This window comes from Papio anubis, chromosome 10 (genome assembly GCF_008728515.1).
Source record: "Papio anubis isolate 15944 chromosome 10, Panubis1.0, whole genome shotgun sequence".
In the NCBI taxonomy this organism is placed as follows: Eukaryota; Metazoa; Chordata; class Mammalia; order Primates; family Cercopithecidae; genus Papio; species Papio anubis.
The window spans coordinates 92,812,558-92,947,018 of NC_044985.1; the positions used below are offsets into that span (position 1 = coordinate 92,812,558).

Here is a 134,461-nt window from a genome sequence, read left to right on the forward strand (position 1 = left end):
TCTTTTCTTTTCTTTTCTTTTCTTTTCTTTCTCTTTTTCTTTTCTTTTCCTTCCTTCCTTCCTTCCTTCCTTCCTTCCTTCCTTCCTTCCTTCCTTCCTTCCTTCCTTCCTTCCTTCCTTCCTTCCTTCCTTCCTTTCTTTCTTTCTTTCTTTCTTTCTTTCTTTCTTTCTTTCTTTCTTTCTTTCTTTCTTTCTTTCTTTCTTTCTTTCTTTCTTTCTTTCTTTCTTTCTTTCTTTTTCTCTTGGTTCTTTTTGTTTGTTTGTTTGTTTTCTGGAGATGGAGTATTGCTCTGTTGCCCAGGGCAGAGTGCAGTGGAGCAATCTCAGCTCACTGCAACCTCCACCCACTGGGTTCAGGCGATTCTCGTGTCTCAGCCTCCCAAGTAGCTGGGATTACAGGCATGCACCAACCCACATGGCTACTTTTTGTACTTTAGTAGAGACAGGGTTTCTCCAGGTTGGTCAGGCTGGTTTTGAACTCCTAACCTCAAGTGATCCACTCACCTCAGCCTCCCGAAGTGCTGGGATTAAAGGCATGAGCCATTGCATCCGGCCAGTTTTACTTACATTTCTAACTTGTGTTTGGACTTTTTTTTTTTTTTTTACTTAAATGCATTTTTTCCCAAAAGTCTGAGTCAAGTGAGTTCTTCCCATTACATTTAGACCTTATGAAATGTGCAGCGTAGTCACTTAGGGGATGTGTACTTCATTTGCTTATCTCTGAGCCAACTGGTAAACATCGAAAGGATCAAAGGTCAGAAAATACTATCCTTGTATACTTCTACCAATATAGGGGTTTCCTGAGAGTTATTGCCATGGAATTACTGTATTGTCATCTAATTTGTTTCCAAATAATCAACATACTGCTTTTCCCTTTTTCTGATTCATATCTCTGTATTCATACCTTTCATACCTCTGGATTCATACCTTTATGCTAAAGCTCTAATTATGAGGAATAGAGCAACTCTGATCAAAGACATCAAACTAATATGTTAACTTGTTAAAAATTCATACCATTAAGATGAAGTAATCTTTATGGTGGAAAGAAGACTGGTGTTATAATAAAACTCATTTTTAAAATTTACATTCACATTTGGACTAAAGCTGTATTGAGGAGAACCACAAAACCTGAGTACTTTATACATAGGTAGCTACAGCCATCGTTAGATCTTAACAGCCTATTCACACAAATAATATAAAAGGCATGAGTGCTTTAAAGAAAGTCAAACCAAACCGCCTCATTGTAGATAACAATAAAACATTTCCCTCTTTACAAATTTTTCTGATCTTACTGTAATATTACACTTTGCCTTGTATGATTGTTATTTGCAAACGTGCTGTGAATAATTTTTGGAAGCCTACCCAGCCTTGGTACTGGTCTTTCTTTCCTATATCCTAATATCATCCAGATGTCCTTTAGGGATCCAGTCCTCCCTCTTTGTGTAGCATTCACTAGATTATTCCCATTTACAAATTCTGGCAGGAAACCAGATTAGTTTAAAGGAAGTAGCGTAATTGCACCTCATTTGCCATAGTGTTTGACTTAATCATGGGCATGGGATCTAAAGTCAGTTTGAGGATAAATACTACATATGTTTATCTGGATGTGGACGGTGAAGAACATAGCCCTGGGAGCTGTCAGCAGCAATCATGTGACTAGGAAAAAGAAACCATAGGATGAGGCTTGACTCTGTGGGAAGCAGATTGGAGAAATGGGGGGAAAAGTAAAAACATGACCTACCTCCTTACTGACATCACTGAGTCACTGGATCAAATCACCCTGAAGCCTACTCTACCTTTGGACTTTATACTGGAAAATAGTCAATATATGTAAACCAGGGTGAGTCTGAGTGTTCAATTATCAACACTATTATGTGTACTAATATATACAGAATATAAATTAAAATTTTCTGAGAACAATCTGTGAGTTCTTTTTGTAACTATCCTACATTGGCTTTCATGAGACCTCTCAAATATTGGTACTTGGTACTTTGAAGTGCTTTGTGGACTTCTGACCAAGAATATTAACAGGGTTATCTACACTCCAACCTGAAACAACTTTCTGCCCAACTGAATGGACAGAAAGCATGCAACAATGGTCTTTAAGACATTGGACATCAGGCAACAAAAGATGAACCTTGAGACTTGGTGACACTGTTTGGATATTTGTCCCCTACAAATCTCATGTTGAAATATGATTCCCAGCATTGGAGGTGGGGCCTGGCGGGAGGTGATTGGATCATGGGGGCAGATTTCTCATGAATGGCTTAGCACCATCCCCTTGGTGATAAGTGAGATCTCACTGTTAGTTCATGTGGGATCTGGTTGTTTAAAAGAGTCTGGGACCTGCCCCTTCTCTTGTTATGTGAGGTGCCTGCCCTGCTTTCACCTTCCACAATGAATATAAGCTTTTTGAGGCCTCCACCAGAGGCAAATGCCAGCACCATGCTTCCAGTACAGCCTCCAGAACTGTGAGCCAATTAAACCTCATTTCTTTATAAATTACCCAGCCTCAGCCTCAGGTATTTCTTTTAGTCAAAAAACAAACAAACAAACAAACAAAAACTAATCCAGATGGGAAACAAATGAGGTGAGCCCTATGAATGTTCCATCTCACTGCCCAGAGAGAGGGTACAGGGCATTGGCAACTAGGTTGTGCCCTGTGGTCCCCCTGAGTTGGAACAGAACTGGAAGTTTGGGGGGGCCAAGGCATCTCAGATTCATAGAGCAGAGGACCATAAAAGAGACAGTTGCATAGAGAGAGGACTTCAGAGATCAGCAGAGGGGCCTCCTATTTACAGCTGGCTGAGATCTTGCCCATCAGTGTGGTATAATGAAAGGTAATCAGGCTTTGTCATTAGACAGATGTCAGCTAAAAGCCTGGCTCTGTCATTTTTCCTTTGTGATCCTAGTCTGGTTTCCTAGGTGACAGGGCACTCATTTTAAAACTCACACATAGGAATTGATCTAGATAGTTATGTTCTTTGAAAATTGAATTGTCACAGCAAAGAGTAGAAAATATACTATATGCTTTTCAATATGTGAATGACTTCAAAGGTAGAGTTTTAATTAAATGGAATACAAGTCCTAATACAAATAACTAATGTAAGAATCTGATCATGATATATTTTTAAGTAAAAAAGGCAAATAGCAAACATTAGAGCTCTTATGTACTCTTCACTTTGGAAAAAAATCTTGCCAATACCTAGTAAGTTTAGAGATGTATCTACTTTATGGCTGTGTAATTCTACTCTTAATTACATAACCCAGATACACTCTTGCATTTGAGCACCAGATATGTGAATTGTCATAGACTCATTGTTTGTAAGAATAAAAATAAAAAAAATCTGAATAACCATCAATGGCTGACTAACAAGTAAAGTAGAGTATGTACAACATTTATATGCTTGAGGCATATATTGAATCCATGTCCATTTTATTATTTAACTCTGACTTGAATATAGCAAGTATTTATTATATCTAAATGGAAGTAAAATTCTGACTTTACACAGAGAACCCAAAGTAAAGAGAACATATAGAGGGCAGTCCTATCCAAGTTTTGACTAGGTAATAATCATCATTATTATTTGAGAAATATTGCCAACGTGGTTATTGGTTCTCTAACATTGTGTGTGTGTGTGTGTGTGTGTGTGTGTGTGTGTGTGTGTGTGTTCCCAGGCTCAAAAAGCAGAATGGGAACCTAAAGAAAAACAAAGTGCATGAATATATGGGCTCCAATATAGGATTTACCACAAATTATGTATTTCATAATGAGCAATTATTTTCCCTCCTGAGGCCCTTTGGAGTAGAACCAGGTTACCTCAAAAGTTATGTCCAACTTAAAAATTCTATGATTTGTCATTCTATTAATACATATATTCTTTATTTCTAAACTTGAAGGCCATGTAATAAAGGAGTTTTAAAATTTTTAAATGTATGCTTTTCTGAAATAAGAATTTGTTGCAATCAAATAAGTCTTTTTAAATGCTAGGGGACTACTACATTTATTTGCACATATATTGTGTGCAATAAAAAGCAGTGTGTTGACGTTCTATAAGAATAGAGTGAATTTTTTTGAGTTTCTGCCCAGTACTGTGGTTAATCTCACTCACACTTTAAAGAAATGTGATATTATGATTTTATTAATAATTTTATGAGCTCTGCAACTACAAGTATTATTTTTCTAACTCAGGATATATGCCTTAAGATTCCTGGTTAAACTGATACTCTGATACAAGGTCATTTTTTAGTAGGAGTTAAAACTGCAACTTGATAATACAGGCCAAACAAAATTTAAGCAGAAATTGACATGTTATGGCTTGTGTTATTCATTTATTCATTCAATTCCTAATTCAACAAATGTTTATCAATCACATACAGCAATGGAGAGATTTAATGTTGAGGAAAATGAACTCTTACAGCTAATTGTGTATTGGCCTGATTTAATTTTCCATTAAGAAGAGCATCCTAGATTTGGGGAGAACCTTTGAGGATGAGAAGAAGCTCTTTCAGAAGTCCTGGCAAGTGATTATGATAATCACTTGATGTGATATGATAATATGATAAATGATTATGATTAGTATTGCATGAATTATTGTAATGCTTGTTTACATATTTTATCTACTCGTAACTCTGCTTCCATTAAAACAATTATTATTGTTTTTATGCCTTCCTCAGTTAAAAGTACATATTGGGAAGAAATAATGGTTGTAAAAAAGTTAAGAATCATAAGCTTAGTGGTGAATAGTTAAGCAATATATGTAGTTTAAAGTACTATCATTTTAATAAGCCAAACCCAGCTTTCCTTAGAGAAGCTAATAAACATTCATTTTAGTGTGACAAAGGGGTAGTTGCCTTTTAATACTAAAACAGTATCAGGAGAGATAATGAATACTTTTTTTAGACTTTCTTGTCAAAGACTAAAGATAAAATATGATGCTATTTTGTGACACGATATAAGTAATGCCAGTTCAAATTAAATTATCCACCATTGTTCCTAAATTCTGGTGAAAAATGCCTCAATTCCAAATGCATAGCTTTGCTGTGAAATACAGGCAAAGAAATCTGGTACATTCCCAGGAACATTCTTTAAACAACTTATCAAATGCATAAAACAAAAGATAATAAATATTTGTGACTTTTTTTTCCTCTTAAGATTTGTTAAGATTGTGCTCTTTACTAGGTGTATTTCACAGCGAAAGCAGCAAATAGAAAACATATTGCTGATTTAGTAAAAAGTTTCTGAGTATATGATCTAAAATTGAAACCATACCATGCAATATCTCGAGTCAAGCCATAAGCTCTAAGGCAGTTCCTTGGGCATGTTCAGATTTGAAATAATGGAATGCATGAATGGAGGCTCAGCAGCACAGAAGTTTCACTGATCTGTTACCTGCATAGAAGAATGGACAGAAACTGGATTACTAACAAAGAAGTGGATTTTTAATTTGCTTTCTTCTCTTGTTCTCTTAAAATGAGTGAACAAGTTGGGCGTAGTGGCTCATGCCTGTAATCCCAGCACTTTGGGAGGCCGAGGCAGGTGGATCAAGAGGTCAGGAGATCGAGACCATCCTGGCCAACGTGGTGAAACCCTGTTTCTACTAAAAGTACAAAAATTAGCTGGGTGGGGTGGCACGTGCCTGTAATCCCAGCTATTCGAGAGGCTGAGGCGGGAGACTGGCTTGAACCAGGGAGTCTGGAGATTGCAGTGAGCCAAGATCACGCCACTGCACTCCAGTCTGGTGACAGAGCAAGACTCTGTCTAAAAAAAAAAAAAAAAAAAGAATAAAATGAGTGAACAATCCTCCAGAGCATTTGATAAATCCAATTTCTTTTACTTCCATAAAGACTCTTATATAGCTTATATAAAATACCAGCTCTGAAACAAATGGTTAGTCTAGGTTTGTTGCACCATGTAGGCACCAGCTGAGAGGCCTCTAGAGAAACCTGTTCTGAAAAATCACAAAACTAGTGGCTCCAGAGGCGGCTATTATCAGCCTGTAACATCAGTGTTAGACAAAGGAATGTCTGGACAGAAACCAAGAAAAAAACCTCGAGGCATTTTTAGATAAGAAATTTTAAGCCAGAATCCATGAGAATATCTTTGTGGCAAAATATATCCATGTATTTCATATTAATAACAACAACAATAAAAATCAGAGGCTGATATTTTCCTTCTATATCATTTTAACTTTTCTGTAATGCATTATATGCAAGAAAAGTAGAATCAATAAAATTACTTTTTTAAAGGCAAGACATGAACTTGAGTAAATCTGCCTTGAATTTGGAATTGAATGGTTAGAATTTTTCTTAATCAAATCAAGAAGCTAAGACTTCAAAGTGAGACATGCTTGAGGATACAAAAAAAAAAAAAATCAATTCCCATGTTCTCATATGCAAAGTGCTTGAAATTCATCAATCTCATCCTTACAACAAGAAAAAGCTGGACTAACTGAAAATCAATGGCTTTTTTGGATCTAACAGAAAACTGAGGTTGAAAAGCAAACTATCACATCAAAGTCTGTAAATGAAGAAGCACTCAGAGGGATACCACAACTGGGGTATGCTTATCAGATGCAGAAGCTGCTGGAGGCATAAACCGATAGGAATACCTACATGATAATGATCTCATTTAATTCTCAGAACTATCTTATTTGGTGGATAGTATTATTATCACCATCTCACAGAGGAGGAAATTACAACTTTACCCAAGGTTGTAATTTTAGGATATAAACCCAGATTTGCTGAATTCTAGTGGTGTGGTGGTAAATGATTAACAACTGGCTCTGAGGGATGGGCGTAGCATAAGGGAGTCTGTTTTCTAGCATTTTCCCATTTTCCCAGTGTGAATACTTCCAACACGGCTTATTTCAAGCTACCAATAGCTGAATGCAGTGGAGGCACACATGTGCTCCATGGAAGGCAAGACTGGGACAACAATAGCAGGATATCTGTTTCAGAGCTTTAAAAGATAGACAACATTTCTTTTTAATAACTGCCATATTGACAAAGAAAGGCAAAACATAAATTAACATGTTTGTCAGTTTTTACACTGTTTTTGGAAATTTACAAAACAAACACCAGGCAGGAAGTTTGCTATACAGGCTTTAATGAGCAGCTTGGAAATGGGCCCTGCAGAATTGCTGAAGAAGCATTCCAGAATTCTGACTGTACTAAGAAGCAGTATAACATGAATGGTTTAAAGCATGAACTCTACACAGATTGCTGGGTGAAATGCTATCCTGGCACCTAGTAACTGGGGAACTTAATACTCAATTCTCTCCATTGCCTTAGATCCTGAGATTTGAGGGTATGAGGCCAAAGGTAACTCATGGCTGTCTAGTACATAACCAGTTCTTCTTAGCCCTGGTCCCCCAGATTTCTGGCCACTAAAATATAAAGCATTAATTTCAGTGCCAATATATTAGATAGGCAGGTAATATAAAAATCAAGTTAAATAATAATATTATAATACTTTACATATTAAAAAGACTTAACAGTTTACAAAGCAATGACCTGTATATTTTATATGTGATTACTAACTAAACAGCATTCTTTTGAAATAAGTAGGTTGGAGATGGACTATGTTTATAGGTGAAGGAACAACATTTCTGAGGTAAGAAGTATTCCAGCTATGAACTGAAACTGGATATTCCAGTGCTAACCTCAGCATATTTTCTATTAGGAGATTGAAGCCAAATCTAATGAAAAAAAAAAAAGTCATGGATGACAGGGACAGAGCAGGGATGACAGGGACACGGACTGGTGAAATTCATTTAAGATTCAGTCACATTTTAATTAAAGAATAAAACTTATCATTGCCTTTCTTCAGATTTTACATATGGCTGCAATTCCTCTCTTGAAGGATGGCTCTTTCCAAATATGAAAGACCCAAGCCTCACTTACTAAACAAAAATTCCATGCCATTAAAAAAGTAAATTTTCTAGAGTAAGACAAAATCAATCGACTGTTAAAGATTTTAAAAAGCCGTTTCACAATTTGTCCATTTGTTTTTGTTAGTAGAACACGAATGCCACAGAAATAGTAACATATTCTCCAATTTGGTTTAATTTGAGTTAGTATTAGGCCAGCCGGTAGGAAATATGTCATGGACTAGAGCAGAAAATGATTAATTGCCATTGAGAGGCACCAATTGTAAGTTTTTTAAGAGTTCAGATAAGAAAACGATCTTTTCAGACTGTGGTGGTCAGGGAAGGCTTTATCTCAGGTACACATGGCAACTGATTGTCAGCCAACACTAGCAGTATGTCCCAGTGAGAGGAAACCGACAGAATTACCATAGAGATTGGTTTTATTTAACTTTAATCCTCTGGGCCTGAAATGTTTAAATAGCATGCAGAGAATATTTGGGAGTATTTATCAATTTTAGTACAAGTTGAAAGAAAGTGAAAATGTTGCTGAAAGATTTTTTTTTGAGTAGTCTAAGAATTTTAAAATGTAATGTAGCACAGATAAATGGAAGCTTATTCACCTGGAGACAAAAACATTTTGGAACCTTGCTTGTTACACTAAAATTAATATGTTTTAATATTAGGCACAAGATTACTAAGTGTACTTAGCTGATTAAAAACAATGTTTTAGTATTGAAGCATTCCGTGAGAAGTATGTTACCAGAAATAAAACTGCATTGGTGATTCTTAACCTGCACCCCTTTGAGTCTGAGAGATGAGCTCTCACTTTAGAAAAATGATTGTTAAGTGTATGCATTTTTCAGTCATTGTTGGGGTTCCTTGTTCCCCTGAAGCTCACACAAGTATTTAGGCTTAAAATCCTAGCTTTATACAAAAATGTATAACATAGTTAGATACAAAATTTAAATTTAAACATAAAATTTTAATATAAAATGTATTATTAGGCTTTGAGCCAATTATCCAGCATTACAAGTTGTATTTTTACCCTTGGGTTTTTCCAATCCGAAGTCTTACCCCACAAAAGTGGGATAGGATAAGGTTGCTGGACCCTATGTTCACCTTTTTATTGTATAGGGCCTTATTGTTGTGTAATTTGCATAATTTAATTACAATTAGAAAGGGGGAAATGCTGGCTAGATAAAACCAGCAGACACCCTTGAACACACTTTATAGTGGCCAAAATTTGTCAATTTTTTGGTTAAAGTCCACAACTATGTTGAAATGTCTGTTTCTCCCATCAATTATGTAAGTTTCTGCTTCACATATTTTTGGTTGTTAGGTGCACACATATTTATAACTTTTACATATTGGTGATGGACTAAACCTTTTTCATTACAAATGTCCCTCTATCTCTTATAACAAATTTTGGCTCAAAGTCTATTTTGTCTGATACTAGTACAAGCCATTCCAGCTGCTTGTATGGTATATCTTTTTTCTTTTTTTCTTATACTTTCAACATATTTGTATCTTTGATTATAAAGTGTGTTTTCCCCAAATGTCATATACTTGGGCTTTGTTTTTTACTTTAGTTTGACTAGCTTTTTATTGGATTGCTTAATCTGTTCACATGTAATGTTTTTAGTGATATGGTTGCATTTATGTCTTCTCTCTTGCTTTTATTTTCTATATGTCTAACGACCATTTTGGATTTTTCTTCCTGCTATGTTGCTTCTTTTTCTAACTAAAATATTTTCTAGGGTACCAATTTAATTTATTTAATGATTCTTGAATATATATTTTTAAATCATTTCTTTAGTGGTTGTTTTAGGGCTTACAATAGACATATATACTCTACAGAATCTATTTCTAATGTATATTAATTAAATTTTATTAAGATATAGAATTTAGTCCTGGGTAGTTCCACTGCTCTTCTCTAACTTTTTGTGCTAATGGTTTACATATTACATCTTTATATGTTACAACCCCAACAATACATTGTTATAATTATTGTTTTATGTGTTTTAAATATTATAATTATTACTTTATATTGTTTCATGTCTTTTAAAGAAAGTAAGAGACTAAAAGAGAGCATAAATGAATTTATAAATTTTTCAAAAATAACCTTTTTATGTACCATTGTTTTGGTTCCTTTATTTCTTCCTGTAGATTATAATTACCATCTGGATTATTTTTTAACTTCAAAATAATTACCACCTCTCTCCTTTATGGTGGTGGTGTTAAGTATATTTCTAAAGTTCATAAGCCCAACAATAAAATCTTTTGACATTGTTTTATGCAATTGTTTTTTAAATTAATTAAGATAAGAAAAATAGTGAAATATATAAATATACAGTATTTCATTATTACTGACATAATTACTGGGGCTTTTTGGTCTTTTTTTGTTTGGATTCACATTATTTTCTTGTGTCATTTCCTTCAGTATGAGGGAATTTCTTTAGTGTTTATTTTTAAGGACAGCCCTATAGGAACAAATTTTATTAGGTTTTATTTATCTGGAACTGTCTTTTCTTCATCTTTATTCTTGAAAAGTGGCTTTACTGCATATACAGTTCTCGGTTGACAGCTTTTTTTGTTTCAGGACTTTGAATGTGTCATTTCCCTGGTTTTTATCCTCAGTTGTTCCTGCTGAAAAGTCAGTTGCTAATCTTATTGTGATCCCCTTGTGGTGATTTATGAGTCATTTTTCTTTCTGCTTTAAGATTTTCTCTTTATCATTGGTTTCAAATTTTTTGCTATGGTATGTTTGGGTGTGTTTCTTTTGTGTTCATCCTACTTGAAGTTCAGTGAGCTTTTTTAGATGTGTAGATTAGATGGGTAGGTGTGCTTTTCAGCAAACTTGGGAAAATTTCAATCATTATTTCTTTCAATATTGTTTCAGTCTTATCCTCCCTCTCTTCTCATTCTGGTATACCCATTATATATATGTGGGTATGCATAATGATTTCCTACATTTTTTGAGACTGTTTTCTTCATTCACTTATGTATATTTTTAGATTGTATGACCTCTATTGATCTGTCTTCAAGTCTGCTGTGTTCTGCCAACTTAAATTTACTGCTTGTTTTATTATACTAAAAAACTCCAGAATCTTTATATGATTCTTTAAAAATAATTTCTATCTATTTATGTTATATTTGATGAGTTATTGATGTCATGCCTTCCTTTAATTATTTGGACTTGGTTTCCATTAGGTTTTTGAACATATGAGCAAGCTAGGATGGAAACAATCAGGGACCCAGTATTCTTGGTCTTTCATTCCTGAATTGGAGCCCTAACCCTATGAGCGGGAGTTGGGGAAAAGGGGAGCTCAGTGTCAGGGAAGGGAGCCCTACTTCATGCAGTCAAACCTGCCAGGGATAGAACTTCGGCAACACAGCACTGAGGCAGGATAATAGATGTTGATGACCTTCCCTCCTGGCTGAGTTCATAGCACTAGACTAGCTCTTGTTTTTTTGGTTGCACCTGCTGAGAACAAAGCATCTGGAGCAGAGCTTCCATCCCATAAAGCTGGCAGAGGGATGTAGGAGTAGATCATGGCCCAAATGTCACTGACTCTGTTTTCACTGAGATTTAGTAGATGTTCTTGAATAAATGTTTCTTCATTTGCTGTATGCCTTTGGGGAAAATCTAGAAACTTTAAATGGCTGTGTGTGTGTGTGTGTGTGTTTAAATATAATTTTCACCAGTCAAATAACTGTTTCACTAGAGAGTTTACTGAGCTTTTCACACTATCAATATGGAGGTCCTGACCTGTCTATTGTTTGTTTCACTAATTTTTATTGATTCTTTACATGTTAGTAACTGCTAAGGAGAATATCCTGAGAGGCAAGAAACTGCCTTTTGTATTTTCATTTCTGCTATGTGTACAATTTTCTTACAGATTTAATCCTTAAAGAATCTTGGCTTTATTGCTGGTCAATTACATAAGGGATCTGTAAATTGTTACAGATAAGTCTAAATGACCTGTGATCTGGACCAGGCTGATTCTCTGGTATCTTATTTGTTTTTGTCTTTCTATTCCCCTTTCTGTCTGCAGCTATTGGATTTTTAGATCAGAACAATGTGAGATGTTCTTGCTGTACCAGATTGCGACAGAGCTTGAAACCAAATTTCCAAGGTTAACTTACCAAGGTCACATATCCAGCAAGTACCAGGGCTCAATGAAATTGAAATGTGAACCCATTTCTTTTATCAGAAATTCTGTTTTATTGCTATTGCAGTTACATTGCTTGTTTTATTGTTGTTATTGAGTTGGCTCTATTACATTTGCTTTTGTTGTACTAGCTTTTCTCTTCTGCCCATTTCCCCCTGCTTAAAATCCTATTCACTTTTAAATGTCCTGGGCTTCCATGCTGCCACATCCTACACATAATGTGAAGAATCAGCACAGATAGGAGGAATAAATATGGGAAAATCAAGATGTAAACCTTGAACCAATTTAATGATATACCCTTAGGCAGGTGCATTACCCATGACCCTATAAAAATACAAGATTACTAAGAGTCCAAAAGAGATCAAGTATATGAACTCATTTGGAAATCAGTAAAGTAAAAATAAATTTAATGGATTATCACTGTTAACAGTACCAACAATAATAACTAAACAACCATTTTCACAAAATGTTTGGAGCTTAAGTTCTGGAATGATATGATAGTGTCTGTATCTACAAGCGATAACAAATATTGACATGTATTAAATCTCTAATTTAAATTAAATATTAAATGTCAACTTATTCACTGGGCTGAGGATTAATATTCAGAATCTTTACATAGGTGAAATTTATATTCTAGCAAGGAAGACAGGTTAACAGAAGTTACGAGGAAAAGTAACCCCAGAATACTGATTATTCTGACAGTCACAGCAGTTCTGTTTCTCTCTCTATATAAGGCTGGACTCCTTGTCATTGAAGTAATTCTTCATACTGTGCATTACAATTCTGAAGGAAACAGGATAAGCATTTTGAGATGGCAGCTGTTTATTTCGTCTGCCCAGAATTCCTTCTTCATTCTTTTGACATGAATTCTTTTTTTGCCAGGGGGAAACCCATTACATGTGTGTTCTCACCACAAAGTGTTCACAGAACCAAAGACATGATAATCAAAATCTTATTTGAGATTTTCTGACAAAACTATAAGAGAAGAAATTCAATTTCACTGGAAATGAAAAGTGAATTATTTAAGAGCCTAGGCCTGCTGGGGCCTCCTCTGCCACCCTAAGGAGGTAGCCTGCCTAAGAACGACGCCACCGCCACCGTATGTTCAGCAGAGCTGATAAAAGGAGAGAGCCAGATACTTGTTGATTTTGTTTGGGCTTCAGGTTTCAGCCAGTTCTGAAGGTAGCTCAGTCCTTTGGATTTTACCCTTACAAAAGCCAACCAATTACCTTCTTATTTTAAGCTACATGGGAATTTTTTCATTTTCAACGGAGGGAGTTTTACTAACAAAGTATTGTAAAAGGTTCCTATAAATGTCCAATTTCTTCTTGTCTTAGATTGGGATGCTATAACAGAATGCCTTAGACTGTGTGGCTTATAAACAACAGAAATTTATTTCTCACATTTCTGGAGACTGGAACTCTGAGATCAGGGTGCCAGCCTGGTTAGGTTCTGATGAGGACTCTCCTCCAGGTTCCACACTGCCAACTTCTCATTGTATCCTCACATGGTAGGAAGAGAGCAAATTAACTCTCTGATGTCAACTTATAAGGGCACTAATCCCATTTATGAGGGTGCTACCTTAATGACTTAATTACCTCCCAGAGCCTTATATCCATATACCATCACGCTGGGGACTAAGTTTCAACATCTGATTTTTGGGAGAATACATTCAGTCCATAACACTTATCCTTTAGAAAGACTCTAATATGAAGAAAAAGATGAAATGGACCTTCAGCTCTGCAATGTATCTGTGACTAGATCAGAAATAAGTAGTATAGTAGAATAGTCAATCTTGATACACATTATGTCATTAAAATATGTAAAATATATATACATATTTACTTATATAAATATACATATATAGATACAGATAGTGATTTTTCCTTCTCTTTCATATCAGTTGTCTAATGCATCTTACTTTGTAATTAACTGAATGCATTACTGATTCTTTGGGCCAAGTACAGAAAATTCTGCTTTAGGAAATGCTAAGATTGAAGCTGCCTCCAAAACACATGCTACTAGTGATATTTTATGTGCTATTTTATGGCCTTGACTTTCTCTTGGAGAGTGTCTTCTTGCATTGTTGGGTGCATATAGATAGAACTGGAAAATTGGAGATAAGATTAAAAGAGAATCTTACTTACACAGTGCTCATTAGAAATATTCTTTCTGAAGCCATAATTAAGGCTGAGACTGGCTATTTTTCATGCAGTAGTAAACATAGACTAGAACTCAAAGGTTTTCCCAGGGCCTAATTTATCTACTTACCATGGGTCCTCTATGAGGTCCAAGCTATTTCCAAGATGCACTATGCATATCTGGCCCCAGGACGATTAAGGAAATAGAAATGCTAACAAATAATCTAAGTAATCATTGAGTCAAAGAAGAAATCTGAAGATAAACCAGGAAATATTTTAAACTAAATGACAATGAAAATATGGCAGATCAATAATCATAGGAGTAGCTAAAGCAGTGCTTAGAAGAAAATTTATAGCACTAAATGCCTATATTAGAACAGATAGTAACCTGACAGCGATCTGTGGCTACAATGTAAGAACATAAAACAGCAAAATAAACCCAAAGCAAACAGAAGAACAAAAATACATAAATATGATATAAATCAAGAAATAGAAAATGGCAAACAATAGGAAAAATCAGTAGTCAAAAAACACTATTTGGAAGAATCAGTCAAATTGATAAGATTGTGGCTATACAGGAAAGAGAGAGAGGGAAAAAACTGCAAACATTTTTAGGAATGAAGTATAAAGAAAGAAAAAAAGTCACATCACCAAAGATCTTCAAACAATAAATAAGTAATAAGCCCATATAAGAAACACTTATATGCTGAATTTGAAAAAAAATAGATAAAATGGACAAACACAGCTTGCCAAAATTAATATAAGAAGAAAGAGAAAACTGGAAAAACTTGGTTTCAACTAAGAAAACTGCTTTTTAAGTGAAACCCCTTCCCCCAAAGAATTATCCTGGACTAGATTGTTTCACTGGTGTATTCTACCAGATCATTAAGAAAAAAAGACCTCATTCTTACAAAAACTCTTTCAGAAATTGAAGGAGAATGGAACACTCTTCCCTTTTTGGTAGACGGTTAGTATTATCTTAATTCTGAAACCTAATTCAGAAAAATAAAAGAAAACATTACAGACCAATATCTCTCCTGTACATAGACACACACACATACATTACAATTAGTAAATACTGTCCAACAATCTATAAAATGTAGGGAATTGCTCAAAGGAGACATAGCAATAACAATGAACATATGGGACATATGAGTGTAGCACAGTGACCAAAAGCTCAGGTTCCAGAGGCTGAATACATCTGTTCACAGTGTGGATCCACAACTTACTAGCCTTATGACTTTGGGAAATTATCTTACTTTTCTAATATCACATTTCTTCACTTGTGAAATGGAAAAAATAGTATGTACTACTCACTAGATGTCAGGGTTGAATTAGATAATACATACAGAGTGCATATAACTTGCATATTTTGTACACAGTTGCCACCCATTAAATATTTGTCATTGTCATCATCATCATTATCACCACCATCATCATCATCACCATCATCATCATTAAAGATGTACTTCAAATATTTGGCAAGTAACCTGTGAACCTGAAGTTAAGGAGCCAATTTATGATTACAGTTAAAGATAAATTGATAAAAAATTGTGACTTAGGTCTTAAAACTAGTGAGCTTGCTTACAGGGGCTCTGGAGATGAGAAAAATAATCATTTTTCAAAGTGGTCATAAACAGCCATTTTGTAATTGGAGGCTGAATGGGAGGAAGAGAAAACAGTAACAAAGACATTGAGGTGAAGAGAGAGGGAGTACAAAGAATCACTCCAGAAGCCTACTTTACTCTCTATGTCATAAATCAATAGTCTCTCATCTTGTAACAAGTGAGTTAACGAGAGAAAGAGAGAAACCACCTTGTACATTATTTTTCTGTCTATAAAAACTATATTCTCCTGGGTTCAAGCTATTCTCCTGCCTCAGCCTCCTGAGTAGCTGGGATTACAGGCATCCACGACCATGCCCAGCTAGTTGTTGTTTTTCACCATGTTGGTCAGGCTGGTTTCAAACTCCTAACCTCAAGTGACCTGCCCGCTTCGGCCTCCCAAAGCGCTGGGATTACAGGTGTGAGCCACCGTGCTCAGCAACAAATATTCTTTTTAGTATCTTTTTCACATATTGGACTAGATGACATTTTGTGTACCTCCAAGCTTTAAGTTCTTATGTATTTTCTCTTTTTATATTTTCAACCACCTCACAAAGTAAGAAGGAACTATAATTCATAAAAACTTCAAGAGTGGAAAGTTAAATAAATTCCCCAAGATCAAACCAAATAAATGTAAAGAAAGAATTTGAAATTTTCTGACTTCATTCCAGTATTCTTTTTTTAAGGGATTTATTTATTTATTATTATTATACTTTAAGTTCTGGGACACATGTGCAGAACATGCAGGTTAGTTACATAGGTACACATGTGCCATGATGGTTTGCTGCACCTATCATCTACATTAGGTATTTCTCCTAATGCCATCCCTCACCTAGGCTCCCACCCCCAGAAATGCCCCAATATGTGATGTTCCCCTCCCTATGTCCATGTGTTCTCATTGTTCAGCTCACACTTATGAGTGAGAACATGCAGTGTTTGGTTTTCTGTTCCTGTGTTAGTTTGCCGAGAATGATGGTTTCCTGCTTCATCTATGTCCCTGTGAAAGATATGAACTCATCATTTTTTATGGCTGCATAGTATTCCATGATGTGTATGTGCCACATTTTCTTTATCCAGTCTATCATTGATGGGCATTTGGGTTGGTTCCAAGTCTTTGCTATTGTGAACAGTGCTGCAATAAACATATGTATGCACGTGTCTTTATAGTAGAATGAATTACAATCCTTTGGGTATATGCCCAGTAATGAGATTGCTGGGTCAAATGGTATTTTTGGTTCTAGATCGTTGAGGAGTCACCAAAGTCTCAGGATACAAAATCAATGTGCAAAAATCACAAGCATTCCTATACACCAATAATAGACAAACAGAGAGCCAAATCATGAGTGAACTCCCATTCACAATTGCTACAAAGAGAATAAAATACCTAGGAATACAACTTACAAGGAATATGAAGGACCTCTTCAAGGAGAACTACAAACCACTGCTCAATGAAATAAAAGAGGACACACACAAATGGAAAAACATTCCACGCTCATGGATAGAAAGAATCAATATAGTGAAAATGGCAATATTGCCCAAAGTAATTTATAGATTCCATGCTATCCCCATCAAGTTACCATTGACTTTCTTCACAGAATTAGAAAAAACTACTTTAAATTTCATATGAACCAAAAAAAGTGCCTGTATAGCCATGAAAATCCTAAGCAAAAAGCACAAAGCTGGAGGCATCATGCTACCTGACTTCATGCTGTACTACAAGGCTACAGTGACCAAAATAGCATGGTACTGGTACCAAAACAGATATATAGACCAATGGAACAGAACAGAGGCATCAGAAATAATGCCACACACCTACAGCCATCTGATCTTTGACAAACCTGACAAAAACAAGAAATGGGGAAAGGATTCCCTATTTAATAAATGGTGTTGGGAAAACTGGCTAGCCATATGCAGAAAACTGAAACTGGACCCCTTCCTGACACCTTACACAGAAATTAACTCAAGATGGATTAAAGACTTAAACATAAGACTTAAAAACCATAAAAACCCTAGAAGAAAACCTGGGCAATACCATTCAGGACATAGGCATGGGCAAAGACTTCATGACTAAAACACCAAAAGCAATGGTAACAAAAGCCAAAATTGACAAATGGGATCTAATTAAACTAAAGAGCTTCTGCACAGCAAAAGAAACTAACATCAGAGTGAACAGGCTACCTACAGAATGGGAGAAAATTTTTGCAATCTATCCATCTGACAAAGGGCTAATATCCAGAATCTACAAAGAACTGAAACAAATGTAAAAGAAAAAAAAATGAAACAACACCATCAAAAAGTGGGCAAAGGATATGAACAGACACGCTCATCATCACTGGTCATTACAGAAATGCAAATCAAAACTACAATAGGATACCATCTCACGCCAGTTAGAATGGCGATCATTAAAAAGTCAGGAAACAACAGATGCTATAGAAGATGTGGAGAAATAAGAACGCTTTTACACTGTTGGTGGGAAGGTAAATTAGTTCAACCATTGTGGAAGACAGCGTTGCAGTATTTATTATGCTACTGACCATGTCTCCTCAGCACACTTTACATACCATTAAAAATTTTGAAAGCAATTTTTCGTTTTAAAATCTCCACCATATAATATTTAATTTTACTTTCTAAATACTCATATGAGGTTGCTTTGAGTTTATATTTAAAAACTGTGTGTATTACTATAAACACATGTTTATGTTTCTAGTGTGGAAAATAGTAACACAAACTACAAAATATAGAGTTTTGAAATCTCATATAATTATAGTAACAAAAAATGATAATAATAAAGTTTATATAGCTCTCACTTATTGAGGTAAAATTATGTTCCATGTGTTTCACACATATTTCCCCTAATTTTGACACAGATAAACAGATATTATTATCCTTGTGTTATGAATGGAAGGACAGGGCTCCAAGAGTTTACATGAAGACATATAGGTTGGTTTTCCCAATATCTTTCCTTTTATTGTCAAATCACTCTGCTCTAATCTTTAACTTTAATTCTCAATCTCTTGTCATATGACACAGTTATTACCATCATATTTTCTGTTCTAGTTTACAATGATTAGGCTAACAGTAGGCACATTACTGACATGGGGTCAATTTGAACTCCTTCATGGGCTCGATCAAGTTGATACCTGATTGCTGCCGGACATGACACAGTTTTGAGGGTGTCCATGATCCATATCCTATGTAATGAAAAAAATCCATGTGCAGGGAGGTGGAATGAGCCTAATTTACATAGTTGACACCTAGAGTTAGACAAAGAGAGAACCCAAAGAAGACAATTTTCACTGCCAATCCTATTTATTTATTTATTTATTTATTTTTCCTGAGACAGTCTTGCTGTGTTGCCCAGACTGAAGTTCAGTGGCACAATCTCAGCTCACTGCAACCTCTGTCTCCTGGGCTGTAGCCATCCTTGTACTTCAGTCCCTCAAGTAGTTGGGACCACAGGCTTGTGCCACCATGCCTGGCTACTTTTTATAATTTTTAGCGACAAGATTTCACCATTTTGCCCAGGCTGGAATCGAACTCCTGGCCTCAAGCAATCCTCCTGCCTTGGCCTCGCAAGTGCTGGGATTACAGCATAGGCCGCCATGCCTGACCAGGTTACCAATTATTAAGATACTTTTTGGTTTTGTTTTCACTTCAGTGGTCAGTGTTATCTAGGGAGGTATTATCATATTGATTTCTAGCTCGTTTAATACTTAATGCACTCAGAAAATACCTGGAAACACAGTAAACATTTTATAAATTGGTAGTTTCACACATAAATTAATTTTTTCCTATTAAATTTAATAATTCAAGGTTAATCACATTTACAAAAAAAAAAAGAAAGAAAGAGAGAACATGGGTTCCCTTAATTCCACTTTTGTATGTACCCAGAATACTGTTTGTTTGAAAGTTCCTGAACTCTATTTTAATCCTTATTTTGTTTTAATTTTTAATTATAGCTAATACAACATTGAAATAAAGGCTTTTAAAATCTCTTTTTTGTCTTTTCCATAGTTATGTTATGCAAGTCTTATTTTTCCTACTCTGTTGCTTTTGAGTATTTCTCCCCTCTAAAGGGCTACAATTACTTAAAGCAGTTGGCACAGATCTGTAGTTCAGGACAATATGCAAGCATCTAACAAAATCCATTCAATATTGATCTGTATCACATTTCTTTCTAACTTCTTGGAGTTTAGAAAAATTCTTAATTATAACTCATAATTTGTTTCCGGCAAGGTTTTTAAACTCTATTTCTGTACATCTGAATTCCTAAAGGTCTTTGGCCTATCAATTTTAGAATGTTATTTATTTTTCTTAAAATTCTAAAGAGAAGGAAGCTCATTTAGAGCACAGGTAAGAGACAGGGAAGAAAATGAGGATTGGTTTTACCAGATTAAAGAATACTTGAAAGAAACTCTCTTGGAGTTAAAATTTTGTCTGAGTCTTCAACACACCAATTAAAGAAGCTGATATTGACTGTTAGATGTTGTATTGCCTCATTTTTATAAAGGCCTGCTTAAATGTATTGATTTATTGATTTTTATAAGTAAAAAAAAATGTTTTCCATGATGATCATTGTTACTCTATGACAATTTTGTCTTGTTATGTACTAAGGAAAGTTCAATAATTAAATTTTAGTGCAAATTTGTTTACATAGCAGGAGTTCTTGGAGGAGGTAGAGACTGAGATACCTAACTCCTTCTGAGTAAGACAATCATTTTACTATGGTAGTCAACAGATGGGCTAATGAATAGTGTCCTGGGTTCCCCCACCAAGCAAAGGTTAGGAAGGGGCTATAAAATCAATAACTCAACAATTGTGGATCTTGGAATGCAGACTAAGCACAGTGACATTCTTTCATAAACTAGCAAAACAGGGGAGTGCTCTCATGAAGTATTTTTATGCAATCAAAGCAAAGTTTGACCAATAGATTTTCCACAAAATGTCAGCAATCTAATGGACCTCCTATTCTTAAACCTCAGGGCCTGTGTGGATTTGATTGGAGACCAAGAGTTTTTGTGCCTTTATCCATTCCCTCTGGATCACTACATTGTATATTCAATGGAAATAAGCAATCCAGGAGAAACAAAAACAACATGAAATAAGACTTTGTCCATATAAAACAACAACAGCAAAAGAAAAGCAAATAGCAGAATAATAATCAGGTTAATTTTAAATATATTTAACAAATGTTATATCTCCAAAACAAAAAGGCTAATATATTACTATTCAGATAAAATTACTTATCAGTGGTACCTTACTAAAGAGGTCTAATTACTTTATAGAAAGGGCTAGTTCCTATTGAGGTAGGAGGCAGGCTAGACTCCAGAGGCAGGGATTGAACCCCAGACCAAATTGAGTACCAGCTAAAAGAGGTCCAAAGTGAAAGCATCTCCCCAAAAGACATGACCACCAGTATGCCATGTCAGTTTACCATTGCCATGACAACATCTGGAAGTTTCCATCCCCTTCCATGGCAATGACCTGACAACCCAGAAGTTAACCACCCTCTTTCTAGAAATTTCTGCATAAATTTACCCTTAATGTGCATATAATTGTGGATATAAGTGGGCATAAATATGAGTTCAGAACTGCCTGTGAACTGCTACTCTGGGCACACTGCCTATAAGTAGCTTTTTTCTCAAGGAGCAATACCTCTGCTGCTGCCATGTACTGCAGCTTCAATGAAAGTTGCTGTTTAACAACATTGCCTTGCCCTTGAATTCTTTCCTGGGCAAAGCCAAGAACCCTCCTGGGCTAAGCCCCAATTTGGGGGCTTGCCTGTCCTGCATCGCTGTTACCTTAAAGCAATGTCTTACACAAATATCTAATTGATTACAAATCCTAGGAAAACAAAATAAATCCAGTAATGAGAACTCAAATAAATTAGGCAAAGATCATAATTTTGTTGAAACCATCTAACTTATCGGCAGTTTTGAAATACAGATGGAGTTCTGGCACAAGAAGTCCAGTAAATGTGCCTGGTGGGTGGACTGTCTGTTTCTAATGTGTGCTTGGAATGCTGTCAAGCAAGGATTTTCAAAGCAATAGTGCAAACTCCACTGCTGTAAAAAATGATGAAAACACTCATCCATGTCTGAAATAAAAAGAAATAGTGGAATTTGTTACTTGTTACAGTTAAGAATAATTATGCTTGTCTGATTGTTTTACCTAGCAAAGTAGACTGCTGGTATTATATCAGATAACAGTGGAGTTATGGGAAGCACGGTTTGGCAGACTTTAAGAATGGTAAGTAGATTGACATAATTTATGGAATATGTTACTTGGGTGAGACTCATGTGTTGGTTGACAATCATAGGCATGCTATCGGAGTGAGCCTGTTCCAATTTGCAAGGGGCTGATGCTGATTGGTTTGTTTCAAAAAATTGTGCACACTAAGGTGAATTGTCAAACTATTCCTTTCCTGTCATTTACTTTAGGATGGAGTTGCTGTTTTGTAAATTCCTTAGCACATTTTGTTGAAATCAGTATCCACATGAAATCCACACATTGCATTTGATTCATATGTCTCCTGCCTCAAAACAATACAAATGTATTATCTTAAGTTCTGAATGCTGGAAATCTGAAATGAGTCTTACTGGGCTAAAATTGAGCTATTGGCAGAGCTGCATCCCTTCTGGGAGTTCGAGGGGAGATTTCTTTTATTTGGTTTTTCCAGCTTCTGGAAACTGCGTGTATTTTTTGGCTTATAGCACCCTGCTGCTTTCAATCTCAACAACCACATCACTTCCATCTCTGCTTCCTTCATCACATCTTCTCTGACTCTCCTACCTCCATCTTTCACTAACAATGATACTTTTAATTACATTAAATTAACCTGCATAATCCAGGATACCCTTCTCATTTCAAGATCTGTAGTTTAATATCTACAAAGGCTGTCTTGCCAATGTAACATATTCACAAGTTCTGAGGATTAGTATGTAGATATCTTTGGGGACTATTATTCTTCTTACCACATCTCCTAGACATTTGTTAGTATCTAATCTCATCCTGTGCCCTTTTCCCCTTTTTAGGTAATTTGTTGAAGAAAGTTGACTATTTATCCTATAGTAGTTCTCATAGCCTGGATTTTGCTAACTGATTTTCCATAGGGTCATTTACCTTACCATTCTGTCCTTTGAATGTATTTAGATCCAGTTGCACTCTCCTGTGCAGTAGCTACTAAGCATATGTGACTTTTAAATTTAAACACAAATGAATTAAATCAAAATAAAAATTCAATTTCTCACTAACTAGCTATACTTCAAGTGTGCAATAATAAATGTGGTTAATGGGCTACTGTATTGACATCATTGATATAGAACATTTCTATCATTACAAAAAATTATATTAGAAAGTGCTCATCTAAAAAGTTGATTAAATTCAAGTGTCATGTGTTGGTATTTATTTGGCCACGAATATTTTATGGACAGTGTTGTATACGTCCATCCAGTATTATTATGTTATATCTGGTATAACTCTATTTTTTTTTTAAATGGACCAATTTATTATTTGGTTCTGACATAGTCAGCCTGACCCATTTATTATAAATACCTTCATCACTTTTTACCTATTATTCTTTAGCCATCATTGAGGGTTGTTTTGCTGACATTGAAGGTTGTTTCTTAGGTCTTTTATTTTCTTTAATGTTTCAAAACAATAATTTTTTCCTAATTATATCTTTTCTAATTTATTAATAAACAAAAACCTTTGCTTCATTAACTATTTAGATATCCTGAGTACTATGTGTATTGGAAAGGAAAGATGAACATTTATTACTCTGAAAAATAGTGAAGGTGAAGGTAATGAGTTAATTCCTTAGCTTCTTCAAAAAGTGACCAATTAGTACTTTATTCAGTATCATTTGTAAATCATGAATTTAAATAAATGTGATGTGTTTACTCTGTTGTAGTTATTATTCTTTTCTATTTTTAAATTGTCCAATGGGAGCATGTTCAAGTTGGCTCTCAAGGTTTGATGTTATCCAAAGCAAACTTCACTATGTTTCTTGGTTTTAGCTATAATAAGATGTTCCTGGATCAATATGTATATTTCTGATCCAGTTATTACGGAGTCAGCTATTTTAACAAGTAGTCTTGTTTCTAGATTTCCTTCAGTCAAGGGTAATAGAAAATATTTTGTTTAAAGAAATGCATGAGTTTACACTGTTTCAAATGTTGTCAATATGATAGGCCAGAAACGGCATTTTAGGATTATTTAACATTATTGTGTATGAAGTTGAGCAACATTTTATGTATTTAACTAGGCCCCATTCTTGACTTTATCAAAACCTATGCTTTCTTTATCTGTCTTTAGCACATAGGATGCTTATCTCTGGAAATGGGCAAATCAGAATTAAAATTCTAATTTGGGGTCAGTTTGTCCTAATTTATTCTAGTCACTTAATTTTACCTAACTCTGCCCTTCCAGATAATTGCTCCAGTAAGAAATTTAGGGCTTTCCGCGCTACCTACACAGGCGTCCATACGGCGTTGTTCTGGATTCCCATCGTAACTTAAAGGGAAACTTTCACAATGTCCGGAGCCCTTGATGTACTGCAAATGAAGGAGGAGGATGTCCTTAAGTTCCTTGCAGCAGGAACCCACTTAGGTGGCACCAATCTTGACTTCCAGATGGAACAGTACATCTATAAAAGGAAAAGTGATGGCATCTACATCATAAATCTGAAGAGGACCTGGGAGAAGCTTCTGCTGGCGGCTCGTGCCATTGTTGCCATTGAAAACCCTGCTGATGTCAGTGTTATATCCTCCAGGAATACTGGCCAGAGGGCCATGCTGAAGTTTGCTGCTGCCACTGGAGCCACTCCAATTGCTGGCCGCTTCACTCCTGGAACCTTCACTAACCAGATCCAGGCAGCCTTCCGGGAGCCACGGCTTCTTGTGGTTACTGACCCCAGGGCTGACCACCAGCCTCTCATGAAGGCATCTTATGTTAACCTATCTACCATTGCTCTGTGTAACACAGATTCTCTGCGCTATGTGGACATTGCCATCCCATGCAACAACAAGGGAGCTCACTCAGTGGGTTTGATGTGGATGCTGGCTCGGGAAGTTCTGCGCATGTGTGGCACCATTTCCCGTGAACACCCATGGGAGGTCATGCCTGATCTCTACTTCTACAGAGATCCTGAAGAGATTGAAAAAGAAGAGCAGGCTGCTACTGAAAAGGCAGTGACCAAGGAGGAATTTCAGGGTGAATGGACTGCTCCAGCTCCTGAGTTCACTGCTACTCAGCCTGAGGTTGCAGACTGGTCTGAAGGTGTACAGGTGCCCTCTGTGCCTATTCAGCAGTTCCCTACTGAAGACTGGAGTGCTCAGCCTGCCATGGAAGACTGGTCTGCAGCTCCCACTGCTCAGGCCACTGAATGGGTAGGAGCAACCACTGAATGGTCTTAAGCTGTTCTTGCACGGGCTCTTAAGCAACATGGAAAAATGGTTGATGGAAAATAAACATCATTTTCTAAAAAAAAAAAAAAGAAATTTAGGATACTGGTTTGTTTTGTGAAAAACCATTTCCACTTGGTAATAGAGGAGCAAAATAACATGGTTATTTAATAATTGGAAGTAGATGAACTAAAATGTTTGATTCTTCACAGAAGTCATGAAAAAGCAGCAAGAGCAGCAGGAGACAGCCAAATGCCTAGGCAGATAGGGGCAGGTCCTCAGTGAAAGCCCCCCTCCAAGCCAAAGACAGTTTAAAGACTGAAAGCCAAGCTACAGGTTAAATCCTCAGACCGACTGAGAACTTGTCTTTCCTTTTGGTGCACTTTCCTCTGATTGGTCCCCTCCCTTCACCTATTTTACATATATCTACCTTTTCCTATTTGGTTTTTCTACACTGACATGCCCACCTTTGAGTGGTTTATTTGCTTTAATCTTTTCTGCATACTCACAAACCAATCAGCATACACTCCACATTCTGAGTCCATAAAAGGCCCCGGATCCAAGCACATCAGGGACTTTCCCACCTTTGAATAGGGGAACCACCCCACTGTGTCCCCTCTTTGCTGACAGCTTTTCTCTCAGTTGATAAATTTCTGCCCCACACACTCTTCAATGTCTGTGCACTTAATTCTTCCTGGTTGTGAGACAAGAACTTGGACCTAGCTAAGCTAAAGAACAGAAAGACCATAACATTTTGGTGGCCTGTATGGGAATACCTCGAGGGTGAGTAAATGTGGACCCAAATCCTCTTTCACTTTTGTTTCCAAGCCTTCTTGTCCTCAGATATTTTTCTGAAGGCAGATAAAACACCAAACCTCTGCTGAGCCAATTAAGAATGAATGATGCAGCTACAGAAGGCAGGATGCTGGAGAGAACCCTGACACCCCCCGACCCACACAGCTCTTGGGGGTTGGGAATGTCAGCCTTGTTCCAATCCAGTCTTTTTTATCACATTTTTCTTCCTTTCTTCAAGGCTTTCATGACATCAATTTCTTCTTTTACATGTTGCTGCAAATTGTAAAGATATTACTAAGTAGAATGAGCATTTGGCCCAGCCATCAGATATGCAGTTCAGAACAAAGTGCTTTCTGTCTGTTCTTAGAGGCAAGGAGGGTACAGTGATAAGAGACTTTCCCCTGTTGAGGGAACCCATTTGCATAGAGCAAGAGGTTCCCCCCCACCCCCCGCCAGGAACCTTCTCCACCCTGCACTTAAGCTGGTTTTTTTTTTTCTTTTCTCCACGATGTCAGGAGTTAACAGAGCCCTGCAAATACAGGGAGCTTTTCTATGTGAGAGGTTTTTTCTTTTTGAAAGGCATTTTACTAGGCCAGGACCCCAATTCATGGGATGCCCTTTTCTCTCCCTTGTTTGAGGAGGACCCAGCTCCACAGCTTTACCTTAGCATTTGACTTATGATAAGGAAGCAGTGGAGGAGTGACTCTGCCAGCTGCTGGCTGCAGTCTGGCAAGGGCAACCTGGAACTTAATGAGCCCATGAACCCCCCTGAGGCACCTTCTTGTCCCAAACTCAATTCCAAGCTTTCAGTTGAAGCCCTAGTAAGAAAAACTGGATTGAGAGATCCAGAGGCAGACAACAGAAGTCAAGGGGCATGGTGCAGGTGAACATAACTGATTCCTGCCAATTAGCATTCCCCATTTCATGGATAGAGGTCATGCTAGCATCCATGGCATAAATGAGGTCTGAGGAACTCAAAGGTTACTGACAGCATGAAGGAAAGGCAGCATGTGGTAAATACAGATAACTCCCGCCCTCTAGGCCTCCTGTTAACATAGGTGAAAGCCGCACTGGCACCCATGGGTAGCATCCTCTCAAGGTCGCTGGGACTCAGAGATACAAGGATGGAAGAAAGAAAGTGGGATGCCTCTTCTTTCTGTCCCTCATGTACCCTGGATATTCACTGGAAAGAGAAAAGGACTAGGGATGCCTTGTTCCCCTCTTTCTAGATGGGTAACCAATCATCTTCAGTGTGTACTTCTGTCTCGAATGCCTCCTGAATCACTGAGACTTCTTTTAAAAAAACAAACAAAAGCCTTCTTTATCCTTCTCCTCCTCTGTCATCTCTTTGCAGATGGGTAATTGTGTCTCCATACCACAGGACCCTCTCCTTTGATGCATCCTCCAAATTGGGAAAAGTTACTTTCTCCACACCTTAAACTGCTTGGCTTAAAACTGAGCTTGGGGGAAGGGAACCCAGAAGCTGGACATACCAGCAAAAGGGTAAAAGTCTTCTTTGTTAATCATGTTTTTGACTATAATTACCCTGATTATTTTGTCATTCATAGACAATTGTTGTCTTGCTTTGATTCTTTTCAAAAGTTGGTTTATAATGAGCTATAGAACTTTGACAGGTGCTCTTAAACACAGGTTTCTGATATCTTTGGAGATTGTGACACTGGAACAAAGGAAAAATGTACAGTACTCTTGGAGAGCTGAAATGCTTATGAATATCAAGCAGAATAAGAGTTAACTGAGTGGACTAAACTAACAAAATATTGAAGTAATCTTTTTTAACTTTTTGCTTAAAACACTGCTGATCTTTGTTTTGTTTCTCAGAGCCAAGGAAACATTTTTGAGCTATCTATAGCTTTTAACAATTGAGTAAGGTTTAATCCTGTGAATAAAATTTGGAGCATATTTGTTTCTCTCTGCCTGATTTCTCCAGAATTTGGAAAATATTTGTGAGTATTCTTAACTTATGGCAATGTAGTTATTTGCATCAGTGCAATAAAAATCTATTTTCTTTCACAACAGGACACAATTGAAGAAACTGGTTGTTTTACCAAGACTTTGACTATAAGAGTGTGCTTCCCTTTAAGGAATCAAGCTTGACTTGCAGAGCCAATAAAAACCCTTTGGGAAAACTGGCTTCATATCTTATCAACACAGTCCCTGTACAGGGTTCCTCACCTGTGATGAGTAAGGAATGTCACTTTCTAATAGGCCCAGCAGCCCCATGCTATCTTGGGACTGCAAGATGAGAATAATTTACCCAACTCATAGGTATTTGAGGGTTTTTTTTTTTTTTTAATAAAAATGAGCACTGGAGGGAGAAAAATTATGTTTCAAAACTTATATACTTGTAATTAAATTCTAGTTTCATTACTTGTTTTTAAGTTTTTGCCTACATTTTAAACTAACCTTGCTTATTTCTGTGAACCAACCAGTGATCTCCGGCTGCAGTTCAGAAGAAACAAAAGGGATGGGTAATGTAAAAATCTGGATCAATATTCTTGTTCTGGCCAATTATTCTGACAATCCTTCCAGGTAAGGTGCTCACAACCCAGAGGTTTCTTTGTTTGGGGAAATAAGACCAAGGGAGTTAACCAAAGTCAAGCCCTATGCTTGGCTTGCCCCCTTGTTTCCTTTTGATAAATGTCTTCTAATAACCTGGTTTGTCTTTTCTCACCTTTAGACCATCAAACTCCAAACAGTCATGCAACCAGAGCCTCAAACAATGGCTCTTTTTTACTGAGGACTCTTAGATAGGCCTCTGAGAGAGATCGACTGCTGTTTTCCCAAAACAGTGCCTCCCGTCTGTAGGAAACAGTTAAGATATGTTTTTGTCCCTACTCTAATGGCAGTTAGATGTATCTCTTCAGAGGGGGAAAAGTGAGAGTGGCAGGAGGCAGCCAAATGCCTAGGCAGATAGGAGCAGGTCCCCGGTGAAACCCAACCTCCAACCCAAAGACAGTTTAAAACCTGAAAGCCAAGCCAGAAGTTAAATCCTCGGATCAGATTGAGAACTTGTCTTCCTGTTTGGTGTGCTTTTCTCTGATTTGTCCCCACCCTTCACCTATTTCACAAATACCTACATGACAGTGTAGAAAAATGGTTTTTCTACACGGTCATGCCCGGCTTTGTGTGGTGTCTTTGCTTTAACCTTTTGTGCATACTCACAAACCAATCAGCACTCAATTCACATTCTGAATCTATAAAGGGCCTTGGACCCAGCCACATGGTGGACTTTCCCACCTTTGGGTAGGGGAAACACCCCCTAACCCTGCTTCCCCTCTTTGTTGAGAGCTTCCCTTTTCCTTAATAAATTCTACACCACTCACTCTCCCATGTACACCTGCCTAATTCTTCCTGGTTGGGTGACAATAACTTGGACCTAGCTGAGCTAAGGAGCAAAAAGACCACAACAGCAGCACTACAAAGCCACAAATGTAGACTAATTTTAAATCAATATGCACTGCACATAAACACACAGGTTGTCATGCAAATATGCCAGTACTGTTCATTCATAATGTGATGTCAGCTATTCATGAGTCATCATCATACAAACCAATGAAAACAGTCTTCCTTCTCTTCTTTACTATCCAAAAAAGGAAAAATCATGGAAATGATAGATAAATTTATGTAAGTAAACTCAATCAATCTGTGCATCTAACTTTACTAGAGGTAATGGCTGTTTAAGGTGCTGACCATGAGAAAATCCATCACTCTGGATTCTGGGTCATCTGTTCAAGTTTCGTCCTGGAAAGTGTTAGTAGGTTCCAGTTTTCTGTGCTTTCCTCCTTTCCTCTACACCTTCCTATCTCATTTCTTATCACGTCATATGGCAACCATCCTTTACTCACCAGCCTCTCGAAAGACAGCTGGAAAGGCAATGCTTTTTTATCTAAGCATCTCCAACCACTAGCCATGACGGTCAATACACAAACTGAAATCAAGTGAACTGGAAGGTAATTTTAACACAATCGAGGCTCTACACTTTAGTACAATTGGAAACTATAGGAAAGTGTTTACACAATTTTTAGAGCTTGTGATTAAAAAAACAAACAAGATCACCACTTCAAGTACACATCTGAGGTTTAAAGGCACTCTCATTCATATGTCATTTACACAGTAGAACTAATGAAGACAGGGCAACGTAAGGCACATATGACCTTCATACTAAAAATTGATCTGATTTCAATATTAAATAAGAAAGATAAACTAGAAAGAAGAATGGATTTTCTATAGAAGTAATAGTTTTTAAAATTATTTATTTGCAGAAATAAAGTCTGTAGACCAATTTCTTCAGCACTTTTCTCTATATTCTTAGACTCCACACTCTCTCAGCAAGCTTACTAGTGAGGGAGAGATGGACACTAGGAATTACTGAATCTATGCATTTTCCTGTCCTTTATCCATATCATTAGTTACATGTTAGATATTTTGTGATTTTTGCATAAAATAATGTATACTTTTTCCAAGTTGCCAATGGGTTAGCTCCAATAACAGTGGCTAACCATAGTTAAAACAAATTATACTTGTTTTAACTCAAGCTGTTGGAGCTTTCGCACGATGTAGGAAGTGCAGAATTGCTTTTGGAGTTATAAAGAACTAGGTTTGAATCCCTGCTGTGTGATATCAGGCATATATTTAGTTCTCCACATCTTAGTTTTCTTATTTGTATAACAGTAATATTGAGTTATTATATGCGAAGCTGCCCAGTATAATCCCTGTGGCAAACTAACAGTTCAATAGTAATGGATATGTTTTCCTTTCCTAAAAATGATTGCCCTATTTACTCAGTAATTCATGGCTGCAATTATATTTTTTTCAACTTTTATTTTAGAATCAGCGGATATGTGTGCAGGTTTGTTACATGGGTAAATTGCATGTCACTGAGGTTTGGTGTATGAATGATCCTGTCACCAAAAGAGTAAGCATAGTACCCAATAGACAGTTTTTCAATCCATTCACTCCCCCATCCTCCTGCTTCTAATAGTCCTGAGTGTCTGTCATTGAATGGCTGAAATTACTACTGTGGTAAAATTATTTGGTTATTTGTCTAATCAAGCTGTAGTGAAAAACTCAAGGGCTTTGGAAGCACATGTCTTTAAACTTAAACAGAAATTTGAGCCTCACTTTTCTCATCTGTAGAATGCAGAATGAAAAATACAAAAACACACGGTCTGGCTCTAGGTAGGTAGTACAAAGATGCTACTTTAATTTTCTTCTTTTTATCATTGAAAAATACTGTGTCTGAAGTTTGTGTTTCAAAATACAAACTGAAAAACTAAAACTTCTACTACCACTGTTCTTTCTTTAAATCATCTGCTACCACTAAGTAACAAAATAATAGTAAAATAATTTAATAGACATTCTTGGTACTCTGAGTTCAAATAATACTTCATGAAGTATTAATAGAATTTTTCTAATCCATCTCTGTTCTAAATTCATCAGTGAATTGCTTTGTAATTTATAAATTGTGCTTATAGTGCAATAACTTTAGGATTGCAGCATTCATTTGTAAAATTTTATCCATACTAGAACTCTACTTTCCTTAGTCAGTTCAGGATGCTATAAAAATATAACTTGGGTAGCTTATAAACAACAGAAATTTATTTATCATAATTCAAAAGCTGGAGAGTCCAAGATCAAGGTGCCAGTAGATTTGATATCTGGGCCTGTTTCCTGGTTCTTAGGTGGTGCCTTATAGCGGTGTTCTCACGTGGTGGAAGGGACAAACAAGCTTCCCTGAGTCTATTTTATAAGGGCACAAATTCCATTCATGAGGATTTTGTCCTCATGACCCAACCTCACCTCCCTAAATGCCCCACATTTTAATACCATCACCTTGAGGGTAGGATTTCATATATAAATTGTGTAGGGACACAAATATTCAGACCATTGCATTACCCCTATTGCCCCCATGGGACTTGAAGGTGGTGAAATAAACAAGGAAACTGAAGGATTAAAAGGTTTTTCTTATTTTCTTCTTTATTTACTTAGCAAGTAAGACAGCCTCCAAAGATACTACTTTGAATTAATTAAGCACAGAAAGTTTTAACAGGGAGTGGGGGTTGGGGCCACTCTAAAGAAAAACAGAAATACCAAACCACAACAAAGTTTCTAGCACTTTGGCAGTCAAGTTTTTATCAAAACATGTTATTGGTTGTGAACCAGCAGAAACAGACCCTGCAGATTTCCTTGAGAAATGCATGGGTGTTTACTGCTCAAAAAAGTGAAATCTTTCATGAGAGGTGAATGGAACCTGAGAAAACCTTAGGAGAACAGGAATATTTAAGACAGCTCATGGAAATATAATCTTTCAGTCTGTCTCCTCTTGGTCAATATTAGGGTCAAAGCCTACACGTTTTAACCGTTAATTTCACCCAGATCTAGTTCATCACTCTGGGTGAAATTATCACAGATGGTGGTGCTGCAGGTGGTAATCCAGGCTGTTAGGTCTTAAACAATTTCATTGGCATTTTCTTGGATTTGAAGCTTTGGATTACAACCTTGATTATCAGTTGCATAAGTGGCTATGCAGAAGCTTTCAAGACCCTCATCACAATTTAGTATTTGACTTACATAAAAGCAATCACCAGCAAGCTTTTTAGTTATAAACTAACAGTTCCTGGTATGGGGCAGAAAGTGAGGAAAAAAGTTATTGGTTTAACAGTTTGTTGATTTTCCTGAATTTTTTCATTCAGGAAAAAAATTATCTTAATTTTTAGTTATCTTATCTTTTCAGTAAGTTTTTTAAATGGCTCCTCAGTTACCATAGTTTAGTCAGGTAAAATTTCACATTCATTGTAAACCAAAATATGTGGAGAAGAAAACTAAATTGTTGCAGTAACACACACCTGTGGAGGCACAAATTGGTCCTAGACTGTCATGGACGCACCCTGACTTTTACAACGATCATGGTACAAACCTCCGAAAGTAAGAGATCATCTTGATTTCTGTTTTGGTGGGTTTTTCACTATTCTCATGGCCAGACATGAATAGACATGCCAAATTTTAGAACATGTAACACGTATCAATAGTTATGAAACTTCAATTTAAATTTCAGGATTCATTCTTTTTTAATAAAATAGTTAAAAACTAATGTGAGTTTAGCCTCAGTCAAAGGGATCCTATTGGGATGTTAAAACATTTTTCCAGTGATTCTTCTATAACTCAGAAATGCTTTTGTGTGGAAAAAGCCTTTATATACTTATATATTCTTTTGGTCATTATCTGTAGCGTTTTCAAACATTGAGAATGAATTCAATTTATGGAAACTGGCCAAATTTTATAATGCCAACTCTGGTGGGTATGGTAGATAATTATATTTGGTAATAGCAGATTTTATTATGCTAAAAAAAACCCTGAAATTAAATGATGAAGAAACTGTGTTCATGTAAACATGTTGTTTTCTCTTGTGATTTGAATTAGAGAATGAGTATTGCACGCCACCACACAAAATAGACAAGAAAACACACTGACAAAATATTCTCATTATGACAATCTACTTTACAAGTACAGAAATATTTCTTTGATATTCTAAGTTTTTGTTCTTTAAAGCTATTCTGCAAAAATGGGAATATCTCTGTGTGAGTGGTTGTGAAGGGGAATATGCCTAATTGCTACTTTGTTAGAGGTGCACTTAGATGTACCAACGAAAAAGAAGAAATAGGGTTAAAGAGGGAGTTTGTTGATGGGAGGGTTGAGTCCACCTGGCAGATCTCAAATCTAATTTGAGGTTTTGACTCAGCTTTCTTTTCCGGCTGAGAGACTGAATGGGTCTTACACAACAAAAGCTTCTGGCTTTGATATGGGGAGAGAGGCAGCACAAGCCTCAGTAAATAACAGTGTTGATTGTATCTCACTTTCCTGTTTGTTTGTTTGTTTTTAGAAGGAGTTTTGCTCTTGTCACCAAGGCTGGAGTAGGTTATGGAGCAATCTTGGCTCACTGAAACTTTCGCTTCCTGGGTTCAAGAGACTCTCCTGCCTCAGCCTCCTGAGTAGCTGGGATTACAGGCGTGTGCAACCATGCCCAGCAAATTTTTGTGTTTTTAGTAGACACAGGGTTTCACCATGTTGGCCAGGCTGGTCTCGAACTCCTGACCTCAGGTGATCCACCTGCCTCAGCCTCCCAAAGTGCTGGGATTACAGGCGTGAGCCACTGCACCTGAAAACTTTCATTAACTCAAAGGTTTCATCCAGACTTTGCTTTGTTCAACATGCTTAGTCATTTAAATAAAAACGGTATGTAATATACATACATATAAGATCAACATGTTCAATCATTTAAATTAAAAAAGTATGTAATTTTATTATGAATTATTTCCTTTTATATCATGAATGAAATAGATGAAATAGTCAATTGCATCAAAATAATTAATGTGCAAGCAATTAATTAAGGGAATTATGAACATGAGAATCATTCCACATAAGAAGTAAAGACAAAGAGAATAAGTACAGGAGGATACTAGAATAAAAACTAATGTTAGGAAAATTACTATAGAATAGACTTATTTGAATATAAGAAACAAAGAAACATTACCTTCATTATAGAAAGGATAACTTGCTGAAACAAATGACAGGTTTTCCAAGTGGAGACAATGAAGAAGCGTGACATGTTTTACAAACTTTCCAGAATTGCCAGGATTGGGGATCTATTTTCTGGGAGACTTTTCATGTCAGTGCTACTACATATAGGTTAACTCTTTCAAGTCACCAATCATAACTAATATAATACTAGTGCAAGTGAAAATTATTAAATCAGTATGAAAATTTCACTGGCCAGTTTAATTACACTTACAGATATCTTGCTACAGACATATCCTGGGTATACAATATGTGCAGCATGCGTATTTAATTTAGTAATTGGAAGAGAATATCTAACCTTTCCTCAGCTATAATCTTTCCCGATTTGCTTTTTATGTTCATAGTTGGTTTTCATGTAAAGATAGCTTTGAAATTTTACCTTTTTACCAAAGTGTAGCCGTTTTGTATTTGTAGTGGATTTTATCCTGCTGAGCACTTGAAAGTTCTAAGGAACAGGGACAAATCTTATTAGTGTGGGACAGCCCTATAAATTGCACTGGGTCTAATATCACACTGACTCCTGCTTACTAAGAGCCAGTGTGTCTTCTTATTGTGATAATTCACAGCACACCCACAAATTTCCAGAAATACCTCCTGGGAGAGTACCTTCTTCATTGAGAACCATTATTCCAAATGAGTCGCATAACATTTTGTTTTTTTCTCTTCATTTATTTGGCAATATTTTTGAAAGTATGAACGATGAACTGTATTTCTTTCTTGAAGGGTGACCATATACTTTATTATTCAAACTAGATACTTTTAAGTATAAATAGGATGCTAATATGCTAATACACTAAGGCAACAGGTGTAAACTGGGACTTTCTTGGGCAAACTAAATCATTATCTTTTCTATATCATATCAGAGGTCTACACTACCTTATCCCAAAATCTTGAGGTCATTTTGTTCATATTCAGGTATTTTTGTGTTTTAGGAAGGTAACGTGATACATATTTTATATATATAACTCCAGCACTGTGTGATTAAATATGCTGTTTTTCACAGAAAAAAAAAAGTATGAACATATAAATTTATATTTAAATGTGTCAAATACAGACTATAAATAACCTCAGGGACTGTATTTAGAAGAATTCTGAGTACAAAATGAATTTATATAATTTTAGACTTCGGATCGGTAGACATAATATCTTGTAATATACAGGTAAATAAACTGATGTTGGTGTGGGTGTGGGGGTGTAAATTACATACCTAAGGCCATGCACCTTGTAAGTTTTGGAAGTAAGTTTAGGAACCACATTTTATAATTCTTCGTTTGTAAATATAATTATACTCAGTAGAATAAACCAAATATATGTTAATTTTGTAGGTTTGTCTTCATTCCCTGAATCATATTAAAATATTTAAAAGTAAAAATTGCTATAGTTTACTGGCACTTACCATGTATCTGTTCTTAATACTTCCATGCATTATTTCCTTTAATCTTCACATGATGATATATGAACTACTATTTACTTCATTTTGCAACTGCAATATTCCAATTTCATAGCTAATTAAGACCTACATAATTTAATTCCAGGCTACAGGCACTAAGCTGTGCTTCCTCCTAAATCTACAGACTCACTGTCATACAAGAGCTGTAACTCGGTTGGAATAGATATATGGTCTTTGATGCTTGTAAAATCAATATTTTCTCATAGTCTATAACCCAAACCCCCAGCCGACAGTTTTTGACTGATTTGATTGCCCATAATTATTTCCTTATGACTTTGGACTGAACATTCTTCTCACCAAACTTAAAAATTCATTGTAAAGAGCCACAGCCTAATTCTAAAGACATAATAGAATCCTTATAAATGAGAGAAGCAAATACAAGATGATCATGTTAAAGAGAACAGTCAGAGGAAAAATATTGCTTTATCTTCTGGTTTACGACATCTTCAATTCTTCATCACAACTCCACAGAGGATATCACATTTCATAATTCATCAATTGAAAACATGTTTTAGATTCTAGAACCATTCAGGAAACAGCAACTACTCACACAATTACTCAGGCATGTTGTTTCTGAAGCAGAATCACACAAGGATTCAAAATCTTTTACCTCCATAGGTCTTCTGTAAAATCTGTTCCATGCATATACACATGCATACAAACCTTATGCAATGAATATTTATTTTTTTTTATTTTTGATAGTGATGGTAAAAAAATGCAAACACAAAATACTATACGGAATTAATTTATGAGGCATTGGATGATGAAACCAGGAAAAATTTAAGATTGTAAGCAAATTCTGGGAGATATTTAGATATCAGAATTTCAGTTTTCCAACTATATATGGGATAGAATTTTAATCAAATTTATTTGCATTATAGAGTAGGTACCATTAACACTAGATATTACTGTCCACTTGCATATCTGCAATCAAGGATTGCAATCAAGAATCCTCACCAAAAGACTTTGTAATGTGGGATTTGATTTTACCAGTAGGTAAGACAATACCTATTGATATTTACCAATAAGTATTTATTTATTTATTTATTTGGCAGGGCATTGGTAAGTCATGGCTGAAAAGTTGTGGTTTGTTGAGTAACCACAATTTTAATCTAACTAATGAGTCTAAGAATATGAAAATGGATTGAGATTTTGGGGAATGAAAAGTTAAGAATAAAACAGGAAAACTTGTTTTATTGAACCTAGTTTTTTTAGGGTAACTCCTTGAAGGACAAAAATAATACTTTCCTCTTGTATAATTTTGCTTTAGCTTAGGCAATGTTATATTTCTTATGTGTTCTGCTATATCTTCTTTCTAATTTTTTATTATCCATATTGTTCCTCTATATAATGTGCTACTGAGAAGACTTTCAAATAAATGACTCCATGTTTTCGTAGCCTATTTTTTTTTTAAAAAAAAAGATCAAATCCCCATTTTCACATATTAGAGTTCCTTACATGTTATGAACAAATAAGTTTTGGAAATATTTCAGCATTTGAATTATTTTAATGGCATAAAAATTGGTGGGCTTTTTTTGTTTGTCAGAAAGCTATATTTTCTTCCTAAAATAGCATAACATTGGGGAGGGAAATTAAAAAAAAAAACAGCCATTAGAATAAATGCAAAGCATTAGTCAATGCTAATAGTTCAACAGATACTGATTATGGATAACTTGTTCCCCTGGGAAAAAAAATTTATTTAAAAACAAATTAAAAATACTTTTCATGTTTTAAAAAATTCTTTTAAAGACATAATGCTACAGTTTGAACATGTTTCCTCCAAAATCCAGGTGTTGCCAACATGATAATATTAAGAGGTTTGTCCCTTAAGACGTGATAGACCATGAGGGTGCCCCTCTTCTGAATGTGATTAGGTGCCATTATAAAAGGGCTTGGCTCAGGGAGTTGGTAATCTCTTCCCCTTCTGCCTGCCACTATGTGAGAATACATCAAGGAGGATTTCACTAGATGCTGGCATGTTGATGTTGGGCTTCTCAGCCTCTAGAATGGTGGGAAATAAAATTTTGTTCTTTATAATATAAATTACCTAGTCTGTGATAGTTTGTGATAGCAGCACAAAGGCATATAGAAACCCTTTTTCAAGAAGACTAATTTGAGGATCTAAACAGTAAAGAATAAACTGTGTCTTTGTAATTATTTGTTTTTTTCTTGCTGCAATTTTACTATCATGTTTGTTTATTTTTTTAGGCCAATAAAGAATGTCTTTGTCAGCGTCAGTCAAATACCCAGGAATAATGTGATGTAGTAGGAAAGTGATAGATGCCACATTGAACAAAGCTGGCAGCGGGGAGAAAATATCTAACTTACATAAAAAGAGAAAGGTATGCGCCATGAAAAGTCCAAAGACTCCCAGCAGAAAGGCATACTTAGATCTGGTGACTCTTCCTTTTACAGAGCAAAGCTCAAGTCACATTTCCTCTCAACCTTGCCCATATAACTGCTTCAATCTGTGCAGCCTTTTCCCCCTTTATATTAGTATATAAGAATCTAGAAACTTATGAATTAAGGTCAGCTACAGGATTTTAATTGTAAATTAATTGCAGCAGATGGTATGAGCTGACTTCCAGCTGCGGTTGTAGCAACACCAAATACTCAATTGCCCTCTGAGAGATCATTAAATTGACTCTTTGCTAAATTTTGCTTATTTTTTTTTGGAGATATTTTCTAAAAATAAAAGGCACTAGGGTCTGAAATGTCAAGCATATGCAGAAGCTTGAAAAATTATAATTTTTAGAGACCATAAGCCGTCACTTTAGATTGTGTTAGCACACTACATACAGTTATCTTTCATACACAAATATCTCTTTGCCAGGGAGCTGACTCTCTTTATCAGAAATTGAACTGATAAGATCACCCTGTCATTGAGCTTTTTTTTAAAAAAATCTCACTGGAATGCAATTTATCCTTCTTCCCATTTGTGCACCCTCAATATTTGAATGATCAGTAAATATCTCTATACACATTGACTCAGTACATAAAGTTTTGGGGGATTATGAAATGCATGTTAAATTTTTCCATGTTTGAGCAATCATTTTATCAGAATATTGTATCATTGTGAGAAGCTTCTGATGTCTTACAAATTGGAAAGGAAGGCTTGGTAAATAAAATATAAAACTGGGTTAAGAAGAAGGAATTAAGGGCACGCCCAAGATGGCCGAATAGGAACAGCTCCAGCCTCCGGCTCCCAGTATGAGCGACATAGAAGACGGACGACTTCTGCATTTTCAACTGAGGTGCGGACCGACACCTCACACCTCACACGGCAGGGTACACCCCTGAGACGAAGCTTCCAGAGCAAGAATCAGACAGCAACACTCGTTGTTCAGCAATATTCTATCTTCTGCAGCCTCTGCTGCTGATACCCAGGCAAACAGGGTCTGGAGTGGAACTCAAGCAAACTCCAGACCTACAGATGAGGGTCCTGACTGTTAGAAGGAAAACTAACAAACCGAAAGGACACCCACACCAAAACCCCATCAGTACGTCACCATCATCAAAGACCAAAGGCAGATAAAACCACAAAGATGGGGGAAAAGCAGGGCAGAGAAGCTGGAAATTTAAAAAATCGAGCGCATCTCCCCCGCCAAAGGAATGCAGCTCATCGCCAGCAACGGAACAAAGCTAGACAAAGAATGACTTTGACGAGTTGAGAGAAGAAGGCTTCAGCGATCAAACTTTTCAGAGCTAAAGGAGGAACTACGTAACCAGTGCAAAGAAACTAAAAACCTTGAAAAAAGAATGGATGAATGGATAACTAGAATAATCAATGCAGAGAAGACCTTAAAAGAACTGACAGAGATGGAAACCATAACACGGGAACCACATGACAAATGCACAAGCTTCAGTAACTGACTCAATCAACTGGAAGAAAGAGTATCAGTGATTGAAGATCAAATAAATGAAATGAAGTGAGAAGAGAAGTGTAGAGAAAAAAGAGTAAAAAGAAATGAACAAAGCCTCCAAGAAATATGGGACTATGTGAAAAGACCAAATCTATGTCTGATTGGTGTGCCTGAAAGTGATGAGGAAAATGGAACCACGTTGGAAACACTCTTCAGGATATCATCCAGGAGAACTTCCCCAACCTAGTAGGGCAGGCCAACATTCAAATTCAGGAAATACAGAGAACGCCACAAAGATACTCCTCAAGAAGAGCAACTCCAAGGCACATAATTGTCAGATTCACCAAAGTTGAAATGAAGGAAAAACTGTTAAGGGCAGCCAGAGAGAAAGGTTGGGTTACCCACAAAGGGAAGCCCATCAAACTAACAGCAGATCTCTCGGCAGAAACTCTCCAAGCCAGAAGAGAGTGCGGCCCAATATTCAACATTCTTAAAGAAAAGAATTTTCAACCCAGAATTTCATATCCAGTCAAACTAAGCTTCATAAGTGAAGGAGAAATAAAATCCTTTACAGACAAGCAAATGCTTAGAGATTTTGTTACCACCAGGCCTGCCCTATAAGAGATCCTGAAGGAAGCACCAAACATGGAAAGGAACAACAGGTACCAGCCATTGCAAAAACATGTCAAAATGTAAAGTCTATCGATGCTAGAAAGAAACTGCATCAACTAGCGGACAAAATAACCAGCTAATATCATAATGACAGGATCAAGTTCACATATAACAATATTAACCTTAAATGTAAATGGACTAAATAGTCCACTTAAAAGACACAGACTGGCAAATTGGATAAAGAGTCAAGACCCACCAGTTTGCTGTATTCAGGAGACCCATCTCACATGCAGAGACACACATAGGCTCAAAATAAAGGGATGGAGGAAGATCTACCAAGCAAATGGAAAACATAAAAAATCAGGGGTTGCAACCCTAGTCTCTGATAAAACAGACTTTAAAATACCAAAGATCAAAAGAGACAAAGAAGGCCATTATGTAATTGTAAAGGGATCAATTTATCAGGAAGAGCTAACTATCCTAAATATATATGCACCCAATATAGGAGCACGCAGATTCATAAAGCAAGTCCTTAGAGACTTACAAAGAGACTTAGACTCCCATACAATAATAATGGGAGACTTTAACATCCCACTGTCAGCATTAGACAGATCAATGAGACAGAAAGTTAACAAGAATATCCAGGAACTGAACTCAACTCTGCACCAAGCAGACCTAATAGACATCTACAGACCTCTCCATCCCAAATCAACAGAATATACATTCTTCTCAGCACCACATCGCACTTATTCCAAAATTGACCACATAGTTGGAAGTAAAGCACTCCCCAGCAAATGTAAAAGAATAGAAATTAAAACAAACTGTCTCTCAGACCATGGTGCAATCAAACTAGAACTCAGGACTAAGAAACTCAATCCAAACCACTCAACTACATGGAAACTGAACAACCTCCTCCTGAATGACTACTGGGTACATAACGAAATGAAGGCAGAAATAAAGATGTTCTTTGAAACCAATGAGAACAAAGATACAACATACCAGAATCTCTGGGACAAATTTAAAGAAGTGTGTAGAGGGAAATTTATAGCACTAAATGCCCACAAGAGAAAGCTGGAAAGATCTAAAATCAACACCCTACATCAAAATTTAAAGAACTAGAGAAGCAAGAGCAAACACATTCAAAAGCTAGCAGAAGGCAAGAAATAACTAAGATCAGAGCAGAACTGAAGGAGACAGAGACATGAAAAACCCTCCAAAAAATCAATGAATCCAGGAGCTGGGTTTTTGAAAAGATCAACAAAATTGATACACCACTAGCAAGACTAATAAAGAAGAAAAGAGAGAAGAATCAAATAGGGATATCACCACTGACCCCACAGAAATACAAACTACCATCAGAGAATACTATAAACATCTCTATGCAAAAAAACTAGAAAACCTAGAAGAAATGGGTAATTTCCTGGACACTTACACTCTCCCAAGACTAAACAAGGAAGAAGTTGAATCCCTGAATAGACCAATAGCAGCTTCTGAAATTGAGGCAATAATTAATAGCCTACCAATCAAAAAAAGGCCAGGACTAGACGGATTCACACCTGAATTCTACCAGAGGCACAAGAAAGAGTTGGTACCATTCCTTCTGAAACTATTCTAATCAATAGAAAAAGAGGGAATCCTCCCTAACTCATTTTACAAAGCCAACATCATCCTGATACCAAAGCCTGACAGAGATACAACAAAAAAAGAGAATTTTAGACCAATATCCCTGATGAATATCGATGCAAAAATCCTCAATAAAATACTGGCAAACCGAATTCAGCAGCACATCCAAAAGCTTATCCACCATGATCAAGTGGGCTTCATCCCTGAGATGCAAGGCTGGTTCAACATACGCAAATCAATAAACGTAATCCAGCATATAAACAGAACCAAAGACAAGAACCACATGATTATCTCAATAGATACAGAAAAGGCCTTTGACAAAATTCAATAGCCCTTCATGCTAAAAACTCTCAATAAATTTGGTATTGATGGAACGTATCTCAAAATCATAAGAGCTATTTATGACAAACCCACAGCCAATATCATACTGAATGGGCAAAAACTGGAAGCATTCCCTTTGAAAACTGGCACAAGACAGGGATGCCCTCTCTCACCACTCCATTCAACATAGTGTTGGAAGTTCTGACTAGGGCAATCAGGCAAGAGAAAGAAATCAAGGGTATTCAGTTAGGAAAAGAAGAAGTCAAATTGTCCCTGTTTGCACATGACATGATTGTATATTTAGAAAACCCCATTATCTCAGCCCAAAATCTCCTTAAGCTGATAAACAACTTCAGCAAAATCTGAGGATACAAAATCAATTTGCAAAAATCACACACATTCTTATACACCAGTAACAGACAAACAGAGAGCCAAATCATGAATGAATTCCCATTCACAATAGCTTCAAAGAGAATAAAATACTTAGGAATCCAACTTACAAGGGATGTAAAGGACCTCTTCAAAGAGAACTACAAACCACTGCTCAGTGAAATAAAAAAGGACACAAACAAATGGAAGAACATACCATACTCATGGATAGGAAGAATCAATATTGTGAAAATGGCCATACTGCCCAAGGTAATTTATAGATTCAATGCCATCCCCATTAAGCTACCAATGAGTTTCTTCACAGAATTGGAAAAAACTGCTTTAAAGTTCATATGGAACCAGAAAAGACCCCATATTGCCAAGACAATCCTAAGCCAAAAGAACAAAGCTGGAGGCATCACGCTACCTGACTTCAAACTATACTACAAGGCTACAGTAACCAAAACAGCATGGTACTGGTACCAAAACAGAGATATAGACCAATGGAACAGAACAGAGCCCTCAGAAATAATACCACACATCTACAGCCATCTGATCTTTGACAAACCTGAGAAAAACAAGAAATGGGGAAAGGATTCCCTATTTAATAAATGGTGCTGGGAAAATTAGCTAGCCATAAGTAGAAAGCTGAAACTGGATCCTTTCCTTACTCCTTATATGAAAATTAATTCAAGATGGATTAGAGACTTAAATGTTAGATCTAAAACCATAAAAACCCTAGAAGAAAACCTAGGTAATACCATTCAGGACATCGGCATGGGCAAGGACTTCATGTCTAAAACACCAAAAGCAATGGCAACAAAAGCCAAAATTGACAAATGGGATCTCATTAAACTAAAGAGCTTCTGCACAGCAAAAGAAACTACCATCAGAGTGAACAGGCAACCTACAGAATGGGAGAAAATTTTTGCCATCTACTCATCTGACAAAGGGCTAATATCCAGAACCTACAAAGAACTCAAACAAATTTACAAGAAAAAAACAAACAGCCCCATCAAAAAGTGGGCAAAGGATATGAACAGACACTTCTCAAAAGAAGACATTCATACAGCCAACAGACACATGAAAAAATGCTCATCATCACTTGCCATCAGAGAAATGCAAATCAAAACCACAATGAGATACCATCTCACACCAGTTAGAATGGCAATCATTAAAAAAATCAGGAAACAACAGGTGCTGGAGAGGATGTGGAGAAATAGGAACACTTTTACACTGTTGGTGGGACTCTAAAGTAGTTCAACCATCGTGGAAAACAGTATGGGAATTCCTCAAGGATCTAGAACTAGAAATACCATTTGACCCAGCCATCCCATTACTGGGGATATACCCAAAGGATTATAAGTCATGCTGCTATAAAGACACATGCACACATATGTTTATTGCGGCTCTATTCACAATAGCAAAGACTTGGAATCAACCCAAATGTCCATCAGTGACAGACTAGATTAAGAAAACGTGGCACATATACAACATGGAATACTATGCAGCCATGAAAAAGGATGAGCTCGTGTCCTTTGTAGGGACATGCATGCAGCTGGAAACCATCATTCTCAGCAAACTGTCGCAAGAACAGAAAACCAAACACTGCATATTCTCACTCATAGGCGGGAATTGATCAATGAGATCACTTTGGAAGGGGAACATGGAACATCACACACTGGGTCCCATTGTGGGGAGGGCGTGGGGAGGGATAGCCTTAGGAGATGTACCTAATGTAAATGATGAGTTAATGGGTGCAGCACACCAACATGGCACATGTATACATATGTAACAAACCTGCACGTTGTGCACATGTACCCTAGAACTTAAAAGTATAATAAAAAAAAAAAAAAGAAGAAGAAGGAATTAGTAGTTGAATCATATTGCCATGTTTCTGGATTGTTTACCAGTTAATTTATTATACATATCATACAACCACAAGCTCTTCATGGAAAACAACAATACAATTTTATTCCTCAAATATTTCTGAAGTTCTACTGATTTGTTCTGAGTTCAATGGCTTTAAACATGATACTTTTGGATTATAGATAATGTGTTTCTGCTGGTGTCAGATGTATTTGCTCATGTGTTTTCAGTCAGCTGGAGGCTCTGCCCTAGCTGGGGCTTGGCTGGGCACCTTAGCTGGGATAGTTCTGCTCGATTTGTTTCTTATCCTCTTTCCAAAGGAAGCTTTCTCTCGACAACAGAATAAGCAAAAGAGTAAGCCAGCCAAATCACAAAAGCACTTTTCAAGACTCTTAATGTCACCTCTGCTAACACTGGATTGACCAAAACAAGTCATACCACTGAACTCAGGAGTGGGAAACTAGCCCTGCCCAGAGTGGGATGATATGACAAAGTTGTTTAGAAAGAATAGGGATACTGAGCATGATGAACAGTGGGGGCATCAAGTCAACCAAAGACCATGATGTTTAGAATGATGGTACCCAGAAATTTTTTTTTTTTGAGTCCACGGCTGTGGGGACAATATCCTATAAACTTTGTCAAGATTGCATCCAATTTATAACATCAAATACAATACCTTTGATTGGCATTGTGAAGCTGCACCAAGGTATGATTACATGCCTCTATTTCACTACTCTCTCACAACTAACTAGAGAGTTAATTGGCCTTGGGTAAGTCAGTCAACTTCTTTAAGTCTCAGCTTCCTGTAAAATCACTGTGATTATACTAACTACCCCATAGAGATGTTACATCAAATGAGATTGCATACGTGAAAGCATTTTGTAAAATATTAGCAAGGCTAACCCTTTTGATTCGTTATTAGTAGTTTGGCAAACTTCACTGTCCTTCCCAAAGTCAACTTAGTTTAGTACATAAATGTTGGGAATAGATGGGTTAAAACCATTTAGATAAAAACACACCCATTGCATACTTTCTGCGTGGCACATATTAAAATCATATATATATGTCTCACATATGTATGTCACAGCTTCAGAAGACAGTATAATTATTATTATCACACAAGTGGAAGAAATTGCTCTGATTCTTACACAATTTTTTTGTGTTTTTTAAGAAACTTATAGAATCTAACTCTTAATAGGTCTTCTGTGAGGCATCTAAATAAATAATAGATCCACTCTTTGCTTTTAAAAATACCTTTGACTTCATCACCACATCCCTGATTAGAGTAGAATTTACAAGTTTTGGAGCATTTCCACAATTAAATAAACTGAGTTTATAAGTTCTAAACAGACATCTGATTACCTTCCCATCCTGCAATTTTCTACTTTCTTTTAATTTTTTGGCTGTCAAATCACTACGCTCTAAGCAAAAATAAAGATGTTATAATTAGTTGGAGTATTTTTTTGCTTTCTAATTAAACTTTGTGATTTTTTAAATAAAGCACTTACTATGTAGCAAAATGCTTTTTCATGGATGTCTTTATATTCTTTATACTTTTTCTCTTTTAGAACAATTTATAAGTATATTTTTATGTACTTTTGAATAGTATTTAATGTGTATTTAGTATGTAATATATATTAGATTATAATACAGTGAAAAAGTGATAAATGTTTACTTGTTCATTTTAATACATTCTATTGTTTCAGTTTTATAATTGCTATGTATGTAAACTTGCATTTTTATGTTTATTTGTTTGAAGGTAGTAAAGAAATAGAAAATAGTAATACTGTTTAGATCATGCAATAAGCATGCATTTCTTTAAACATTAAAATAAATAGAATTTTAATTATAAGTATTATAACAGTATGATGATATTAAAAACAAACACTAAACTTTAGAAAAGAATTGTTAGAATAAAATATGTGATTATTTTACATTGGTTGTGCTCGACATTCCATTAAAACAAAACTCTCTACTATCTGTTCTTTTTGGCAAGTCAGACAAAAAGAATTGAGAAAGACAATTATTGTATTCCAGCCACATTCTGAGTGAGGGGAAATTGAATATTGCAGTTAATTGGCTATTGACTTGGTTTGACATTCCCCTATAACTAACTGATAAAATAATTCAATTAATTTATTTCAAAAAAATCTTCTAAATTTCGTAAGTTTTATGTTGAAGTGAATTGAAAATATGGTTTAGTCCAGGCACGGTGGCTTACGCCTGCAATTCTAGTGCTCTAGAAGGCTGAGGTGTGTAGATCACCTGAGGTCAGGAGTTCGAGAGCCTGGGCAACGTGGCCAAACCCTGTCTCTACTAAAAATACAAAACTTAGCTGGGTGTGGTGGCACACATCTGTAATATCAGCTACTAGGGAGGCTTAGGCAGGAGAACAGCTTGAACTCAGGAGGTGAAGGTTGCAGTGAGCTGAAATCACGCCACTACACTCTAGCCTGGGCGAACGAGCAAGACTCTATCTCAAAAAACAAACAAACAAAGAAACAACAACAAAAAGAAAACAAACAAAGAAAAGAAAATGTGGTTTAGGATAAAATAGTGCAAAAAATTATTCAGTGTGTATGTGTGTATGCACATGTATGTGTGCAGTGCATGTATTCACAGTGTATGTATGTTTGCACATGTATGTGTGATGTGTGTTTATATGAACTGGGCAGTAAAACAGCTTATATGCTTAATGTATTTTTGTTAAGTAGAATACCAACTTAAAATTGTTTTCAAGAGTATTTTAGAATTGGATTAGTGTTTAGTTTTACTTGTAATTTAAAACTTCAAAATGTAAACTGGTAAAAAAAATGGAAAGAATGAATAAGAATTTAATAGCATATCAGGGTTACTATAGTCAATAATAACTGTACATTTTAAAATAAGTATGTAATTGGATTGGTTGTAACACAAAAGATAAATGCTTGAGGGGATGGATACCCCATTTTCCATGATATAATTATTTCACATTGCATGCCTGAATCAGAACAACTTATGTATCTCATAAATATACATACCTACTATGTACCTACAAAAATTAAAAATTAAAAAAGGAATAGCAAATAAATTAAAACGTAAGTACAGCATATAGAGTTAATTTTTTTCCTCAAAGTTTTAGAAGACAGTGTAGTTATTATTGTCACAAAAAGTCATTTCAACTTTCAATCAGGTAGTGAAGGAGTTCTATGTTTTCTGACCATTGACTAGGTATATTTTTAAAAAGTAATTTGTCTTTATTAATTGATGGTATTTTAATAAAAATTATGATTACAAAAGCTAACAAAAATACAAAATAGATGAATACCATATTTCACATACAAGCTGTAAACAAATTTCTATAAAGTGCCAATAACAAAAAGGCAGGTAAAATGGAATTCATTCTAAGAGCCTTAAAATCTTTACAGGTTTTATTGGGTATAAAGAGTAAAGATGGGGAAAAACAAGTGCAAAAAGGCTGCAAATTCCAAAAACCAGAACGCTCTTCTCCTTCAAAGGATCATAACTCCTCGCCACCAAGGGAACAAAACTGGACAGAGAATGAGTTTGACAAACTGACGGAAGTAGGCTTCAGCAGGTGGGTAATAACAACTCCGAGCTAAAGAAGCATGTTCTAACCCAATGCAAGGAAGCTAAGAACCTTGAAAAAAGGTTAGTTGAATTGCTAACTAGAATAACCAATGTGGAAAAGAACATAAATAACCTGATGGAGCTGAAAAACACAGCATGAGAACTTCGTGAAGAATACACAAGTATCAATAGCCGAACTGATCAAGCAGAAGAAAGGATATCAGTGATTGAAGATCAACTGAATGAAATAGACAGGACAAGATTAGAGAAAAAAATAAAAATAAAAAATAAAAATAAAAATTTAAAAAAAATGCTAATAATAAAAAAAAAAAATGAACAAAGCCTCCAAGAAGTATGGGACTGTGTGAAAAGACCAAATCTACGTTTGATTGGTGTATCTGTAAGCGACAGGGAGAATGCAACCAAGTTGGAAACACTCTTCAGCATATTATCCAGGGGGAACTTCCCCAACCTAGCAAGACAGGCCAACATTCAAATGCAGGAAATACAGAGAACATCACAAAGATGCTCCTTGAGAAAAGCAACCTCAAGACACATAATCATCAGATTCACCAAGTTTGAAATGAAGGAAAAAATGTTAAGGGAAGTCAGAGAGAAAGGTCAGGTTACCCACAGAGGGAAGCCCATCAGACTAATAGCAGATTTCTTGGCAGAAACTCTACAAACCAGAAGAGAATGGGGGTCAATATTCAATGTTCTTAAAGAAAAGAATTTTTCAACCCAGAATTTCATATCCAGTCAAACTAAGCTTCATAAGCAAAGGAGAAATAAAATCCTTTACAGACAAGCAAATGCTGAGGGATTTTGTCACCACCAGACCTGCCTTACAAAAGCTCCTGAAAGAAGCACTAATCATGGAAAGGAACAACCAGTATCAGCCACTGCAAAAACATACCAAATTGTAAAGAATATTGACGTTATGAAGAAACTGCATTAACTAATGGGCAAAACAATCAGCTAGCATCATAATGACAAGATCAAACTGACACATAACAATATTAACCTTAAATGTACATGGGCTAAATGGCCCAATTAAAATACACAGACTGGCAAATTGGATAAAGAGTCAAGACCCATTGGTATGCTGTATTCAGATGTGCAGAGACACACATAGGCTTAAAATACCTTTATTTTGAGAAATAAGGTATGGAGAAATAATTTATGGAGAAATATTTACCAAGCAAATGGAAAGCCAAAAAAAAAAAAAAAAAAAAAAAAGCAGGAGTTGGAATCCTAGTCTCTGATAAAATAGACTTTAAACCAACAAAGATCAAAAGAGACAAAGAAGGACACTACATAATGATAAAGGGAACAATGCAGCAAGAAGAGCTAACTATCCTAAATATATATGCACCCAATATAGGAGTACCCAGATTCATAAAGCAAGTTCGTAGAGACCTACAAAGAGACTTAGACTCCCACACAATAATAGTCAGAGACTTTAACACCCCATTGTCAATATTAGACAGATCAATAAGACAGAAAATTAACAAGTATATTCAGGACTTGAACTCAGCTCTGGACCAAGTGGACCTAATAGACATCTACAGAACTCTCCACCCCAAATCAACAGAATATACATTCCTCTCAGGACCTCATCACACTTTTTCTAAAATTGACCACATAATTGGAAGTAAAACACTCCTCAGCAACTGCAAAAGAACAGAAATCATAACAAACAGTCTCTCAGACCACAGTGCAATCAAATTAGAAGTCAGGATTAAGAAACTCATTCAAAACCACACAACTACATGGAAACTGAACAATCTCCTCCTGAATGACTACTGGGTAAATAACGAAATGAATGCAGAAATAAAGATGTTATTTGAAACTAATGAGAACAAAGACACAACGTACCAGAATCTCTGGGACACATTTAAAGCAATGTTTAGATGGACATTTATAGCACTAAATGCCCACAAGAGAAAGAAGGGAAGATCTAAAATCGACACCCTAACATCACAATTAAAAGAACTAGAGAAGCAAGAGCAAGTAAATTCAAAAGCTGGCAGAGGACATGAAATAACTAAGAACAGAGCAGAACTGGAGGAGATAGAGACATGAAAAACCTTTCAAAAAAATGAATGAGTCCAAGAGCTGGTTTTTTGAAAAGATCAACAAAATAGATAGACCAGTAGCCAGAAGAAGAAAAGATTGAAGAATCAAATAGATGCAATAAAAAATGATATAGGGGATATCACCACTGATCCCACAGAAATACAAACTACCATCAGAGAATACTATAAACACCTCTACACAAATAAACTAGAAAATCTAGAAGAAATGGATAAATTCCTGGACTATACACCCTCCCAAGTCTAAGCCAGGAAGAAGTCGAATCCCTGAATAGACCAATAACAAGTTCTGAAATTGAGGGAGTAATAGCCTACCAATCACAAAAAGTCCAGGGTCAGACGGATTCACATCCAAATTCTACCAGAAGTACAAAGAGGAGCTGGTACCATTCCTTCTGAAACTATTCCAAACAATAGAAAATGAGGGAATTCCCCCTAACTCATTTTATGAGACCAGCATCATCCTGATACCAAAACCTAGCAGAGACACAACAAAAAAGAACAAAAAAGAAAATTTCAGGCCAATATCCCTGATGAAGGTCAATGTGAAAACCCTCAATAAAATACTGGCAAACTGAATCCAGTGGCACATCAAAAGCAATTAAGTTGGGTTCATCCCTGGGATGCAAGGCTGGTTCAACATACATAAATCAATAAATGTAATCCATCACATAAACAGAACAATTGACAAAAACCATATGATTATCTCAATAGGTGCAGAAAAGGCTTTTGATAAAATTCAACACCCCTTCATGCTAAAAACTCTCAATAAACTAGGTATCGATGGAACATATCTCAAAATAATAAGAGCTATATATGACAAATCCACAGTCAATATCATACTGAATGGGCAAAAGCTGGAAGCATTTCTTTTGAAAACTGGCACAAGACAAGGATGTCCTCTCTCACCATTCCTATTTAACATAGTATTGGAAGTTCTGGCCAGGGCAATCAGGCAAGAGAAAGTAATAAAGGGTATTCAAATAGGAAGAGAGGAACTCAAATTGTCTCTTTTTGCAGATGACATGATTGCATATTTAGAAAACTCCATCGTCTCAGCGCAAAAACACCTTAAACTGATAAGCAACTTCAGTAAAGTCTCAGGATACAAAAACAATGTGCAAAAATCACAAGCATTCCTATACTCAATAACAGACTAGCAGAGAGCCAAATCATGAGCGAATTCCCATTCACAATTGCTACAAAGAGAATAAAATACCTAGGAATATAGCATACAAGGGATGTGAAGGACCTCTTCAAAGAGAACTACAAACCACTGGTCAATAAGTGGACACAAACAAATGGAAAAACATTCCATGCTCATGGATAGGAAGAATCAATATCGTGAAAATGGCAATACTGCCCAAAGTAATTTATAGATTCAATGCTATCCCCATCAAGCCACCACTGACATTCTTCACAGAATTGAAAAAAAACTACTTTATCCTTTGCCCACTTTTTGATGGGGTTGTTTGTTTTTTTCTTGTAAATTTGTTTGAGTTCTTTGTAGGTTCTGGATATTAGCCCTTTGTCAGATGAGTAGATTGCAAAAATTTTCTCCCATTCTGTAGGTTGCCTGTTCACTCTGATGGTAGTTTCTTTTGCTGTGCAGAAGCTCTTTAGTTTAATGAGATCCCATTTGTCAATTTTGGCTTTTGCTGCCGCTGCTTTTGGTGTTTTAGACATGAAGTCTTTGCCCATGCCTATGTCCTGAATGGTACTACCTAGGTTTTCCTCTAGGATTTTTATGGTATTAGGTCTAACATTTAAGTCTCTAATCCATCTTGAATTAATTTTCGTATAAGGAGTAAGGAAAGGATCCAGTTTCAGCTTTCTACTTATGGCTAGCCCATTTTCCCAGCACCATTTATTAAATAGGGAATCCTTTCCCCATTTCTTGTTTCTCTCAGGTTTGTCAAAGATCAGATGGCTGTAGATGTGTGGTATTATTTCTGAGGACTCTGTTCTGTTCCATTGGTCTATATCTCTGTTTTGGTACCAGTACCATGCTGTTTTGGTTACTGTAGCCTTGTAGTATAGTTTGAAGTCAGGTAGCGTGATGCCTCCAGCTTTGTTCTTTCTCAAAAGAAGACATTCATACAGCCAACAGACACATGAAAAAATGCTCATCATCACTGGCCATCAGAGAAATGCAAATCAAAACCACAATGAGATACCATCTCACACCAGTTAGAATGGCGATCATTAAAAAGTCAGGAAACAACAAGTGCTGGAGAGGATGTGGAGAAATAGGAACACTTTTACACTGTTGGTGGGATTGTAAACTAGTTCAACCATTATGGAAAACAGTATGGCGATTCCTCAAGGATCTAGAACTAGATGTACCATATGACCCAGCCATCCCATTACTGGGTATATACCCAAAGGATTATAAATTATGCTGCTATAAAGACACATGCACACGTATGTTTATTGCAGCACTATTCACAATAGCAAAGACTTGGAATCAGCCCAAATGTCCATCAGTGACAGACTGGATTAAGAAAATGTGGCACATATACACCATGGAATACTATGCAGCCATAAAAAAGGATGAGTTTGTGTCCTTTGTAGGGACATGGATGCAGCTGGAAACCATCATTCTTAGCAAACTATCACAAGAACAGAAAACCAAACACCGCATGTTCTCACTCATAGGTGGGAACTGAACAATGAGATCACTTGGACTCAGGAAGGGGAACATCACACACTGGGGCCTATCATGGGGAGGGGGGAGGGGGAAGGTATTGCATTGGGAGTTATACCTGATGGGTGCAGCACACCAACATGGCACAAGTATACATATGTAAGAAACCTGCACGTTATGCACATGTACCCTACAACTTAAAATATAATAATAATAAATTAATTAAAAAAAAAAAACTACTTTAAACTTCATATGGAACCAAAAAATAGCCCGCACAGCCAAGACAATCCGGGCAAGAAGAACAAAGCTGGAGGTATCATGCACCTGACTTCAAACTATACTACAAGGCTACAGCAACTGAAACAGCATGGTACTGGTACCAAAACAGACATATAGACCAATGGAACAGAACCGAGGCCTTAGAAATAATACCACACAGCTACAACCATCTGATCTTTGACAAACCTGACACACACAAGCAATAGGGAAAAGATTCCCAATGTAATAAATGGTATTGGGAAAACTGGCTAGACATATGCAGAAAATTGAAACTGAACCCCTTCCTTACACCATTTACAAAAAACAACTCAAGATTGATCAAAGGCTTCAACATAAGACCTAGGACCATAAAAATCCTAGAAGAAAACCTGGGTAACACCATTCAGGACATAGGCATGGGCAAAGACTTCACGATTAAAACACCAAAAGCAATGGCAACAAAAGCCAAAATTGACAAATGGGATCTAATTAAACTAAAGAGCTTCTGCACAACAAAAGAAACTATCATCAGAGTGAACAGGAAACCTACAGAATGGGAGAAAATTTTTGCAATCTATCCATCTGACAAAGGGCTAATATCCAGAATCTACAAAGAACTTAAAAAACTTTACAAGAAAAAAAAACATATCATAAAGGGGCAAAAGATATGAACAGACACGTTTCAAAAGAAGACATTTATGCAGCCAACACACATATGAAAAAAAATGCTCATCATCACTGGTCATTAGAGAAATTCACATCAAAACCACAATGAGATACCATCGCACGCCAGTTAGAATGGTGATTGTTAAAAAGTCAAGAAACGACAGACGCAGAGAGGTTGTGAAAAAAATAGGAACACTTTTACACTGTTGGTGGGGGTGTAAATTAGTTCAACCATTGTGGAAGACAGTGTGGTGATTCCTCAAGGATCTAGAACCAGAAATAACCATTTGATCCAGCAATCCCATTACTGGGCATATACCCAAATGATTACAAATCATTTTATGATAAAGACACATGCACACGTATGTATACTGCAGCACTATTCACAATAGCAAAGACTTGGAACCAACCCAAATGCCCACCAATGATAGACTAGATTAAGAAAATGTGGCACATATACACCATGGAATACTATGCAGCCATAAAAAAGGATGAGTTCATGTTCTTTGCAGGGACATGGATGAAGCTGGAAACCATCCTTTTCAGCAAACTATCACAGGATCAGAAAACCAAACACCACATATTCTCACTCATAAGTGGGAGTTGAACAATGAGAACACATGGACACAGCAAGGGGACCATCACACACTGGGACCTGTTGCGGAGTGGGGAGCTAGGGGAGGGATATCATTAGGAGAAATACCTAATATAGGTGATGGGTTGATGGGTGCAGCAAACCAGCAGGGCAGGTGTACACCTATGTAACAAAACTGCACGAACTGCACATGTAACCCAGAACTTAAAGTAAAATTTTAAAAAATGAGAGGAGAAACTGTTAACAAATAAGAGACTTAAGAGAATGTTAAATGTGTGTATCTTGTTAGGGTCTTGATTCATACAAATCATGTATAGAAAGGTATTTTAGAGAAAGTTGAATATATATTGGGTATTATTTGATCTTAAGAAATTCTTGTTAATTTTAAAAGGCGTGGTAATGGCACAGCAGTTATGTTGGAAAAATAAAGTCCTTGGCAGTTAAAAAAAAAAAAAAAGTAACCTAATAAGTCTTTGCAATATCTCTGTGAAACAGGTAGAAGAGAAGAAATAGGTAACTCCGGGACTATAAATTCAGTTATTTGTTATGGTTGTCTATGGATCAATGCATATTAGGATTATTGACTGGTGAAATAAGTTAGACCAAAATGGCAGGGCTGTCAGACTGTATGAATTAGGTTTCTTTCTCTGTTTAAAAACTGTAACTGATAACTGACCTTACTATTGATGACATTAAATGCACACCCAGACCAGCTAATCTTTATTGGACTGCACTCTGATTTTCTACATTTGTTTGCCCATTCTTATGTTATCCAAATTTTATCTGCATAAAAATGTATAAAATGAAGAATGGAGTGTAAGAGAGTAATTTTCTTCTGGGACTCAACTTTTCAACCTTCTCGACTGCACATAGAATCCCCAGAGGAGCATATGTTAATATATCAATGCAAGGTCCTGCACCAGACCAAACAAAATCACAATCATTGAGGATGGAGCCAGGGTATCAGATTCTTTGTTACTAGTAATGGAGCTCCAAAACTCCAACTTTAGTTGAGTTAAGAATAAAAAGAGAGCAGGAAAGGGAGAGGAAAAAAGTTAGGGTAAGGAAGTGAGAGAGGGAAAGGAAGAAGGAAAGGGTGAGGGAGAGAGACAGGGAGACAGAGAGAGAGAGAAAGAGAGAGAGATTACTAATTTATTGAGTAGTCTAGGGCAGATATTGGCTTCAAGCATGATCAAATCTATATATTTAAATATGCTATCAGAAATCTGTCATTCTGTACATCTTGGCTCTGCTCTCTTTTGTGAAGGGTGCATTTAGAGAAGTTCTCAACTGTAAGAAATCAGGTGCTCCTGACATACATTCCTTCATCCTCTGAAAAAATGAGATGATCACAATAGTGCCAAACACATAGACTTGTTTTGATCTTTGCATATCTAATAAATGTAAAGAACTCATAATAATGTTTTATATATAGTAGACTCAAAAAAGTGAACCAGTATTAGTAGTCAAGCCTTCTACAAGTCAACTATTGCCACAAAAAATGTTGTATAATAAAGAAACTCACACCCAGTTTCTTTAAAATAATCCATGGAAGAAACCAGTCATGGGTACCTTGCTTATACACTGCCACCTACTACTAGTATTACTACTACTACTACCAGTAATAATAATAATGATAATAATATTTGTGGTATTTCCCACTTTAAAATGGTATCAAAATGCCTCCCCAAACTGAAGGAATAGATTAAGAAAAACCTATGTCTTTGTTAATATACTGTGATTCTCTTAGCAGCAGGAGATGAATGAAGACTTCCTTTGAGAAGGGAAGGCATTTCAATACAGTTGATTCTCATTTGCCATGGTCATGACACAGTCACTCCGAACATTGAATTAATGAATACCAAACAATTGTTCCTATGGAAAATACAAGGTTATGTTCCTGTAAGCCTCTGGTCACAATATTTTTGTCAATCAGTTAATTCACAACCTTGTTTTATGTGTGTTTCTGTTTAAAGACATCTTACTTAATATATGTTATTGATTCACTAACCTTGAACTCATGGCCAACAGCACTCTAACTTATGACCAGACAAAGCTTATCTAACACACATATTTTCTCCATAAGGCACATGACAGACTTCTTGTGCTTAAAAATAGTAGACAACAATTTAGCACTATGCTTGAGGGACACTTTACAGCAAACCTGCTAACAAAAAGCCAAAAATGTGACAAACTTAGCAGTAAGTAGACTGTGGAAAGAACTTTGTAGGAGGGCTGGAAGAAGGCAGAGCATCTCCTGGTGGATCTCAGCTGGGAATGTGTACATCAGATGACTGAAATTTTTTGCTGCTCTGCACATATTCATTAAGTGCCATGAGTATTCATTTGGGGATTACCAATAAATTTTAATAAGTAGGCGAATTCACAATGAGAAAAATCTGCAAATAATGAGGATTGACTTTTATAAGTAACTTATATAGTACATAACTTATGTTGTATTTAATGCATTATTTTTGTATAAAATTGGTTCAATTATTCTCAAGCAATCATTCTGGTACATCTTGAAAACACACATTAAATATCCCTCCATTTAGGGATGCAAAATAAGAAGGAAAGAAAGGAGGAAGGGAGAGAGAGAAAGAGAAGGAGGGAGGAATGCAAGAAGGGATGAAGGAAGGGAGGGAGGAAAAAAGGGAAGAAAGCAAAAGAAAGAAAAATCAAATGGATAGGATGTAGTAAGAAAGAAAATGGGAAAAGGAAAAGGAAGGAAGTACGTCAAGAGAAGGTTGGTACAAATGATAACAAAAATCATCATGCTAGTGTCTGGGATAAGCAGACCTAAAAGCAGCCCCACTCATAGAATGACATTAATTATTCTCATAGAGCAAAACAATCACCCTATTCTTTCTTCCTGGGTAATAGGAGTGGAACACAGGAACAAGATATTTAAGGAAAATGTGGTTGGAAAAAAATTGGCTTTCAGTCTATTTAGCTTTGTAACCTTGGGCAAATGACTAAACTGCCACAAACCTGTTTTCTTATCTTGAAAGAATAAGGGACTTTCAATTTGATTCCTCGACAAAACAAGTTACACGTACAATCGAGAATGAGAAATGTCATACACAGTTGTATGATCTGCCTAAGAAAAGGCTCCTATACAATTGCTAGATTGTCTTATCAGCAGACAAAAAGTGAACTTTATTCTTTATAATCAATAATCAATGATCAACCTAATGTATTTTTAAGGCAGTTTTAGGATTGATTGAGAAGGAATTTTTCCTTGATCTGATTTTAGATGTGTTTCCATTGAAATCATCCTAAACCTAGAAAATGAAATATCCTAAACTGAGTTTTGGAACAGTGAGTGAGTTGGAAAATCAGCACCTGTGTAGAAAACCCAAATGAAAAGACAATTAAGATAGCTCAGTCATGATGACTGAAACAAATTAAATGTGTATGTGTGTGCACATGTGTGTCTGTGCACATGGGTTGGGTATGGTAGATGGAAGTCTTAAGCATTAAGTACATAATATGAAGGGAAAGTAAAGGCCTTGACTTCCTGGTGCTGTTATGAAAAAACAAAGAAGATTAATTGTGTAATCAACATCTAATTTTTTTATAACATATTTTATTAAGGTACAATTTCTAGATGGAGCTTATGCAGACTGACCACAGTAAATTGAAACACAGCAAATTGCTGCTCTATTGGCAAACTTTAACCCAGAAACTCTTAGAATTTATTTTCTTAAGTACATTCTGCAAATAAAGGGAAAGATATTTCAGTTTCCAAGGTTACAACTCTCCATATTTTAAAGTCTCTTCATTAAGAAAGATGGCGTTTTCCCCATCTGCCCTGTTTTCTGTATCTTTTTAATATCATCACTCACCACATGTATTTGTTTGGCAGAAGGATGGCAGGCAATACCCCATTCTCAACCATGTCGGAAGAACTGCATTAAACAGACCAAAATACATCCAGAAAGTTCTTCATTAAAAAAGAACTTGCAACTCTGGGTTAAGTGTTTTGGACTAGGATCAACCTTTGTTTTAAGATAATCCTATAACAAAACCCAAATAATGAGAAGCTAAGCTTATTTTCCTGAAGTCTCCATTACTTATTGATTAAAGTCACATCTCTACTGTCCAGAGAATTTCTGTGATAAATAAAGCCATTTATCAGGAAGTGAAACATCAGGTAACAATCCCACTGGGGGAGGCAATGTTGCAATTTAGGCATTTTCCAACTTAACCACTTTTCAAAATAGCTAAAAACTAAAGTTTAACTAATTCACTGAAAATGTAAATACTTTTCAACAGTTATAATAAGAAACATCAATTTTGGAAATCTAATTGTATCAGAACTATAAGTAAATACTAGTTAGATGTCCTAAAAGGACTCAACAGGCAATTGTTAAAATCATGGCAACATAGGATTAAGATTTAATTTGAAGTGAACACTAGAAGAAAATATGGTTCCAAGAGATAAACAAAGAAGCAAACAATACAAAATAAACTAAGGTAGAAGAAAAGTATGGTATCTAAATTAGAAGAATATTCATAAGTATGTAACACTGTATTAGTCAAAGCTCTCCGGATGTGTGTCTACAACACACACACACACACACACACACTATATATATATATACACACACACACACACACAGAGCAAATTGCTGCTGTACTGGCAAACTTTAACTCAATAAACTCTCATTAGAATTTGTTTTCTTAAGTACATTCTGCAAATAATTGTGAACATATTTCAGTTTACAAGATTACAACTTAGAAATTGAAGCTGTATACATAAATGAGGAAAATAGGGGAAAGGTCCTTATTAAACCATCAGATCTCCTGAGAACTCACTCATTATCACAAGAATGGCATGAGAGTAATCAACCTTATGATTAAATTACGTTCCAACAGATCTCTTCTATGACATGTGAAGATTATGGGAACTACAATTCAAGATGAGATTTGGCTGGAGACACTGACAAACCATGTCATTCTGCCACTGACTCCTAAATTCCATGTCCTCACATTTCAAAACACAATCATGCCCTTCCAACAGTTCCCCAAAGTCTTAACTCATTCCTGCATTAACTCAAAAGTCCAAGTTCAAAGTCTCATCTGAGAAAAGGCAAGTCCCTTCTGCCTATGAGCCTGTAAAATCAAAAGCAAGCTACTTTTTAGCTACAATGGGGGTACAGGCATTTGGTAAATACACTCATTTCAAATGGGAGTAATTGGCCAAAACAAAGGGGCTACAGGTTTCCAGTGTCATTCTCCAATGAAATGAACGAGGACTCCTTTGAGACAATGAGGCTGGAGCACTCTATAGTGTCAGAAAGTAAGTGCAAAACACATAAAAGCACACACACACAGACACATACATGCACACATATACATACACACACAGAGAAAGAGGGGGGAGAGAGAGAGACATCAATATCAAGGGGGTATGCCAAAGGGACACAGGAGCCAAATGAAAGCATTCAAGAGCTCCCAAGGGCCAAACCTGGAAGAATTTGAGCAACGAAGTATACAAAGTGTGTTAGATTATAACCAAAAAGTATAAAATATATGAGCCCATAGTTATATAAATATCTATGAATCCATAGTTATATAAATATCTGAATCCATACTTATATAGCTATGAGTCCATAGTTATATAAATAAATGATTAAATAAATAAATGAGAGAATAGGCAAATCTTCCAGGCAGAAGAATTCAAAATCAAGAACACAGATGCTCTTCCCCCAAAGAAGCGGACTTAATTCTCCATATATTAAACATGGACTGAGCATAGTGACTTCCTTTCAAAGAGTACAGTGTAGAAAGAAGGTTTAAAAAAAAAAAGAAGAAGTTTACAGTGGAAAAACCTGACAAATACTATCTCAGCCAGGTTATCAAGGTCAACATCAACAGAGAAGTCATATTAATAGCTTGTACCCTTGATTTTATGTGATAAGAATGATATTTTACATCTGTAGTGTTCCTATCCCAAACCCATAGTCCCAATCTAATCATGAATAAAAACCTAGGTAAACCCCATTTCAGAGACTGACAAAATATCTAACCAGGACTTCTCAAAACTCTCAAGGTCATCAAAAACTTGGAAAATCTGAGAAATTGTCACAGTCAAGAGGAGCTTAGGGAATATGAAGACTAAATTGGATGGGATCCTGGCATGGAAAAAGGACATTAGGTAAAATCTAAGGAAATCTGAACAAAGTATGGACTTTAAAACAAAAGAAAATAAGTTACTTTATTGCTCAAGGTCACAGAACTTTTAAAAGTTTAATTAAGTGGGGCTTGAGCTCTGGGTTCTATTGCCTTCGAAGCCTGTGCTTAATTCCATTTTACAGGTCTGCTTGCAAGGGAATAGCTCCAGCCTCCTATTTCATTTCCTAGGAGTGCTTGTAATGAGCTCTTCTGGGTATACAAAAGGTATAGGAAGAAAATTCTTGTTTCATTCTCTAGATTTGTTTAGTTTACTCTTGGGAGAGTTTTGATTGATGCTTCCATCCATAAAAGCTGTTTAGGCTGTGGTAAGATGTATTTACAATCAATTTTAATGTATGGGTTATATTTTTAATGTATTAGATTATGTCTGACTCCATATATGCCTTTCCTTTAATCTTCCAGATCTTCCTTTAATCCATTGTGCTATCTCAACTTGTTTACTGCAAGATTTTTCAAAGTCTATAATGTACTCACATTCATTTTAATTATCTCATGGAAATGTATAAGATGTAATGTTTCCAAACAACTCTAGCCATTGAGCCCTTTCTCAGGATATTTTGAGGGATTTATGCTTTTTGAGAACACTGTGGGTAGCACTGTCCTATATGTACCTGCCCCGTAAATGTCTTAGGTTGGCCGAGCAAACATGGGGGAAGCAAGTAAAAAGCTTTCAGCCTCTAGAGCTCTGCCAACAACCTTTCATGGGTGACCCCTTTATCTGGTCCTCCCATTCAGTTCTTCTGGTTGTTCTACTCCCTTTGTTATTGCTTTGTAATTTTGATTCTTCATCCACATCTTTGGAGGATTGACTGGCTCTGGCCTTAGTACCTTCCTTTCAGAAAGAATTCCAAAATCCATTTTTTAGCATAAGTAGTGGGATTGATCATGAGTAAAGTGCTACCAAAGTTTCCACAACAAATCATTAGCTGCTGGAGAAAATGATCAGACCCATTCTTCAGCACGGCTTTCTAGTAGACAGAAGGGAGAGCTCAAATACATATTTACTGTTGAAAATTCCTTCTTTTCTATTTGTTCTTTGTTCTTCATAATAAGTACCTTGCAGTAGATCAAGATGTATTATTTTCTCCCGATACATTTTTTTCAGCAAAAAAGTTCCATTATATTTATATCAGTATTTTCCTGTGAAAACTATGATATTTCAGGAGGGCAAGGCACCTACCAGTCAATAAAGGACCTGCTGATATAGAGACACAAAAATTGATTTATAATTTATTTACTCTTGTTTCTTTTTGATAAATATTAAATTGAACTATAAGTGTATTGATTTAATTTGAATTAATAAATTTTTCAAAATGTGTTATTCAACAAATGCAATAATTAAAAAGTTAGCTTCTGGGAAGCTCAGAGCCAAGTTTTCCACTTTTGTTATGTTGAACATTTGTGTATGCGGTGGGTTGGGGAAGGCAAATAAAAGTGTATAAATAAAATGTATAAGTGGACCATTTCCCTTGCTGTTTGAAAACTACACTTTCCATGAAGACTTCAACATTTGTCCTTTTCTTATCTATATTTCATAGTATTATTGCCAAATTTTACTGTTACATACTTAAAACATTATCAGAGGTATTAAATTAAGAAGTAGGAAGTATAGCCATTAGTATAGTAAGTATAGACATTCAAGATAATCTTTATGATGTACTTATAGCAATCTTCTGAAAGTTGGCTTTTTCATTGTGTGGTAACTAACGTGATAAATGACAGTAGCCATAAATTCTCCCCACTTTTAGTTAAGAAGCACCTATTTTTTTCTGATCTCAAGTATTCGGTTCTACCACCCGCTGCAAAAATCTCAAATTGCCATAATACAAGATTATGCTCAGGTTAGATGGACTAATTCATTTCTCTTTTTAAATGGCTCAGATATATACATCTGTGTTATACATGGTTAATATCGCTCTGTATCCATTCTTATGTTTACTTCTTTTTAAATAAGTAAATTTAGAACTTATTTCTAGAATTTCTAGAACCTTCTGCTCCGGTTTTAGTTGGATATACGGTTTCCTAATCAGAGACTAGATTTCCAGCGTCCTTTGCAGCTTAGATCACTCATATGACTAAGCTTCAGGCTATGGGATATGATTAAAGGCAATGGGTGTATCTTTCAGGTCAAATCCCTTAAAAAGAAAATTTTTTGTGCTCCAATTCTTTTTTCTTCCTTTCATTGGACTAGAGTGCAGATATTATAGCGAGTTATCTCTGATTAGGCTATCATGAACATCACTGTGAAAGATTTAATAGATTTAAGAGCCACATAATAGAATGAACCTGGGTCCTTAGAGCAGAGCCACTGGGGTTACTTACCAACTCTGGACAATTATGTGTGAGAAGAATAAGCTTCTATCTTGTTTGAGCCACTGTATTTTGAGGACTCTGTCATAACAGCTTAATATATACTATAATACATCACCTAAAGCTTTTGATTCATTTTTATATGAATTGTAGCATACAGGATCATATATATTTTTTATTGCCCTCAGTAGCCAAAAACTTGGACAGGATCCCCACAGTGACGACTTAATCATGCTTAGATATATATTTCTAGTTTAGGATCATGGAACCTAGAGCTTTCTGAGGCCAGAGCCTGTCAGTGACTCCAAGTTCAGAATCAAAGACATTGACCCCATTTGTCAAAAGTGTCTGTCAGGACATTTCAACAGGAGGAAGAACTTAGTCAAGATACATAAATAGTTACTGGTTTTGCAGTCCAAAAAATACTAAGCCAGTAGAAGACAGGCTACAAACCAGAATTAGTGGGTTGGTAGCCTGAGATGCAGAAATACCAGGGTAATCTACATCTCCACCCACAAGATGAACAAAGCAAGAAATAAACACGGTTAGGAGAGTGAGTGTAAGGTTCCCATAAGTTGCAGAGTTGGCTTAAAATGAGTCAACTGAAGTTGTCTTTTGCATGTATAGCTTGAGATGGCTCAGCTAAGAAGAGAGATGGACTGCACTGGACATAGTAAGTCTACAAGACAGAATGACTGAATATTTGTGCTGAGAATTGCCTAGAGATTGTGTAAGCAGTCAACTTAACTCATCTTTAACCACCCATGCTATATAAGGGGATGGCAAGTTGGGGTAAAGTTGTAGTAAGTGGCCCAAAAAACAGATGCACACATTAAACTTTATGTTGGAATGAGCTTAGATTTTGAGGAAAATGCTGACCATACTGGCTAATCCACCTTGGAGACAGATACATAGTCCTGGAAAAAATTCAGTAAAGTTACCATCCAGAGGGCCTTTATGGAAAGAAATCCTCAAGGTGCAGGCTGCTACAGCTTGACTTTAAACTTTACAGATCCAGATTTTCCTTGTTAGGGCAATGACTCTTACAGAGGAAATAATATATCTTTATGTACAGACTTTTAAATATAAGAAAGTAAAACACAGTACAAATATGCTTCTTTTACTACTCTTCCAGTAGATACCAGCCTGGACTTTGGAGTCAATTTTATGCATATTTACAAAGCTTCTAGCTTCATATTGTCTGTGCCAGGCTTAGGGGGGCAGCACTACATTAGTATCCAAATTTTGTTTCTTTTTCTTAAATGTCACCTTGACATGCCTTAAGGGCCAAGAGAAATAATTTTAACAGGATTAATATGTTTTATCTTCCACTTCAAGGGGCAACATTCTACCATACATTAGTGATCTGAAGTTGACTATAAATTTAATTACTTTGCCTTTGCTATGAATGGCCTGGCACTTTTGTGATTCACATTGTACCAATGGATGCAAGGGCAGTATATTTAACTAATAAACAATTTAAAAGAATAACGACATTTTATCATGGTATGTATAGCCTTTCTTGTATAAATATACAGAAGCAACTCGATAAATTTTATTTAAGACTCAAAAAAAAGAAGAAGCTGAGTAAAGATTTTCATTGCAGCATCTAGATACTCAAATCAGTTGTTAGATCCTTACCTTAGTATCAGATCCACTAGGAAATCTATGACTGGCTCCTAGGGGAGAGGAAGGGGAATATAATAAAGGTAAAGTGATAGTGAATTGGGTGAGGCAGTTATCTTTGAAATATCATGAAAAACATACAGAAACTGAAAGCCCAGAGCCAACTCAGTTACAGTGCAAAGAGTGCAATCCAGATGACGGGGGCAGGTATTTCTCATGCACTCTTATGCAGTCAGTGGTGAAGAGGAGCAGAAGAACAATAGCAATGGGAGGAAAGTTTCTGAAGCAATGTCAGGAATGACTGCAGCCAAGAAGAGGAAGAAAAATAGAGACAATTTTAGCCATTCCGTGATTGCTGGAAATGACAAAAAGCAGTGATGTTCATAGGTGGTGAGGAGTAAGACCAAATTTGCCACCCCAAAAAGCCACTTGAGCCACCTCTGGAGGTTCTGATGATGAAAGGAAGAAAATGGTAAGGTGCTTGGAGTTCTAGCGATGTTGCCAATGAGGTATCAGTGTAAGACTGCTTTGGTCACCAATACTGTCATCCACATTCCTCATTCGCACTCCCTGATTTTAGTGGAAAACAGGACTATTTTTGATTCTCAGAATAGATTTCTCTTTGATGATTGAGGACATAATACAGAAAAAACTCCACTGACTTAGGATTTGGCTATTTCATATTTTTGCAGATAACTAATGAAGGGCCCTTGAGAGGTACAGAGCTACAGTACATGACAAAAGAGCAACATCCCATAAATACACACACACGCACACACACGCATTTTAGACTTGGCAAAAAGATCTTTTACGTGAAATTGTTAAATAATGATTAATGAGAATTATTTTGCCTTTCTTCTGAAGAGGAAAGAGGGAAAATATCATACTGCAACCTATATTACCCTTTGTGATGATAATTTATTATAGTAATGGATAGAAATCCAGTGCTATTTGCAATGTCTCTTCATGAAAATGAAGAATAAAGTCGAAGGGAAAAGCTCCACTTAAACTTGTTCACAGTCTTCTCTTTTTTTTTTTTTTTTTTTTTTTATTTGAGACGGCGTCTCGCTCTGTAGCCCAGGCTGGAGTGCAGTGGCCGGATCTCAGCTCACAGTCTTCTCTTTTAATGTTTTGACCTTGCTCCTACAACATTTGGTGCTGAATGGCAAATAGATAAAATAATATTGTTCCACTGTAAATCATTTATCTGGATATTTGAAAAAAAAAGTAGTATACGGATGGTTGCATTTACAGAAAACAAAATATTGACATATAGGGGTTCACTTGACTGAACTGACTTCTCCAACCCAAATGAAAAAAAAAAAAAGGAGGAATAGCAGATGAGGGCAAAATTAGGATGGCTACTGGAAAATTAATGGTTGCCTTCCTGACATTACTTGGAGGGTGCCTAGAGATGTCCATACATCAGAACTTTTTTCTTTATATTTACACCCAGGGTGCCTAAACTCCCCATGAGCTAAAACATCACTGAAAACAGCTGAAATGTAACTGCTCCTCTGGAGGGCAGTACAATGAGATGACAGAAGCCTTGGAAAGGACACAAAGACCAACTCCGAGTCTCTGCCACTTACTCATTATGAGACTCTGGACAATGTGCCTAACCTTGCTGGGCCTCAAATTTTCAACTGCATTACGGGGTGACATCTACAATCAGCTAATATATGTGGATAGGCCTTAAATAAAGAATCTAATTTGGCTTGTTTACAGGGGATAAAGAAAATAATGGAAGTTCAGACTGTAGAAATACGAAAGATCTGATGAGAAGGGTTCAGGGTGCTAAGTCAAGGAATTTGGAATTTATGCTCTATTTTATAAGGCATACTTGATATCATTAAAGGCAGTGACAATGTATACTAATGTTTTAGCTTTAAATATTGAGATAATGAATAAAAAGATTTGGGCTACTGAGTTATTAAAAACATGAAGAAAACCTTTTGAATTTGAGTCTACTGTATTACAGTCTATAAAGCTTTTTTAATACTGTAAGAATTAATCCAGTTTCTTTTCCTTTTTTCTTCTCCTTTCTTTCCCAATAGAACAACAACAACAACAACAACAACAACACTGCTTTGGAACTGTAAAACAAATAGTGCATTGAAGAAAGGTAACAGTTTTTCACTGTAACTTTCATTTTGGGAGGTATCAAATACTCAAGGATCAGAATACACACCAAGGCCTTGAGGTATACTACTTGCCTTATTCCTCTGTACAATAGTCATCACTAAATGATCACTACCTGGGATTCCTGCTTTAATATTATCCAAATAGTGCTCATCAAAGGAAAGTTACAGTTTTCTTTGCTGCTTTTTCAATACATTCAATAAATTGCATCTTTTCACCTTTATAAGATTTTGGAGTCACATAAAATTAAAATAATTGGTAATAATGACAACAACAAGGAAATACATGCAGGCAGATATCTACATCAACTATGCTTCACCAGCTGCCTACACCATGGCCAGCTAGCCTTGTTCTTACCTGGTTTTACATGAGGAATTTGTGTATAGTCAATACAAAGTATGAAAGAAGAGGGTTTAAAAATTGTCAGGATCATGTAACTAATGCCAGTCCATAATTGCAATTTAATAAAAAAAAAACCCTCTAAAACATTGACATACCATATGTGCAACAACAGTCAATGGTAGACAGGAAAAGATATAAATATAGTATATGAATACAGTATATTTTCAAATAATTGAATAAGGAGTAGATTAAATGCTTTGGAATTCTAATTACTAACAAAACTTACTTAAAATTTAAAAATAGCATGAGAATGTTTTGTGAAATCAATTTTTAACTCAATTGGGTAAATGCCTAGGAGCATGATTGCTAGATTATTCGGTGATATATTAAGTTTTATAAAAAACTGCTAAACTGATTTCCAAAGTAGATATTTTGCATTCTCATCAGCAGCGAATGACAGCTTCTATTCCTATCCATTCTTACCAGCAGTTGGTATTGCCTTTTTTTGTTTTGTTTTGTTTTGGATTTTGGCCATTCTAAGTTATGTAGTGGTATCTTGTTTTACTTTGCAATTTCTTAATAACGTGATGATAATCACATTTTTGTATGAAAACTTGCCTCCTCTATATCTTCTTTGGTGAGGTTCTGTAAAGATCATTTTGACACTGTTAAATTAGGTTGGTTGTTTTCTTATTGTTGAGTTTTAAGAGTGTTTTTGTATGTTTTGACTACAACTCTTTATCTAATGTGTATTTAAATATTTCTGCCACACAATGGCTTGTCTTTTCTTTAACAGTGTCTTTCACAAAGCAGAATTTTAAACTTTCAATTAAGTTCATCTTGTCACTTTTTTTTTTCTTTCACAGGTTGTGATTTTGATGTTGAATCTAAAAACACATCAACAAAAGCCAAGGTCGCTAAAATAGCTTTGTCCTCTATGTTTTCTAGTAGGCATTTTATAGTTTTCAGAATTTTCATTTAGGACTACAATCCATTTTGACTTAAATTTTAAATAAATACACAGAAGTAGAATAGGGTGGTTCTACTTTTAGTTTTATGAGGAACCTCCGTACTGTTTTCCATAGAAGTTATTCCAATTTACACTCCCACCAATAGTATTAAAATGTTCCCTTTTCTCTATATTCTAGCCAATACATTTTCTTTTTAAAAATGAAAGCAGGCATCTTATCAAGGGTAAGTCAATATCTCATTGTGGTTTTGATTTGCATTTCCCTGATGATTAGTGATGGTGAGTACCTTTATATATACCTGTTGGCCATTTGTACATCTTTGGAAAACTGTCTATCCAGATCCTTTGCCCATTTTTAAACTGGGTTGTTTTTTGATTTTGAGTTTTAGGAGTTCCTTATGTGTTTTGGATAGTAATCCTGTCTCAGATACGCAGTTTGCAAATGTTTTCACCCTTTCTGTAGGGTCATCTTTTCATTTATTGATTATTTCCTTTGCTGTGTAGAAGCTATTTAGTTTGATGTAATCCCAATTGTTTATTTTTGCTTTTGCTGCCTTGCTTTTGGTGTCATATCCCAAAAATCACTGCCAAGGCCAAAATGTCAAGGAGCTTTTCTCTGTTTTCTTACTAGGAATGTATAGTTTTACTAGCAAATAAGTGTGACTATTGGTGATTTTTTAAAAAAGCAAACAACGAATTCTTCTTTGCCTGACACAAGAAAAGTGATTCATTTCAATTAGTAAATCATTTTTATGATTCTGATATCAATATCAGGGGACAAGGATTAACATACATCTCAGAAACTAACATTTAAGCCCATATTTTCAGAGAGCATTTTTTTTTTTTTTTTTTTGGTGGAGGAGGGTATTCAGTATAACATAGCCAAATCAATTATTATGAAACCTAATATTGATATATGATTAATATTGACAAGCATTTTGACACCGCTCTACATATTGACACCACTCTACTAAAATTAGATTCGCAAATCATGTCCAACAGTTGTAAATTAATTCCCTGTAAACACTATGCCTGCAATCCCAGTATATAAACACTAGATCAAGATGGGTTCTATTAATTGGGACAAATCTTTGGAAGGCAGTCTTATCTCCCTTCATGAAATCACTTTTCTGGGAAAAAGGAATCTTAATTTTTTATTCAATATAGAAATAGAAAATAAAGTGAGGCACCCATACCTTCTTAAATAGCATGTGTATTGGTCAGCTGTGGCAGCCATTCAGCATCCTCTTCACTGTGGTGTTTTAGAGCAGCTCATAACTCCCACTTGCTGCTTTGTCAGCAACTGGGTTTCTATCTGTCTCAGCCTCTTCTCATATCATAGCAGAGTCAAGCCTCTTATTCATATATTTGTGATTTCACCTAAGAGTCAAAATTTATTTGTAACCCCAAATCCAATACTCATACTGTTTTTGCGGTTAGTCATGGACACACACAAAGCAGCAAAAGATTTGAGTTGTCTGACGTGTGCACATTCCTGCTGAAGCCAGATAAGACAACGCTCTGCCCTCTTGCTTCAGCTCTAATACTATAAGCAAGTGTCCTTTCTATGGGGTATTTAGCGCTACTTTAAAAAAAAATTTCTGGAATTTTCAATGGTGATTTTATTGTTTAAAATGGCCCCTGAGGACAGGGATGAAATGCTGTCACGTGTTCTCAGGTGCAAGAAGCTTATGACTGCACCTGACAGAAGAAAAATGTGTGTTAGACAAGCTTTATTCGAGTACGAGTTACAGTGCTGTCAACCATAAGTTCAATGTTAACAAATAATATATATCAGATAGGATGTCTTAACAAATAAACACACTAGAGAAGGTATTTATTGATCATTTGACACATATGTGACCAGAGGTTTGAAGGAACCTAACCCTGTATTTCACCTAGGAGCAGTGTTTCCGTATTTGATAATCCATTTTTCTTGCCAACTTCATAGAACATAACTACTGTAAGCAACAAAAATTGACTTTATTTATGGCTAAGAATAACAGCAATTTCAAATTGCTCATCAGGACCTGTGAACAGAAATATGTCCTAATTTTTAAAAAAATTTCAGTAAGATAATAAAAAAGGTCAGTTTATTTTAATGCAACTTCTTGAAGTTCAGATGTGACATCAGCATGTTCTCATCAGCTACACTGTTAATAATGATTAGGTTACTCGTAGACTTTATTGAATGCTGCCTCCAGATGCTTACTAGTCCTGAAGTGTTTTTCTCTTTTTTGCACATAAAGCTATAGAGCTTTATGCCTTTTTCAGAGCCCTTCAGGATATTACTTCTGTTTTGAATGCAGAGTCTTGGTGGGATTTTTTAATAAGTAATTAACAATTTTTCAGAGGAAAGGCCATTTTCTGCTTTTATTCAATATTTAAGATGATCTATCACTAGGCAGAGTTAAGAACATTGAATTATTTCTTCTAGTGAACTCTTAAGAAATATCTCTTGCTTTTAACTATTTTATTTCTATTTCTATTCTGATTTTATACATAAAAGATGTGTTGGTTTCAGAAAATAATTATTCATCGTTGCTAATAAGCAATTATTTTAGTGAATATTTGTGAAAAATATTTTTTTTCTTTAAAAAAAGAACTTTATTGCTCAAGCATAGATAATTTTTAGAGTGACGGCTATTGTGGGAATCCTAGACTTAACCAATTTGACTAACCTATCGGGGCAAAGAGCAGTTTGATCCTTAATTACATCATCAGTTACTCTGGCATCATAACAATGTCATAACAACATGGGATAATTTTATTTCTACCTCTGCTATGTCACACATTATTTCATAGGGATATTTTGTAGATAAATGAACAGGTAGTGATAATCTATACTCTATTGAGAAAGAAAAAACATGAGAGGAAGTAATTGTAATTCATAAACTTCAACTCTTGATTTTGGAAAACCAGAAAATCTTCAAACTCTTAATACAACTGTAGGGTAAGAAATGAAAAAAAAAACTAGTTCAGCAACAGGTCTTGTTATGTAAGTTACTTAAAAAAAATAAAGTACAAGCAATTTATTAATTTGAAAGTTAATTTAACAAGTCACATAACAATGTAAATTTCTTCAGTCACTGATTTCTCTTTCATTTAATGAGCACGCATTGCACTGTGCTGTGCATTCTATCGAAAATTTATAGTTCTAGGATATAAGTAATTGTCGTTCAGGCACCATTTATTTAAAGAGTACTTTTTCCTTTTTAATTGCTTAGTCAGTGTATTAGTTAACAAATTATCACAAAATCAGTGACTTAGAAGCATAAAAAAAATTATACGTTCACAGTTCTGGAGGCTAAAAGTAAAAGTTCAGTATTGCCGGTCCAAAATCAAGGTGCTGATAGGGCCTGATCCCTCTAGAAGATTCAGGAAGAACATTCTTCCAGGTTCTGGGGGCTGCCATTGTTTGACTTGTGATTTCCATCACTCCAATCTCTGCCTCTGGTTACACTGCCTCCTCTTCCTCTGTGAGTGTTAAGTTAGGGCCCACTCAGAATCCAGGATAATCCTCCACTCTCAAGATCCTTAATGTAATCACTTTGGCAAAGACCTTTTTTTTTATAAGGCAACATTTATAGGTTCCTTTTGCTGGCCATTATTCTATTAAGTATAGGTACATTGTCAAAAAATCGTTGGTCATATTTAGGTCTACATCCAGACTCTCCATTCCATTCCATTCCATTCTCATCTCTACGGTCTAAAGCCAATACTCATAATTTCTTCATATTGTAGCATTATGGTAATATTGAAATCAGGTCATTTAAGTGCTCCAACTGTTCTTTTTTCAAAATATTCTCGTAGAATTTTTGCATTTCCATGTACATTTTGGACTAAACTTGTCAATTACTATGAAAAAGCCTGCTAGATTTTCACTGAGATTCCATCGAATTTATGGATCTTGGGAAATATGCCCTTTGAAAACTATTGAGTCCTCTGAACTACGTACAAAATATTCTTTTCCATTTGTTTAAATGTTAAAAACGTTCCTTAGCAATGTTTTTTAGTTTTCAGTGTGTAGGCTTTGTGTATATTTTGCTACTTCACGTTTTTTATATTAAACAGTGTGGTTTTCTCCCCTATAATTCTGGAGTGTCTTTTACTCTAAGGATGTTTTAATCCACCACTGAAGCATGACACTTCTGAGATTAATAAATGCTTTGGATGATGACTGAGACTAAGAATGCTGGCCAAGGTTTGACTATCTCCCTACTTTATATGAGCTTAGAAAATTATTCAGTTAAAACTCTGTAGTCCTGCCTCAAGGAGTTTCACCCTATGGAAGTGTAGCACAGTTCTCACCAAAGACACAAATGGCAAATTCTGAAGCTGGTTTTGTTTGTCTTTTACACAATTTCCTCTCACTTCAGTTCTCTGGTACCTAATTTCCATGTCCTCAGTTCAGTGAGACTGCTTGACACTCCTCCTTGTCACAGGGTCATGTGCCTGTCTTGCACATTTCCAATGTCTAAAAATAATTATTTCATGTGTTTTTTCCAATTTTATAGTTATGTATGGGAGGAGGTTATGATCCTTGTGATTTCATTATGGTTAAAAGGCAAAGTTATTAACTTTTCTTTTCTTTTCTTTTTTTTTTTTTTGAGATGGAGTTTCGTTCTTGCTGCCCAGGCTGGAGTGCAATGGTGCCATCTCAGCTCACCACAAATCTGCTTCCCAGGTTCAAGTGATTCTCTTGTCTCAGCCTCCCAAGTAGCTGGGATTACAGGCATGCGCCATCATACCCGGCTAATTTTGTATTTTTAGTAGAGGCTTGGTTTCTCCATGTTGGTTAGGCTGGTATCAAACTCCCGACCTCAGGTGATTCGCCAACCTTGGCCTCCCAAAGTGCTGAGATTACAGGCATGAGCCATCCTGCCTTGCCTATTATGTTAATTTTTAAATTAGAAATGTATTCACACCAGTCGATTTGAAAGCACACAATAATTCATTTTATTTTTGCAGCAATCACCTAAAACTTGAATTTGTTTGCAAGATACAAAACTTTATCTTGTAATAATTCAATAGGACTGGTTAATTTATGGCAATAAAAATAATCCTCAACTGTAAATATCATCATTACTTTTGTTTCTCACTCACTATAAACATCATGAATACCCTATCTGACTCAAGACTTGGTAGTAAACTGCAATAGTTGCATTCTTTATATTTGAAAATACATTTTCCTCATTCAATTCTTAACCCTTTCTTTCACCATTTTTTTATTTTCTTAAAGAGACAGCATGAAAAAAAGAAACTGATCTGCTCATTAGATTCTTATTTCAAAATGTCTTTGTAAAAATTCCATCTCTCTTGATCAGGAATAATAGCCCAATTGTCCATAGATTCTTAATATACATGTCTTGTGTATATACCTATCTAAGTGTACATCTCTTGGTACCTACCAATACAGAACATCTATTTTTCTTACTTTAGTAACATTACTGAACAAGCTATTATTCTAATATAATATACATGTACATAATAATGATATATCATTTTCCAGCATAATACCTTTGTACTATAATTTGTATGAATTCTTTTGAAAATTTTGGTATTTTAAATGTATATGGTACCTCAGAAAATAATTAATTTTAGAAACTAATTTATATTCTGATTGGATGTGGTATTTGTTAAATAAATGCAATTGAATTTGCCTATGTGTTTGTAAAGTTTTCTTTGCTCAATTTTGAATTTAATATATTGCTAATTTGCTATTATTTTCTTAATGATGTGTTTGTAAAGTTTTCTTTGCTCAATTTTGAATTTAATGTATTGTTAATTTGCCATTATTTTCTTAATGACAGATATTTAACTCTCACTGCATACATGGAAGCATACACACATAAGTAAAAGTAAAATGATAGAAAAATGTTATAGAATATTTTATTCTTTTTACATTGTGTCTTACAAGTTGAGAACGTTTTTGCTATTATAATGGTCACATATGTTCCTTTCATATTACTCAATATACAGTTATGAACAAGTATATCAGTTTGATATAAAACACTAATTCACTAGACATGAAGACTAAAAATGGTGCTTTTTCACATTCTCCATAGACCCTCAATCAAACAGCCTCCTAGTTCTGAAATTATCATCCAGTTTTAGGATATGAATGCCAACAGTCCAATATTAAATAAACATATATATATATATGAATACATATAAATGTATATGAATACATTCCTATTCATTTTCAAATTTCTTCCAATGCAATGTAAAGTTTGATTCTACTTTTTGATGAGGCTTAGAGTACATTCTGACTCACTGCTACTCAATTATTATATGCGAGACTATGTCTGGGAAGGGATTTGTAACATGCTTGGTCTTAAATATTGTCCCTCGCTGAAGGGTATGTGAGAGATTAGCATGGAAACTAGTAGCTCAGAAAAGCATATTTTAATTTACTTTCTTGAGTTACAATTCCATGCCTCACTGACCTTCTATGTATCTGCTAGTTTATTATTTAGATGTTAAAAACATATTGCTAATTATGACACTCAATCTTACTCATTTTATTGTACAAAATTATGGTTTCAAAACATTAGCATGATAATATGTGGGCCAGAGGCTCACTGAATTAGAATATCTGGTGTTGGGGCCTAAGAAACATAGATTATTCATAAGCACCCTGAAGTTTGGAAACCATTACACACTTAATTATACTTGTCCTTATTATTCTTTAGTTACTTCAAATATATCAGTCTTACATTTTTCAAGAGGAGTATCAGCTCTTTGAATAACACATATATCCTTTTCTATGTATGGTTCATGCTTAGCTAAATGCCCTGCACACAGCAGGTGCCAAATGAACCCTTGATATTTACTTACTGAAAATATATTGAAATTTGTACAGCTATTTTGTTACTCGACTAAAACTTACTTGGTGAAAGAAAATAGCAAAAGATTTATCTGTTTCAGCAACATGAAGTACCTCTCAACATGATAACAGCAAATTTTGCAGATCCCCCTTAGGGTTTTAAAATATTATCCTTGTGATCTACTTTGCCTCAAATACCACTTGGGACAGTTCTTCTGTTGGTTCCTGTGTCTAAGCACACGGCTCTTGCTTTTCACATACTGTTGGAAATGTTGTTTCTATTCCCTCTAAAAGCTTAGGTAAGGGCTAGATCCTGAGTAATAGGTGTGATAAATCACAAATCACATTAAGTGGGACTGAGTCACTCTTTAAAAATTTCATTTCAGCAGCTTTTTACCTTTTTCAAGTTAAAAGAATACTATTACTGAAACAGAAAAAAAAAAATTATCATGGAACTAATTACCGTTAAATAAAGACCACAAACCCAGTATTGATACTGATAACCTGTGTTTCATTGGATTATGTTATACCCTACTAAAATAAGCACTGTTATAATTTGTTCTTGCTAAATTAACTTTTACAAATGATGCAGGGAAGCTCATTTTCTCCAAGAACCCTCCACCCAACATACATGTCCAACTCAAGGAAGAGGCATTCTTTATATAGATCCTTTAAATGGGGTACCGCTTATTGGAATACATTTCTAGGAGTGGAGACTTTAATATGCATAACAAATGAGGTAATTTCCCTTTTTACATATATCTTATGTAAAACAAAAAGCCAACCAATCAACACCAACAACAAAATCTATAGCGGTAGGACAGAGCCAGGCCAGAAGTCACTGGTACTTGGGAGAGATCTGAAGCTTCTCCTGTTTTTGTTTTCTGCACTGTCTTCAAACAGTCTCTTTCACATGGTGGTAGCACACGTGGACTGGGGGGAAGCTCCTATTTGGAAGCCCATTACCCTGGTCTTCCCATCCTCTAAAGACCTTGGGAAAGTGGACAGCCAAACACTACACTAGATTTTTTTTTTCTCTTCTCTTTTTCCCTGTCCAGAAGGCTCTGGTATGACCCTTCTTTGCATTTCATAGCCGATTTTGAACAAAGGAAGGTGAAGTGAAAAGAGTAGGTACTTGAGAATTTTGGCTCTCTGATTGAGACTGATTCTAATATAAATAACAAGAGTTTCCCATGTGGTCAAGTCTACCACAATAGAAATAATAAAAGGGTTAATTTGCTGATCATTTTCCTCTGGTGATTACATTTCCCTCTGGTACTTTGAGAAAGGGAATGTTTAATCAAATATTAATTTTTTTCGATAAAAATTACTTTAACACATAAAAGAATAGCTAAGGCAGGCAGGTGGAATAAACTTTTAGTTTTTGTAAATGTTTTCTTAACAGATAGTTTTGTTGAGATATAACTGTTATATAATAAACTGCTCACATTTTAATTATACAGTGTAGTAAGTTTTGGCATATGGGTACACCATCAAAACAATTACTATAAGCAAAATAATTTTTAAAAACTCACCACCCAAAGAGTTTCAAGATTTTTATATTACTTTTGCCTGTCTCTGCCCAATTCTTACCCCCATGCACACACTTATTTGCTTTCTACCACTATAAATTATAGATTCATTTACATTGTCTAGCATTTTATACAAATGGAATCCTAAACTGTACTTTTTCTCATCTAGCTTTGTTCAATTAACATAATTATTTTGAAATGCATTTACATTTTTGTGTAACTATTGTGTACTAATTGTTTGTTCCCTTTTATTACTGAGTAGTAACTCATTGCATGAATCTATTTGTCTATTTGTTTACATATTAGTGGACATTTGGGTTATTTCCAGCTTTTAGCTATTGCCAATAGCTAAATAAAGATATAGAAAATGGGTATGGACATGGGCTTTTAATTTTCTTGCATAACTAACCAGGAGTGGAAGATCTAAGTCACAGTAAGTGTGTGTTAAGTAGTTTTGTGGAACTGTCAAATTATTTTCCAAAGTGGCTCCACCTGCATATCACACTTTCACGAGCAATGCATGAGAATTCCAAATGTTCCATGTGCAATGCAGATTGGGAACAAAAAATAATAGGAAAAGGAGAAAGAGGAGAAAAATAAGAGGAAAAACTGGAGGAGAATAGCGAGGAGTAAAAGGGGGGAGGGTAATAAGTAAAGAGTTCTGCATATATGAAGGCTAAAGTGTAATGAAAACTACAAATGTTCAGTAAAATTTTTCTTATATTCAAGAAACAATTTTGACATGTTTAGAATGCAGGCGAAAGGAGCACTAGTCTGAAAATCAAAAGATATATTATTGTCTGTTTTTTCACACTAACTGAATGACCTTTATTTGTGTGGGCTTCAGTTTCCATGTCTACAGGAGAAACAGGACTCAGAAGTTCTCTTTCAGCAACAAATTCAGAAATAACTACACTTGGTTTATGCTTTTATCTCTCCTTTTTTCCCAGCATATGTTTAATTTGAGGAGTAAAAAAGAGAGTATCCCAATCTTCCAGGAGGAGGAAACAATAAGTGAAATGACCCTGAGCCATTTAGCAAACCTAGAGAAATAAAATGGCCAGTGCATCTTGGTGATGGTGAATGATGATGGTGAGTGACAGGAGTGAATGCGATCTTCTGAGGATTATCAACAATTTTAGATTCTATTTTAAGTGTGATAGGGCATAGACTGTAGAGACAAACTGCCTGGGTTGGAATCCCTTTTCTACCATTTCCTAGCTGTGGGGCGTTGGGCAAAGTATTTAAACTCCGTTTCTCTCAGTATTACCATGAGGAGAACAACAGTACTAACCTCACAGTCACTGTAAAGAGTAAATGAGTTTAGGGCTTAGAACTATGGCTGGCACGTGTTAAGCAGGATTTCAGTTAACATCATTACCATTACTGCTCTCTGGCTTCCTGTTGCTGACTCAGGGTAACACAACCCAACTCCAGCATGGAGTGTGGACATGGAGCTTCTGGGTTCATCTCTGGGCTCATCAGCATGGGTAAGTTGCAGTCTCTCTATACAAGAAAATGAGTGCTTGGCATGGAGGATACTAGAGCTGCCTATAGCTTTGAATCCTCGAAGAAAACACAATAAATTTTTCTGAAAATTACTGCATAAAATTGTAAATCAGATATACATCTGGTAGCTTGAGGGAACAGTAATGGAAAAATGTGAACTATCACACTCTAGAGTTCTGATCATTTAATAGAAAGGAAAGAAAAAAATAATTGTATCCTCTCTAAAATCACACAATTTAATTTAGTTTCTCCTAAAAGAAAGTTGCTGTCAAGCACTATTACCACTTGTAAGAGAAAGACTTTACTTTTCAGATTCTGAGTCAATTCCATCCCAGACCTAGTCTGGTATTCTAAAAATTGCTGAGACAAGTTTGACTGCTAATCAATAGTTGGAAACAGCTTCTCTAAAACCATTAATTGAAACATTCTCTCTAGAGAAGGCCAGAGTAAATTGATTGAAAGGTGAAAAGACTATGTAATAAATAAGAAAAAAAGTTTTTGTTACCACGGGTATGTTTTGACAGAAACAAATTAAATGATAAACTACATTTCATCCAACTATGATAAATGTATTGTTCTGTTGATTAAAAATAATACATGCAATAATTTTACAATTGCTTTTTAAAATTGTATGCAAGAAAAATAAGGTTTCTTTATGTGACAAATACTTAGAGTCGGCAGTAGGTTTAAAGAATAAATAAAATGAAACATTTTTAACCAAAGAAAAATCAAATAATAGTAGCTGATATTTATAAGGTTTGCTATGGGCCAGGCATCTTTCTAAATAATATTAACTCATCTATTTTATCTTCAATATATATCATGGTTCACACTTTATAAACTGAGAAAATGCAAGCCTGAGAATTTAAGTAATGACCATTAAAATACTCTAAAAATTTAGAATATTTTAATTTACCATTAGAGAAAAACTTCATTGATAAAAGGAAAAAATGTGTTTTGTTCTCTAATGGTAAAATATTCTAAATTTTTAAAAAGCTAGACAATACTGGAATATATTACTAACAGTAACAGTAAGAAAATCATTAGTCTCATGATTTAAAAAATAATAACAATATCATGTTGGTGATATTTTTTAAAAAATGGCTTACTTAGCTTTATGGATACCAAAAGTAGAGTGAATACTTTGGGAAGTGTTTTTACCAATCATAAAAGCTTTCTGTTACAGCCTGTAGAACCCCTGTCATGTCAGCCTGAGGAACTCACAAGACTGCAGAGACGGTGGACTCAGGCAAGCTAGCCAGTTCCTGGAATCTTTGCAAGTCCGTCTGCCATTCTTTCAGATAAATGATGTCTTCAAATTTTTTTTGATCAGTATTTTTACTTCTGCTTTTTAAAAACTCTACAGCGTAGCCATTACTATTTGTATCATTTTATGAAGGTTTTGCTTTATTAACTTATTCATTGATCAATTTCAGTATTTATAAATCTTCCTTCCATCTTAGATCTTCCTTCTGGGGTGTCCCTCCTTCGGCCTGAAATTCATCTGTTAGAAGTTCCTTGAATGAGACAGTCAAACAAGATGACCAATTGGAGGCATTGTCAGCATGACTCTCCCACTTGGAAAGACAAAATAGTGTCTAGAGATTCGTGCTGTGAACTTTGTTCCAAGAAGCAACACAAGAATGTAACAGGAATACTGAAAGAAACCACAGACTCTATAGAAGAAGTGGTGGGCTGCAGCCTACACCATGAGCTAGACAGAGTGTAAGGAGGGATAAATTGCAGAATACACACTGCTACCACAGCACCTAGCAATCCAGGCCGTGGAAAAGGCCTTAACCCTACCCAGCACTAGAGCTGGATACAGAGCATGGTGGGGAGTACAGGAGGAGTGGCATCAGGATGTCCCTCCCAGTCTCCAGAGGAAATGGATGGAAGCTATTCCTGATCCTACCTCACAGAAGACCTTGCAGAAGTCCGCCAGTTAACTCAGGTGGTGGTCACAGTAAGAGGTGACAACATGCTAGCAGCCGTCTCTCCGCGCCTCCGCCTCCCCGTCCACTCTGGCGATGCTTGAGGAGCTATTCAGCCCGCCACTGCACTGTGGGAGCCCCTCTCTGGGCTGGCCAAGGCTGAAGCCAGCTCCCTCTGCCTGCAGGGTGGTGTGGCGGTAGAGGCACAGGCAGGAACTGGGGCTGTGCCCCCGCTCTCAGGGGCCAGCGCAAGTTCTGGGTGGGCGTGGGTTGGGCATGCCCAGCACTCTGAGCAGCCAGTGGATGCCTCTGGCCCTGGTAGTGGGAGGCTTAGCACTCGGGCCAGCAGCTGCAGAGAATGCGCCAGGTCCCCCAGCACTGCTGGCCCACCCACGCTGTGCTCAGATTCTCGCCAGGCCTCAGTCGCCTCCCCATGGGGCAGAGCTGGACAACTGCAGCCCGCCATGCTGGAGGCTCCGCCCCCACCCCGTGGGCTCCTGCCAGCCTGAGCCTCCCAGAAGGGTACCGCCCCCTGCTCGGCAGCAGGCCCAGTCCCATCTATGGCCAAAGGGCTGAGAAGTGAGGGTACACAGCGTGGGACTGACGGACATCTCTGCCCCAGACCCAGGCCCAGCCTTCACTAGGGAAGCCAGCTGGGCTCCTGACTTGGGTGGGGACTTGGAGAACTTCTGTGTCTAGTGGGAGGACTGTATATGCACCAATCAGCACTCTGTATCTAGCTAATCTGGTGGGGACTTGGAGAACTTCTAGCTCAAGGATCGTAAATATACCAATCAGCACCCTGTGTCTAGCTCAAGGTTTGCAGATGTACCAATCAGCACTCTGTATCTAGCTACTTTGGTGGGTACTTGGAGAACTTTTATGTCTAGCTAGAGGATTGTAAATGCACCAATCGGCACTCTTGTGCCTAGCTCAGGAATTGTAAACACACCAATCAGCACACTGTCAAAATGGACCAACCAGCTCTCTGTAAAATGGATCAATCAGCTCTGTGAAACAGAACACTCAGCTCTGTAAAATGGACCAATCAGCTCTGTAAAGTAGACCAATCAGCTCTCTGTAAAATGGACCAATCAGTTCTGTATAATAGACCAATCAGCTCTCTGTAAAATGGACCAATCAGCAGGATGTGGGTGGTATCAGATAAGGGAATAAAAGCAGGCTGCCTGAGCCAGTAGTGGCAATCTGCTTGGGTCCCTTTCCACACTGTGGAAGCTTTGTTCTTTTGCTTTTCGCAGTAAGTCTTGCTGCTGCTAACTCTTTGGGTCTGTGCCGCCTTTTTGAGCTGTAACAGTCACCGCAAAGGTCTGCAGCTTCACTGCTGCAGCCAGCATAGACCATGAACCCACCGGGAGGGACAAACAACTCCAGATATGCCGCCTTAAGAGCTGTAACATTCACTGCGAAGGTCTGCAGCTTCACTCCTGAAGTCAGTGAGACCAGGAACCCACAAAAAGGAAGAAGCTCCAGACACATCTGAACATCTGCAGGAACAAACTCTGGACACACCACCTTTAAGAACTCTTAACAATCACCACGAGGGTCTGCGGCTTCATTCTTGAAGTCAGTGAGACCAAGAACCCACAAATTCCTGGCACAACAGATGGAAAGAAGCTCCCAGCTGAGATTCACGATATAATCTCAAGTGGGGATGAACCCCATTGGCCAGAACCAAGGGGTGAGTGGGAAGTGGGATGTAGTCATGGGTGCAGGAGCTGGGTGTCCCTGCTTTCTGGGTAGACGAGGAGGGGCATGGTATGAAAACTTTGGTTTGTATCTTCGTGGGGATGACTTATGGCCTGGGGCAGTTTTGTGTTCTGAGTGCAGACTGCCTAGAACCTAGCCAGCTGCTATTCATGGAACACTGCAGATATGAGACCTGCCTTGCCAAGTGTGTGGGTACTAGATGGGGCTTACTGCCACCTGCTACTCACCACTCCTCATACAAACACTTGTGTACAGCAGAGGCAGCTGCACTCCCCCTCTAGAACATCACATCACCCCAGTGGTCAGAGGACTGTCCTCTAATCCCCACTAGGACCGCTGCTTAATCCAGCCACCACCTGGCTTTGCCCCTCTACCCACCCTGGTAGCTTAAGACAAAGGATGTAAGCTTTTGGCAGCGCTATAGCTTTGCCTATTGCCTGAGACACAAGAGTACCTCCCCTAGGTAACACAGGGCAAATACAAATCCCAGTGTTACCACCAGAGCTAGTACTCTTTTGCAAATGCCACCTTCTAGCTGGAGGCTAACTGACACAGTCCATTACAGAATCTGCAGAATGAATAACCCAGCACCCAGGAAAGAGAAAACTTGTGCATGACTCCAGCTACCACCATTGCCTCCCTCACCCTGGCTAACCAGGAGGCCCTGAGTCTGTCCATGTGACTATTCATTAGTACTAAATGTGACTATTCATTAGTACTAAAACTGGCATTTAAGAAAGCCAACACCTTAAGACTATTCATAACCAAGAAATCTCACAGTCTACATCACTCCCCTGCCACCCACATCAAAGCTAGTGCTGGTACCCACTGCTGGGAGACCTGAGAACAGGTCACACCACTGGATTGCTTGCAGACATTCCCCAGCACCAGCCTGGTGTGTGGCAGCCCCACTGGTCAGCTAGAACCAAAGGAACAACAGTGTTCACAGTAACTTGTCCCTCAGGGACTCTTACTCCTGGGGAAAGCAGGAATGCACTAAATCAAGAGAACATCCTATGGGACAAAAAAATACAGAGACAGCAGGCCTTAAATCACAGAACTTTTCATTTGTAGGAAGTTTCTTTCAGAAGAGGCAGAAGTGCCAGTGCTGGGCTCAGCGGGGCAAGTCTGCAGGTCTACCCCAATAGTCAGACAGCTCTAGTGCTTATGAAGGGCCTTGAAGAAGGGGACCTCTTCGCTCCCTCACCCACCACTGCAAACATAACTGGGGCTTCTCCCACAGGAGCTCAGCATGGTTGCATCTGTAGATAGCCTCTCTGGAACACTTCAGACTAAATGCATTCCCAAAGGAAAAGTGCCCTCCAGGTTTAGGCTTAAACAAAGGGTAGAGTCAAAAACGCTCTCTACATGGAAAACCAGTACTCTTGTCAATGGCAAGAGATGTCTGTCTGATCTGAATAGTTGGAACACAGAGTGAGAATGGGAGGTGGATTACTTTCTTCTGGTCCGGCAGGGGAGCAAAGATGGCTTCCTACCTTCACCCTAAAAAGATCTTGGCGATTTTCATGGAGAGATCCTCTTGCTGCCTCTGTCAAGGCTGGGACCTTTGATCACCACTGGGTGTTGCATTTTTCACCTGCTTTAGGCATAACAAGTTTTTATCCATGGACACCTCCCCTATTGGCCTAAAGCCTGAACTATTCAACCCAATAAATAAAATACTGGGGAAATAAATAAGTGCACATCACTGGGGAATGAGATAAGTTTCAAGGGAACTCTGCCATTCCAACCCCAGAGGAGACAGTGAACCTGCTCACACACTGAGCACATTGCTAGTACAACCAGCATCTGAGAAAGCCATCCTACAAAGACTGTCTCCAACCAAGGAACTCATACAGAGTCTTCACACCTGAAAGCACCCAGAGCCCAATTAGGTTACAATAAAATATAATTGTAAAGTCGCATCCGCAAGGGAAATAAAAGAAATTTTTAAAAAGTGGAAACAAAAATAAATTCAAAAACAATTAGAAGAAAGAGTTTATCCAAATGAGAAGGAACTGGAAAAATAATTCTGGCAATGTGACAAAACAGGATTCTATAACAAGGCCAAAAGGTCTAACTAGCTCTCCAGCAATATATCTAAATCAAAATGAAATCTTTGAAATATCAGATAAAAATTGAAAATGTTGATTATGAAATTTCTCAGGGACTTACAAGAGAAAGGTGAAAACCAACATGAAGAAACTTTAAAAATAATTCAAAATATGAATGAAAAATTTTCTAAATAGATACATATTTTAAAGAAAAATCATTATACAATGATAAAAAAAATCAGTGCAACAAGAAAATTTTAAATCCTTAGTGTAAATGCACCTAACTCTGGGGCTTCCAGATTCATAAAACAATTACCACTATACCTAACAGAATAGATAGCAACACAATAGTGGGGAACTTCAACACTGCACTGACAGTCCGAGGCAGAAAGTCAACAGAGAAACACTGGACTTAAACTGCACTCTAGATCAAATGGACCTAACGGAGATTTACAGAACATTCTACCCAAAAGCTGCAGAATGTACCTTCTTCTCATTAGTACACAGAACGTTCTTCAAGATACATCACAAATAGGTCACAAGACAGTCTCAATACATTTTTAAAAATTGAAATCATATCAAGTATCTTCTCAGACTACAGAGGAACAAAACTAGTCAACTTCAAAACTAATCAACTCCAAAAGGAACCCTCAAAATTGTACAAACACATGGAAATAAAAGAATCTGCTTCTGGATGATTTTTGGGTTAACAATGAAATTAAGATGGAAATTTAAAATTTTTCAAAATGAATAATAGTAACACAAGTTATAAAACTTCTGGGATAGAGATAAAGCAATGGCAAGAGGAAGGTTTATGGCACTAAATGCCTACATCAAAAAGTCTGGAACATCACAAATGAGTAGCCTGACATCACAACTCAAGGAACTAGAAAACAAGAACAAACAGAACCCAAAGTTTGCAAAAGAAAAAAATAACAAAGATCAGAGCAGAACTAAGTGAAATTGAAACAAAATAATTACAAAAGATCAATGAAATGAAAAATTGGTTACTTAAAAAGATAAAGTCAATAGAACATTAGCTAGATTAACCAAGAAAGGAGAGAAGATTCAAATAAACTCAACTAGAAGTGAAAATGGATACATTACAACTGACACCACAGAAATACAAAAGTTTATAGGACTACTATGGACACATAGATACACATGAAGAAGAAAATCTAGAGGAAGTGGATAAATTCCTGGAAACATACAACCCTCCTAGTTCAAGAAATAGAAACCCTGAACAGAGCAATAACAAGCAATGAGATTGAATCTGTAATAAAAAGAATTCTGAGCAAAGAGAAAAGCTCAGGGCCAGATGAATTTACAGCAAAATTCTGCCAGACTTTTAAAGAATGGGTACCAATCCTACTGAACCATTTCTAAAAGACTGAGAAAGAAGGAACCCTCTCCTACTCATGATATGAAGCCAGTATCACCCTGATACCAAAACCAGAAAAAGACATAACAACAAAAAGAAAACCACAAGCCAATATCCCTGATGAACATAGATGCAAAATTTCAACAAAATACTATCAAACTGAATCCAACAGCATATGAAAAAAAGAATTCACCATGATCAAGTGGATTTTATCCCAGGAATTCAGGGATGGTTCAACATATGCAAGGCAAGAAATATGATTTGCCATGTAAACAGAATTAAAAACAAAAATCATATGATCATCTCAATAGATACAGCAAAAGCATTTGATAAAATCTAGCATCCCTTATGATAAAAACTCTCAACAAACTAGACGCAGGAGTAACATACCTTAAAATAAGAAAAGCTATCTATGACAAGCCCACAGGCAACATCATACTGAATGGGGAAAAGTTGAAAGTATCTATGCTAAGAACTAGAACAAGACAAGGATGCCCACTTTCACCGCTTCTATTCAACATAGTATTGGAAGTCCTAGCCAGAACAATCAGGCATGAGAAAGAAGTAATGGGCATTCAAATTGGAAAAGAAGGAGTCATACTCTTTCTGTTTGCCCTGATATAATAATATGCCTAGAAAACTCTAAAGGCTCCTCTAAAAGACTCCTCTAAAAGACTCCTAGATTTGATAAATGAATTCAGTAAAATCTTAGGTTGTAAAATCAATGTACACAAACCAGTAGCACTGCTATATACCTACAATGATCAACCTGAGAAACAAATCAAGAATTCAATCCCTTTTACAAAAGCTGCAAACAAACAAAAAAAAGCACAACAACAACAAAAACAATAAACAATCCTAGGAATATACATAACAAAGAACCAAGGAGGTTAAAAATATCTACAAGGAGAAACACAAAGCACTGCTAAAAAAAAAAAAAAAAAAAAAAAAAAATTAGATGACATCACATCAAATAATGGAAATACATCCCATTCTCATGGATTGGAAAATTCAATATAATGAAAATGGTCATACTGCCCAAAGCAATTTACAGACTCAGTGCAATTCCTATCAAAATACCAATATAATTTTTCACAGAATTAGAAAAAAATCCTAAAATTCATATGGATCCAAAAAAGAGCCTGACTAGCTAAAGCAATTCTAACCAAAAAAGAACAGACCTGGAGACATCACATTACATAACTTCAAATTATATTACAAGGCTATAGTAACCAAAACAGCATGGTCCTGGTAGAAAAATAGATACATAGACCACTGGAACAGAATAGAGAACCCAGAAATAAAGCCAAATATTTACAACCAACTAATCTTCGACAAAGCATACAAGAAATATTTTTGAAAAGGACGCCTTATTCAATAAATAGTGCTGGGTAAACTGAAGAGCCACATGTAGGAGACTGAAACTGAATCTCTCTATTTTCATATACAAAAATCAACTCCAGATAGATTAAAGACTTAAATTTGAATCCATAAATAATCTAGACAAAAACTTAGGAAAAACTCTTCTGGACATTGGCCTAGGCAAAGAATTTATGACTAAGACTCCAAAAGCAAACGCAAAGAAAACAAAAATAAATAAATGGGACCCAATTAAACTAAAATCCTCCCACACAACAAAAAAATAATCATCAGAGTAAAGAGACAACCCACAGAATGAAAGAAAATATTTGTAAACTGTGCACCTGAAGAAGGACTAATATCCAGAGTCTACAAGGAACTCAAACAAATCAGCAAGAAAAAAAAAACAAAAACAAATCATCCCATCAAAAGTCAGCAAATTCCTTAAATAGACACTTCTCAAAAGAAGACATAAAAATGGCCAGTAAACATATGAAAAAAATGCTAATCAATATTGCTCATTACTCAACATTACTAATCATCAGGGAAATACAAATTAAAACCACAATGAGATATCAGCTTACCCCAACCAGAATGGCTATTATTAAAAAATCAAAAATCAATAGATGTTGGCATGGATATGGTGAAAAGGTAACACTTTTACACTGCTGGTGGGAATGTAAGCTAGTATAACCTCTATGGAAAATAGTATGGAGATTTCTCAAAGAACTAAAAGTAGATCTACCATCTGATCCAGCAACACCTACTACTGGATATCTGCCCAAAGGAAAAGAAGTCATTATATCAAAAAGACATCTGCACACGTATGTTTGTTACAGCAAAATTCACAGTGCAAGCATAGGGAACTCACCTAAGTGCCCATCAACCAATGAGTGGATAAAGAAAATGTGGTGCACTTCGGAAGGCTACACAGCCAGAAGAAAGAATGAAATAATGATTTTTGCAGCAACTTGGATGGAGCTGGAGGCCATTATACTAACTGATGTTACTCAGAAATTGAAAACCAAATACCTCAAATGTTTTCATTTATGAGTAGGAGCTAAGCTATGGTTACTCAAAAGCATACAAAATGATATACGGATACTGGAGATTCAGAAAAGGGGAGGATGGGAGATGAGTGAGGGAATAAAAAAAGAAACCTACTTATTCGGTACAATGTACACTACTCAGTTGATAGGTGCACTAAAATCTCAGCCTTCACTACTATAAAATTCAACCATGTAACCAAAAATACTTATACCCCCAAACTTATTGAAATTGTATATATATAAATTGTATGCAGTTGTACAATTAAAGTATACTATCTCAAGATGCCCTTAAATTTGGACTATTAATATTTGGAATTCATGTTTGGAATGTTCATTTGATATATTACTAGTACCTCTTCCCTAGAAAAATATTTATTGACAACCTAGCCCCTCTGTTCAGTGATGAGTCTCAATCCTCCCCCAGGTGGTGGATAACTAGAATCCTCAGTAGCCCATGAGAATCCTCAATAGCCCTCAGTAGCCATGTCCCATGGAAATCCAGGATAGCCTGTGCAAAGCCTCTGAGGTAGAAACAATTTATCATGCTTTAGAAACAATAAATATCATTGTACATGCTGGACCAGAGTGAATGAGAGGAAGTTCAGTATGAGACTGAAAGAACAAGCATATATTTTGTTGAGTCCTCCAAGAAGCAGATGCTAAGATGGAATTAAAGGTGCAAGCAAGAGATTTATTGGAGAAACAGCAATGAAAGATAAAGGAGAGGAGCAGAAGTAATCAGGAAGAAACTTCAGACTATATCTGACATTACATGAGCCTATGATATCTGTGGAGGGGTCTGGAGAAAAAAGTGAATTGTTCAGGAGCAGAAGTAATCAGGAAGAAACTTCAGACTACATCTGATGTTACATGAACCTATGATATCTGTGAAGGGGTCTGGAGAAAAAAGTGAATTGTTCAGGAAGCAGGTCTAAGGAGTTTTCAGTCAGGTTGATGGAGTGTCCTCTAGCCAAAGCTGCCCACCAGAGAAATCCCTCATTTCATGGGAGCAGACTTGAATGAACAGTTGTAGTGTGCTCAGTTATTGCCTCTGGCAATATGCAGAAAGCATGCACTCAGTGAAAGCCTGCTGGTAGATCCAGAACAGCAACAGCTAGAGTTGTCACACAAATGCACTCATCACAACAAGAGATCTGAAGTGTGCATTTTCATGACCACTATAATCCACTTCTTACTATATATTCTATATATGCTCATAGAGTTTTTGAAGCTATGGAAGTGATCCCAAGTGCTAACAGATTAAAGAACGAGTAGGTGATTTCTGCATAGGTTTTCTTATTATCAGCTCCTTAAGATTTCCCCTTCAGATATTTTTTGTATACATGAGAGCTTCACAACTTTTACGGAATAAAATTATTTCTCTCAGTTTTATAAGTTACTAGGAGCTGAGAGTAGTGAGAGTTGTTTTGACCACTAAATTCACAGTATCTATGACATAAGAGAGGAGTTTGTGAATATTACAAATAATCAGTAAACATTAAGTAGCATTTTGAGACTTCCTAAAACTGTCTACCATTGTTCCCAGGTTGCTGATTAAGTAAGAAATAATGGGAAAAACTGGCTTAAAATACTTCATCTATTAAAAAAGTTGTAATGGGGCCCAGTTTTTATTCTTTTCGTTAGTTCATGTTCTATTTTAATTATTTATGACTGATTTTTATATTGACAAAAGTTAAAAGAAAGTTTTCGGAGACATGGTGGAAATTATAGAGACTTATAAACCAAGTGCAGTTGCAAAGCAATCTACAATTGCTGTAAATAACAATATCATTAAAAAAATTTGATAACAGAAAACACTCCTACACTCAGAGGCTTAGCTTTTTCCTCAGAAGTTTATCTGAAATGTCATAAACTCAGTCATGAATAAAATTAAAGTTATATTATCAGGCTGAAACTATTTCCATATCTTCCATCACAGAAATTTATGAAAATATCCTACATTTTGTAATACAAAATATTTTATTTAAACCACATATAGACATACCTGAGAAATATCTGTGATGCAACAGGCAGAGTTGTCTAGAAGTAATGTAAGGAGCTTACTCTGGGTAGCCTGAACCAAGAGAAGCTGCAAGTAGTATAAAAGACTAGGGACTCATGGAGAGATATCCTCAGTATCTCCAGGAGGAGGGGCACTAGACAGCTCAGTAGAAAAGCTAGCACTCCAAATCAAAACAGCCTGACAACAAATAGGTTATATATTCTCTCACTGACAAGGCTGCTTTCCTGTGGATGTCTCTTATAGATGAAAACCCACGAAAAACTTCCCTGTCTGACAGCTTTGAAAAGAGTAGTGGTTCTTCGAGCATGGAGTTTAAGATCTGAAATGGAGAGACTGCCTCCTCAAGTGGGTCCCTGACTCCCGAGTAGCCTAACTGGGAGACACCTCCCAGTAGGGGCCAACTAACATCTTATACAGCTGGGTGCCCCTCTGAGATGAAGCTTCCAGAGGGAGGATCAGGCAACAACATCTGCTGTTCTGCAATTTTTGCTGTTTTGCACCCTCTGATGGTGATACCCAGGCAAACAGGGTCTGGAGTGGACCTCCAGCAAACTCCAACAGACCTGCAGGTGAGGTCATGACTGTTAGAAGGAAAACTAACAAACAGAAAGGACATCCACACCAAAACCCCATCTCTATGACACCATCATCAAAGGCCAAAGGTAGATAAAACCACAAAGATGGGGAGAAACCAGAGCAGAAAAGCTGAAAATTCTAAAAATCAGAGCAACTCTTTACCTCCAAAGGAACGCAACTCCTCGCCAGCAACAGAACAAACCTGGATAGAGAATGACTTTGACGAGTTGAGAGAAGAAGGCTTCAGACTATCAGTAATAACAAACTTCTCCAAGCTAAAGGAGGATGATTGAACCCATCGCAAAGAAGCTAAAAACCTTGAAAAAATATTAGACGAATGGCTAACTAGAATAAACAATGTAGAGAAGTCCTTAAATGACCTGATGGAGCTGAAAACCATGACACGAGAACTATGACACATGCACAAGCTTCAGTAGCTGATTCAATCAAGTGGAAGAAAGGGTATCAGTGCTTGAAGATAAAATGAATGAAATGAAGTGAGAAGAGAAGTTTAGAGAAAAAAGAGTAAAAAGAAATGAACAAACCCTCCAACAAATATGGGACTATGTGAAAAGACCAAATCTATGTCTAATTGGTGTACCTGAAAGTGATGGGGAGAATGGAACCAAGTGGCAAAACACTCCTTCAGGATATTACCCAGGAGAACTTCCCCAACCTAGCAAGGCAGGCCAACATTCAAATTCAGGAAATACAGAGAACATCACAAAGATGCTCCTTGAGAAAAGCAACTCCAAGACACATAATTGTCAGATTCACCGAAGTTGAAATGAAGGAAAAACTGTTAAGGGCAGCCAGAGAGAAAGGTTGGGTTACCCACAAAGGGAAGCCCATCAGACTAACAGCAGATCTCTCAGCAGAAACTCTACAAGCCAGAAGAGAGTGGGGGCCAATATTCAACATTCTTAAAGAAAAGAATTTTCAACCCAGAATTTCATATCCAGCCAAACTAAGCTTCATAAGTGAAGGAGAAATAAAATCCTTTGCAGACAAACCAATGCTGAGAGATTTTGCAACCACCAGGCCTGCCTTACAAGAGTTCCTGAAGGAAGCAGTAAACATGGAAAGGAACAACTGGTACCAGCCACTGCAAAAACATGCCAAATTGTAAAGACCATCGATGCTAGGAAGAAACTGCATCCACTAACGAGAAAAATAACCAGCTAACATCATAAAGACAGGATCAAGTTCACACATAACAATATTAACCTTAAATGTAAATGGGCTAAATACTCCAATTAAAAGACACAGACTGGCAAACTGGATAGAGTCAAGACCCATCAGTGTGCTGTATTCAGGAGACCCATCTCACATGCAGAGACACACATAGGCTCCACATAAAGGGATGGAGGAAGATCTACCAAGAAAATGGAAACCAAAAAAAAGCAGGGGTTGCAATCCTAGTCTCTGATAAAACAGACTTTAAACCATCAAAGATCAAAAGAGACAAAGAAGGTCATTACATAATGGTACAGGGATCTATTCAACAAGAAGAGCTAACTATCCTAAATATATATGCACTCAATACAGGAGCACCCAGACTCATAAAGCAAGTCCTTAGAGACCTACAAAGAGACTTAGACTCCCACACAATAATAATGGGAGACTCTAACACCACACTGTCAACATCAGACAGATCAATGAGACAGAAAGTTAACAAGGATATCCAGGAATTGAACTCAGCTCTGCACCAAGCAGACCTGATAGACATCTGCAGAAGTCTCCACCCCAAATCAACAGAATGTACATTCTTCTCAGCACCACATCACACTTATTCCAAAATTGACCACATAGTTGGAAGTAAAGTGCTCCTCAGTAAATGTAAAAGAACAGAAATTATAACAAACTGTCTCTCAGACCACAGGGCAATCAAACTAGAACTCAGAATTAAGAAACTCACTCAAAACCGCTCAACTACATGGGAACTGTACAACCTGTGCCTGAATGACTACTGGGTATATAATGAAATGAAGGCAGATATAAAGATGTTCTTTGAAACCAATGAGAACAAAGACACAACATACCAGAATCTCTGGGACACATTTAAAGAAGTGTGTAGAGGGAAATTTATAGCACTAAATGTCCACAAGAGGAAGCAGGAAAGATCTAAAATTGACACTCTAACATCATAATTAAAAGAACTAGAGAAGCAAGAGCAAACACATTCGAAAGCTAGCAGAAGGCAACAAATAACTAAGGTCAGAGCAGAACTGAAGGAGATAGAAACACAAAAAACCCTCCAAAAAAATCAATGAATCCAGGGCCAGGTTTTGAAAAAAGATCTTTCAAAATTGATAGACCATATAAGACTAATAAAAGAAAGAAAGAGGAAAGAGAGAATCAAATAGACGCAATAAAAAAATAATCTGAGGAGATATCCCTGTGATCCCACAGTACAAACTACCATCAGAGAATACCATGGCACCTCTATATACCAGTAGCTGAAGAAATCTAGAAGAAATGGATAATTCCCTAGACCGCCACTCCCAGTTCAATCAGGAAGGGACAGATCCTAAGACAGACCAACAGAAATTGAGGCAATAATTAATAGCCTACTCCAACCAGAAAGAAGTCAGATGAGACGGTTCACAGCCAGAATTCTACTGGAGGTACAAGGAGGAGCTGGTACCATTCCTTCTGAAACTATTCCAATCAATAGAAAAGGGAATCCTCCTAACTCATTTTATGAGGCCAACATCATCCCTGATGCCAAAATGGCAGAGACACACTACAAAAAAGAAATTTTAAGATAGTAGCCTCACAGTAGAACATAGATACAGGAAATCCTCAATAAAAATATAGCAAACCTAATCCAGCAGCACATCAAAGCTTATCTACCACAGTCAAGTGGGCTGTCCCTGGGATGCAAGGCTGAAAGTTCAACATATACAAATCCAATGAAGCATGAAATCAGAAAGCCATATAGAAGCAAGACCAAAGACAAAAGGAAACCACATGAAATTATGCCAATAGATGCAGAAAAGGCTTTTGACAAATTCCAACGAAAACTTCATGCTAAAAACTCTCAATAAATTTGGTGATGGAACCTTATCTCAAGTAATAAGAATATTTATGATAAACCCACGTATTATCATACTGAATGGGCAAAATTGGAAGCATTCCCTTTGAAAACTGGCACAGACAGGGATGCCCTCTCTCCTGCCTATTGAACATGAGTGTTGGAAGTTCTAGCTAGGGCAGTAGGAGCCCAAGAGAAAGAAATCAGGGGAAATTATTCAGTTAGGAAAGGAAAGAAGTCAAATTTTCCCTGTTTACAGATGACATGATTGTATATAGAAAACCCATTTATTATATTAAAATCTCCTTAAGGTGATAAACAACTTCCAGCAAAGTCTCAGGATACAAAATTAATGGCTTGCAAAATCACAAGCATTCTTATACACCAGTAACAGACAGACAAGAGGAGCAAATCATAAATGAAAGTCCATTCACATTGCTTTAAAGAGGAATGAAATGCCTCAGAATCCAACTTACATGGGATGGCTGGGCCACTCTTCAAAGGGAACTACAAACCACTGCTCCAGTGAAATAAAAAGAGGACACACAAACAAATGGAAGAACATATGGCACTCATGGATAGGAAGAATTAATGTGTGTGAAAATGGCCCTTACTGCCCAAAGGTAATTTATGGGAATTCAATGCCATCCCCATCAAGCTACAATGAGTTTCTTTGCAGTTGGGAAAAACTGCTTTTAAGTTCATATGGAACCAAAAAAAGTACCCGCATTACCAGAGACAATCCCTGATCAAAAGACCAAGATGGAAACATCACTTTCACCACAACCCCAAAGTATACTACAAGGCTACAGGCAGAAACAGCATGGTACTGGTACCAAAACAGATATGACAATTAGGTCAGAACAAGGCCCTCAGAAATAATACCACACATCTACGTATCCGATCTTTGGCTAAACCCTGGCCAAAACAAGAAATGGGGAGAAAGGATTCCCTATTTAATAGAAATGGGTACTGGGAAAATTAGCTAATGCAGTAGAAGCTGAGGCTACAGTTAGCAGCACTCCTTATACGAACATTAATTCCAAGATGGATTAGAGACTTAAAAGTTAGATCTAAAACCATAAAACCCTAGAGAAAACCTAGGTATCCGACAGGACGCAAGCGACGAGACTTTATGTCCTAAAACACCCAAAAGCAATGGCAGCAAAGCCAAAATTGACAAATGGGATCTAATTAAACTAAAGGCTTCTGCACAGCAAAGAAACACCATCAAGAGTGAACAGGCAACCTACAGAGATGGGAGAGAAAATTTTTGCAATCTACTCATCGACAAAGGGGCCCAATATCAGAACCACAAAGAACTCAAACAAATTTACCAAAAGAAAAACAACCCCATCAAAGAGTGGAGCCAGCAGCATGGGAACAGACATTTCTCAAAAGAGAGCATACATACAGCCAACAGACCATGAAAACATTGCTCCATCATCACTGGCCATCAAGTACGATCAAAACTATAATGAGATACCATCTCACACACCAGTCAGAATGGCAATCATTAAAAGTCAGGAAACAACAGATGCTGGAGATGTGGGAAATAGGAACACTTTTACACTGTTGGTGGGATTGTAAACTAGTACAACCATTAGGAAAACAGTATGGCGATTCCTCAAGGATCTAGGGCTAGAAGTACCATATGACCCAGCCATCCCATTGCAGGTATATATACCCGAAAAGGATGATGATGCCTCCCTATAAAGACACAGCCGCACGCCTTATGTTCATTGCAGCACTGGCCCCACCAATAGCAAAGACTTGGGAATCAGCAAATGTCAAAACAGAGACAGACTGGATTAAAGAAAATGGCATACACCATGGAATACTATTCCAGCCCTTAATAAAGGATGGGTTGTACAGGGTCGCTGGATTCACAGCTGGAAACCATCATTCTCAGCAAACTACTCCTTAAGGAACAGAAAGGCAAGCACGCATGTTCTCCTCCTTAGGTGGGAACTAAACAATGAGATCTTTGACTGGGGAAGGGAACAGCATGTCCTTTTAGGGCCTATTATGGGGACAGGAAGGATTGCATTGGGAGTTATACCACAGTGTAAATGATAGAGGAGTTGATGGGTGCTGAAGAGTTCTGATAGGTGCAGCACACCAACACAGCACAAGTATACATATGTAAAGGGAAACCTACCACGTTGCGCACATGTACCCTACAACTTAAAGTATAATAGTAAAAAAAAAGAAAAGAAAAGAAAAAAAAGAAATAGGAACACTTTTACACTGTTGGTGGGACTGTAAACTAGTTCACCCATTGTGGAAGACAGTGTGGCGATTCCTCAAGGATCTAGAACTAGAAATACCATATGACCCAGCCATCCCATTACTGGGTATATACCCAAAGGATTATAAATCATGCTGCTGCAAAGACACATGCACATTGTGTTTACTGCGGCACTATTCACAATAACAAAGACTTGGAACCAACCCAAATGTCCATCAATGATAGACTGGATTAAGAAAATGTGGCACATATACACTATGGAATACTATGCAGCCATAAAAAAGGATGAGTTCATGTTCTTCACTGGGACATGGATGAGGCTAGAAACCATCATTCTGAGCAAACTATCACAAGGACAGAAAACCAAACACCACATGTTCTCACTCATAGGTGGGAATTGAACAATGAGAATACCTGGACACAGGGTGGGGACCATCACACCCCGAGGCCTGTCATGGGGTGGGGGCCGGGGGGAGGGATAGCATTAGGAGATATACCTAATGTAAATGATGAGTTAATGGGTGCAGCACACCAACATGGCACATGTATACATATGTAACAAACCTGCACATTGTGCACATGTACCCTAGAACTTAAAGTATAGTTTAAAAAAGAATTTAGGGCAAGTCTGCAGTGCCAAGTGAAAGCAAGTTTATTAAGAATAAAAAAAAAAGAAAAAGAAAATCCACAGTGTGGAGGGGTCCCTCAAGCTGAAATGGGACCCAGCAGTGCCCTGGCTCTCGCATGGGTCTCTGCGGAGTAATGAGAGAAGATGGGAACCCGTGCCTTCACATCTCTAATGCTGACCCTGGTCTTACAAGTTTTCCTTTTTTTTGATAAAGCATATTCTTAACCCATCCCAATGGGACAATGTCATACAATTAGTTGTGAACCCTAGTACACAACAGGAGACACCCAGATGGCACTCTTTTGGATGTGATAGTTTGTTTTTCTCTCTTTTTGAAAAAAATCAATAAACTACTTTCAGTGAAACAAATCTGAAATGCCTTCTTCACATTTCTTTATTATATTGCCATGCTTAATTAAAATTATGTCATCATTCTTATACTTGTATACTGATCACAGATTCCCAACGAAGACATATATTTTACCAAAATAAGAAAAACATAATAAATAGCTTGTTTCTGGATTATTTCTTCCATAACAAGATTTTCATTGTCTTTTGCACTTGAGTAGTCTTGGTATTCAAAATATTTTATTCTCAAGTTTTACAATTATAGAACTAATAGCAGAATTTAATTTAGCTCAGTTAATTCAGTTTTCATCCCAAACATTGGTTAATTTAAACATTAATTTTCAAAAATAGCCAGGGAAGCAAATTTGCTTAACAAAATTATACATGGTACTACAAATTCAGCATACAAGACTTTTGAGCCATTCATTACCTTTTATTATCATCTTTATTATCAACATTGGAGGATTAGCTGCATTATAAGCTTACATTATAGTCAGGTATACCTAGAATTTATTAATGTAATTTTAGGTTGGTGGAATAGGGCTACAGTCCTGACTCCTGGTTGAGACAAAGCTGTGCTTAGAATCCTCAGTCTCCAAGGTAAACAGCAGCAGAATTCATTGTATCACAAGAGATTTGGTGAGTGTCATGGAAGCAACAACATTGTCACTTATGACTTACAGTGTTGCACAAGACAGTTGGAGAATTAATTTATTCTGATCTGTATCCTACTATTTCTTTTCTAGGAAGTCTTATCTAGTTCACTCCAGGTTTTTTCTTCCTTTGTGGTCCTACTGATGCTTGCCCATGACTATCTTGTACAATACTTTCCAGTCGTGGTTGAAGACAATGTTACAGGACCACCATATGCCTGCTGTGCAGTAACATACCAACATACCAAGGCAGCAGGGTTTGAAACAAAGAAAGAGTTAATGATCACAGGGCTGCTGAGCAAGGAGATGGGAGGGATTCTCAAATCTATCTCCCTAAAGAGTTCTGGGCTAGGGATTTTAAGGGGATGGTGCAGGGTGACAGGCTGGAAAATTGGGGTCATTGATTAGTCAGGGTAAGGAAGATATTCTAAGGATGAGGAAACTGCATTCAGCTTCTCATGGGGTTCTTCGGATCAGTTTATTCCAGCAGTGTTACTGGTATGCAGGACCACAAAGAATAGTTCAAATGGAAAACATTTTATAATGTTCAAGTTGTCATTCATAGAGTAGTTAAAGGGAAATATATATTTGGTAACAGAGTCTTACTCTGTCTCCCAGGCTGGAGTGCAGTGGCATGATCTCAGCTCATTGCAACTTCCGCCTCCTGGGTTCAAGTGATTCTCCTGCTTCAGCCTCCTAAGTAGCTGGAATTGCAGGCACGCACCACCATGCCCAGCTAATTTTTTTATTTTTAGTAGAGGTGGGGTTTCACCATGTTGGTCAGGCTGGTCTCGAACTCCTGACCTCGTGATCCGCCCTCCTTGACCTCCCAAAGTGCTGGGATTACAGGCATGAGCCACCGCGCCCGGTCAGGGAACTATAATCTTTTAACAGGGTCTGCATGATTCCAGGGCAATAGGTGCCAAACAACTATGAGTAAGCAGATCAGAGAGCAAACTGACCCCGTGATTACTGCTGTATGTGCTTCAGGCTTGGTATATTTTCATTTCTCCCACTCCCTTCTTCTTGATAAATTTTATGAAGTTTATAAGGATGGTTTCAACAACTTCATTCTGTGTCTGAGACCAAAGATGTGAAATCATGCTGGACTTCTTTTTCTCTCATAGCCTACAGCCACTCTGTCATCAAATCATTTTGACTGTACCTTCAAAATATATCCAGAATCTGAACACTTCCCACAACCCACCCCCTACCACTTTGGCCTAAGTCACTACCTCTCTTGCCTGGATTACTGCAATAACTTTCATGAATGTTCTTCTTATTTCTACCTTGGCCTCCAATAACTCATTCTTTTTAAACATAAGTCAGATCATATCATTTATTTGTTCAGAACTCTACAATGATTTCCAGTTTCACCAAGAACGAAAACCAAGTATACATGACATATGTATTCTAGCCCATTTTCTCTGACCTAACCCCTTCCGTTCTCCGCGGTATCCATTTTGCAAAAGCTTCCTTGCTGTTCCTTAAGTAACTAAGGCATGCCCCTACCTTTGGTCCTTTGCCTTAGCTACTACATCTTCCTAGAATACTCTTCCCCCAGACGTCCACATGGCTAACACTCACACATTATTCAAGTCTTCATTCAAATGCTGTCTTCCCTATTAGATACACCCTATTTTACTTAAAATTAAATTCTCAACCTCCCTGGTACTCTGATCCCTCTTACATGGCTCTACTTTCTCATTTTTCTCATAGGACTTAAAAAAAATGCAAAAGTACAAATTTATTACATTTCTTGTTTATAGCCTGTCTTCCTGTCCTTTCCAGCCACTTCAAATGTTATATCCATAAGGGTAGGGAGACCCATGGGTTTTATTCACTGGTACATATGGGAGCCCCCAAAATATTTGTTAGATTGAATGAAATTCAAAGTAAGTTTGACTTAATCTCATCCTAGGCTGCAAGTGAAAAGATTGCAACCATAACAAATAGCACAAAGTTGGTAAACCCTGGTTTACCTTGAAAATATATTATCTCTAATATGCATGTGTATATGAATGATGTGTAAGTATTGACATAAATGTTATATGTAACTGTATGTATACAGAGTGTATATACATATATTTCTATTTAGGTAAATCAACCCAGTGTTAGTGGTAAAAGCAAAGAAGAACTTTATGACAAATTTGAGAGACATAATTAGTGAATTTTTAAAATTGTTTAAATTCTTGTTGATATGTCTATCAAGAATGATGGGCATTAATGATGACAAAAGGGAATTTTTAAATAACTAATAACTATTTCTAAATACATTTTAATTTTTAAGTCAGTAATCCTTTTACATGTTTTAAAAATCAAAACTGTAAACAAAGCCATACTTTGATAAGTCTCAACTCAACCCCTTCATGTTCCAGTCACCTCTATATATTTTACACTATTTATAAATGTATTTGTTTCTTATATATCTTCTAATATTTCTTCACATCATTTATAAGCAGATAAAAATATAGATTCTTAATTGTTCCTTTTTCACATATACAGTGTTTTGCAATGTGTTTTTCTCATTAAACAATATATTCTGAATTTCTGTATATTAGTACATAAAATACCCTAAAATACCCTAACTGCATAATATACCATGCAGACTATACCACAGTTATATTAAACAATCTGCTACACTGAAGTGCAGCTCCTGCCAAGGCAAAATACCATTCACCCTTTAAGTGACTGATTTTGACTGTCAAGTCAATGAACATGAAAGCAAAAATCATGGAAATCAGAAATTTACTCATTATCATACATTTTTTCCTGGTTATGTATAAAGTTATACGTAGTTTTTGCATTATTCAAGACTATACAAGTAAAATAAGTGTGACAACTATGCACAACATGTATTACACTTTCCTGGGAAGGTTTCTGTTCTAAGTAAGGTGACTTATGTTGTGTGATTACAAATTGAACATTGATCTACTAGTTACTAAAGCTCTTGGCTTTCATATTTTTCCTTCTCAGTTTTTGAAATTTTTGTAATATCTTGATTACATTGTTTAGGGGAAGTAGAGCAGATGTAGAGATTACTCTATTGACATTTTAACATGCTAATAGTATCCTTAAAATTACTGGGTTCAGTTATATAATTCTATCATTCCAAAACAATTGTTTTTAGAAGAGAGTTAGAACTAGCTATACCTTAAAACATGGGAAATTTGATTTTCTGTGTGTTATTTGTCAAAGTTTCACACTTTCCTTTGGTAGAAGAGAGACAACTAAGATTTTAGAGTTTTTAAGAAAACACTACTGATGCTTGCTTTTCTTTAATTCTTCAGCCACCCTGGCTGAAACTATTTTGATGAACACTGTGTTTAACAATGCAGTCCAGAATATACCTTCATTCACATTTTCACAAAAGACTATTTGACCCACTATAAGAAGTGCAAATGTGAATGTCATGGTCAGGCATGGTGGCTTATGCCTGTAATCCCAGTACTTTGGGAGGCCAAGGTGGGTGGATCACTTGAGGTGAGGAGTTCAAAACCAGCCTGGCCAACATGGCAAAACCCTGTCTCTACTAAAAACACAAAAAAATTAGCTGGGCTTGGTGGTGGACGCCTGTGATCCCAGCTTCTCTAGAGGCTTAGGCAGGAGAATCACTTGAGCCCAGGAGGAGGAGGTTGCAGTGAGCTGAGATCATGCCACTGCACTCCAACCTGGGCAATAGAGTGAGACACCGTCTCAAAACAAAAAGAAAAAAATGAATGTCAGAATGTCAATAAAGGTTTAAACCAGGATGGTGGTGGACAAATGGTACAGTAGTCTCACTAGTACACAGAGGTTCCAACTGCAAGAGAGAAAAAAAAGATGCATTCTTTTCGAGTGGGCTCATGGAGCTTCTCCCAGGGAGACAACACACTGTGTTGTCTCAAATCACCAGCAGATAGAAGTATGTGGCACACGAGAAGGACATGGCCCTGACTTCCATGCAGACATGCTCCAGGAATTTTAGAGCTTGAATTTTTATTACTTTGTTCACAATTGCGGGTTAGATCATTCCTGCTTTTGCTGAAAAAGAAAAGAAAGGAAGGAAGAAGGAAGGAAGAGGAAGGAAGAAGGAAGAAGGAAGGAAGGAAGGAAGGAAGGAAGGAAGGAAGGAAGGAAGGAAGGAAGGAAGGAAGGAAGGGAGGAAGGAAGGAATAGTGCAAAATTTACGGAGCTTTTCTCCCCTGCATTCATCAGATTCTCCATAATAGATTCTGTTTAAAAGATGGTAGGGAGATGATAATAAGAGTTTATGCTTCTGCTTTTGTAAGAAAAAAAAAAAAGGAAAAAAATCCAAAATTACCCATTTTCGAAGCTTATTCATCTAACCTAAACCTACTGTGATCAGATAACATTCCTGAAAGGATTTTAGAGTTGGAAGCACTTCATTTGTATTTTCAGTAGGGTTTAAATTATCTTCCCTAATTGGTTCCAGCCTGCCTGTTTCTAAAGCACCAAGATACAGAGAAAATTTTAATGTTAACCGGAAATTCAGGTCAGAAGAATCTGGGTTTACATGTAAGACATATATGGTAACATCACCACTTAGAAATTCTGAATGCTAACTCCCTCTCTCTTAGCTTTTATAAGTCTAAGCTGTAAGTTAATTACATCTACCAAAGTTATCAACAACTCTTCAACTACAGAAGATTGAATTTTGTGAGATATTAAATCAGTAAAATTTGAAATATAGCCATATATGTAGCAGCAAATTTATATTTATATGCAAAACCCAAAATAAAATAAATCCCGTTCTTTAATTTGTCCCTAAATAATATAGGGCACAACAAATTTTAATCTGAGTTTGGCTAGAAGAAATTGAAGTATTTAGAAGAATAGCATGATCTAACATATCAATTTTTACAATAAATTCAACTGTTGCAGGAATGATATTAAACAGCCATTAGAGACTTAGAACACTATGTACCTAATAGAAGAAAATAAACTCATAAATCAAATCAGAATAAAAAACTCATAAATCAGAGTCAAATCAGAATAATCAGAATAAAAAAACTCATAAATCAAAATCCCCTAAGAGCCCCAAAGCTATTTGCTAATCTTTATTCCTGCAAAGTTGCATCCTATTCTGATTTTGTAAAGAGACATACACTAACAGGATGAGTGAAGTTGTACTTATGTGTACGGAGGGAATTTTTATTGAGATGCTGCTTTGTTATGAAATTATTTTTATAAATAAAATTATTATATAAAAATGACTAAATCTGGCAACATTTGTTAAACAAAACTATGTGTTTAAAAAACATACAGAAGGAACTGCACTGGAGACATGAGATAATACTTTACTCAGCTCTAGGATTTGATGATTATAAAATATGTGTAATTGCAAATATCAATACCACCTCCATGAATAACTATACAATTATGACTAAATTGAGAACTTTTATTATTAGCATTGTTTCATTTTTTTTTTTAATTTAACAATGTTGGTGAAGATGATGGTAATGGTGATTGAATAGTGGAATAATATGTGGTATTCTTTAAGAAATATTAAACAATGAGGCCGGGCACGGTGGCTCACGCCTGTAATCCCAGCACTTTGGGAGGCCAAGGCGGGTAGGCCACAAGGTCAGGAGATCGAGACCAGCCTGACCAACATGGTGAAACCCCGTCTCTACTAAAAATACAAAAATTAGCCAGGTGTGGTGGCAGGTGCCTGTAGTCCCAGCTACTCAGGAGGCTAAGGCAGGAGAATCGTTTGAACCCAGGAGGTGGAGGTTGCAGTGAGCCGAGATTGCACCACTGCACTCCAGCCTGGGTGACAGAGTGAGACATTGTCTCAAAAAAGAAAAGAAAGAAAAGAAATATTAAACACTAAGTTTTCTTATTTTGTTAATTGAAAATATTGACCAAACTACTAAAGATGAATGCCAAAATATCGTTAAATGTTGCCTAAATGGCAGACACAAGGTAGAGCTAACCTTGGGTGCTCTCATCACCTTCTGACAGCACAAACAAAATGTTTGAATGTCCACCTTGTGCTGAATGTCCACCTTTGCTAAGGGAGGAAGTAAGTCAAGTAATCTCACTGAGGGTTTTGATATCTGCCTGCTAGAAATAAAAATATCTGTATGGAGTTTTCAAAAAATAACAGAAAATGAAGAAAAAAGGTCCATGTGTTAATTGTCACTAACATCATTCCAAATGCTATTCGATTAAAATTGAGATCTTTTTTAAAACTAAAATATCAGACTTCTTTGCACTTGCAAAACCAAAGTTAATATGGTAACATCTGTAAAGGCAGTAACTTCAAGATTTCCTTTGATAGTTGAAGACTAGCCTTGACGTTTCTTTCTTTTTTTTTTTTTTTTGAGATGGAGTTTTGCTCTTGTTGCCCAGGCTGAAGTGCAGTGGCGCAATCTCCACTCACTGCAACCTCCACCTTCCAGGTTCGAGCAATTCTCCTGCCTCAGCCTCCCAAGTAGCTGGGATTACAGGTGCCCACCACCATGCCCAGCTAATTTTTTGTATTTTCAGTAGAGACAGGGTTTTGCCATGTTGGGCAGGCTGGTCTCGAACTCCTGACCTCAGGTGATCCGCCCACCTCAGCCTTCCAGAGTGCTGGGATTATGGGTGTGAGCCACTGCGCCCAGCCTAGGTTTCTTTGTTGTTTGTTTTAAATAATTATACAGGAAATTACAAAGGTAGTACAGAGGTCCCCTGTACTTTTAAGCCAGTTTCCACCATTGCTTGCATCATTCAGTAAATGAGATCAATTATTTGATAAAAGAATATCAAAGCTAGGAATCTGGTATCAGTACAAGGCATGTGTATAGTTTTATGTCATTTTATTCCAGTAGATTTGTGTATCTACTATCAAAATCAAGATACAGAATTATCATCAGAAAGATCTCTCTTACTCTAATCCTTTATAGTCATATCTACTTGCATCCACCATCCATAATCACTGGCACACATTATTCTGTTTTCTATCTCTATAATTTTGTCATTTGTAGAATATTGTATGGATTCATACAGTATGTGACCTTTAAAATTGGTTTTAGTCACTTGGCTTACCACCCATGAGATCTTTTATGGGCTGAATCGTGCCCCCTCAAAACTCTTATGTTGAAGTCCTATGTCTTCAGTACTTCAGAGAGTGACTGCATTTGGAGACGGGGCTTTTAAAGAAGTGATGAAGTTAAAATGTGGCTATTAGGGTGGGCACTGACCCAACCTGACTCCTATTGTTAAAGAAGAAGTTTGGACATCTAAGGAGATACCAGGGATGCACAGGCACTCAGGAGAGATCTTGTGAGGATACAGTGAAAGGACAGCTATCAGCAAGCCAAGGATAGAGGCCTTAAAACAATCCAAACCTGCCCACACCTTCATCTTGCACTTCTAGCCTCCAAATCCGGGAGAAAATAAACTTCTGTTGTTTAAGTCACATAGACTGGTATTTTGTTATGGCAGCCCTAGCAAACTAATATAAGATCCACCCAATTCGGTGTATCTATCAAGAGTTCCTTCCTTTATATTGCTGAGTAGTATTTCAGGGTATGTTTGTTTCTGTTGCATTTTATGTAACCATTTACCTATGAGGAACATTTTGGTTGTTTCTAGTTTGGGGTTTATTGCAAATAAAGTTGCCATAAGCAATCATGCATGGATTTTTGTGTGGACCTAAGTTTTTATTCTGGAGGGATAAATGCTGAGAACTGAAATTTCTGGGCTGCAAGGTAAGTTTATGTTTAGTTTTTAAAGAAACTACCAAACTATTTTCTAGAGTGACTAAATTGTCGTATTTTCTCACCAGCCATACATGTGTATCCAGTTTCTCCACATTCATGGCAGCGTTTAGTGTCACCATGTGTTTGTTTTCACTTTTCTAACAGATGTATAGTGATATATCATTGTGGTCTTCAGTTGCATTTCCCTAATGGCTACTCATGAATATCTTTTCACGTGGCAATTTGCCATCTATGTGTCTTCTTCGGTGAAGGGTCTCTTTACATTTTTCCCATTTTGCAATTATATGGTTTGGTGTTTAATGTTGAATCTTGCAAGGTATTTATATATTCTATAGATGAGTATTTTATAAGATATGTGGTTTGTAAATATTTTCAGTTGGTAGCTTGTCTTTTCCTCCTCTTGAGATGATACATAATGTTTAATTTTGATGAAATTCAATATTTTTTTTCTGGTTGTTTGTATGAGTTATTTATTGAAAATTAGACATTTAGGGGATTATATTATAATTATCTGGACCTTATTTATATCTTATAGTTCATAGCCAAGGTCTCCTCTGACAGCATGCCTGCGGGGAAAAGAGAGACACCTTCTCATTGTTGCCAGGTAAGTGTAGAAAACTCCCAGGTTTTCCTCTTGGCCTTCATTGACACCTGAGGGTAGAAAAGGCTCCTTGTCACTGCTGGGTGGGGTTGGGAGTTGAGGCTTTCCACCAGGCTTTTGTGGATGCCGCCCTGGTTGGGATGGGGAGGGCCAGCTCATTATTGCTCTCTCATGGTAGTCTCCACTGACACTGCAGTGGGGTGGTCTTGTTACCAAGCTGGGGGTCAGAGGAAGTCTTAACCCCCCACGAAGCCTCCTCTGATAGTGCAGGGCTGGTGTGGTAAAAGCTCACTGACACCATGGGTGTGGGGGAGGCCTGCTTACCAGCTGGTGGAACCAGAAATCCTGGCTTCTTACTTGCCCTTCTCTGGCCCCATTTTGGTAGTGGATTGAGACACTCCATTATAGACTGGCAAGGGGAGAAGCCTCTTTCCCCTTAGCCTTTGCTGGTGGAGGTGGGGGTGGGGCCATAGTTCATACTGTTGTATTAGGCAGAGTAGAGCAATCATCAAGAATAAAAATCATGTCACTTGCAAAACATGGATGGAACTGGAGGTCATTGTGTTAAGTGAAGTAATCTAGACACAAAAAGACAATTAGGATGTGTACTTACTTATATATGAGATCTAAGAAAGCTGATCTCATGGACGTGGAGAGTAGAATTATCATTCTACTCTGGATACCAGAGGCCGGGAAGGATGTGGGTGTGAAGGGGAGGATGAAGAGAGGTTGGCAAATGGGTACTAATATACAGTGAGATAGAAAAAAATAAGTCCAGGCCAGGCATGTTGGGTCATGCCTGTAATCTGAGCACTTTGGGAGGCCGGGTGGGTGGATCACTTGAGATCAGGAGTTTGAGACCAGCCTGGCCAACATGGCAAAACCCTGTCTCTACTAAAAATACAAAAAGTAGCCAGGCATGGTGGTGCATGCCTATAGTCTTAGTTACTCAGGAGGCTGAGGAGGGAGAATCACTTGAGCCTGGGAGGTCTAGGTTGTGGTTTGTAGTGAGCCGAGAGCACACCACTACACTCCAGCCTGGGAGACAGGAGTAAAACCCTGTCTACCCCCCAAAAAAAGGAAAGAAAAAGAAAAAAAAAATAAGTCCTAATGTTTGACAGTAAAGTAGGGTGATTGTAGTTAACAAAAATGTATGATATATTTCAAAATAGCTAGAAGTGAGGATGTGAAATATTCTCAATATATTGAAATGATAAATGCTCGAAGTGATGGAAATTCTAAATGCCCTGCCTTGATAGTGACATATTCTATGCATGTAACAAAATACCACTTGTACCTCATAATATGTAAAAACACTATGTATCAATAAAATCATCTAAAAGTTTCCTGTCTTTCTAGGCTGCCCTCTTAGTGGTTTTTTGACTAGTCACAGTTGTCTTTTCTTGAAGTTTTTTTCCTTTTCTCTTTTCTTTTTTTTTTGTCTGAGTCCATTAGAAATTCCTTGTTGCCAGCTTCTCCCATACTTACACTAGGGTATCCAAGAAATTCACACCATGTTATTCTTTGAGTTCTGAGGTCCCTAGCCAGTCTGTCTTCTCTTCTCTTCACCTGTCAGAACCTATTTATTTTATGGATAACATCTAGGGTTTTTAGCTATACTTAGCATGATAATGAAAAATTATTTAATGGGTACAATATACATTATTCAGGAGATGGATACCCTAAAAGCCCTAACATGACCACCATGTAACCTATACATGGAACAAAATTGCACATATATCCCAAAAATGTCTACAAATAAAATTTTTTTTAATTAAAAAAGAAAGTATGTCTACTACATCTTCTCAGAAACTGAGTTTAAAAACTTACTTTTTCTTTTGATCTGCTTACATTTTCTTTTTTCACATAATAATGCTTTACTTTTATATGAGACTAAGATCTGCAACTCTCATAAAAATGTCATGTGGAAAATTAAGTAATAGGTATGAATTACCATAGAAGGAAGCAAAAGTATTACCGTGAAGAGCTGAGTGCATTTATATAATACTTAAAAATAACTGCAAAGGAATGAAAGAAGTGATTTTCACCATGACAAGTTGGTCCTTTCAAAATTATGCGGTTGATCTTTCAGAATGTAATTATTTGTTCTTACTGAAAGTTATTAGGAATATGTCCAATTATAACTCTTATATGTCAAGCTGGTAATATAAAGATTTAAAAGTGAAAACTCTAAAATTTCATATGCTTTTCCAGTTTTATGTTAATGCATAGCTCTCAAGATATTTGCCAAGCCTTTTAGCAGATTCCTTTAGAGAGAGCCTGACAATATCAAGGACCTGGGAAAATGAGATAATTAACAGCGACATCATCAATCACAAAGATAGGATTCCGATGCTGTACAATTTTTCATCAGAGCCTCCTTAACATTTATTATGATAGAAATTGCTTTCAGGATGTGGCAGTATTTGGGCACTTAAGTTCAAACAGTGGAAAAGGTGCAACAGAAGAGAGAATGGAGATGGGCAGGAGGAGGGATAGTATAGTGGATAGTGTACGCACTAAATTGAAACCTCCTCTGTATGAGTCCTAGATCCTATGACTAAGTCTGAGGCCATAGAGTTTACTTAACCTAAGAGCCTTGATTTACTTATTTTTAAAAATGAGATTATTCTAATGCCTAACCTCAAAACTTGCTAAGGTATAAATTAAATAATATATCTGAAGTTTGTAGTTCACGTGGCATTATTACCCCTCCTACCAAGGAGATGTTGAGGATGACATTGACATCAATATCACAAGTGACTTTAATTTGAGGCACAGCAAAGGGAGCAGGAAGTATGCCTGTGAGCTCAAACTTGTCCTGGATAACTAGCAAATTGTTATCCTTGGTTATGGCACTCTCACCTTCAAAAGCTTGAATGAGCATACAGGTTGGTTGTCAGGATAGGTAGTGAAGGTCTGGGTCTGCTTGGTAAGAAAAGTATATTGCATTTCGTGGGAACAGTCATGACTCTACAGCAGCATCATTACCAAAGAGAAGAGGAGTAAATCCAAAAGTAGCAAATCTTGAACAGTTTAAGATTTGTCTTAAGATAGGATGGCTGCCTGGACAGCTGCACCGTAACCAACAGCTTCATCAGGGTCAATGCTCTTGCTCAGTTCTTTTCCACTAAATAATTATTGAGGAAGCTTTTGGATCTAGGAGATACAGATAGAACCACTTACCAGGACAATAACATGAATCTGCAACTTTTCTAGTTTGGTGTCCTGAAGGGCTATCTCTATCGGGTCCTGGGTGCCATGGAACAGGACAGCATTCAGTTCTTCAAATGGGCATGAGTAATGGAGGTATACATATCTGTTCCTTCACAGAGAGAATCTATCTCAATACTGGCCTGGGTGCTGGAAGGGAGAATGCAATTAGCCCATCACAAGCAGTACAGAAGCATCACACAGCCCTGTTGTTCTCACTACTGTCCTTATGCTTGCATTTGAACTCAGCAATAAAATGTTTGATCATTTGGTTGTCAAAAATCTTCTCCACCTAAGTGGGTATTTCCAGCTATAGATTTGATCTCAAATATTTCATTCTCAAGAGTGAGGACAGACACGTCAAACATTTCATCTCTTAAGTCATAGATGAGCACACTTCTTTCAGCTCCAACCTTTATGACTGCACCATAAGCAACAGAAGCAGCAGCTGGCTCTTTGAAAATTTTAAGTACATTGAGACCAGCAATGGTTCCAGGATCTTTGGTAGCTTGACATTAGAGTCATTAGGCCCTATGACCATAACATTGGAAATAGTCTTCCCAAGGTGAAATAATAATTTCATTATTCTATAAGATAACCTACTCAGCACTTACACAGATGAAAATCTAGATAAGCCATTACAGCCATGAGCAATGCTAATGAACGTTTTTGCAAACTCTGGACGGGTGCTTGACATCCTTAATGATCTTCCTATTTTTCTCAGTTATCTGGTCATGAGCAACTGGCTCAGCTGAAGATGATTCATTTCATATGAGATCACCTTTAATGTGCTTTAATCCACTGTAACTCAACATTCAGTTGAAGTGGAAAATGTGGACAGGCATGATCCTCCAAAATGGCAACAGCAAACTGCAAAGCTCGCCCAAAACAAATCGCCTGAGCACCAGGGTCTTCAACTACCAATCAAGCCCCTCTACACTGTCTGAGAAAAAGAAATTTCTCTAACTTCCTCAGTTCATAATGATTTTAATATCTCGGGTTTTTTGTTTTTTTTTTTTCATGGTACTTCTAGGGCCAAAGAAAATTTAAAATATTTGGCAGCACCCTTGTGAGTTTACTGTGGTGTCCAGGGTGCCTTAAAGCCAGTTTAGGAACTGCGTTTCTAAAAATAATAGTTGTTTTTCATTGCCTTGTAAAATTCAAGATTTACATTCAGGAGTGGACACGTCCCTAAGGTATCAAAACTCTAAATTTCAAGGCCTCTTACTTGTAAGAGTCTCTTCCATGGTCCTGATCAGGGAGAAACAAAATTGAGCATATAACAACAATTGTTTAAGAGAACCACTTCTCCTTCCTCCCAAGTCCCTTTGTGGTTTGGTAGTGTTAGAGTGTCCACGGGCACATATATATAGTATCTAGCTAAGGAGAAGTTAGCACTAGAGGAGAAACACAATTTGACATGAATGAAGTCACAAAGCTGTCTGTGGACAATCCTTCTAATCAAATACGAAAATAATTTAAGTGTAGGATTGTTTTCGTTTTGGTCAATACCCATGCACAATGACATTTCCTGTAGTAACATACTTGATAGTGAAGCCTACATAATTATATATAAAATCTCCTCTTTTTCCCATTGTTAGTGGGAATTTCCCAAAACAAAATTTACCATAACTCATTCATTTGTAGGACATAAACTTGCAAAATTAGAACCAACAGCAAATATCTATATAATCTGAAGTTGCAGGTTTTATGAATCACAGACACCAATTAAACAAATTTAATCTACCATGCTAGGACCTTTTTCTTCTATCTTTAAAAATTATTATACAATTTTCTTTCATTTAAAACAGGGATCAATAGTATCAAGCCAAAATATAGGGGAAAATATATTGTAATTTTATTTATTTATTTTGAGACTTCATCACCCAGGTTGGAGTGCAGTGGCACGATCCTTCTGCCTCAGCCCCTCAAATAACTGGGACTACAGGTGCGCCACCAGGCCCAGCTAATATTTGTAATTTTTGTAGAGGTGGGGTTTCACCATGTTGCCCGTGTTGGTCTTAAACTCCTGAGCTCAAGCAATCTGCCCACCTCTGTCTCCCAAAGTACTGGGATTGCAGGCATGAGCCACCATATGCGGTCATAAAGATATTTTATAATTATGCCATTTGTCATGTTTTAGTTTATTGTGATTTTTTTCTCATTCACAGTAAATATTCTGTTTTATTTTTCTAACTTTGATTCCTTTTTCTTAAAGATGGTACTTTAAATCATGTAAAATCGAGGCCTGAAAAATACCTGTCTACCTCTAGCCATGATGTAAGTGAAACATTTCTTTAACCTATTTCAAATAATTTTATTTTCCTTTTTGCTTTCTGCATCTTGGCTTACACTTTCCATTTGTGTCTGAAACCTAGTCCAAAAATAATTTATGTGCTCACTCCATTTTTGTATTTTATCCTTTTCAGAAGAGAAACATTTTCAAAAAGTCTTTTCGCTTTTTCAAAGTTCTCTCAATTTTATGCTCTGGTGTTCTTAAAGTATTATATGAGCATCATAATACTGATTTTCAAACAAGAAAAATTTCATCTGCAGTCCCATGTTCTTTCAGCATGATTCCCAGTAGACAAGATATGGAGTCAGTCTACATGTCCATCAAAGAATGAATGGAGAAAAAAAAATATAGTATCTATCTATACACAATGGAGTACTTTTCAGCTTTAACAAAAAGAAGGAAATCCGTTCCTTTGTGACAATATAGATGAACATGCAGGGCACTATGTTAAGTGAAACAAGCCAGGCACAGAAATACAAATACCGCATGATCTCACCAATGTGGAATCTAAAAAATGTTGAATACATAAAAGCAAGGAGTAGAATAGTGGTTCTGGCTATGTGGGGGGTTGGGGCAGTAGGTAGGGAGATGTTGATCAAAGGATACGACAAAAGTATTGTTAAAAAATATAATATATAAATACATCTCATAAACTCCACACAATGTACACATGTCCTCATTAGTAGTGCTGTACTCTCCCCTTTTCCTTCTTTCAAACCTACTGTCCTTCACAGCTGTTTGTCTTGGGTTTCTCCCAACACCACCCTCACCTCCAGAATCAGCCCTCTTCACTCCATCTCTTTATGAGCTTCTGTTTTCTTTTTATCCACTTGTTCAATCACAAAAGCACAGGAATGGATTTATCAAGGACAAAATTCTTATGTGGTGTCTGAGAGAAGGCATTCAGGTAATGCCTGTGCCAGTGTTTTCATGCCATCAAGCATGTGTATGAGAAAGAGGGGCTGCAATTTATTCAGGGCTTATCGCATCCTAAGTTCAGTGGGACCTATGGATGAGGTCATTTAATTCTCATAAGAACACTATAACTTGGGAATATCTCCATATCTTAAATGAGAAAACTGAGGCCCACAGAAGTTGTTGACTTGTCTGAGGGTGCAGCTGTGACTAGTACTCAAGTCCGTCTGACCCCCTGGTTTGTATTCTTAGCTTCTATGTGAGGCTTCCTTTCTAATCAAAAGTTGCATAAAGTTTCACAATCCCAAAATATTCTTCAAAGCATCATAAGTAACTTCATAAAGGGCAAGGTGTGTTCATTTGAAGGTGAGTGGTTCTGTAAAAGACTGAAATTTTCCTGAAGTCAACATTATGGAATAACTAGGTGAGCTCACTGGTATTACAGGTGTAGGTAAAGAATGAGATGTGGATTCAAAATAAAAAGCCTAAATTTCTGTGTCATTTATTGTCTAAGCTTAGAGGCAAATTACAAAAAAAAATCATAAAAATATGCGAAGAATGGAATATTCCTGGGGGGAAAAATGTATGTACCTTACATTGTCACTGTTAAGAACAAAAAATTACAACATTTGCATTTGTTTTATGAAATCCATAAAGCATTAGTGACCTCAAGTCAAATACATATACACCCTACACAAGACACATACACATACACACACAATTGCACACTCAGTCAACCTTGTTTTTAATGGTGATATCATTGTGAAGTTATAAGTGAGATAGCTCACGTAGCAGAGTATTGTGATATTAGCCATGATGTACTAACCTTCTACAGATGTTAGCTGATTGTAATAATAATAAAATAATTAATTTTAAAGACATAAACTATATTTATTAGTTACTAAGGATAAATAAGTGAAGTAACATTATATTCATTTTAACCTCAATTAATACAAATAAGGTGAAATGGATGGCTTACTGATTGTCTATAAGGAGCAAACCTATAAAATATCAAGTATTGTCACTGCTTGAATATGAAAATGGAAGCTGTGAATAATAACCGCCTGGTCAGGGAGAGAAATAAGTTTAAAGATATTAACAAATCTAGAGCACTTTCACAATATGTCAATGTAGTTAAAATGAAAAGAAAATGTTTATCTTCCAGGTGGCAATTAAGTATTTGTGAGAAATTCTGGCACCCAAATTGACAGGCAACTAAGTGAAATAAACTGACTAACAGAGCATAAAAGTGAAAAAAAACACAGGTTGTCATTGGAACAAGTTGGTTAAATATGACTGAATTAATGAGTTTTAATAAATCCACATACTACAGATTTTCTACTAATTGGAAACCTAACAAAATTAAATATGTATGACATTTAAAAATTATTTTTCAGAACTACTTTGGAACTGTTAAATTTAGAGGAAACTTTCCTAATAGATACAAAATATATAGTGAAAGAGCCAGCAATTTTTTAAATTTACCATTTTATTATTTTTTAAGTACAGTTCTAAGACTGTATATATTTACACTGTTGTACAATCATTATTACCATCCATCTCCAGAAATTTTCATCTTCCCTAACTGAAACTCTGTACCCCTTCAATACTAACTCTCCATCCCACCTACCCCACTCCCTGCCCAGTTTCTGACAACCACCTTTCTGCTTTTCATCTCTAAGATTTTGAGCATTCAGGGAACCTTATGTAAGAAAAATCATAGAATATTTGTCCTTATGTAACTGCCTTATTTCACTTGGCATAACATCTGCAATTAGGATATTATTTTAGAGCAAGAGTTTTAAGCTACAGTCTATATAGCCAGCTATATTTGTTTTATTAGGCTGATCTACTTTAATGATATTTAAATGTATATTTGAATGCTTCAACTAATGAGCATTTTGTGATGAGCAGAATATCCTGTAAAAGACTGAAATTTTACTGAAGTCAACATTATAGAATAACTAGGTGAGCTCACTACTAGATTCTTAAAGGTGTTTATGTAGCCAAAACATTAAAAATGTCTGATTTTGAGGTTCCATACTAAATTAATCTGATATTAAGATAAAACACAAACTGAAAAATGTTAAAACCTGAGAAGAAACTCAATAAAAATGCAAAAAATTATTACATTGATAATTGGAAAAATAAAAGTCTAACAAAGTTAAAGGAAAATACATGTTAACAGAATGTAGACTTTATTAAGGATTCTATTGTCCTGCTCTGAAGTAGGACAAAATTTTCTAAGGCATTATATTAGAGTTACAGAGAATTCAGTTTGGGAACAAGAGTTGAAAACTTTTGAAGGAAATGTATAATTTTTTTTCAACTGTGTAGTTTAAAATAAGTATGGAAAATAAATTGATTAGATTTATTGTCTTTAAAGGAGCATAAGAAAAAATAAATAGCATGTTTTAGTAACAAGTGAAAATAGGGCCAATTAATTACATAATTTTTAAAAATATTTTGACAATTATTTTATTATTAAATAGTAGATGGGTTCTGAATTAAGTCTAAAGCAAACATATCACAGAGTTAAAATTAGAGAATTTTTAAATGACATATTTCATTGTCTATCTTCTATTGCTTTGAAAACTTCCTTTAAAATAAGTCAATCATGCAAGTTTTACTATTGCTGTCCAAAATAAACTTATCAATTATTCCTCAGGAATATCCCCAGGCCAAATTCTAAGGACCTGTAGTTTCTACCTCTCTAGGGGAAAAAGTGACACTGATGCTATGACCTTAATATCTTAAAACAGAGGTCTCTTAAAACAGAGACCACTTCTTATATAAAACAGGATAGGTAGTAAGCCCACATGCATATGGTGTAATTTCAGGAGTCATTTTAGAACCTACTCACCTTCATATTTTCAGTTTTCTCGAACATGATACTTTAAAGATTGCTATATGAAATTCCATAATTAGCAATAGATCTGATGACATGACTTATCTGTCGCCCTTTGTATCAGCAACAAAACTTGTGTGCAAGCAACAGAACTGCCTCTCATTTTCTTAAGAAAGGAAAAATAAAATCTATTGGAAATATGTACAATTGATAATATAGGAGAAAACCAGCCATGGAAAATTGGCCAACATTAAGGTAGTTTTAAAATGTTTAAAGAGCACAAAACCTTTTTTTAAGGAAAAAAATCAGTAATTTTTTAGCCTGGATATTACATCAATGGTTGTATACTGCAACTTCTGCTTCTGAACACTACCATTAAGACTCCACCAGTGGATTCTAACTAATACTTATCGTGGCTTCCCAGAAAGGAGCAATAGACAAGGCTAACTCATGTGCTTAAGCCCCTATCTCTAAGACCTAAGAGAGAAGTGGGATTTGTCTACACTGATACCAAAAAGTAGAAATTCCTTTGTATCAGTCAGTGAATAGTGAGTAACAGAGGATTGAGTCTAGACATTTCAGATAAAATAGTATTTAAGACACGAATTTAGGCACTTAGAAAACCACAGGACAGCATGAAATGACAAAGTCATGGGGGAACTGCCTCCAGCTTTCAGATTTACTTCCATCCCTGAGGATCTCAGGATGTACCTGATATTGGTCAGGAGTTGCAGTTGCCTGTAGTATTAGGATAGGTAATTTGTGGTGGAATTCTTAGATGATGTTCCTAAAGCAATCTCTGCAGAAGCCCGTTATTGACTTGCCATTGCTGGAAGAGGAAAAGAGCTTCTCGTTGCTTTCAACTTTTCCAATTTTGTGTAATGTCTCATTGTTTGACTACAGGGAAAAATCATCTACGAAAGGATTCTGAAAAATATAGTTCCCAAATTTCCAGCCCTTGTGATAAATGGGGGCCCTAGAAGAGGAAGAAGGTGTACCTGAGTGCAAATGGCAATGTGGCACACTTTCAAACTGTCAAAACACATAATTGGGAATTTCCTGACACAGAAGTGGAAGTTACATGTTAGCGAAGCCCAAAAATGGCAAAATGACTTTGCACTAATAAAATTCAGTATATTCTGAGAAATATATAATTTATTAAATTATTTCTCAAAACAAATACTGCATTAACAAAAATAAGGTTAAATTACTAGGATGTTGAAGGCCAGGGAGCAGTCATGTCCATTGGAGAAGCAATGATAGTGTAAAAAGAGACTAGAACTTCAAAAGACACATTTCTCCTACTTGACAATTCTGCAGAGAGTTGGGGCTATATACAGGGATTCAGCAGAAGGTAATCGTTGATGCTCACTGTTCTAGGCCAACTTGTGTGTGATGGAGTGTAAAACTACCCACTCAAACTAGGTCATGTAAAAATGGGGTTGGATGGATAGATAGATAGATGTACATATAATATTTTCTGAACACATGGTCATTACTATACAGTGGAAATTTTTTATAAGCTAGCATTTCTATTAAACATATGGTTAGACATAAAGTACAGCACATATTAATATATGAGACCATTGATATTAGAAATGTTTAGTAGCAATATGATTGCCACTTCCAAAGATAGCTAGAAAAGAATCAACAAAAATGTTAAAAAGCTGAAACACTTTATCTCTGTTCTGATTTATATAGATAAAGATTGACTTAGATTATTTGATATAATTTTTTTTTTTTTTTTTTTTTTTTGAGACAGAGTCTTGATCTGTCACCCAGGCTGGAGTGCAAAGGTGCAATCTTGGCTCACTGCAAACTCCACCTCCTGGGTGGATTTGTATAAATAAAGACTGACTTAGAATATTTGATATAATTCACCTTTTTTTTTGTTTTTGAGACAGAGTCTCGATCTGTCACCCAGGCTGGAGTGCAATGGTGCAATCTTGGCTCACTGCCAACTCTATCTCCTGGGTTCAAGCTATTCTTCTGCCTCAGCATCCTGAGTAGCTGGGATTACAGGCACCTGCCATGACGCTTGGCTAATTTTTGCTGTTGTTGTTGTTGTTGTTGATGTTTTTGTTGTTATTTTTAGTAGAGACAGGGTTTCACCATGTTGGCTAGTCTGGTTTTTAATTTTTTTTAAATTTATTGACATGTGACTTCCTAATAGCTTGTCAAAAAATGTACCAAGTTATTTCTTTGTAATTACTTTAAGTCGTATGTCATAGTATGTGAATCTTCATCATCATAGAGAAGAATGCAACTCTACCTCTGCCTGACTCTTTTTATGTATTGTATTTGGTGAGATAACAGAGTTTAATATTTAAAAGTGTTGGCTCTAGAATTAGATTCTCTGGTTCTCAATGTTGCTTCATCACTTATTAGTGGTGTAACCATAGGACACTTACTTCAATTCACTAGGATTAATTTTTTTCAAGATTTTTTTAAAGATAAAAATAATAACCATCTCAAAGTATTATTGTTAGAATAAAACTATATAACATTTAAACACAGTGAACAGTACACATTATACAATGTTACCAATTTGTATTATTACTCATGTCTTCAGGGAGAACATAGTTACAACTTTAAAACTAATGATGCTAGAAGGATTTTATAATTTTGATCTTGAGAACAATTTAGTATTTTCAAAGTTAGATTAAAAACAAATTTAGTTTAAAATTGCGTTTGAATCAAATTAAACTTTATGGTTAGTCACCAAATTAGGGCAGCTTTTTTGTAAAAATGATAACCTAATAATCAATGTTCATCTGGTTAAAAAAATTACAGTACATTCCAATGATGGAATAAAATTCAGGCTTAAAAATAAATAATAATTTGTTTTACATTCTAATATACAACAATCTCTAGGATACATTATTATGTGAAAAATGCAGGGTTCAAGAGAGTATATTTAGTATTCCATCAGTTATATAAAAATAGAAATAAAACATTGTGTGTGTATATATATTATATATTACTATATAATATTATATATATTATCTATAATATTATCTATATAAATAAATATATATATATATATATATATTTGCCTGTAAAAATTAAAACTGGTTGCTGGCAGAAAGGGACTTAGATGGTTGAAAGAAAGAGGTGGCAAGAATACTTTCATTTTCTTATATATGTGTATCTTCTGAGTTTATATATATATATAATCTGTGTATGTAAATATACATATAAATTTAGAAGACAAACAAGTACATACACACACATACATATACACACACATATATATAAAATACAATTTAAAAAAAAGAGTAACAATGGGGTGTTTAAAGAAAGTCTAATAGAGGTGTATGCTAAGAGAAACAAGGAGGTGGGCTAAACCAGGGGTGTCAAGGGTTCAGACATAAACCAGCCCAAGCTCCATTATTTCAAGGTCATTTTATTATAATTGCCATTCTTTCTTTGATCCATCCTTTCAATACTAAACACATCCTTTCAAACAAACAAACAAAGAAAAATGCACTGCTATTGGCCATCTACACATTTCTTACATCCACATCGGTCCTCCTGAGTTGCTGCAAATTTCACTGAAAGCTTATTGAATTGGAGAAACTATCTTGGTTGACCACATCAGCCTGGCACATGATAAGTAGTAAAGATTTGATGAATGAATCGGCGATAAAAAACAGCTACATTCCAGAATTTGATCCAGAATTGATCTCCTTGTTGCCATTTTATGGGATATGATACATTTGCGAGATAAAAAATATTCTAATATACAACGGTGTTCTTTCACCATTCTGTATTTTGTGACTCAATTATAAGGTACATTTTTTTTTGTTAGATAACATGAGTCTTTTCTCTTTTTTCTTCTCTACATAAATTTTGTTGCTACTTTAGTAACTATTGTTCATGATCAACTGTTACTTTGTAAAGTATCTAAATTTTAATCTATTAACTCAATTTGACATTTATTACTTTAGAGTAAAACATTTTCAAGATGAAGCACTGCTGCTTCTTTCAGGCTTCTAACTCCTAAATCTTTTTGTAATTTCACAAAAAATGCAACCTAAAATCACAAATTAAAAGGCCAGATTTTCTTGTTTCTTGAGAACTTGCCAAATTAGTTTTATAATAGTTACAAATATAGATGGTCCAGTTCTCCTTTATTGAGTTAATGAAAATGCTGTAAAACCAATCACTCAGTGAGATAAAAGCAAACAATTTTATTTTGAGGTAATTTTATTTCCACTGTCATTGGCATTTAGCAAAACTGTCTTAAATAAATCACCGACAAAAAGACACCAAAGTATTTCACAGAGCCTTTGTAGGTACTGAGCATCAAACATTTCATCTTATATTTCCTCTTAAATTGAAACTAAGCAGTCACAAATGTAACAAAAATTTTGTTATCTATTAACCTATAATATCAAGTTACAGGTGTCCTCAAAATGAGAAAACTAAAGTCATCAAATTTCTGTGATATTATACTATCCACATACTATGGTTGGATTTAACTGAATTATTGATTAAATGAACTTTGCATTTATATCTAAAATTAAATTCTCAAGTACTTGTGTTTAAATTTGCAAATTTCAATTCCTTCTAAATATATCCTTTTCTTATCTCACTATGACAAGTTTAAGCTTTAAAAAGACAGGTTTATTTTAAGAGAATTAATCCTAACAATTAAAAACTAAAAACAGCTTTTAATTTGCTTTTTGGCTGCTAAATAAATTAGGAAAATACAAAATGGTCATCCCTCAAACACAAAGGTAAAGAAAGAAGTAATTATCAAGATACATTACTTAAAATATTTTTCTTAAATCAGATTCTTTTGCCTTAAATAGGTTTTTGGGCTAATACCCATCAATTTATCCTTATTTTTCTCTGAAAAGAATAATCATCCAGACTTTATCTTTTACTCACACATTTAGAAATCCAATTTACCCCAAAATGAAGTATTAACATATTTGTCAAAGAAATGTTCACAAGAGTTCTTAGTGTGACTTATTAGCATAATCCCCACCTGCTTATAGCATTAGGCAGTTCAGCAGCAAGTGATACAAGTCTATGTCAGGTTAAAAGAATTTCATGATTCATAATACCTCAAAAGCATTAGGATCTATGTATGAAGCTCTTTATATACCTGGCCTTAATGGTTAATTTATTCTCAGATTTCTGGAGAGCATATCACTGTCTAAAAAAATGTGTTACTACATTTATTACTCCACATACTTTCTCATGACTTGTCATATTAACCTTCTGCCTCCAAATATCATCCTTCACTCATTTCCTGCTGCCAGTGCTGCCACAGATATGAATGTCACTTGGAAATACAGAATTTATTTTCACTCCAGAGACATCTGTTTCCACCATATTAGAAGAGACTCAGTTTTTAAGTAGCTGGAATTTATAAGCGAATTTTTCAAATGTAAGGGAATCAACAAGGTTTTCCAATTATTAACTTCACAAATTTTAACTTTTTCTCAAAATCCCATAATCAAAAACCACTAGTCTTCTTTTTTTAAAATTTATTTTTTATTTCAATAGCTTTGGGAGAACAGGTTGTGTTTGGTTACATGAATAAGTTCTTTACTGGTGATTTCTTAGATGTTGGTGCACTCATCATCCAAGCAGTGTACACTGTACCCAGTGTGTAGTCTTTTATCCCTCACCACCACCCACCCTTTCCCTTGAGTCCCCAAAGTCCATTGTATCATTCTTATGCCTTTGCATCCTCATAGCTTAGCTCCCACTTATGAGTGAGGACACACAAGGTTTAGTTTTCCATTCCTGAGTTACTTCACACAGAATGATGGTCTCCAATTCCATCCAGGTTGCTGCAACTGCCATTATTGTATGCTTTTTTTATGGATGAGTTATATATATAATATATAACTCTATATACAAATTATATATATAGATATATATAATATATATCTCACAACATTTTCTTCATTCACTCATTGATTAATGGGCATTTGGGCTGGTTTCATATTTTTGCAATTGTGAGTTATGCTGCTCTAAACATGCATGTGCAAGCATCTTTTTTGTGTAATGACTTATTTTCCTCTGGGTAGATACCCAGTAGGGGGATTGCTGGATCAAATGGTAGATCTACTTTTAGTTCTTTAAGGAATCTCTACACTGTTTTCCATAGTGGTTGTACTAGTTTACATTCCTGCCAGCAGTGTAAAAGTATTCCCTTTTCACCACATCCATGGCAACATCGGTTAATATTATTTTTTGATATTTTGATTATGGCCATTCTTGTAGGAGTGAGGTGCTATCACATTGTGGTTTTGATTTGCATTTCCCTGATAATTAATGATATTAAGCATTTTTCCATATGCTTGTTTAGACGTGATTAAAGTGGGCATATTTGTCTTGTTCCAGTTCTCAGGCGGAACGCTTTCAACCTTTCCCTGTTTAGTATGATGGTTGTGGGTTTGTCATAGACTGCTTTTATTTCCTTAAGGTACATCCCTTCTATGCCAATTTTGCTCAGAGTTTTAATCATAAAGCGATGCTAGATTTTGTCAAATGCTTTTTTGGTATCTATTGAGATGATCATGTGATTTTTAATTCTGTTTATGTGGTGTATCACATTTTTTGACTTGCAGATGTTAAAACATCTCTGCATCCCTGGTATGAAATCCACTTGATCATAATGGACTATTTTGTTGACATGCGGTTTGATTCAGTTAACTAGTATTTTGTTGAGGATTTTTGCATATATGTTCATCTGGGATATTGGTCTGTCATTTTCTTTTTTTTCACTGTTCTTCCCTGGTTTTGGTATTAGGGTGATACTGGCTTTATAGAATGATTTAGGGAGGATCCTCTCTTTCCCTATCCTGTGGAATAGTGTCAATAAGATTGGTACCAATTCTTCTTTGAGTGTCTGATAGAATTCAGCTGTGAATCTGTCTGGTCCTGGACTTTTTTTTATTGACAATTTTTTTTATTACCACTTCAATCTCACTGGTTGTTAATGGTCTGTTAAGAGTTTCTATACTTTCCTGGTTTAATCTGAGAGGGTTGTATATTTCCAGGAATTTGTCCATCTTTCCTCTAGTTTTTCTAACTCATATGACTAAAAGTGTTCATAACAGCCTTCAACAACCTTTTGTATTTCTGTAGTATCAGTAGTAATATCTCCCATTTTGTTTCTGATTGGGCTTATTTGGATCTTCTCTCTTTTTTTCTTAGTCAATTACACTAATGGTCTATCAATTTTATTTAACTTTTCAAAGAACAAATTTTTTGTTTCATTTAACTTTCGTATTTTTTGTTTGTTTCAATTTCATTTAGTTCTGCTCCAATCTTCATTATTTCTTTTCTTCTACTGGGTTTGGGTTCAGATTATACTTGTTTCTCCAGTTCCATAAGTGGTGACCTTAGATTGTCTATTTGTGCTCTTTCAGACTTTTTGATGTAGGCATTTAATGCCATGAACTTTCCTCTTAGTGCTGCTTTTGCTGTATCCCAGAGGTTTTCATAGGTTGTGTTATCTGAAATATTATCATTCAGTTGAAATAATCTTTTAATTTTCATCTTGATTTCATTGTTGGTCCAATGAGCCTTCAGGAGTAGGTTAATTTCAATGTATTTGCATGGTTTTGAGGGTTCCTTTTGGAGTTATTTCTAGTTTTATTCCACTGTGGCCTGAGACAGTACTTGACAAAATTTCAATTTTCTTAAATTTACTGAGACTTGTTTTGTGGCCTATTATATGGTCTATCTTGGAGAATATTCCACATGCTGATGAATAGATTGTATACTCTGCAGTTGTTGTGCAGAATGTTCTGTAAATATCTGTTAAGTCCATTTGTTGTAGGGTATAGTTTAAGTCCATTGCTTCTTTGTTGACTTTCTATCTTGAAGACCTGTTTAGTGCTGTCAGTGGAGTATTGAAGTCCCATGCCATTATTGCATTGCTCTCTCTCTCATTTCTTAGGTCTAGTAGTAATTATAAATTTGGGAGCTCCAATGTTAGGTGCATATATAGTAGGTGTATTCAAAAGTAATTGCTGGTTTGTCATTACTTTCAATGGCAAAAAACACAATTACCTTTGCCCTGATTTAATATATAGGATTTTGACATTTTCTTACTGGACTAGTCCTTTTATCATTATATAATGTCCCTCTTAGTCTTTTTTTAACTGCTGTTGTTTTAAAGTTTGTTTTGTCTAAGACTAGCTACTCCTGCTTGCTTTTGGTGTCCATTTGCACGGAATATCTTTTTCCTCCCCTTTGCCTTAAGTTGACGTGAGTCTTTATGTGCTAGGTGAATCTCCTGAATACAGTAGAAATTTGGTTGGTGAACAGACATTCTGCCATTCTGGATCTTTTAAGTGAAGCATTTAGGTCACTGACATTCAACGTTAGTATTGAGATGTGAGGTACTATTCTATTCATCGTGCTATTTGTTGCCTGAATACCTTCTTTTCATTGTGTTATTGTTATATAGGTCCTGCTTTAAGGAGGTTTTATTTTAGTGTATTTTGAGGATTTGTTTCAAGATTTGGAGGTCCTTTTAGCAGTTCTTATATGGCTGGCTTGGTAGTGATGAATTCTCTCAGCATTTGTTTGTCTGGAAAAGATTGTATCTTTCTTTCATTTATGAAGCTTAATTTTACTAGATACAAAATTCTTGGCTGATAATTGTTTTGTTTAAGGAGGCTAAAGATTGGGCCCTAATCACTTTTAGCTTGCAGGGTTTCTGCTGAGAAGTCTGCTGTTACTCAATATGAGGTTTTCCTTTATAGGTTACCTGATCCTTTTACCTCACAAGCCCTCAGATACTTTCCTTCCTCTTGACTTTAGATATCCTGATGATGATGTGCCTAGGTAATGATCTTTGTGTGATAAATTTCCCAGATGTTTTTTCATCTTGTATTTGGATGTCTAAATTTGTAGCAAGGCTGGGGAAGTTTTCCTCAATTATTATCTCCAATATTTTTTCCAAACACTTGGATTTCTCTTCTTCTTCTGGAACACCACTTATTCTTAGGCTTAGACACTTAACATTGTCCCAAACTTCTTGGAGGTGTTATTCATTTTTAAAAATCTTTTTTCTTTGTCTTTGATGAATTGGGTTAATTTTAAAGCCTTGTCTTCAAGATCTGAAGTTCTTTCTTCTGTTTGTTCAATTCTATTCCTGAGACTTTCCAGTACATTTTGCATTTCTCTAAGTGTTTCCTTGATTTCCAGAAGTTGTGATAGTTTTTTATTTATGCTATCTATTTCACTGAGGATTTTTCCCTTCATATCCTGTATCATTTTTTGATTTCTTCAAGTTCACCTTTCTCTGGTGCCTCCTTGATTAGCTTAATAATCGACCTTCTGAATTCTTTTTCTGGCAATTCAGAGATTTCATCTTGGTTTACCTACATTGGTGGTGAGGTGATATGATCTTCTGAAGGTGTTAAAGAACACTGTTTTGTCATATTACCAGAATTGTTTTTCTGGTTCCTTCTCATTTAGGTAGACTATGTCAGAGGGAAGATCTGGGACTCAAGGGCTGCTGTTCAGATTCTTTTGTCCCATCAGGCTGGGGCAGGGTTAAGTGTCTCTGAGCTCAGACTCTCCTTGGATGGGGCTTTCTGAGGGTGCTGTGGGTAATGGGGGTGTGGTTCCCAGGCCAATGGAGTTATGTTCTTAGGATTATGGCTGCCTCTGCTGAGTTATACAGGTCACCAGAGAAGTGGGGGAAAGCCACTAGTCACAGGCCTTACCCCATTCCCATGCAGCCTGCAGTTCTAAAGGCTGGTCTCACTCCCGCTGTGCCCCCTGCAACAGCACTAAGTCTATTTCCAGGCAGCCAGTGACCAGGGCTGAGAACTTGCCCCAGACCACCAGCCTCCCTCCTGAGAAAGCAAGTGGACTCACAGTTTTTGGCATCTCAGGGAGCCTACAGCAGTGACCCAGTTCCTTCAAAGGGTCTGTGGATTCTCTCAGCTTTCCTGGTATGTTCCTGCAGTAGTTCTTGGAGCAAGAGTTCACAATGTGAGTCTCCACTCACTGCTCTCTCTGTCCTAGCAAGGGCTATAAGCTACTCCTGCCTTCTATTTGCCATATTTAATCCTATCAGCCAAACCACTAGTCTTCTTTTTCTTTTACATTTACGAGTAATAAAATTCCAAACACATTAAGTTCTTCTTTCTTAGGCCCTTTCCAGCTAATGTTTAGACACTAGTGGCCATACCCATGACAACCTGTCTTTAATTGCTGTGTGCTGGGAGCACAGTTTTGGTGTAGTGTTTCTTATAGTAGTTGATCTTATAGTTATGCAGTGTAGAATTAATTCAGTGTCTATAGTAAAATAAAGTATTGTGAAAAAATCTATTTTCTTCTGCCACTTTAGTTTGGTCCCATGTCATATAATATTTTACATATTCTTTAAAAATAAATGGAACCAAAAGCTTAGCTTTCAAAGAGAAGCAGAAAATGATTTGAGGATATTGTGTATGACCAGATGGAGAACAGACAAGATAGGTAAAGGACATCATAGAAAGAAAGATGAGTATGTGAAGGCTATAAGCTACTAAGGTTTTTAGCAAAACTGTGTAACTTTATTGCATTCAAAGTTAGGACAGGACATTTAGTTCAATTTTATAGGTGAAGAGATAAGAGATATAGAAACAAATTTGTAATTCCCCAAGTCATTTTGACAGTTGAAGTCTATATTGGAAATCTGAGTATTCCAACAACAAAGCTAAACATTTACCCCTCCATGTCAATTTAATGTCAAAGTAACTTGACACTACAATTTAACTCTTTCAAAATCAATGTTAGGAGATAAAGAAAAGAATTTGACTGAGTTTAAATGTATTTATCTAAATTAAAGATAATCAAAGTTTAATCATATTCCTTGATAGTTTTTGGTCTAAGTATATCCTTTCATCTCAAATATATTCCTTTTAAATTAACTAAATGTCAACATCATATTAATCACAGGTCCCAGAGAAAAGACATGTTCATTGCTGTCAAACAGTGCCTCATAAGCAGAAAGACAAACACAAACAGGGGGTTTCATACAATGTGGTAAAGTTAAAAGTGAGTCATTGGGAACATGGAAGACAGAACGTATCTGCACCTGCACAAGCCTATCAGAGATGGCCTCACAAAAATAGTAATGCTTGTGCTCTAGTTTTTAAGGATATTTCCCTCTTTCTATTTTTCTTTATGTTTTTGTTTTATTTTGTTACAAGATTGGAGCTGGGAATGACGATGCTGCCCCAGGGCACATTCTTCTTTACAGAGTTAATAGAGCATATGCAGATGTATTAAACATGGAAAGTTTAAAATTCATTTCACCCAGTTTAGAATACTTTGCCACATTTTATTTTATTTTTTAATTTAGCAAATTTTATTCACCTAGAAGTTCTCAAGCCCAATTACAATAACAGTTTCTCTAATTTTATTTTAAGTTCATGGCACATGTGCATTTTTTTTATTTAGGTAAACTTGTGTCATGAAGGTCTCTCATACAGATTATTTCATTACTCAGGTATTAAGCTTAGTGCTCATTAGTTATTTTTCCTGATCCTCTTTTTCCTTCAATGCTCTACACTCCAATAGGCCTGTGTCTGTTGTTCTCTTGTTCCCCTCTATGTGTCCACATGTTCTCATCATTTAGCTCCCACTTATAAGTGAGAACATGTGGTATTTGATTTTCTGTTCCTGTCTTAGTTTGCCAGGGATAATGGCCTCTAGTTCCATCCATGTTCTGCAAATACCATGATCTCATTATTTTTATGGCTACATAGCATTCCATGTTGTAAAGGCACCACATTTTCTTTATGCAGTCTACCATTGATGGACATTTAAGTTGATTCCATGTATGTGTTATTGTGAATAGCACTGCAATAAACATACATGTACATGTGTCTTTATGGTAGAAAAATGTATATTTCTCTAGGTATATACCCAATAACAGAATTTCTGAGTCAAATAGCATTTCAATTTTTAGGTCTTTGAGGAATCGCCACACTGTTTTCCACAATGGTGGAACTAATTTACACTCCTAGCAACAGCGTATAAGCATTCCTTTTTCTCCACAACCTCACAAGTGATATGGACAGGAGACAGGGAAATATTGGGTAGAAGGCGGCAGTTCCCCGGCAAAGGCCCCATCCTCAAGCCTGGAGACCCACAGCCCTAAGTGGAGCCAGCATTTCTGTTTTCATGCCTCCAAAATTACCTTTTGGCCTGCCATGCCTCGCTATCCGGTACCCATATAAATCCAAACACCAGGCTCCAGAAACAGACAAGCAGGCCAGGAGACAAGACAAGCAGACAAATGGAAGAACAACACAGCAGAGAAAGAGAGAAGAGGAGGAACGTCTGAATGCTGAGAGGAGTCTGGCTGGGGATGGTAGGAGAGGAGTTCAGCCACTGGATGGCCAGGCTCCAGGGGAAGATCATCTTCCCACTCCATTCCCTCTTCTGGCTCCCCATCCATCCTGCTGAGAGCCACCTCCATCACTCAATAAAACCCCACATTCTTCCTTCAAGCCTGTGTGTGATCGATTCTTCCAGGAGGCTGGGCAAGAGCTTGGGATACAGAAAGCTGTCACACTGGCCTTCTGCCCTTGTGAAAAGGCAGAGGGTCCATTGAACTGGTTAACACTTAAGCTGTCTGAAGAAGGCAAGGCTAAGAGAGCATTGTAACACTGGGGCCACAGGCACCCACCCCTAGACACTACTGCAGCCCTGGAGACCAAAACTCTCTCCCTGGCTCTTGCACCTGCCTGTCTCTGTGCTCCCGCTTCTGCCAGGGGTTTGAGCAGCAGCAGCAGCGGTGACTGATTGAACAGGCGAGCCACACCCCTGTCACATGTCCTGCAAGGAGGTTGAGGGAACTCTCCTGTTTCACCAGGACCTATTATTTTTTACTTTTTAGTAATAGCCATCCTGAATGGTGTGAGATGTTTTTGATTTATATTTCTCTAATGATCAGTGATGTTGAGCTTTTTTTCATATGCTTGATGGTAGCGTGTATTCTTTCAAGACGTGTCTGTTCATGTTCTCTGCCCACTTTTTAATCTTTTTTTTCCTTGTAAATTCATTTAAGTTCCTTATAGATGCTGACCTTTGTCAGATGCATAGTTTGCAAAATTGTTCTCCATTCTGTAGGTTGTCTGTCTGCTCTGTTGACAGTTTCTTTCACTGTGCAGAAGCTGTTTAGTTTAATTAGATTCCATTTGTCAATTTTTGCTTTTGTTGCAATTACTTTTGGTGCCTTTGTCATGAAATCTTTGCCCATTCCTGTATCTAGAATGATATTGCCTATGTTGTCTCCCAGGGTTTTTATAGTTTTGAGTTTTTATATTTAAGTCTTTTGTCCATCTTGAGTTGATTTTTATATATGGTGTAGGGAAGGAGTCCAGATTCAATCTTCTGCATATGGCTAGCCAGTTATTGCAGCACCATTTATTGAATAGGGAGTCCTTTCCCATTGCTTGTTTTTGTCAGTTTTGTAAAGGTCAGATGGTCGTAGGTATGTGGCCTTATTTCTGGGCTATCTGTTCTGAAAAACAAAAAACAAAAAACTTCAGCCAAATTGAATTTGTAAGAGTTTAATTGAGCAATGAATAATTCACAAATCTGGCAGCCTCAGAAGCCAGAGTGGGCTCAGAGACTCCAGGACAGCCACATGGTAGAACAGGATTTATGGACAAAAAGAGGAAAGTGACTTACAGAAAATGGAAGTGAGGTACAGAAACAGCCAGATTGGTCACAGCTATTGAACATGGTTTGAACAGTTGGCTATATTTGATTGGCCAAAACTTGGTGATTGACACATGTGTGGGCTATGGTATGTTTACTATTGCACTTGTTATAGTTTACAATGTACAAAGAAACCTCTAGGCTGAACTTAAAATATGTAAGAAGGCAGCTTTAGGCTAAATTTTATTTAACAGTTCCATTAACTTATGTGTCTGTTTTTGTAACAGTAACATGCTGTTTTGATTACTGTATAACATATAGTTTGAAGTCAGGTAGTATGATGCCTCCAGCTTGTTCTTTCTGCTTAAGTTTGCCTTGGCTGTTCAGGCTCTTTTTTGGTTCCATATGAATTTTAAAATAGTTTTTCTCTAGCTCTGTGAAGAATGTCATCAGAAGTTTGATAGGAACAGCATCTATAAATAGCTTTGTGCAGTATGGTCATTTTAACAATATCAATTCTTCCTATCCATGAGCATGGAACATTTTTCTATTTATTTGTGTCATCTAGGATTTCTTTCAGCAGTAATATATAGTTCTCCTTGTAGAGATCTTTCACTTCCCTGGTTAGCTGTACTCCCAGGTATTTTACTATATTTGTGGCAATTATGAATAGGAGTTCGTTCCTGATTTGCCTCTCTGCATGACTATTGTTGGTGTATAGGAATGCTAGTGTTTTTTTTTTTTTTTTTAAATGTTGATTTTTTTTAATCCTGAGAATTTGCTGAAGTTGTTTATCAGCTTAAGAAGCTTTTGGGCTAAAACTATGGGTTTTTCTAGATATAGAATTATGTCTTCTGCAAACAGGGATAGTTTGACTTCCTCTCTTCCTCTTCCTATTTGGATGCCCTTTATTTGTTTCTCTTGCCTGATTGTTCTGGCCAGTGCTTCCATTAATATTTTGAATTGAAGTGGTAAGAGAGGGCATGTTTGTCTTGTGCCAGTTTTCAAGGGGAATGCTCCCAGCTTTTACCCATTCATGTGATGTAAGCTGTGGCTCATATATCTCAGATATGGCTCTTATTACTTTGAGGTACGTTCCTTCGTACCTAGTTTATTGAGAGTTTTTTTGTTTTTTTGTTTTTTTAACATGAATGGGTGTTGAATTTTAGCAAAAGCATTTTCTGCATCTATTTAGATAATTATGTGGATTTGTCTTTAGTTCTGTTTATGTGATGAATCACACTTACTGATTTGTATATGTTGAATCAACCTTGCATCCCGGGGATAAACCCTACTTGATCATAGCGGATAAGCTTATTGATTTGCTGCTGGATTCAGTTTGTGAGATTTTCTTGAGGATTTTTTCACAGATATTTATTAAAAAACATTGGCTTGAAGTTTTCCTTTTTTGTTCTCTCTCTGCCAGGTTTTGTTATCAGGATAATGTTAAGTTTGCCTCATTTTCTACTTCAGTCCCACTTCATCTTATTTACTTGATTACTCCTTTTATTGGATATTTGATGCTTATAAGACATATAGAAATATTCAACAATCAGATGGGTGTATGAGGTTTAAGGGATGACATGGATCATAAAAATCTGAGATTGCAGCATAATTACCTTGTGACTAGAAACATGTAAATACACTCTATGTATATTTTGGAAGAATATTAAATTTCAAGTCCTTTAAGGGTTAGGACTCCAAAAAGTTAGGACCATGTACCATAGTCATCCTGTTCTCTTTACATTTAGAATCATGTTTTTTTTTTCAGTAATAAAATGATTTTCACAGAGAATTAGACATATGCTATGAAATATGTAGGCAATCAGGATAATATTTATCAGCAGATTATTATTGTTTGTAGAAACTGTAAACTGAATGCTACATTTTCAGGTAGAAAATACTTAAGGCACAACTATGTACACTAGAATCGTATAGGTTATCCTATCAGTGTTAATAGAAATTCTCACAGGTGATCTTTATGGAAGACACAAAATAAAATAATTGCTATGAAGATGGAAACAATAAAAATACTTAAGGACTCATTAATAAAAAACTAACAATATGAGGCATTTTTATTTCAGCTCCAACATTCCTCCTATTCCTGTAACAAAAGAAAGCTAGACAAGCTGAAAATCATTGACTTTCCTTGAACATAACAGAGAAGTTAACATCACAGGGTATATCACCAATCTAAAGTCTAGAGAAGCAGGTGCTCCAATGAATACCTGTTTATCTGGAGCTAAAGCTAATAAAAACATAAACTCGTAAGAACACAAGTCATCATTTTGCAAATATGCCAGTGGCTGAGTATGGACTAGCATTAGAAGATCCTGAAGACTGTAGTCTAATAGGAACCAAACACTTTGTGGACTTTACATCTAGGAACCACATGCAGTTCTTATAGTGAAGAGTAAAAAATATTCCCTCATGACTGTCGCATGAGGAGAGGAGAGTAATCACTGAGAAATGTATCCAGAGGCTTCTCTATAACAAAGGTTAACTCTACAGGGAAAAGCACTTTGTCAGAGCCTTATCCCAGCTGAAGGAAAGAAAGAACTACCACTCTGACCAGCAGCCCTTCTATCTCACTTAAATGAAAACAAAAAGAGTAAACAGGGATCAACTGCAGCCAGGAAGCATGTGGGGAAAAAGTTACATCAAGGAGAAACAATTGCAAAGGGTTCAACTGTAACATCTAAGCCCACTAAAAGACTGAGATTTATTAAAAAGATTATAGAGCACTACTTGTTCACCCACCTTACCACCACATCAACAGAACTCCAGTACAAAAACAGTGGATTACAGATGAAATACCTGTACGACATAGATTCATTAGAACGTTTTGTATTAGTGAGGGTTCTCTAGAGGGACAGAACTAATAGGATAGGTATATACATAAAGGGGAGTTTATTAAGGAGTATTGGCTCACACAATCATAAGGTGAAGTCCCACAATAGGCCATCTGCAAGGTGAGGAGTCCCAAAACCTCACCTAGGGAAGTCAACAGTTCAGCCTTTAGTCTGTGGCAAAGTCCTGGCAAACCACTAGTGCAAGACCAAGAGTCCAAAAGTTGAAGAATTTGGAGTCTGATGTTCAAGGGCAGGAAGCATCCAGCATGGGAGAAAAATGAAGGCCAGAGGACTCAGGCCAGTCTAGTTCTTCCATGTTCCTCTGCCTGATTTTATCCTAGCTGCACTGGCAACTGATTAGATGGTACCCACCCAGATTGAGGGTGAGTCTGCCTTTCCCAAACCACTGACTCAAATGTTAATCTCCTTTGGCAACATCCTCACAGACATACCCAGGAACAACACTTTGCATCCTTCAATCCAATGAAGTTGACACTCAATATTAACTATCACAGGTTTCGTGATGCATTTTTTGATACAACACTGAAGCATGATCTATGAAAGAAAAAAATAGAATAGTTGGACTTTCTTTAAAACTGAAAAGTTTTCTGCAAATTATACTATAAAGGGAATCAAGACAGACTATGGATTGAGAGACAATATTAGCTAAACATGCTTCTGATAAAGAAGTTGATCTAAAAAAATACAAAAAAACTCTCAAAACCTAACAATAAGAAAATAAACAACTAATTAAAATGGGCAAAAGTTCTAGACAGATACTCATCAATGAAGATATACAGATGACATATAAGTATACTGTGAGATACTTAATATCATTTGTCATTAGGGAAACGCAATTTAAGAAAATAATTAAGCAGAGCATGGTGACTCACTCATGTAATCCCAGCACTTTGAAAGGCTGAAATGGGCAGATTGCTTGAGCACAGGACTGTAAGATCAGCCTGGGCAACATGATGAAACCCCGTTTCAAAAAAAAAATACAAAAGTTAGCCAGGTTTGGTAGCATATACCTAGTTCCAGCTACTAGGGAGGCTGAGGTGGGAGGATCGCTTGAGCCAGGGAGGTTAAAGCTACACTGAACTGTGGTCACACCACTGCACTCCAGCCTGGGCAACAAAGTGAGACCCTGTCTCAGAAACCATAAAAATTAAAATTTAAAAAGATATTTAAAAACGAGAGAAAGAAAATAATTACATATAACTGCAGACCTATCAGAATGCTATAAAACAAACAAGCAAAAAAGAAAACACCAATTGCTAGTGAGAATGTGGAGGTACAACAACCATCAGTAATTGCTGTGGGTGGGATACAAGGTGATACTAGCACTTTAGAAGACAATTGGAAGTTTCTTACAAACCTAAACCCAGTTTCACCATACAATCCAGCAGTTGTCCTCCTAGGTCTTTACCCAACTGCTCAAAAAATGTATGTTCACACAAAAACCTACAAGTGAATACTTCTGGCAACTTTATTTGTAATGATCAAAAACTGTAAGCAACCAAGATATCCTTAAATAGAGGAGTGGACAAACAAAGTGTGGTACACTCATACGACTGCATACTATTAAGTTATAAAACAGGATGAGGTATCACGCCACACAAAGACATAGAATAATCTTAAATGCATATTGTTAAGTGAAAGAAGCCAGCCTGGAAACTTTACATACTACATGATTCAATTTATGTGACATTTTAGAAAAGGCAAAACTATAGAGATGTGAAGGAGACAAATGTTTGCCAGGATTTTCAGAGGAGTGAGGGTTGAACAGGTGAAGCAAAGAGGGTGGCATAGGGCAATGAAACTATTCTGCATTATACTACAATAGTGAATATACGACTGTATGCATATGTCAAATCCCATATGATTTTACAGCACAAAGTAAGCTTTAATATATGCAAATTTTAAAAAAACGTTTAGGAAGTTGGGGGGAATTCCAGCATTGAATGCAGATTGTGACCAAAGAACCTATCTTATTAAAACATGTATAATATAATCTCACTGAAGAGAAGAAGGGAAAAAGACACTAACCCAAGTAACTTCAGAAATGAGTGAAGTCTATAAGGCAAAAAGCAAAACACGCTGTACAAAATTACTAGGCTGTAGTAGAGAAAAGTTTCACATGGGATCCAGGTTAATAATATTGATCATTTAAGCCGGGCGCGGTGGCTCAAGCCTGTAATCCCAGCACTTTGGGAGGCCGAGGCGGGCGGATCACGAGGTCAGGAGATCGAGACCATCCTGGCTAACATGGTGAAACCCCGTCTCTACTAAAAATACAAAAAACTAGCCGGGCGTGGTGGCGGGTGCCTGTAGTCCCAGCTACTCGGAGGCTGAGGCAGGAGAATGGCCTGAACCTGGGAGGCGGAGCTTGCAGTGAGCCGAGATCGCGCCACTGCACTCCAGCCTGGGTGACACAGCGCGAGACTCCCTCTCAAAAAAAAAAAAAAAATATTGATCATTTAAAACATGCATACTGCAACTGAACAACTACTAAATGAATGGTGGTTGTTTGGAAGCTATGTTTCTCATTGTTGGAGAACTCCATGGGGAAATAAAGAAAAAATGTAAGCAATACAAATGTGTGAATCAATTTAGAACTAACAAGAACTGACTTGCACTGGACTCAGAATTCAAACTAACCCTGAAATTCAAGAAGAGTAGAGATGAAGAATAATTTGATTTCTATATGCCTGAAAGATCAAGAAATAGTGTGGATTGATTACAATATATCAATATATTGTACAAACCATGTTGTTGAGAAGAAAAACATATAGGAATTTAGCTAGGAATTAGATTTTAGGAACAAAGTCCCAAGTATTATAAAACGAAGTTGGGAGAAATACCCTAAGTAGACTATTAAAAATTGATAATTTTGCTGGAAGTTGTGAATCACAACCTCCACTCTCTTATATCTAAAAAGATATTTAAGTCTCATGCAAAAAAAAAATAGAGTTCTACTTGTTTACCTTATTTTTTCGTCAGTACCAGGATTAAGCAAATATGTTGGAGAATGAGAAAAAGGAAGAAAAACAAGTGTAAAAAAAGAGAGAGAGGCCGGGCGCGGTGGCTCACGCCTGTAATCCCAGCACTTTGGGAGGCCGAGGAGGGCGGATCACAAGGTCAGGAGATCGAGACCACAGTGAAACCCCGTCTCTACTAAAAATACAAAAAATTAGCCGGGCGCGGTGGTGGGCGCCTGTAGTCCCAGCTACTCAGGAGGCTGAGGCAGGAGAATGGCGTGAACCCGGGAGGCGGAGCTTGCAGTGAGCCGAGATCGCGCCACTGCACTCCAGCCTGGGCGACAGCGCCAGACTCCGTCTCAAAAAAAAAAAAAAAAAAAAAAAAAAAAAAAA

The 134,461-nt window shown here is 36.5% G+C and overlaps 1 protein-coding gene and 1 pseudogene across 1 annotated transcript; one reads left to right on the plus strand and one right to left on the minus strand.

The window, feature by feature from the left end:
• Positions 1-568: 568 nt before the first annotated feature.
• LOC110740934 lies at positions 569-110,435 on the minus strand (annotated as a pseudogene).
• On the plus strand, positions 24,248-25,288 carry LOC101021070 (40S ribosomal protein SA-like). Its single transcript, XM_003907892.5, has one exon. It carries the CDS (start codon positions 24,323-24,325, stop codon positions 25,202-25,204), a length of 882 nt encoding a protein of 293 aa, XP_003907941.2. The 5' UTR covers positions 24,248-24,322; the 3' UTR covers positions 25,205-25,288.
• Positions 110,436-134,461: the final 24,026 nt, after the last annotated feature.

Coding starts and splice junctions, on each gene's coding strand:
- LOC101021070 (XM_003907892.5), top strand. CDS start 24,323: ATGTCCGGAGCCCTTGATGTACTGCAAATGAAGGAGGAGGATGTCCTT.